The sequence below is a fragment of the Malus sylvestris genome, chromosome 11 (genome assembly GCF_916048215.2).
Source record: "Malus sylvestris chromosome 11, drMalSylv7.2, whole genome shotgun sequence".
Classification (NCBI taxonomy): domain Eukaryota; kingdom Viridiplantae; phylum Streptophyta; class Magnoliopsida; order Rosales; family Rosaceae; genus Malus; species Malus sylvestris.
Window position 1 is genome coordinate 38616380 of NC_062270.1, and position 133038 is coordinate 38749417.

A 133038-nucleotide genomic window follows, 5' to 3' on the forward strand; every position below is an offset into this window, starting at 1 on the left:
AAAACTTCTCATGCCCAGCCAACAGATCATCCTTAACCTTCTCATTTATCTCCCTCGGGCGTTTCTGCCTTCTAAGTTTTCTTCTAAAACTGGGGAAATGGGTTCCTCACGATTCACGTGGAGTTTCCTAAAACTCCCTTTTCATGAGAAAAAGGATTTTCATCAAATAACTACCATCTCCAACACCTTTGGTCAAACACCCCGCTATCCCCAACACCTTTGGTCGGCGGTTTCATTGTTCTGAGCTTGTTTGAACTTACAAGTTTGGTCGAGGGATCACCATCCTGGTAATTGCCCTGATAAGTTGGACTTCACCATCATACCTGGTGAAGGTTCGCATTGAAGATCCTCTACTAGGCTCATCTTGGTCGCTCAACCCGATCACTTGATCGGGTTTTGTCCATGAAGACACCAGAAAATTGGTCGAGACACCACTGCAACTAGAAGGAATCGAGCATAGGCACATTGGAGCTGAATCTGATGTAAATTTCACCAACTTGTCGAAATGAATAAAACATCATTTTAACAACTTTTATCTGTCTGTCTTCTTGAATGGTTGATGAATAAACACTGCATTATGGCATCCCGAAACCTGTTTTATCTTACATCTTCTTCAATATAACAATCCCTAACATCCCATAATGTAGGACAATACTTTTTACAAAATTTGACATTGATGGGATGTTTCTACCTATTTCCTTCGATGTCCGTCAAGTAATATCCTCCCTTGTCTAATACTTGACTAACAATGAAATGACCTTCCCATGTCGGGCTCCATTTCCCAAAGCCCCTAAGCTAAGCTCCTAGAGGGAAGATTGCCTTCCATACTAAATCTCCTTCCTTGAAAGACTTCAGCTTTACCTTTTTGTTATAAGCTCGGGCAACAGTTCTCTTCCCTTCCTGAATCTGGTTCAAAGCCTCAATTCGGGCTACATCTAAGTCTTCAATCCCTTAACACATGGCTTCTATGTACTCTTCACTGTGTAACCCGAATTGATTTTGAATTCTGATATAACTTACATTGATTTCCATGGGAAGAACCGCATCTTGCCCGAAAGTCAAAGCATAAGAAGTTGTCCCCGTTCCTGCCCTCTTAGAGGTTCAGTATGCCCACAAAGTATTCCCTAACTTTTCATGCCACTTTTCCGGACTATCTGTCACCATTCTTTTGATAATGTTTATCAAAATCTTGTTGCTGGCTTTTGCTTGGCCATTTGACTGAGGGTAGTAAGGACTGGACTGGATCATCTTTATTTGGTATTTGTTTGCAAATTCTTCAACTTCTTTTGAACTAAAAGATGGCCACGATCCGTGACTATGGTTTCGGGCACCCCAAAGCTGTGCAGAATCTTGGTCTCAATAAATTTCTTGACTGCAGCTGAGGTTATGGTCTTTACAACCGAGGCTTCTACCCATTTGGTGAAATAATCCGTCGCCACAATTATGAAAGTATGCCCCTTGCTAGAAGCTGGATAAATCTGCCCGATGAAGTCCATTGCCCATCCTCTGAAGGGCCAAGGCTTAACCACTGAATTTAAAGGTACCGAAGGCACATGTTGGAGGGGTCCATGCCTTCGACATTCTTCACAGCCTCGGGCATAGGTCTTGCAATCTTTTTCTACATCGAGCCAAAAATACCCATACCTCTTAAACAACCACCTCATCTTCGTTCCAGCTTGATGTGCCCCGCATATTCCTTCATGTACTTCGGCCATTACTCTCATAGATTCCTTTTAGCCTAGGCATTTCAATAGTAGCCCATCCGGAGTCTTCCTTAGCAGGTTCTCTGCCCATAAGACATACTTGGTTGCTTGCTGTCTATTCTTTTTTGCTTGTGGGTGAAGAAGGATATTTCAAATGATGAATGATAGGCGATCTCTGGTCTTCCATCTCAGTTTCTAAAACCATTCCATCTAGACTGAATCCCCTTTCTAGGATAAAAGGAAGATTTCTTCTTTGAATCTCAACATCTACTTCATACTTCCTTTCTTGGATTGGTATTCTTGAGGCTATTTGAGCCATCTCGTTGGCCGCCAGATTGAATCCCCTGGGGACATGATTAACTGATATCTCAAAATCCCAATAGCTCAACAATTGCGTGGCCGCCAAATAATACCCAGCCATGGTGATATGTCTGCACTTGTATTCTCCATTTAGCTGGTTTATTACTAACTTTGAATCACCAAACACCTCTACCTCCATTACCCCTAGCTCTATCAAGATTTCCAAGCCAATTATTAAGGCTTCATATTCTGCCTGATTGTTGGTGCACCCCTTGGGGGTTTATAATGACAATCCCAGCTCCAGAAGCCTTTTGAGTGCAAAAACCATCAAAATATAGCTTCCAATGACTAATCCATAGGCCAGTTACTCTTTTTATTTCTTGTTGGACCCATTCTTCTTTGCCCGAGATGTCCTTGCCTGGTGGGATCCAAACACTAGTCACTTCCAGGGTCCCCTGGATATTGATAATCTTATCTTAAAACTCTTGATGCTCTGTCAAGAAGTCGACGATTGCTTGGCCCTTGACCGCCTTTTGGGGTATATATTGAAAGCTAAACTCTGATAATGCTAAAATCCACTTCCCAATCCTTCATGTTAGCATTGGTTTTGACAATATATACTTTATCACATCTGTTTTGGCGATGATGTGCACGTGACAAGGTAACATGTAATGCCTCAACTTACTAGCAGTGAAATACAGAGCTAGGCACACTCTTTCTATTAGGGAGTATCTTGTTTCTACCTCAGTCAGAATTCTACTAAGGTAGTACACCGCATGCTTCTTCTCGTCTTCATTGTTTTGAGCTAGTAAACTCCCGATTGATTTCTCTGAAGCAGAAATGTATAGCTTTAAGGGTTTTCCCCTTTGAGGTGGTACCAACACTGAGGGAGAAGTCAAATAGGTTTTGATGTTGTCAAAAGCCTTTTGGTGTGGTGGTCCCCACTCAAAATTTTCTTTATCTTTCAGTCTTAGCAGAGGAGTCAGCGGCTGGATCTTGCCCGCTAAATTGGTAATGAATCTTCTTAAGAAATTAATTTTGCCTAGCAGCCTCTGAAGTTGCACCTTGTTGGTGGGCGAAAGTGACTTCATTATTGCCTGAGACTTGTTCTTGTCCACTTTTACACCCCTTTGATGAACCAGGAATCCCAAGAAGTTGCCCGCTCTCACTCTAAACGCGCACTTCTTTGGATTCATTTTTAGTTTATAGATCCTCATTCTTGTCAAAGCTTGTCTGATGTCTGTCAGATGATGCTCTTCTGTTTTGGATTTCACCACGATGTCATCGATGTACACCTCTATGTTCTAGCCAATCAAATCATGAAAGATGGCATTCATTGCCCTTTGATAGGTTGCACTAGCATTCTTGAGCCCAAATGGCATGACTAGGTATTCATATGCCCCCATATGTCCGGGACACCTAAAAGCTGTTTTGTGTATATCTTCCTGGGCCATTTTTATCTGATTATACCCAGCATTTCCATCCATAAAAGATAAGACTTTGTGTTTTGCCACTGCATCTATGGATAGATCAGCCATGGGCATTGGATATTCGTCTTTTGGTGTATCACCATTAATATTTCTGTAATCAACGCAACATCGTACTGCTTTTGTAATGGCTTTTAAAACAGGTACAATGTTGGCCAACCACTCTACATATTTGGCAGGTCTAATAAATCCAGCTTTTACTAGTCCTTCAATTTCTTCTTTGACCTTTTCTTCTATTTCTTTTAACATCATTCGTAACGCTTGCTTAATAGGTTTATATCCCTCCTTGATGGGCATTCTGTGTTCCACCAAGGTTGAATCTAAACAAAACAATCTTTAATGCCAGGCAAAACAATCTTTAAATTCTTGCAAAAGACAGACAATCTTTGCCCGATCATTAGTGTTTAACAAGCCACTTATTTGTATAGGTCTTGGATCTCATTTTGTCCCCAAATAAATGACTTCCAAAGGATCCTGAACTTCTGGTGGTGGCTTATCAGGCTCTGCGCACAAAAATTTGACTAACTCCGGGCTTTCGGGCAAGTCGTCTGGCCCATCTAAGTCATATATGCACTCGGCCATTCATGTGACCGCATCCAGTTATTCTCCGTAAAGCTCTTCTCTGCTTTTATCCTGGCTGGTCGGAGTTCCTAGCTGTCATTCCTGCTCTTCTTTTTCTAAGAGCTCCCTTTCTTGTTTTCTTCATCTCCCATACACCAACAATCTTTTGATCAGAGACTTGACTGCCATTACCTGATCCTTTCTCTTTTGTTCTGTCATTGATGGTGTTGGGATGTTGGGACGATGCATGGTCTATCACATTCCTCTCTAGTGAGGAGCATTTCTTGTTCTAAGAGTTTTTAGGCCGTCACCTTGGTAGGGCGGCCGTTCTTATCTACTCCTGAACATTGCAAAATTCCTACATTGGGATTGTAGAAACTTGTCTCCGTAATATTAGCAGTAGGGAGAAATGGCCGTGATTCGGCCTCCACCATCTCCCAAAAGTTTGGTCTTTCTGTCCCTGCCTTATGGTAAATAGGAACTTGCTGATGTAAAGTGGAGGGTATGGCGAGACTTTGATGGATCCAGTCTCTTCCGAGTAATGCTCCATAGGTGGAAGTGCAATCCACCACAAAGAACGCCAGCATGATTTGTTTGGACCCCAAGTCCACTTCTAAGGGCAATATCCCATGAGTTTTGGTGATAGCACCCGAGAATCTCGAAATCATAAGGTCCGTGAGAATGAGATCTTCTACTCATTTCCCCATCTTCTTCATTTGCTTGGCTGGTAGTATTTTAATAGCCACTCCACCATCAATCAAAACCCTTTTGAATGACACCCCCTCCAAATGAGCTGCAACATATATTGGCTTAAGATGGTTGGCTAACAATATGTTTGGGTAGCTGAACACCATTTTATCTGTATAGATCCATAATGGACCATCCTTGGATGTCTTAGATGATTCAGTTTTTCCCAACTCTCATTCTCCAGCTACTTCAACACTGATATGGGCCATCATTGGCTCCGTTGTCAAATAGTCACCTTCCATAGTGGCAGGCTGATCAGGCTCGGCACCAAACATGGCAGATAACACATACGTCATGTTGACATGAAAATTGCTAGGCTCTGAAAAGTCTTCTTTCTTGCTCCCGATTTGGCCCATAAACTCATCTAACCAAGCCATCGCATCTTCTGGGAGTAGTGGTTATGGTGCCCCATCTTATTGATTTATGCCCGAATCTGGTATCTGCTTTGGCACTTCGTCGAAAAGATCCATCAATGATATAGAAGGGAGTCTTCTTTCGGGCGAAACAGTTCCAAAACAAATAGGTTATGTCCTCCATCCGGGAGTTGGCATCATTATCATATCTTCTTGAGCTCTCTTCAAGATCTTGTACTTCCTAGGGTGTAGGCTTTGTGGTACGTGGTTTCCTTCACCTTCTATTTTGCTATTAGCCATCTCCACCTCTTTTTTACTCCTCCAGTAGATCTGGCTACTTCCCCCAGATGACGTTTTTTCAAACTTTTGATTCTTAGAGGCTTCAGACGTCGCGAGAGTCTTTAAAGAGTTCATGTAGGCTTTGTGCTGCCTCTGGACCCTTCTAATCATGGAGGCTCCCATTTGTTTGGCTGGTTGCCCATTTTTTTCAACCACGTACCATTTTCGCCCAAGACGGGCATGATTAACCTTTTTGACAGGATTTGTTATCCTATCATTCCTTTTGACTTCTCTTCCTGTATGGCCATATTGAGGATGCCATATCTCCCTCTCTTTTGGACCTTTGGCCTCATTGTCTTCCGCCTTCTCAGAAGCTTCATGATTTCGAAATACTTCTGATAAAGCTCTAAGTTGGGAATCCCCTCTCAACCGCTGAAAAACACTTCGGGAAGTCTCTCTTCCTGCTGTCCGCCCAGCTTTCTCGCGGGCTTCTTTTCTTTCTTCTTCTTCTTCTTTCCTCCTGATCAGCTCATGATCAATGAGGACTCCTGCTGGTGGAATTTCGAGCTCACACTTGCATTGGCATCTACTACACAGAACCATCCCTTTGATTATGGCTGCTTTTGGATGTTTAGGCAATTTAATCACCTCTTTTATGGATTTGTCAGCCAACCTTTCTTCTTCTGTCTCCCTTGCAACTTTCATTTCCTTTTCTCAGCCCATGCTAAATTAACCATAGTGACTGGGGCTTCTGAAAAGGGATATGCATGTTTGTCCACTATTGCTTCAACCAAGGTCATTTCTTCATCTGGCTGGCTGTCCTCAAGTTTTTTTCTCTTTTCTTACCTATCATATTTTCCCCCAAGTAGAGGTAAAGATATGGGAATAGTTGGTCCCATCATCAGGTCTGTTTTCCTTCTGAAGCATGCGGAGGCGTTTTCCAATCTTTGCAACATTTGCAACAAAGTAGTTTGCAAGTCTTCATTACTTAGTTTTTCTGGAATAGTCGGCCTTTTTACATCTTCAGGTATTTTTGACATATTTCTTTGACAAGTAAGATTTGATCAAGAGGTTCCACTGGGCGTGCCAAAACTATGTTCATCTGGAGGAATTGTTGGGCGATGTTTCCTGGCTAACGAGCACACAGCTCCTTAAGAGGTTGGCGCTGGTTAATATTGTCTGTCGGGCTTCTACTTATTGGCGGGCTGTAAGTAAATGACAAAGTTTAATTCTGAAATGTGCCTTTGTGGGGCCTTAGGTGTAGGCCTTGAGGCTCACAATCAAAATTAACTTTAAGTGTTCATGCGTGCTACTGCCTTTTTACATCTTCAGGTATTTTTGACATATTTCTTTGACAAGTAAGATTTGATCAAGAGATTCCACTGGGCGTGCCAAAACTATGTTCGTCTGGAGGAATTGTTGGGGGATGTTTCCTGGCTAACGAGCACACAGCTCCCTAAGAGGTTGGCGCTGGTTAATATTGTCTGTCGGGCTTCTGCTTATTGGCGGGCTGTAAGTAAAAGACAAAGTTTAATTCTGAAATGTGCCTTTGTGGGGCCTTATGTGTAGGCCTTGAGGCTCACAATCAAAATTAACTTTAAGTGTTCAGGCGTGCCATTGCCATCTTTAGCATGACAGATGTTTAGTTTAATTGTATATGCCCGAGAGACCGAGTTAGCTATGAAATGTGCCTTTGTAGGGCCTTAGGTGTAGGTCTTGAGACTCGCAATCAAAACTTAACCAAGTACTCGAACATATAGTGGTTGTTTATTTGTTGCAGAAGTATTACAACTGTTATACTTTAATCACCCGAACCTGAAGAGCAGAACAAACCCAGATAGGTGCCTTTATAAGGCCTTAAGTATAGGCCTTGAGGCTTCCCATCAGAATTAATTCTATACTCAAGCATTATATGGCAATCATAATATAACAAAAGTCGAACTAAGAAATAGGTTGATTACTTGCGCCCCAAGTAACTTCGGACTTCTTGTTATCAAGGATTGTCATGGATGGGTTAAGTCCACATAAAGTTCTTTTTTATGCCTTGAGACCAAGGACTTTTGATTGATCAATCTTATATGCCCAAAAGGTTAGAACTTAGATCTGGTCAAGCATGGTTGGGCACCATTAAACCGACCAGATCCGAGAACCAAGAAGTCTTTTAATCATAAACTTACTAGAAACAACTTGGATACAGATGGAAGTATACATCATATTGCTAGATTTGTGAATGAAAAGACAGAACAAAGAGGGTCGGGCAAGGCTGATCGTCTTGCAACTTCCTCTCTTTGTAATTTATAGAGGGTTTGAGAGCTAGAATGGGGAATCGGGGGATGAGTTTACAGGAGGGAATCGATACTACAACAAGATTCAGACAAGGTAGCAGAACTTTTACAAAGGCTTTTGGTGAAGGTTGATCCTAAAAAGGATAAAGGCTTGGTGCTGACTACAACTTCGTATGCAAATCTGGCTTGAGCAGAGTTTGTGTATTTGTTTGTTTGATTGAGTGTCCTTGTTTCTGATTTCTCTTTCCTCTTTTATAGACGATTTGGCTTGGCTGCCTACAGCATCAATCTTGCCCGAATGCAGCTGAAGAGAAGTGACTCATCAGCTTTTTACTTGTACTGCCATTATAAAGTACTTTTGGGCTAATTAGCTGGCTGGTCTACATCACTTGACCTCTAGGTAGGTGAGCAAGTGGCTTAAGTGATATGCACTTAGTCGGGAAATGGCTTCTTCCGCCTTCTGGGTTTCGGCTGAGCCTTGGGCTTTTTTCCTTCTATACCTTTTTTTGGGCTAACTTCTTTTTTAGCCCAAAGTTCAAGTTTTAACCCAAATAATGGGGTTAGGAAAGAAGGAGAAGGGGGTTAGAGAGGTAGAAGATGGGGTTGCAATTGACCTCACCCAAGAGGAAGGGTTGGCGGCTGAATGTAAGATTCGATTTAGGGGTTCTTGACTTTGGGAGAGAAAGAGAGAGCAATGCTAGGGTTCCTTTTCTTTTTAACTCCAAGTAATATTGCTACTCTAAACGCAATGAACTAAAGAATAACGCTCTTTTTACTAAGGCAACCAATAATTCTAAAAGTAAAACTTATACTTAATTTGGTGACAATTTGCATGTCTTTTCTTTTTGGGTAATTAGCAAAGATAAGCACTTTTTGACATTTGGTTGCAAAAATGATTAATGTTTATTATGCCGTCATCATATTATTGTTGTGTGGTTGTTAATGCATCGTTGAGATATCATTATATGATCAATATGTCGTCTTTACTAAAAATTGATCCTTCTACAACTAAATGTCAAAAAGTGCTCATTTTTACTAATTGGAATTTTTTTTAATATATATATATATATATATATATATATTAATCTTTTGGAGTTGGCAAGTAACCACACCTTCTCATAAAGGACAAGCCGGCCATAGATATAGCGAGGGTGGATACAAGTTGCTAAGACTAAGGTTTATTACTATTCCAATTATAATACTCGTGAAAATAGAGCTGTAACAAATGTAAAGAAGAGGGATCTTTCACCTAATAACGAAGAGTTTGAACAAAGATTTCAGATGAATGGGGTAGAATATTAGTACATCTCATGCATAATTTAAATATGAGAATGTCCTTTAGAAAAGGAAAATTGAATGAATTGATCGTCAATTATAAGATTTTACGATTTCGTAAATTATTAGAAACCAACCTATCGAATTCACAAGTGTTTGATATCTCATTTTTCATTAAAACTGCTTCATTTTAAAGATAAGTAATAAAATAAAGAGTGTTGATAAATAAAGAGTGCGGCTTTAAGCAATTACGCAATTATATCATTTGTCACATCCCGGCCCAGGCCCCCACCACATCTTAGACTTGACTCCGTCGTAGCACAATATTGTTCGCTTTGGGCCCCAACCATGCCCTCACGGTTTTGTTTCTGGGAACTCACACGAGAACTTTCCAATGGGTCGCCTATCCTAGGATTGCTCTCACAAGAACTTGCTTGACTTCGGAGTTCTGATGGAACCCAAAGCCAGTGAGTTCCCAAAATGCCTCGTGCTAGATGGAGGTGGGCATGTACATATAAGGCATAAAGGATCCACTCCCTTGGGCGATGTGGGATCTAACAATCCACTCCCCTTAGGGGCCTGACGTCCTCGTCAGCACACTTCCGGCCATGGATTGACTCTAATACCAAATTGTCACATCCCAGTCCGAGCCCCAACCACATACCAGGCTCAACTCTGTCGTAGCATGATATTGTCCTCTTTGAGCCCCGACCATGCCCTCACGGTTTTGTTTCTGGGAACTCAGACGAAAACTTCCCAGTGGGTCACCTATCCTGGGATTGCTCTTGCACGAACTCGCTTAACTTCGGAGTTCTGATGGAACCTGAAGTTAGTGAGTTCCCAATATGCCTCGTGCTAGATGGAGGTGGGCATATACATATAAGGCATAGAGGATCCACTGCCCTGGGCGATGTGGGATCTAACATCATTAGTTTTCGAAAATGATATATTTATCCTTATAGACGCATTTTGTCCCTTTAAGAACAAAATGATCACCACCACCTAGGCCTGGCAAACGGGTCATGTCAATCGTGTTCGTGTCGTTTTCGTGTAACACCTGTTATCTTAACGGGTCGTGTCGTGTCACACCTGTTATCTTAACGGGTCATTAACAGGTCGGGTCACTTTTAAGAAAAATATTTTTTTTTCTTAAATTTGCACATACCACACATTGTCACATAAATATTACTTCAAAACATTAAAACACATTTGTCGTTTAAGTACTACATCTACACTCGAAAATAAGAGCCTCATAAAAAAAACATTCATACACTACTAATCTATTACAAATATTAAATGTGCGAGGATATGCAAAATGAAAGCGTTTTTGTTTTCAAGGTTGTGAAGCCTTTCTCAAAAGTTTAAACCTTGCCAAGGGAACTCAAAGCTTAATGAAAGTGACCCACTAGTGTGTTTATTCGTACTTTCATTAAGTATAACATAAGATTTTGTGGTATCCACTAGTGTAAATATTTTAAATTGAAGATCGAATTCATTCATTGTATTCATATAGGGTCAAGGAGTGTAGCTGTAAAAAATTATCAAAATCGGAGTTAAAATAACCGTTAAATTGTGATTTTCGTTTATAATCGTCGAAAAGTTTTGTCCCGTTACTTAATCTTTAAATGTTTGTTTTTTGCAATTTTTGGCGTATGCGATCTCGAAGCATATACAAACAAGTATAATGGTTAGATCGTTGAAACTAGTTTTGTAGAATGCGTATCCCATCAAAACAATAGATTCACTAACACTTAAGAGTTTATTCTTACTTTCATCAAATATAACATAAGATTTTGTGGTATCCACTAGTGTAAATATTTTAAATTGAAGATCGAATTTATTCATTGTATTTATATAGGGTAAAGGAGTGTAGCTGTAAAAAAATCATCAAAATCGGAGTTAAAATAACCGTTAAATCGTGATTTTTCGTTTATAATCGTCGAAAAGTTTTGTCTCATTACTTGATCTCTGAATGTTTGTTTTTTGCAATTTTTGGCGTATGCGATCTCGAAGTATGTACAAACATGTTTGACGGTCGGATCGTTGAAACTAGTTTCGTAGAATGCGTATCCCATCAAAACAATAGATTCACTAACACTTAAAGAGTTTATTCATACTTTCATCAAGTATAATATAAGATTTTGTGGTATCCACTAGTGTAAATATTTTAAATTGAAGATCGAATTCATTCATTGTATTTATATAGGGTCAAGGAGTGTAGCTGTAAAAAATCATCAAAATCGGAGTTAAAATAACCGTTAAATCGTGATTTTTCGTCTATAATCGTCAAAAAGTTTTGTCCCATTACTTCATCTCTGAATGTTTGTTTTTTGCAATTTTTGGCATATGCGATCTCGAAGCATATACAAACAAGTTTGACGGTTGGATCGTTGAAACTAGTTTCGCAAAATGCGTATCTCATCAAAACAATATATTCACTAACACTTAAGAGTTTATTAATATTTCTATTAAGTATAACATAAGATTTTATGGTATCCACTAGTGTAAATATTTTAAATTGAAGATCGAATTCATTCATTGTATTCATATAGGGTCAAGGAGTGTAGTTGTAAAAAATCATCAAAATCGGAGTTAAAATAACCGTTAAATCGTGATTTTTCGTTTATAACCGTCAAAAAGTTTTGTCCCGTTACTTGATCTCTGAATGTTTGTGTTTTGCAATATTTGGCGTATGCGATCTCGAAGTATATACAAACATGTTTGACGGTTGGATCGTTGAAACTAGTTTCGTAGAATGCGTATCCCATCAAAACAATAGATTCACTAACACTTAAGAGTTTATTCATATTTTCATCAAGTATAACATAAGATTTTGTGGTATCCACTAGTGTAAATATTTTAAATTGAAGATCGAATTCATTCATTGTATTCATATAGGGTCAAGGAGTGTAGATGTAAAAAAATCATCAAAATCGGAGTTAAAATAACCGTTAAATCGTGATTTTTTGTTTATAACCATCGAAAAGTTTTGTCTCGTAACTTGATCTCCGAATGTTTGTTTTTTGCAATTTTTGGCGTATGCGATCTCGAAGCATATACAAACAAGTTTGACGGTTGGATTGTTGAAACTAATTTCGCAAAATGCGTATCTCATCAAAACAATAGATTCACTAACACTTAAGAGTTTATTCATATTTTCATTAAGTATAACATAAGATTTTGTGGTATCCACTAGTGTAAATATTTTAAATCAAAGATCGAATTCATTCATTATATTCATATAGGGTCAAGGAGTGTAGCTGTAAAAAATTATCAAAATCGGAGTTAAAATAACCGTTAAATCGTGATTTTTCGTTTATAACTGTCGAAAAGTTTTGTCTCGTTACTTGATCTCTGAATGTTGTTTTTTGCAATTTTTGGTGTATGCGATCTCGAAGTATATACAAACATGTTTAACGGTTGGATCATTGAAACTAGTTTCGTAGAATGCGTATCCCATCAAAACAATAGATTCACTAACACTTAAGAGTTTATTCATATTTTCATTAAGTATAACATAAGATTTTATGGTATCCACTAGTGTAAATATTTTAAATTGAAGATCGAATTCATTCATTGTATTCATATAGGGTCAAGGAGTGTAGCTGTAAAAAATTATCAAAATCAGAGTTAAAATAACCGTTAAATTATGATTTTTTTGTTTATAACCGTCGAAAAGTTTTGTCCCGTTACTTAATCTTTAAATGTTTGTTTTTTGCAATTTTTGGCGTATACGATCTCGAAGCATATACAAACAAGTATGACGGTTAGATCGTTGAAACTAGTTTCGTAGAATGTGTATCCTATCAAAACAATAAATTCACTAACACTAAAGAGTTTATTCTTACTTTCATCAAGTATAAAATAAGATTTTGTGGTATCCACTAGTGCAAATATTTTAAATTGAAGATCGCATTCATTCATTGTATTTATATAGGGTCAAGGAGTGTAGCTGTAAAAAATTATCAAAATCGGAGTTAAAATAACCGTTAAATCGTGATTTTTCGTTTATAACCGTCGAAAAGTTTTGTCCCGTTACTTGATCTCTGAATGTTTATTTTTTGCAAATTTTGGCGTATGCGATCTCGAAGTATATACAAACATGTTTGACGGTTGGATCGTTGAAACTAGTTTCGTAGAATGCGTATCCCATCAAAACAATAGATTCACTAACACTTAAAGAGTTTATTCATACTTTCATCAAGTATAACATAAGATTTTGTGGTATCCACTAGTGTAAATATTTTAAATTGAAGATCAAATTCATTCATTGTATTCATATAGGGTCAAGGAGTGTAGATGTAAAAATCATCAAAATCGGAGTTAAAATAACCGTTAAATCGTGATTTTTCGTTTATAACCATCAAAAAGTTTTGTCCCGTTACTTGATCACTGAATATTTGTTTTTTGCAATTTTTGGCGTATTCAATCTCGAAGCATATACAAACAAGTTTGACGGTTGGATCGTTGAAACTAATTTCGTAAAATATGTATCTCATCAAAACAATAGATTCACTAACACTTAAGAGTTTATTCATATTTTCATTAAGTATAACATAAGATTTTGTGGTATCCACTAGTGTAAATATTTTAAATTGAAGATCGAATTCATTCATTGTATTCATATAGGGTCAAGGAGTGTAGCTGTAAAAAATTATCAAAATCGAAGTTAAAATAACCGTGAAATCGTGATTTTTCGTTTATAACCGTCGAAAAGTTTTGTCCCGTTACTTAATCTCTGAATGTTTATTTTTTGCAATTTTTGGAGTATGCGATCTCGAAGTATATACAAACATGTTTAACGGTTGGATCGTTGAAACTAGTTTCGTAGAATGCGTATCCCATCAAAACAATAGATTCACTAACACTTAAAGAGTTTATTCATACTTTCATCAAGTATAACATAAGATTTTGTGGTATCCCCTAGTGTAAATATTTTAAATTGAAGATCGTATTCATTCATTGTTTTCATGTAGGGTCAAGGAGTGTAGCTGTAAAAAATCATCAAAATCGGAGTTAAAATAACCGTTAAATTGTGATTTTTCGTTTATAACAGTCGAAAAGTTTTGTCTCGTTACTTGATCTGTGAATGTTTGTTTTTTGTAATTTTTCGCTGATGCGATCTCGAAACATATACAAACAAGTTTGACAGTTTGATCGTTGAAATTAGTTTCGTATAATTCGTATCTCATGAAGTTCAATGGTGTGTGTGTGTATAAATATATATTTATTTATTAAGTAGATTTAAATCTATTTATTTTGTATGTATAATTATTATAGTTTTTAGGGTTATAAAATTTAATATATATATATATATATATATATATATATATATATATAACTATTATAGTTAATATTTTGGGGGTATATTATAATTATTATAGTATATATAATTATTATAATTATTATAGTTCATTTAATATATATATATATATATATAATTATTATAGTTTTTAGGGGTATAAAATTGTTAAATTAATACATATAATTATTATAGTATTTTTTTAGGTTATAAAATTATTAAATTAATATTCTGCTTATCATGTATCGTGTTACTCACGTGTATACCTGAACCAACCCGTTATCTTAACATGTGCTTATCGGGTTACCCGATAACGACCCGTTTCGTTATCGTGTCGACCCGAACACCTGTTAATTTTGTGTCGTGTCGTATCGGGTTATCGAGTCGTGTCAGGAATTGCCAGGCCTACCACCACCTACCACTATAAACCCTAACCACAATCATAACTGCCACAATTGTTACCACCACCAGAAGCAGCTTATCAAACACTGCTTTATTTTTACAATTTATCAAACGCTAAACCGTTTTATTTTACAATTAATTATTATTAAAAACATATCAAACACAATTTTTTTTTAAAAACCACAACAATCCTAAATTGACGCTAGGACCTTTTGTTTTCTTTTAGTTTCTTCTGTTGTACTCTCAATTTTGTTTGTGCTGACCAGTTCTTTCCAATAATGGTCCAATAACTTTTGGTGATAGAAAACCCATAAATAAAATGGACTCAAAACCCAAGCCCATAATACTGCACATCGGCTAGGGCCCACTTACCAGGCCTAATACACAAATCAATCAGCCAATTCCCACATGTCACGTGCTGATCACGTGTTAACCTGCTTGATATAAACTGAACACTTCACTGTTCACTGGCCTTTCAAACTTCAAAGTAGAAGAACATTCAAGAATGTTGGACAAAATTACAGACAATAATATACAAAATAATAGCAAAAAAGAGGGTCAAAATTAGAGCTAGTAAATTTGTTTTTTACCTAGGAGAAAGAAATCGAAGCTCTGTTTCGTATGAGGTATCGATGGTCTGTTTGTTTCGTATTTTATTGGTGGTACACACGAACAACAACCAAGACTCAAGTGTTAGTGAGTATATTGGGGGATGGATGATTTAGGACGAGCAGCAGAGCTCTTGGTCATAAGAGAGTGACGAAACACTTTGATCGATCGAAAGACATTCAAAGATTCGCGCTAGACACATCCGAGCTCCCAAGAACAGGCATGAAAGTTGCTACAAACTCGTAAAGACGTGTCCCTTCATCTTATGACTTCAAAATTACTACTTGACCTCAAACAACTGTTTCCAAATGACCAGGTCTCACAACCACATGGAGTTAAAATGTGTAATCTTCTCCAAGTTACATATACAAAAACAAAAAGGAAGGGCGGCTGTCAAAGTAATGACACTGCATCCCTCAACTACTGAGCCAACCGAATACAACATCCCTTCGCCAACAGCTTTAAAAACCAATCGCCGCGTTCTGACTTGATATATCCCGCGCATCCTTCATCCCAGTGCCCTACCTTCCTACACCGGTAGCATTTTTTCATAACAACGCGAGCTTTATAATCCTTTCCGTACTCACCCCCGTGGTAACCAGCAACATGACCACAGAGCTTACAACCTATATGACATTTGCTGCTCAGAGTAACGCCCGCTGGAACAAAATCCCAGTACGGACAATAAACAGTGCCGTGGTTACCTTCTGTACAACAAATTTCACAGCCAACATCAAATCCTTTGAATCCTTCTTCTTCTTCTTCTTCTTCTTCTTCTTCTTCTTCTTCTTCTTCTTCTTCTTCTTCTTCTTCTTCTTCTTCTTCTTCTTCTTTGTCGTCGAGTTCCAGTTGAGTCAGTCGAGTCATTGAGTCTCCAACCCCCTTTTGTAAATCTTCCTCCTCTTTGTTTGTTTCTCTTTGGACATATTCCTCTTTGTCTGTTAATTTGTTTAAAATTCATTAGTCAGAATACTTGAATGCCTAAAAATTTAAAATACAAAAATATAAACTATAGAATAGAAAGTAGAAAACAGCATGCATTCCCATTTTCCAAGTATTGTGATCAGAATTAAAAAGCTTACTTGCTATGGAAATCAGCACTCGCAAACCATGAGGTTAATGATAAGAGAGCATCGATGTGCCCATAAACTAGCATAAAGATGGTATGTCTTCTATATGTCTAATTTCTAGTTGCTGTTGGACGGTCTCTGATCACAATCAAACTGCAGCTGATGGTGATGTATACATGGTTGAATATTAATTGCGCCATGGAAGCGCTGTAAAATTTGAATGTGTTTTTACGTGCCATAGAAGCGCTGTAAGGCACTGGTTTGGTATCTCTGTGTTTTGAAAAAAAAAAAACCCACTTCTATTGTGAGAATAAGTTTTTTTTTGCTGCTTCACATTTTCAGCTTTTTTCACCCAAAACTGTGAAAATAAATTGTTTTTAAGTATTTACCAAACACATTTTTTAGCTCAGCTTTTTTTTATACCCACTTTTTTTATAAAAACACATCAGTACCAAACCAATACTTACACAGCGATGTGTTGGAACCCAAAGATGAACACTCAAGAAAACTTGTAAATAAATGTTTGTTTGTGCACTCAATAGCAAGGAGAATATCTGTTATTCAATTGAAAGAGCAACAATGGCGTTAAATACCCTTACAAGAAAACTGAAAGCTAGAAATAAGTAGCCCACGTTTTTAACATACCTAATAACGTGGCACACGACTAAAGTCAGAAGCAAATCAAACAACTTGTCCCTAAAGAATAGAGATTATTAACAACTACTGAAAATAACCCTACAAACTAGGAAACCTAACCCTAACGGCTAGGAAATAATAACAACTTCAACATCCTCCCTTAAACTGAATGCTATCAACAATCAGTTTATATCTATGAGTGAGCAAACACCCATTAATTCCCGCATTTTCAGAAACACATCCAGCTTCAATGGTTTGGTCATGATATCCACTACCTGCTCCTGCACAGAACATTGAACGAGTTCCACAACTTCATCCTTGGTGAGCTCTCGAAGAAAATGGAAACAAACATCTATGTGTTTGCTATGACCATGCATCACTGGATTCTTTGAAAGCTTAATAGTAGAACTATTATCACAATAAACCAATGTGGATTTGCACTGTTCATGACTGAGCTGCTACAAAATCCTTCTTAACCAAACTGCCACGAACTCGATGCTATAGCTATAAACTCAGCTTCAATGGTAGATAAAGTAACCACGGGTTATTTCTTCAAAGATCATGAGACTGCCCCTGAACTCAACATAAAAACATATTTCCTATCATCCTGATCTCCAACATAATCACTGTCTGTGTACCCAATGAGTTCTTCATTTCCTCCCTTCTTATAGAACAACCCAAAACCCATCATGCCCTTCAAGTACCTCAGCACTTTCTTCGCTACTTTAAGATGCAACTCAGTAGGTCGTTCCATAAACCTGCTAATGAAATTGATAACATACATCATATCAGGTCGTGTGGTAGTCAGGTACATGAGACTTCCTATAATTTGTTTGTACAGAGTGCTATCAACTTTTATGCCTCATTTATCTTTCATCATTTTGAAGCCAGGAACAATAGGATTATGAACTGCATTACACTGGTCCATGTTAAACCTCTCTAACACTTCTTGAGCATATTTTCATTGACTAACATAGATACCTTCTAGCCTTTGCAACACTTCTAAACCAAGAAAATAGCTCATTCTTCCAAGATCAGTCATATCAAACTCAATCAGCATAGGATGCTTGAACTCTTTGAACATAGACTCATAATTCCCAGTAAATATAAGATCATCAACATAAAGGCAAACAATTAAAATTTTACCTCCATTCATTCTTTTGACAAACAACATGTGTTTATTTGGGCACTTCTCGAAACCTTCCTTCATGAAATAGGACTTAATGCAACTGTACCAAACTCGAGGAGCTTGTTTAAGACCGTATAAAGCCTTTTTAAGCTTAAATACCTTGTGTTCCTGCCCCTTTTGTTCATAACTAGGAGGTTGTTCATCGAACACTTCTTCATTCAAATCTTCATGGAGGAACGCCGACTTGACATCCAATGGTAAATTGTCCAATTATTCTGAGTTGCAAGTGATAATATGACACGAACTGTATCCAAGCGAGCTACAAGTGCAAACACTTCGACATAATCCACTCCATATTGTTGACCGTACCCTTTTGCAACCAAGCGAGCCTTGTATTTGTCCACTTCACCATTCTCGTTAAGTTTTGTTTTGTATATCCATTTTACGCCAATCACATTTCCTCATGATGGCATCTCTATCAACTCCCACATACTATTTCTTTCTATAGCCTCAATTTCTAAACCCATAGCATTCTTCCACTTGCCACTTTTCACAGCTTCCTCATAAGAGATCATATCAATATCAGCAAACAAGGCTAAGTGAGCCATGTCTTCCTTCTTGGAGAGACCCTCTCCACTTACATAGTCTCTTATCCAAGCTGGTCGTCTTCTGACTCGTCCTTCAATGGTAGTGTCTTCTGGCTAGTATTCTTGATCAGATTCCCCACTCTTTAGTACTGCATCAGTCTCAGATTCCTATACATTGTTATCATCTCCTGGACTTTCTTCTTTATCCATTTCCCACTCAAGATCAGCCATGATTGCTTCTCTATGATTGTCACTCCAGTCCCAAGCTTTATCTTCTTCAAAAATCACATATCGGCTTATCACTATTTTCTTATAAACTGGATCAAATAGTCGATAAGCCTTAGATTCTTCGCTAACTCTAAGTAGGATGCATTTTATACTCTAGTCATCAAGTTTAATCCTCTTACTATCAGGAACATGTACATGTGATAGACACCCAAATACCCTGAAGTGTTCCACTGATGGTTTGGAACCACTTCAAGCTTCTTCTGACGTCATGTTTCTCACTGCTAGCGTTTGACTTCTGTTGAGTACATGGATGGTCCAATTGACTGCTTCTGGCCAGAAAACTCTTGGAATTTTTTTCTCTAAAAGCATACTTCGAACCATATTCATAATGGTTCGATTTTTCCTCTCCACAACGTCATTTTGTTGGGGACTATAGGCAACAGTCAATTGCCTTTGAATTCCATGCATGTTGCAAAAATTTGTGAACTCGAGTGATGTGAATTCACCCTCACGATCTGTACGCATACTCCTTATGCTTGAACCAATTTCTTTTTCAACCTTAGCCTTGTAGCTTTTAAAAGTACTAAAAGTTTTTGATTTGTCAACCAAGAAATATATTCATGTATTTCTACTGTAATCATTGATAAAGGTAATGAGATACATTTTCTTACAATTGGAGATTGGATTAATAGGCCCACATATGTCAGCATGCACAAGTTGAAGAATATGAGATACCCTCAATGTACTCTCTTTCGGGAATGGTTCTCTCTGCTGCTTCCTTACTAAACACTCTTCACAAACCTTCGCATGAGCCTTGAACTTTGGTAAGCCCTTTACCATATTCTTTTGTTGAAGATTTTTTAGGTTGCTCCCAACTCAGATGTCCATATCTACGATGCCACAATTAGAGTTGATCTTCTACAACAGTGTTGAAACACTTATGTTCATTTGGTTGTGTGCGAGCAAGCAAGATGAACATTCTATTCACTACCATTGATGTTTCCCAAATCAATCCTCTCTCAGGATGATAAATCTTGCACTTGCCACCTTTTATAAAAATGGCAAGACCCTTCTCTTGCAGCCGCCCAATACTTAGTAAGTTGTTCTTTAAATCCTGCTTATAAAATACCCCAGTGATGACCTACATGATCCCATTGACTTCCATACGAATATTTCCCTTCCCTAGTGTAACACCCCGGCCCCGAATATTTACTTTCGGGAATTAAATTGGTGGATAGCCCAGAATAAACTTTGTTTTATTCAACAAATGTTAAATCACAATTTTAATTATTTAAAATCCTTAATTCCTTCTCAAAAAAATATAATACATCCTAATTACCAAGGCAGTGCATAGGTTCTCTTCTAAATCTAAAATTTCTTCTACTAACTCAACTTCTTAATATAAATAAATTCTTGATGAACAGACTATGAATTACTCACAAAATCTATAACACATCTCATTTTATGAAAGCATAAGGATTTTGTGTTGTAAATAAATCTCCCAATTACTCTTCTTGGACCAATTCCAACGTATGATTATTCTCGGTTATTTAACTATCACCAGTTGAAATTCTTTAATTATAGGCCTTAATTCCTTCCATGGTTTATACTTCATAATTTCCTTGCCAAATGTACTACTTATATGTTCACTTGGTCACTTCCTCCCTTTTTATAGATAGATTCCCATTCAAAGCAAATTTATTTTCGAAGTGGTTAAGGCTGCATCTAACATTGTTAGGCTGCCTATGTACCCTTAAGCGGGATCAAGTCTTTCGTAGTTCACATTTCCAAAGTTCAAACCAAATCCGAATATATTCATTTAATCCAACATATACTACATTCATATTAGTATTCAAACCACAGCAATTAGGTATCAAAAACATAATTAGAATAACGAAGTTCGCATAAAAAATAATGTCGGCTCCCTAGTAGTGCGCTGCCGCACCAGCCACCACGGGTGGCGGTCAGCCACCCTGACTCGCCGGAAAACTCAACTCTTTCTAAAAATTCTCAAAAATTACAGAAATAAAGATCTCAATGAGTATAGCAACTTTCATACTTGCGACCAAGGCCAATTTGGCCGGGAAACACCTTAAAATGGCCACGAACCGTCAGAAACCCTTGTTTTTTGGTGTTCTTAATTCGTCTCAAAAACAACTCCGACACCCCAACCAATAAATGGGCTTTGTTCTAGACCTCAAGGGGAGTCTAATGGTGGTATTAATTTGATGGAATCGTTTCAGAATTGGGGGAAACGAAGGCACGGGTTCATCGCACCCACCAATGCGGTTTTCCCAAATTTAAGGCCAAATTTCATGATTTTTGAGGTGTAATAGGAAGAGGGAAGGTTATGGAGGGTTTTACAATAGTTGGGTTGGTGAATTTCGCCAAAAAAAGGGTGAAATTTCGTCAGAAAACCGAGCAAAACCCGATCGGGTTGGGTCACCCTTACACGGGTCAAGGATCCTCCGCTCCCCCATTCTCTCCTTTCCTCTCCCGATTCTCCCTCCCCATTAGTCACTTTTTCCTCCTTTTCCTCCGTTCTATTTTTTTCTTTTAATCACAACCATCCATCATTTATTTTTCTCTTTAATCACAGCCACACACGTGGCACAACTCATGGCTCCAGATTTCTAGTCTTCTAAATGAGTTTAAAATTACCAAAAGACCCCTGACTTTAAACGTTAATAACTTCTTCGTTAGAACTTCGTTTCACGAACGGTTTACGCCTACGCGTTTGTGAGATCAAACTCTATTCAAAAATATGATTTGTGACATCGAAAAGTCTACGGATTTTAAATAATTAATGTCCAAACTTTAAAGGGTGTGCTATCCACACACCTCATTTTACTTCTTACACACCCCTTGATAATTTCTGTTCGTTGACCTTTTTCAATTCATCCGATCCGATGGCTGAAAATTAAAAAGGTGTGTGAGAAGTAAAATAGGGTGTATGGATATCACACCCCAACTTTAAACCTCGTAACTAGTTTAATTTAAAACCAAACTCAAATAACTTAATATAAATTCTCAATCATGAAAATACTTAAATTTTAATAATTTCCGAAAACCAAAACTTAAAAGTTCTCGATTAATTTCTCCATAACCATAAATCGATTCATTTCCGCTTTTCTCCATTCTATAATTATGAATATATATAACTCATATATTTAAAATTTCAGGGTATTACATTCACCCCCCCCGGGTTAAAATAAATCTCGTCCCTGAGATTTTACTCGTTAAGTTATGAGCAAGAACTAGTACTATTTCCACCATCTCTACTATGGTGAATAAGATTATAACCTCTATCCACAATTTTATTCAAATTAAGAAAAATCAATGAAGAATTCATCGTGATTGCACCCATTTCCTCATTTTTCCAACCACCTTCTTTGATAAGTAAAAATACCATAACTTCTAGCCACGTACCTTGACCGAATAAATATCATAAATTTCTAGCTGTAATTCGTCAGTGGCCAAATAAATATCACAATATTAAGCCAAACCACTAAAATTGGCAAATCAGTTAGCAAAAATTTCAACCAAAATCATTGGAATTCCAACCATCATTACTCGCTACCATGGTCCGAAATGCCGATAATATCGACGATATATCGCCGATATTATCGGTTTTTAGGAGAACCGATTTTTTTTTCAATATCCAAATGGTTTTCGGGATAATATCGCGATATTATCGATAATATTGATAATATCACGATATTATCGAAATTATCGAAAATATCGGACCATGACAGATCGGAGAAGAATGCCGGAGCTATAGAAGCTCCGGCCGACTGTAAAACAGGACCCTAGAATCCAATCTAGGTATGAAAATGAAAGAGAAGACGAGATGAACGTTTTTATATATGAAGTTTGCCGTGAAACCATCGGAGGTGTTCGGAAAGTGAGTCGACACGCACGGCCTCGCCGGAGTTCGCCGAGTTGCAGAGACGAGAAGGAGAGGGAGAAAGACAAGGTTGCTGATGATGATGGGTGTGCGTGTGTGTATGTGGGTCTCGGACCCTCGGTGCAGAGAGAAAGGAGAGAGACGGCGGCGAAGAGGGAGAAGCAGAAGCCCACGGCCTCGCCGGAGTTCGCTGAGTTGCAGAGATGAGAATGAGAGGGAGAAAAATGATGCTGATGATGATGGGTGTGCGTGTGTGTATGTGGGTCTTGGACCCTCGGTGCAGAGAGAAATGAGAGAGACGACGGCGGCGGCGACGAGGGAAAAGCAGAAGCCGATCTGCCGATGTGGGTCTCTGTGCGTGTGTGTGGGAATGGGAGAATGATCGAGAGACCTTGGGTCTCTGTGCGTGTGTGTGGGGGGGGAGAAGGATCGAGAGACGTACGTGGGTGGGAGATCTGTGTTTGTTGTTGTGGCCCGTGGGAGAACGAAGAAAGGGGAGAAGGGACTTAGAGAAGAGAAGAGAGAAGGTTCGAGAGTCTGAGACTGAGAGAGAGACCGTATGCGTGTGAGGTGAGTGTGCGTGGGTTGTGTGCGTATGTGGTGTCATGTTGGTGTGTGTGTGTGGTTGGGTCATCTCATCTGATATGCCTGACTGATTTCACAATATGTCCATAACTTTTTGCAGTTTCAGACCATGGACATCAAATAATACTGCTTTTATAATGAAACCGTGTCCGTGTGCCACTATGAGTTCGTGATATTCTTTCACATGCAGAACAGTGTGCCATTGTCTATTATATTCTTTCACCTTATCAGAGGTGGAGTATCACTATCAGAGGCATTCAGCATTTTCGTTTCTTCTTCTTCCCTTACCATTTTCAAAGCCATTCCAGATCCATTCCAAAGCTTGAAAACAAACGGTTCCATATTTAAGGTAAGTTTACAAACTTAAAATTTATATTATTGTAATTTATACAACAACAAATAAATTTGTGTGGACTCGTATGTTAATTTTTTTAAGTAATTAATACTTGCATGTTAATTTTTGTAAGTAATTAAGTAATGTTAACAATTACATGTTAATTTTTTTAAGTAATTAAGTAATGTTGTATAATTATTCCTTAGGATAATTTTAATATGTTTAATGTTATTTATTATTTTATTAATATTAGGTTTTATTATCAAATTGGATTATTATTCATTAATATTAGGTTTTTTTTATTATCAAATTGGATTATTATTCATTAATATTAGGTTTTATTATCAAATTGGATTATTCTTCATTAAATTGGATTATTCATTAAATTGGATTATTATCAAATTGGATTATTATTCATCACCATGTTTTATATTAGGATTATTTTTTTATCAAATTGGATTATTATTCATTAATATTAGGTTTTTTTTAATTATTAAATTGGATTATTATTCATTAATATTGGGTTTTATTATCAAATTGGATTATTCTTCATTAAATTGAATTATTCATTAAATTGGATTATTCATTAAATTGGATTATTATCAAATTGGATTATTCATTAAATTGGATTATTATCAAATTGGATTATTATTCATCACCATGTTTTATATTAGGATTATTTTTTTATCAAATTGGATTATTATTAATTAATATTAGGTTTTTTTAATTATCAAATTGGATTATTATTCATTAATATTGGGTTTTATTATCAAATTGGATTATTCTTCATTAAATTGGATTATTCATTAAATTGGATTATTATCAAATTGGATTATTCATTAAATTGGATTATTATCAAATTGGATTATTCATTAAATTGGATTATTCATTAAATTGGATTATTATCAAATTGGATTATTATTCATTAATATTAGGTTTTATTATTCCATATTATTTGTATAATTACTTAAATTTTTACAATCATTTTCTTTACTTCGTTTTTAATTATTTTGTAGAATAACTTTATTATTTAGGTTCTCTTATTTTATCAAAAAATAATTGTCTAATTTTCATGAAAAATAAATATAGGTACGTTTAAGATGTCCAGTGGAGTTACTAAACGTGATCCAGCTTGGGAACATGGAGACCCAATAGACGGAAACAAACATGGCACAATTTGCAAATATTGTGGTCGGGTAATGAAGAGTGGCGGAGTGACACGACTTAAGTACCATCTTAGTGGATTAGATCCAGCAAAAAATGTCCAACGATGCGATAATGTCCCCCCAGAAGTGAAGGCATTCATCAGCACATTATTAAAAAATAAAAAACAGCAGAAGGAAAAGATAACACATGGAATGGAAAATATTCGAGCTGGGCTACGAGAAGAAGTCATTGGGCAAGCGGTTGACAGTGATGATGATGACGATGAGGACGAATGTGATGATGACATGGGACCTGAAGAACGACGCAGTTTGAAACAAGCATTACGTGCCTCCAAACAGTCAGCATGGGAAAGAGAACACCTTCATAAAATTCCTAATAGAGCACAAGGTTCCGGGACAAGTGGTGGTGCACAAATGAGACGGGGAGGCAGTCTTAGAGAATCACAACCAACACAACCAATAGCCCCAAGTTTATATAAGTCATCCAAAACACGTCAAAAGAGTGTTTGGAGTTATTTCACTGGAGGTAATGTGAATGAGGGAATGGGGCGTCTAATTAGCAAGTTCTTTATCTATGAAAATGTCCCTGCTGAGAAAGCATCATCACATCATTTCAAAAATATGGTAGTGGGATGTCAACAGGCCGGTGTTGGAGTACAACCTCCCACTCCCTATGAGATAAGAAACAAATATTTGGATATGGAGTATAAAGACATTGGCGAGTATGTTAACAAGTTGAGGTCAAAGTGGGAAACTAATGGTTACACAATCATGTGTGACGAATGGACCGACCTGACCAGATTGTCTATCATAAACTTCATGGTATACTCCAAGGGAAAGACATTTTTTTTAAGTCTGTTGATGCTTCAGACCATATAAAGAATTACAAGTATATTTACAAATTATTGAGGGATGTAATCATGGAGGTGGGAGAGCATAATGTTGTCCAAGTCGTGACCAACAATGGTTCTGCATTTGTCAAAGCTGGAAAAAAGTTAATGAAGCATCATAATGTGTTTTGGACATCATGTGCAACACATTGTATTGATCTTATGTTTGAGGCAATGGGGAAGAGAGAGAATGTTGCTACTGTGGTCAAAAGAGCTAAACGATCACAAATTATATTTACAATCACGGTTGGTTGTTGGCAAAGATGCGTGAATTTTGCAAAGGAGAAATTATTCGTCCAGCTACCACTCGATTCGCCACCAACTATATTGCATTAGACAGCCTACTTAAGAAGAAAGCAGGGTTAAAGCAAATTTCACTAGTGACGATTGGGCCAACCACAATTTCAGCCGCTCAAATGCAGGTCGTATGGTGGAAAGTATAGTACTTGATCATGCTTTTTGGACTCAATCAGAACATGTGTGCCAAGTGTTTGAACCTCTTTACAAGGTTTTACGGATTGTTGACACAGAAGTGTATCCTACTATGGGGGGAATATATGAGTTGATGCGTGTAGTGAAAGATGAATTGGAAAGAAAACATGGTGCAAGGTGGGTCATAAAGATAATTGAAGACCGATGGTATAAAACATTATACCACGATTTGCATGCAGCAGGTATAAATTATGTCATAATTTGCAATTCATTTGTTTAGTTGCATAAGTATTATTTCTCTTATTAGAGTATGTGTTTCTTTGAACAACATATTATTTGAATCCTCGATACCAATACAGACCCTATGTTAGAGATAATGGTACCCTTATACGTGCTGTACATAATGTATACTCTAAATTAGACCCTGCATCACCAGCAGTTGGCCAATTTGGAAATGAGGTACACAATTACTTAAATTATAATAATTACTTTGTTGGATTAAACTAACACGATTTATTGAATTCAGCTAACATGGTTTAAAGATGCAAGAAGAACTTTTGGAGAACCAATATCAATTGCTGCTCAAACAACAATGTCTCCTAGTGAGTGTAAACATATTTCACTATAAGTTTATAATATAATTTGTTGGAGTTATTAGGCTTATCAACATTGTTTTTCATTGTAGCTGAATGGTGGATCATGTATGGGACCGATGCACCAACTGTGAGAAAGTTAGCAATCAAAGTATTATCACAAATAGCTTCCTCATCTGCTTGTGAAAGAAATTGGAGCACATTTGCACTCATACACACAAAGCAAAGAAATAGATTGGCTCATAGTAGGTTGGAAAAATTAGTGTATTGCTACTACAACATGAAGCTTCAAATTCGAGATAAAGAAGCAGAAATAGATCATGTCGACCGTGGTGACCCACTAGATGTGTTTGATATTGTTGGTGAAGATGATGATATAGACGGTAACCAACTTTATCAATGGATTAGACCTCTTCATTTAGATGATGATGAAGGCAACCCAGCTCCCAGAGTTGCTGAAGAAGCACGTAATGAAGGGATAAATGTAGAAAGAGTATTAGAGGAGGAGGTGGGATCTAGCAGCGTTGACTATTTGGAAGAACTTTTGCGCCTAAGACCAAGAAACACTGGAATTCCACCTTCTTCCAATCCTACACAACCACAACATCGTGCTGATACTAATAATAGCTCTAGTACAAGATCAGGAGACTCACCTACCATCGGAGGTGGGAATGATGAAGGATACATTGGAGCTGGAGGTAGTGGAGCTGGAGGTAGTGGTGGTGGATGTGGAAACTATTATGGACCACCTCCCGGATTTATGAGCCCCTTCACTGGTGATGGAAACTTCACGCATGCAACACAGGATGATGACCATGGCAGTAGACGGGCAGGACCAGGAATTGGTGCCATAGGGAAGGACTATACTCGTAGAGAAAGAGGCAAGGGGATTTTGTCAAGTCAAGAAGATGACTCGTTATCTAGAACTTCGGACTCTGTTGGATTGGGAAGTAGTAACTATGGTTATACTCATAACCAACCATTTCCCTACCCTTCATATCCCATTCCTGTTGGGATGGAATCGAGCGACTCATGGAAACAATCCCAGACTCAATCTTCAAATGATTTTTCTTATGGACAACCTCAACCAATCTCGGATCCATATGGGTGGCATGTTAACAATTACATGCAAAACTATTTTGGGGATTTATCATTTGATAACTACTCTTCACAATACACTCACTCTACACATAGAGATGATGAAGATAGTGAAAAATTTGAACCTCATAGGAACTCTATGTGGTACTAAAGTGTAAAATATTGTACTAATTCATTATATATAAATGATTATGGTGTGTTTAGACTTCTTTCATTAATTACTACATATTTTCTACACTCACAATGTTTGTCAGCTCGCTATATAATCAACTTGATAATGTTAAATCCATCATGCAATGCATTTCCTTCCAATTTTTTGTGATAAACTAATAGATAATTGACTAAATAAACATCCTGCAAAGTTTCAATAAAAATTTCCAAGTTTTTCTTACAATTTCCGTGGTTTCCATGTAATTTTTATCGATATCGATATTATCCCGATATTTCCATCGATATTTCCGTGTTTTCGGACTACCGATATTTCCGATATTACCGATATTTAATACCTTGGGCACAATCATATTGATTAGAGCCACTATTCTTCTTTCCACATTCAAGTTTAAACCTGCATTTCTGTAATGCATAGTTGATTAAAGTGTCAAATATCCTTCATGTTGAGAAGAAAATAAAAAGAAGTAAAAGAGCATAAGGCTTGTGGAATTCCATGCACCCAAAATTTGTCAACCCATTCAATTCAATTCAAAACATCATAATTCGCAATATATGCATTCCACATAAATTCCTTCATAGATCATATAAAATAATGCAATATTAATTCAATCCACAATCCACAATTCACATTCACTATTTCAATAATATCTCATAATATAATGTAGGATCATTTGCTCTGATACCATTTGTAACACCCCGGCCCCAAATATTTACTTTCGGGAATTAAATTGGTGGATAGGCCTAGAATAAACTTCGTTTTATTCATTAAATGTTAAATCACAATTTTAATTATTTAAAATCCTTAATTCATTCTCAAAAAAAATATAACACATCCTAATTACCAAGGCAGTGCATAGGTTCTCTTCTAAATCTAAAATTTCTTCTACTAACTCAACTTCTTAATATAAATAAATTCTTGATGAACAAACTATGAATTACTCACAAAATCTATAACACATCTCATTTTATGAAAGCATAAGGATTTTGTGTTGTAAATAAATCTCCCAATTACTCTTCTTGGACCAATTCCAACGTATGATTATTCTCGGTTATTTAACTATCACCAGTCGAAATTCTTTAATTATAGTCCTTACTTCCTTCCATGGTCTATAATTCATAATTTCCTTGCCAAATGTACTACTTATATGTTCACTTGGTCACTTCCTCCCTTTTTATAGATAGATTCCCATTCAAAGCAAATTTGTTCTCGAAATGGTTAAGGTTGCATCTAACATTGTTAGACTGCCTACGTACCCTTAAGTGGGATCAAGCCTTTCGTAGTTCACATTTCCAAAGTTCAAACCAAATCTAAATATATTCATTTAATCCAACATATACTACAATCATATTAATATTCAAACCACAGCAATTAGGTCTCAAAAACATAATTAGAATAATGAAGTTCGCATAAAAAAACAATGTCGGCTCCCTGGTAGTGCGCCGCCACACCAGCCACCACGAATGGCAGTCGGCTGCTCCGACTCGCCGGAAAACTTAACTATTTCTAAAAATTCTCAAACATTACAGAAATGAACATCTCAATGAGTAGAGAAACTTTCATACCTGCAACCAATGCCAATTTGGCCGGGAAATACCTTAAAATGGCCACGAACCGTCAGAAACCCTTGTTTTTGGGTGTTCTTGATTCGTCTCCAAAACAACTCCGACACCCTAACCAGTGAATGGGCTTTGTTCCAGACCTTAAGGGGAGTCTAATGGTGGTATTAATTTGATGGAATCGTTTCAGAATTGGGGGAAACGAAGGCACGGGTTCATCGCACCCACCGGTGCAGTTTTCCCAAATTCAATGCCAAATTTCATGATTTTTGGGGTGTAATAGGAAGAGGGAAGGTTATGGAGGGTTTTACAATAGTTGGGTTGGTGAATTTCGCAGGAAAAAGGGTGAAATTTCCTCGGAAAACCGAGCAAAACCCGATCGGGTCGGGTCACCTTACACGGGTCGCGGATCTTCCGCTCCCTCATTCTCTCATTTCCTCTTCTGGTTCTCCCTCCCCATTGGTCACTTTTTCTCCCTTTTCCTCCTTTCTATTCTTTTCTTTTAATCACAACCATCCATCATTTATTTTTCTCTTTAATCACAGCCACACACGTGGCACAACTCATGGCTCCAGATTTCTGGAGTCTTCTAAATGAGTTTAAAATTACCAAAATGTCCCTGACTTTAAACGTTAATAACTTCTTCGTTAGAACTCTGTTTCACGAACGGTTTACGCCTACGCGTTCGTGAGATCGAGCTCTATTCAAAAATATAATTTGTGACCTCGAAAAGTCTACAGATTTTAAATAATTAATGTCCAAACTTTAAACCTTGTAACTAGTTTAATTTAAAACCAAACTCAAATAACTTAGTATAAATTGTCAAAACTAAGATAAAATCTCAATAATGAAAATACTTAAATTTTAATAATTTCCGAAAACCAAAACTTGAAAGTTCTCGATTAATTTCCCCATAACCATAAATCGATTCATTTCCGCTTTTCTCCACATTCCATAATTATGAATATATATAACTCATATATTTAAAATTGCAGGGTATTACACCTAGCACAACCAAGCTTGAATTGTTCCCCAACTTCACAGATTTCCTGAAGGTTTCATCAAAGTCTATGAATATCTCCTTCTTGCCACACATATGGTTACCGCATCCCGAATCCAGGAACCATAATTCCTCTTTGTTAGCTTCCTCGATATCCACATAAGCCATCAACAACATTTCTTCATTTGTCTCTGTGTAGAAACCTTTTGAATCCTTCCCTTTCTTAGGGCATTCTCACTAAAAATGCCCAAGTTCATGGCAATTATAACATTCAAAGGTAGACTTGTCAGGTCCATTCCTACCCCTCCCTCGTCCTCTTCCTCTGAAACCGCTGCGTCCACCTCTCCTACCTAGCTGGATTTCATAAGTCACCTTCAGATCTTGTTCATCAACCGTGTGCCTGCCCATTCTTTGTTTGTGCACTAACAAGCTACTTTGGAGCTCATCAATGGACAAGATGTCGAGATCATTAGACTCTTCAATAGAGCACACCACATAGTCATATTTAGGAGTCATTGATCTCAAAATCTTTTCAATGACCACTACATCTCCCAACTTTTCCCCATGAATTTTTATCTTGTTGGCTATGGTGAGAGTTCGTACGAAGTACTTATTCACTGATTCCCTTTCTTTCATATGCAGAACTTCAAACTCTTTGCAAAGAGCTTGTAATTGTGCACACTTGACTCATGTTGTGCCTTGGTACTTCTGCCTCAAGAAGTCCCAGATGTCTTTCGCAGTATCTTTCTTCAGTATCGTCTCCATAATTCATTGATCAATAACCTGGAACAAATAGTTCTTAGTCTTCAAATCTTTCAGCCTTTGATCATCAATGATCTTCTTATGTGCATCAGTAAGATCCATCTCGTCTGCTACTGCAAGAATCCCAGTCTCTACCAAGCTCCAATATTCTTTAGAGCGCAAGAAATTCTCCATGAGTATGCTCCAATGATCATAGTGTCCATCAAACCTCGGAATTGCAGGTTGCAAAAAGCTACTTTTAGTGGTCATGGTGTTATTGTTGAACAATGAAACTAGCTTTGATATGGCCTCGTGACCGAGCTCTGATACCAGATGTTAGAACCCAAGGATGAAGACTCAAGAAAACTTGTAAATAAATGTTTGTTTATGCACTCAATAACGTGGTACATGACTAAAGTCAGAAGCAAATCAAACAACTTGTCCCTAAAGAATAGGGATTATTAACAACTATTGAAAATAACCCTACAAACTAGGAAACCTAACCCTAACGACTAGTAAATCCTAACAACTTTGACACGCTGCTCAGACGACAAATTCCTATTAGAATGCATATGTAAGCAAACATATAACTAAAGGTTTCCTTCTCTAATTCAAAGCATTGCATAGTTGCTGTTAGCCAATTGCAAATTCCAAATCATCTTCCCCATCACGGATAAACCCTAAGACAAAATAAAAATTAAAAATTAAAAAAAAAATAAAAAAAAAAATAGCATACCTTTAGTATTCTAGTTATGTCTAAGATGAGCATGTGTTTTGTGAGAGGAGAGGCCACTATACATATATATCTATAGTCTTTACCAAATCAGATAGAGGCTTGTTTCCTTGTTCCATAACAAACTGATCTCAATGCTGTGCAAATTTTTGTTTTTTTTTTAAATAAGGACTAGCATTCCTCTTGTTAATAAGACTTTCCTATCAAATTGAACATATATAGCCGGTTCCTAAAACTTTTCTATCTCATACTTATATTCCAACAGATCTCCCTTCAATCTTCGAGAATAATGCGGCCGTCAATCACCTTCTCCTTAAACTTTGCAATTTAGCCAAATAATTTACCCTATAATTATATTTTGACACTTACAAATTCGTAATTCGATTTAGCCAAACAATTTTGCTAAATTTGTTGTTTTTTGTCTAACTTTTTATACAAGTGTTTGGACCCGATTTTACACCATCCGTCCGAGTAATCGAGACCGTTAAATGTATGGAGTTTTAGATCGTCACATGAGTAAAATATTAAGATGATTTCCAATTATTTATATTATTATGATTATGATAATCATACTAATTATCTTTTGAATAATTGGAATTATCTTAATATTTTATAATTTTGTGGTGTTCAAATGCAATCACATTTCGGATGCCAAGCTCATCTTACCAGGCCTAAGATCACGCATGCTAGCCTGCTGTTATTATCCTTTGGATAAAGGATTGGAATGAAATAGATGAGATGCAAGTAATATCTCTAATTTGGATAACAGGAAGCCAAGACATATTCAAATTAATTAGGGATATTCGGCATCTAGTAATGCAACTAATATGGGTTAATTTCATGCAATTAATCCATGCATAGGATAAAGGTGAAATTGTGAAGTGGATGATTATATCTAGGCAAAAGAGGTAGGCTAGGTTGTGATGATGACACAAGAAACCTAGGTAGGCTAGGTTTTTTGTTTTTGCATGGTGATGGAAGTAAAGGTTTCTGCTGGAGGTTTTTTTAATGAGATCAGAAGCCTAGGTGGGCTAGGTTTCTGATATGGTGTGATAAAGCCTAGATAGGCTTTATTTTAGAAGTCATGAAATTTGAAGGACACGAATTCGTTTCAGTTCCGCAAAATAGAATTGCAATTGGACTCTACAAAATCATCTGGCCACGCCACACAACATTTGCCTATAAAACAAGACTCGGTGCAACGAAAGAAGCCCCTCCAACTCAACACACAAACTGCCATGCACAAGCTCTCGCTCTACGTGAAAGCTCTCAACAACCTTGAGATTTTTATTTTCTTTTTCGCCAACACATCTTCAATTTGGATAAACAGCACTGTGAAGGCAACCTGCAAACACCTTCAGTTTGGATAAACAACACTATTATCGTAGAATCAGCCAACCGCGAAACACGTTCAGTTTGGATAAACAGCACTGCGTCGAGGTCGACTGATTATCTATCCAAGTCTCGTTCAAGAAGGATTTTCAAATCCTTATTGGCAGTGGTCATCTCATTAACCTTCTCGGCGAAGTGAGGTGTTACAGGTTACTACATTCGGCACGTTGAAAGCCAAATTTGATATTGAACTTCGCAAAACTTGCAGCCTTGTCTTCAGGCTCTAGAACTCAAAGGCCGAGACGTGTTCCTTCCATGGCCGCAGTCGCAAGATCATGAAGTCAATAGCGTGCCTAACGCAACATCAACAAATTTTACTCACCGGCCGAGCTCGGCCATCGAGTTGGCACACCCCGCACACAACCGAATGACGTAGTTAGCTTATTAATTACTCGACTTGCGCACCACGTTGGCTTGGTAGTTGATGTTGAATAGTTGATGAAGGGTTCCTCCGGCGAAAGATTGGTGTTGATGTTGAATAGTTGATGGGTAGTGGGAGTGATGATTGATTTTACTTTTTAAATTTTAATTATTTAATTATTTAATATTATTTAACATTGACACTGTTAAATCGAAAGTTAAAAATAAAGACACATGTCGAAATATTAGAAAAGAGACATTAACGAGACACAAATTTGGGGACAGCAGATCCCCGGCCTTTCTTCATGGCTAGTTTAGTTCAAATTTTACATCAAAAACAATTAACAAGCTTTAGTTCCAAACTTTATTCACAATTATAGAGAGTCCAAAAGGCAAAAGTCAACGTTCAATCGGATCCAAGTTGCTAAAATTAAGGCCTTATTTGGTATTGTCTTTTTAATGCTTCATTTTGAAGTTAAGCAATAAAAAAATATTTTGTAAAAATAAAATATTATGTTTATTTTAAAAATTATGGTATTTAGATAAAATCTTTTTAAAAACTGCTTTTCAGAGCTTTTTTTTAATATAAAAAAAACGCAGTTGATCCTTAATGAATATTTTGATTCTTGTAATACCATCTCAAATTGTCCCTAAAACTTTTCATTTTCTTTTCGGACCAACATGGATTCACTACTAATTTGTTGAAGAACTAATATTCGTCCAACAATTTATGGTGATTGAAAAACTATAAATCAAATGGACTCAAAACCCAAACCCATAATATTGCACACCTTCTAGGGCCCAGTTTTCAGGCCCAATATACAAATCAATTAGGCAATTACCACATATCACGTGCTGATCATGTGTCAGCTTGCATAACCGTAATCTTCACATTTCACTGGCCTTTCAGACTTCGAAGTATAAGACCATAACCATGGTGTCTATCAAAGTATAAGCACACTCCCACCCATTCCTCCTCCAGCACGTCAGGCCCTACTATACCACCGCCGCCACCCTGACCGTAGCTTCCGACGCGACCATAGTTGTGAGAAGTAATACCGTTAATAGTTAACTACTTTCAGTATTCTTAGGGGCTTTTAGCACAATGGTAATCCTTTAAGTCCATGTTATCCATGTGGACCCTTTGCGGTACATTTCATTGCAATAGTTGCGTGCATCTGCAGGTGTTCATGCTGATGATAACGACATATAGAATTTTCTGAGCAAGAATTTTCTTTTTCATTTTGTTCTCAGCAAACTGAAGACTTTTCGCACGAGTTTTTCCATTTATTTTGTAGATTTTAAGGTTACGTTTAACCTTAACGTATGTTATTGAAATTCAATTTAACAAAATTGTTTGTATATTTTCATCATGTATTGGTATTACAAGTGAGGGCTCGTATAAAGAGACCGAGCCAGGTAAAGAACCCATTGAATAATTACAAAACAGTTACAAGGAAAAGACCAAAAGATAAAAAAAGGCTAGCCCTAGTTGCAAGTTACAAGAAATCTAGAGTTGAAATACTAGAAGACATAAACCCTAGAATTAAGGGATAGTTGGTAACAAAAAATGACGGTTTAGTAGCAGCTGCAACTCTACCCGAGAATGAGGGCTAGAGTTGCAGTTGCAACTTGAACTTTGATGAGTTGTGATGTGCCTTGAGCAACCTTCCAACATAGACCTAAGTAGACTCTAGCATGCTCATACCCGGTCAGTTTCAATACTCCCCCTCAAATTGGATCAAGAGGATTAATTGATCCAAGCTTGCTCAGCAATCTTTGGAAATGAGTAGAGTCGAGAGCTTTTGTGAACAAGTCAGCAAGTTGATCGGAACTTCGAGTGTACACTGTGTTGATGACTTTGGATTGGACTTAGGCACGGATGTAATGACAATCAACCCCAATATGCTTTGTCCTTTCGTGAAAAATTGGGTTCGAAGTTATGTGCATGGCAGCTTGGTTGTCACGAAATAGAGACATATGTTCTGTGTCGATGTAGCCAAGGTCAGCTAGGAGACTCTTTAACCAGATTAATTCACAAGTCGTGGATGTCATGGCTCTATACTCAGCCTCAACACTTGATTGCACAATCACCGTTTGTTTTTTACTCTTCCATGTCACAAGATTACCACCAACAAATGTACAAAAACCAGTGGTAAACTTGCGATCAAGTGTATTACCTACCCAGTCAACATCTGTGTATGCCATAATGTGATTTGAGCCATGTTTCTTCATGAGCAAGCCTCTGCCAATGGACCCCTTTAAGTATCTAAGTATTTTTTTTATAATATCCCAGTGAATCAATGTGGGAGAGTGCATAAATTGGCTGACAAGGCTTACTGAATAAGCAATGTCAGGTCATGTAATTGTGTGGTAGATCAGGTTTCCTACCATATGTTGATAGACACTAAGGTTTGACAGTGGTTCACTTTGGACATCTAATTGAAGTTTACTCACAAGAGGTGTACGTGCTGGCTTGCAATCCAACATGTGAGCTTTATCCAATAGATCAAGTACATATATTCTTTGATTTAGGAACAATCCCTTGGAGGATGTGGCCATTTCAATGCCAAGAAAATACTTTAAGATTCCCAAATCTTTAAGAGTAAATTGTTGATGAAGAGAGGATTTAAGGGCGTTGATTTCTTCAATGTTGTCACCCGTTATAATAAGGTCATCAACGTATATAAGGACATTGAGCTTACCATTTATACCATTGCGAACAAACAATGAAGAATCGGCATGACTCTTCTGGAACCCTGCAGCTTTAAGAACTAAGCTTAACTTCGAGTACCAGGCTCATGGGGATTGCTTGAGTCCATATATAGCCTTGTGAAGTTTGAAAACTTTGTTAGTTTCATGCTCTTGCGGATGTCCGGGATGAAGCTTCATGTATACCTCATCTTCAAGTTCACCATGGAGGAATGCATTTTTCACATCCATTTGAAATAGAGACCAATCATGATTAATTACGACAAACAATAGCACTCGGACCGTGTTAATTTTAGCTACAGGAGCAAAAATCTCCTTGTAGTCAATGCCATAAGTTTGTGTAAAGCCACGGGCTACTAATCGAGCCTTGTGTCTTTCAATACTATCATTTGAATGGAACTTTGTCTTGTATATCCACCTACTCCCTACTGCCTTTTTTTCCTTTGGAAGGTCAACCACACTCCATGTTTAGTTGTCATTCAGTGCTTTAAGCTCTTCTTCCATTGCTTCCTACCATACTTAAATGTGAGAAGCTTCATTAAAGTTCCTTGGTTCAACATTAGTAGACAACTGATTGAGAAATGTTGCATAGGATGTTGACAGGTTTTTATAGGTTAAAGCTTTGGAGATGGGATGTCTTGCATTGTACATAATGTACTTTTATAGCCTTAATGGGGTATGCCTGTCTCGAGTAGGATTTCTTCGTGGTGCCAAGACAGGTTGTGGTGCAGTGATTGAGTTTTCTTGATCATGAGCTGTTTCCTCACCACACGTTACTTTGAGAGATGTTCAAGAGGAACATTTTGAGAATTGCATTCATGTAGGTGTGCTGGGGTAGGCAAAGGAAATATGTCTAGAAGACTCTCCCCCTGAGGTTCTTCACTTCAACCTTTATGAAAAAAAATGGAGTATACTCATCAAATCGAACATCTCTTGAGACTCCAATCTTTCCATTATGAGGATTATAGTATTTATATCCTTTTTGAGAGCTTGAATATCTCATAAACACACTGTTGACAGCTCTGGGTTCGAGCTTATCTCGATGTGCAGCTTGAACATGTACATACCAAGTGCACCCAAAGGTTCTAAGGTGTAAGATGTCAATATTTCTTCCCTTCATTACTTCAACAGGTGATTTTGAATTCAAAACACGAGTAGGAAATCTGTTGATGATGTAAGCTGCAGTGAGAAGGGCCTGAGACCAAAACCTTTTGGGAACATGCATTTGAAACATAAGAGACCTTGTTTTCTCCAATAAGTCACGGTTCTTTCCCTCAGCTACACCATTTTGTTGTGGTGTACCAACACAGCTAGTTTGATGTAAAATCCCATGATTGCTCAAATAATTAGACATGTTATTAGATGTGTACTCAGTGCCGTTGTCCGATTGTAAGATGTTTAACTTAGATGAGAATTGGTTTGTGATCAGTTTATGAAAGTCTTTGAAAGCATGAAAAAATCCACTCTTGAACTTTAAGAGATAAACCCAGGTGACCCGAGAGTAGTCATCAATAAACGTGGCATAGTATTTATATCCATCAAATGAGTCTACACGAGAAGGACCCCAGAACCTCAAACAGTTTACTAGTTGTAGACTTGGAAAAAACAAAAGGAAGTCTAGTTGCTTTTAACATTTGACATATCTTACACTCATGTGGAGGTTTACAAAAATTAGGAAAGACTTTGGTCATCACAGGTTCTGAGGGATGGGCCAGTCGAAGATGCCAAAGTTGGTATTCTTGAATGAAACTTACGCTGGTAATAGGGTTTTTGACAGGCTTGAACTTCTTGGAAAGATAATATAGTCCATTTGAGAGAAACCCTTCACCAATCTTCTTTAGAGTAACTCGATCCTGAAATACAACTTTGTGATGAGAGAATATGGCAAGGCAATCTAGAGTGGTTGTGATTTTTCCTATGGACAAAAGCTGGAAGGGAAATGAGGGTACATACAAAGTTGTTGACTCGATCTCATCACTTAACAGTTTAAGTTTTCCTTTTCATAGAATAGGTTCTCCTTTCCCATTTGCTACAGACACACGTGTAGATTTAGGCATATTTTGAAACTTATCTAAGCAAGAAGACTTGTATGTTATATGGTCAGTGGCACCTGAGTCTATAATCCAACAATCATGTGTCATTTCATTGAGTGCATTCGAGAGGGTAGTGATAATACCTGAAACATTGTCTTGAGTTGTGGTCTCAGTCAAGAAACCTGTGAATTTTCCGAGTATGGCATTAGGATTCTTAGTGGTCACTTCCTCATCTTCAGTGGTGCCTCCTCTTCTTTGAAAAAACTAGCAAATTCATTTATCAAATCTATTGGATTTGCAGTGAAGTTTGCAATTCCACCAATCGAAGAACTAGTTGAATTGAGAGCCTTTGGAGTGGTTCATTTCCCTTCTTTGATCATTCTTCCTTCTTTATCAAACCTTAGTTTTAACTCCGGGTGCAAGATTCAGCATTTTTCCCTTAGATGCCCTTTCATGTTGTAGTAAGTACATTTCCAATCTGCCTTCTTTCCAGTGAAAAAATTTTCACTAGTGTGTTTGTGATTGCTAGTGAAAGCCCTAGCCTCATAGTTAGACTTAGGCTCAATGTGCATGACTTTTCTTCGAGTTTCCTCCCTTTGAACAGCTTGACAAACACTATTAAATGAGGACAGATCGAGGGTCATCAACAAATGACTTCGAAGATCTTCATATTCAGCTCCTAGACTTGCCAAGAGTTGAAACACTTTGTCTTCATCAGCTCTTTTAAGGAGCGTAGCGGAATCGATTGTATGTGGTCGGTACATGTCGAGTTCATTCCACATCGACTTCATGCTTCCAAGGTGTTGCACGAAGGATTGGTCACCTTGCCTTAGCCCAGCAAGGTCCTTCTTGAGTTGAAATATACGAGCATCATTATTTTGGATGCTATATATCTCTTTGATAGATTCCCACAAAATACAAGAAGACTCTAAGTAGCTGAAAAGCTCAGATAGCTTAGGTTCCATGGAATTAAGTATCCAAGACATAACAAGTTGATCATTTGCACGCCATGCACCATACAATGTAGAGGATGGTTGAGGTGCTTTAATACTTCCATTGACACACCCTAGCTTCGATCTTCCACCTAGGGCAAGAGAAATGGCACGTGACCACGGTAGGTAATTGAACTCGTTTAGCAACACGGATCACAGACGCATATTTGGATTGATCTCACCATGAATTATACTGGGAGATGGAGTGTTTGAAGAGCTTGTAGCCTCTTGGCTTGAAGCCTGATCTTCTGCCATTACGGTGAATGAAGAACAGAAGAAACAAAGTTTTTTTCTTTTTTGAATGAATCGGACTGCAAAGATAGGACCCTATGGTTCCTGCTCTAATACCATATTGAAATTCAGTTTAACAAAACTGTTTGTATATTTTCATCATGTATTGGTATTACAAGTGAGGGCTCTTATAGAGAGACCGAGCCAGGTAAAGAACCCATTGAATAATTACAAAACAGCTACAAGGAAGAGACCAAAAGATAAAAAAAGGCTAGCCCTAGTTGCAAGTTACAAGAAATCTAAAGCTGAAATACTAGAAGACATAAACCCTAGAATTAAGGGATAGTTGGTAACAAAAAATGACAGTTTAGTAGCAGCTGCAACTCTACCCGAGAATGAGGGCTAGAGTTGCAGTTGCAACTTGAACTTCGATGAGTTGTGATGTGACTTGAGCAACCTTCCAACTTAGACCCAAGAAGACTCTAGCATGCTCATACCCGGTCAGTTTCAATATATGTTAATTAAATTCTAGCAGTTGACGGAAAGGAGGTGGGAAGCATAGAGTAAGCTCCTGTGCCGATCGCTTATGGAGAATCGGATTAAGTTGTTCAATCATTTAATTAAAGCTAGTAAGTTTGGTTTATTCTTGAAATGCAGGTCCATTCAAGCATGTTGGACAAAATTACAAGCAATAATATACAAAATAGCGTTTGCCAAAAAAAAAAACAAAAAAAGGATAAAATTGCTGTTCATAATTTTGTACAGAAAAAGAATTTAAGTCCATAACTGAAGTTACTGAACTTGAACAAGTTTTCATGATTCGAGACAGCGCACTGCCGGGGCTGGACCATCCTTTTCGGGATCAAAAATTAGTACCGGGAAATGGGGAATATCGTTGACTGTGAGACTTGTAGAGCAAGCAATTAGCAGAGTCACAGCATTTGCTGCCGCAAATGTTATTCTAGAACTTGAGTTCAGAAATGTGGCTGGGACATGTGCTCAAAATTGATGCCAAGTTCCTCCCACAGGCAGGGGAGGAGATTGGGCCATTACCGCTCAGCGAAGAATTCTCGGTTTGCTGCGACTGTAATGCAGAGATTGATGAAGAGTGGTGGTTAGTGAGTCTCTTTTGTCCTTGTGGTGCTGAGGCTGATTTCGGGTTTCCACCGAAAGATATCTGAGTCTGACCTTGTGAACCTCTTCTTTGTTGCAGGGAACAAGTCATGACTGTTGAGTTTTTCAACTGAGAAGATTGGTGATGACTATTGCATTGCATTAGAGCTTTGGAGGAAACCGGGGCGCTTTTCGGGACTTTGGCAGCAACAGCGGGTTGCTGCTTTTGCAACAGATGTGGGTTCTGCAGCTGAAACTGGAACAGGTTCTGCTGTTGAGAACTCGACGACATGAAGTTGAGAGTTCTCGATGGATTGTCGAAAACAAGGGTCTGCCTCTGCACAATACCTGATGAAGACTTCCCAGAAGCAGCTCTTAACCCATCATCAGCATTGTTCGAACCACCATCAGTCTTCCTTTGGGATATTTGGTGGTGGTGATTCTTTTGATGCCCAGCTTGAGGTGCTGGTGTGATTTTATACCCTTGCTGGGCCATATCTGGGACGCTTTGAAATATTGCAGGATTTTGTGCCATGGATGAAAAGTTCAAGCATGAACCCGAGCCGTTGTTTCCAGTGACGGAGGAAAATGACATGCCATATGCCTTAGATGGGATGAGCTCAAATCCACCCTTTAAGCCCTGTTTATGTGATTGCTCAACCTGGTTTCCGCTGCCGCTGCCACCGCCACCGCCACCCATTGTCACATAAGGCATCAGGGTAAAGTTGACGGGTTGAAATGGAACCGAAAAATTCTGCCCATAAACACTGTTCTGAGCATGAGAGGCAGCAGGAGATGCAGCATTCTCCATGTTCGTTTCACCTGGGGATACACGTTGCTTTTGTGAAGAAAAACAATTGTTGCTACTAAATTGTGTTTCCCTCGGTTTATGGGACTCATGTTGCCTGTGAGAAGGTGATGAAGCGTTTGCGTTTTGATGAGACGGTTGGACTTGATGCTGCTGAACATAGGAAGGGTGAAACATTTGATTCGAAATGAAAGGCGATTTGATTAAAGGCAATGCTTGAGCAGGGTTTCCTCCCCCAAACACTGGTGTTGTTTGTATATGAGCTGAAATGGGGTATTGGTAGCCATTAAAATTCACTGATGAACTCTCCAGAGGTCTAGCAGCTAAATGGCTAGAGAGTGCTGCATTGTTTGTTGATTGTGCAAATTTCAACACGACGGATTTACTACTGGTTGGTGCAACAGCTGCTTGATGTTCAACCCGAGGAAGTGCGAAAGTATGTCCATGCTGCAATTAAGAAAGAGCAGTGATAAATTTTCAAAACACTACTTACAGAAGTTGATTTACATCCACTCAACCGAAGTTGTTAAAGTATGCATACCATTTGGTTACCAGCATAGGCTAGCTGTGGAGTTTGCTGAACTGAAAGCTGCAATTTATGTGATGTTTCTATGACATTCCCAGCCTCGGAACTTCTGTCTTTTCCACTATCACTTGAAAACTTCGGCGCAGCCTGCTTCTTTTTCTGCGAATGTTGAAGATTCGGACCTGAGAAGCTTCCCAGCAATGGGATGTCTGGCTTAGTGCCACATTGAGGAACAGAACCAGTTGCTGCTGGCCAGAAATTGGTTGTCTGTGCAACCTTCTGATGCAAGTGAATGTTGTGAGCAATGTGACAGTGGGTTGCGCATCTCTTTCGTGGCGGCTGAGGCAGAAGGGAATCGGAAGGCTGCAATTTGCACAACAGCAAAATTCAGACCTAAAGTTAAAGAAAAATCAACAGAAAAAGGAAAGTTTCGACATAGCGGAAAGACTGGAAACCTGTAATCTGGTAGTGGATTTACTGCTACTATCTTGATTTGGATTCTCATTTTGCTTCTTCTCTTCCAGCTTTTCTACCACAACTTCCTCCGGAAATATTTCCACTTTCTCTTCTTTCTTTACCAAAACTTCGATCTTCTGCATAAAAAACATGACGGAAGGGTCATGAAACTGAAAGAACTAAAAGCGAAATGGTTATCAAATGAGCCCTAAAGAATTCAGCGGGTGAGTTCGCTTACCATATCTACATCTTGGGTCGGAGGTTTAGGATCAGATACAGAATCTGTAAAGTCGTCATCCTGGTCCATAGGAGGAGGAGCCTGCTCGAAAATCAGCCACAATGCATCAGTGAAATGGAGATAACAAGAAGCATTACACAAAATGCAACCAAATCGAAAACCCGAGAAACAACAACTCACCATCAGATCAATTTCAAATCTTTCCCCCTCTCTCTTCCTCTTATGCTCCAACCCAGTTGAAATCCTGACAATTTCCACCCATCAAAACAAAGAACTGATTAGATTTCGTTTTCAGGTTTACCGAATCATTCAGATGTTTCGATGACAGATATCAATCAAACAAGAAAAGGAGAAACAAGGCAAAGATTTTTTTATGCTCACGCTTTTGTCCCTTTCGAATCTTCACACGAAAACTCGGCTTTTGTGGCGATGATGCTCTTTTCTTCCGCGTATGGATTTTCGGCTTTCTCCTCGTGCGAGTCCATTGACCCTGATGCACCGTCAGAGCAAGCTTCAATCTTTTCTGGCTGGTCACTTTCTTCGACTTCAACCCCTTCACCAGCTGAGCTGCTTTGAACCGCCATTGAAGCACTTCCATCCTCCGCTTTCTTCTCCTCGGAATCTGCAAACGCAAACAGACAGATAAAAATCATTGACTAGAGCGGATGCGCATCCCTTTGCACTCGCGTTCGAATACCCAGCTCGCAGATTAGATTAGTTTAAAGTAGAATATCGCGCTTGTATCAAAAATAAAAAACAGGAAACCGTCGCTAATACCATTTCTATCTTCAGTTTCGCACTTCGAAGTTTTTGAATTCTGGGTTTGATTCATAAGGCCATAGAGAACCTCGGCGATCTCAATCTCAATGTCCTCTTCTTCTACAGGCCCTGAAGATTTCGGAATCCGAATCTTGGGTCCATTTCGTTTCTGCAACATATGAATTCATAAGCTCAAAAATCTCAAAACTTTCCAAAAAAACTTCTTCAAAAATCATTTTTTGAAAACGTAGTACTAACTGACCATCGTTTTCCTCGATGAAACGTTTGAGAAAGAAAGCGACGCAGCTTTAAAGCTCAGCTTCTGAAGACTCTGTTCTTCCTCCCCAACTCCTCCATAACTCTCAGAAGAGAAATTTTCATGCGACCTCTTTCCAGCAGCTGCAAAAAAAGAGATCAAATTTAAAACGAAATCCAAAAACAGAGCAAACCCAAAACAGAGAGAGAGAGAGAGATATTATCAATTGCATTTGGATGTTGCTATACCTGAGCGAGCTTTTCTGGGAACTGCAACTCCGATCACTTCACTGGCAGCCTTTAGCGGCGGCGGAGCTTGGTGGTCGGAAAAACCCAAGCTCTCTTCTGTGCTGTCTTGATCTTGATCTCCTCTTCTGTACCTCCTCTGTTTTTTGCTCTGCTCTCTCATGCTTCTCTTCTGGTTTTTGCTTGCTGCCATGGTTGGCCTTCTTGTTTCTCTGCTTCTCTCCATGCTCATATTATTCTCAGCTGCTTCTTCTCGTTTCTCGTCAAATCATCAAAACGCACAAAATGGAAGACAAAAACTCTCTCTCTCTCACTATGCAGATAGATACAAAAATGCCCCATGCATTGAGAATTGCAAGTATCATTCTATTTGATATCTTGTCTTTCGGATTCGATGGTCACTCTTTCGTAATTATCAACTCGTTGATTGTTGCATAAAAGTATTTTTTTATATATATCCAAAACAGAAGGTGGTAACTTTGTATATAACATGTTATAATATATGTGAACAATACGATTGATATGTCGCACTTTAGATTATATTTTTCAATACCCTTTACTATTTTTGTGCATATATGTGAACAATATAATTGATATGTCGCACTTTAGATTATATTTTTCAATACCCACCCTCTACTATTTTTGTGCATATATGTGAACAATACGATTGATATGTCGCACTTTAGATTATATTTTTCAATACCCTTTACTATTTTTGTGCATTTGAGTTTGATTCATTCTTTTTTTCTCATAGTTATGATTAATTTAAAATAGCTTATTGCCCTTTCCAGTTGAAATTGTAGGTATACTCTAATGCTAGTGATGAAAGTAACTAATATCTCTCTAAACTTTTATTTACAAAAAAAAAAATAGCTTATTGCTTGTATAAAAGAAGAAGAAAAAAAAACTTACTGATTCACAAAGGGTTCACAGTTCAAAAAATTAAGGGTAAAAACTTACGTTCGAGGTTCCAAATTTGATTCCTCTTCTGATAATTTAAAATAACAGAAAGACTTGACTATTTTTTTATTTGTGTTTTTGAAAATGCAGATCAACGCATAATATTAGTTTAACGACAAGCTAGAAAAAATAATATAATAAAGTAAAATTAAGTATCATAATTCTATATTGGCTGCACACGTTAGTGCTTTTTTATTTTAAATAATAGCTTTAGTCGTTCTTTTGTTTAATTAAGAAAAAAAAGAGTACTAAACCAAAAAGCATGGGAAAAACTTATAACTTAGTCTTTCTTTTGTTTAATTAATTAAAAAATAGTACTAAAACAAAAAGTATGCTTCTAGGAAAACTAATAACTTAGTATTTCCTTTGTTTAATTAAGAAAAAAAAAGATTACTAAAACAAAAAGCATGCTTCTAGTAAACGGAATAGGATACTTTCTAGGGAATTTTAACGAAAAGCTCTCGGTACTGTTCACTTTAACGAAAAACTACATTTTTACATTAAAAAGTCAATCATGATGTCATTCACTTTACCCTTTATTTTGTCCTTATCGTCAAAACTCAAAGTTTTCAAGTCATTTTCATTAGTTTTTCTTACTTTCTATCCCTCCCATTCAAATTCTTCAATTATGTCCATTCAACCGAAAATCGAACTGTCAGGAATTAATTAACTTTCTTTTTTGCTTTTTTATGTTTATCTTCTTCACTCTCCTCACTATCTCTCTCTCCAACTCATTTCTCTCTCTCTCTATCTAGGAGGACTTGGTTCCAGTTTTGAGCAACCAAAGGCTGAAAGACAATGGTGTGAGCGTGGTTAGTTGACAATTGAAGTCAGCACCTATCGTACAACGCAGAGAATTGAAGGACCAGTTTTGAGCAACTGAAGGTCGAAAGACAGTATGGGCGTGATGGGTTGGCAGTTGGAGCCAGCACCTATCGTAGAACGCAGAGAATTGAAAGATCCAAAGAGAATCTCGACCATTAGGAAAAACTAATAATTTAGTCTTCCTTTTGTTTAATTAATAAAAAAAAAAGAGTGCTAAAACAAAAAGCATGCTTCTAATAAAAACTAAAGAAAGGAATCCATCCCACTTGCCCAATACTTGGAAAAGTCATATTTTATTTCGTTTTGATATATTTTTTTTATATAAGAAAGAATGAAAGAGAAACAAAGCTTTGTTTAATCCATAACAACAAGGTAATGCTAAAGCAATGTTTGTTAATCCGTAATTAATTGCATGCATAAGTTTGTATTACTATTATTATAATAAGCCGCACGTCTCCATAGATTATATATTGGTGGGATCCGAGCTGTCAATTCTTAGCAAGTGTCTTGAGAATTTGAAAAATATTATTCTAACTATGACCATATAAATAAATGAGCACAATATTTTTTTCAATTTCAATAAGTTTAGGAGGAGGGGAGGCTATCTCATTTCAGAATTAAGGCATGCTACAAGCTTTTTTTGAGGACTTAGAGAAAAGGTTTTAGTACGTAAGTTCTAGTCCTGAATTGTCGTCAATAAGATTCGAACTAAACTTTGGTCTAACAAAAAGAACGATCATTACTAACTCAATTAACGTTTATTGACATACGCAATATTTTCAATGCACTATGAACGAAGTTAAATTATGAAATTACATTGTAGAGCACACTAAAGTATATGATTGACATCATATTAGCTTACTAATTGGTTTTATTATACTAAATTTTAATGTAATTTGACTTCATCTATCTTCCATTAATTTATTAACACGTATTAATATTATTGTACAACTTAAACATTATATTTAGAAGGTTAAGACAACTTAAACATTATTATAAATTATTTAGTGGGAAAGAACATTGTATTTAGAAGGTTAAGACAAGATGATCCATCCACCCTAGTGGCACTTTATTAATAAAACGAAATATAAAATAATACAAAATATTTGAATAATCAGATCCAAAGTGCAAAGCTGTTCGGATCGACAAAAGTCTTATTTTCGTGTAGAAGGATTTTTTTTTTTTTTTTTTTTTTTGTTAAAGGTGATGAGTCGTGGAGGTCAAAGAAAAATAGAATAGGATCCTATCATAATCCTCTTTTTAATGATCTCGGATATCACTAATCATGTTCGTTCATTTATCATCTTACGGTCAAAATCATTTTGAATGTTTTAGGTATTCCATCAAAGATCATGTCTACCAAAAATCATTTAAATTTGAAATCATATGATTGTAGATTAAGGGTTTATGATTGTTTTATAGAACCGTATTAGCTTATTTTCTTTACTACAAATAAATGTCTTAATGGTTTTTTATTTGTCAAATTTTGTGCAAGGATGATCTATTAGTAATGTTATAAAAGATAAACGGTTAGATCATTAAAATACATTACAGAGTAGACATCACAAAAACGTTTGTTAAAAATCATATGAAAAGAGGTGTGATATTCACACGCCTTTTTTTACTTCTCCTACACCTTTTTAGTTTTCGGCCATCGGATTGGATGAATTAAAGAAAATCAACGGATATAAATTAATAAGGGATGTGTGAGAAATAAAAAATGATGTGTGGATAGCACATCCCTATGAAAAAAGTAGTATCACATATTAGTTTCCAATAAAATATGATTTTTAAACAAAAATTTAGTGGAGGAATCATCAATTCACTGTTGGCTTAGGGCTTGAAGGAGACTGGATATATTAATTGTTTTTTCAGCTGAGATAGAGAAGAACTCCGGACAAATATTCAAAGTTCAAACTCAAAAGTTTGTTTGCAAAAAATATGCATATTTTGCGTTTCATCTTCCAAAGAAACATGCGACTGCAACATTATTTTCAATTTGTTAATGGCATGCACATATAAATTTAATCAAAATCACTTTCATCAGTTTTTTAATTCGAAGTTTAATCTAATTTAATCTAAACTATTGAGAGATGGGTTCAGATTAAGTGTAGAGGAAGAGACACGTTGCTTAACGAACTTGGCTACATACCGTACTTTCACTTTGGTCGTCTTTTTAGTGATTTTATGGGAGATTATTTCTACAAACCCTTTTTTCTCATTTGCACACCTAGTTTGTTTTTGTCTGTTGATTTTCTTTAGTTTATTCGATTTAACGGTCAGAAACAAACATGAGTTATGAGGTATGCATGAGAGAAAAATTGTGTTGAAATCAACTCTATTTGCAACATATTAGGGTTTGTTTGAAAGTTTTTTTTTTTTAAATAACTTAAAACGTTTTTTATGAAAATATTTTTGAACCAACTTTTAGTAAAAATGCAAATAAATCTTGAAAATCCTTTGGAACTCAAAAATATTTCTTCTAAAAACGTTTTCAATTACTTTAAAAATACTTCTAAACGAACGTTTAGTTGTCATAAAAACGTATCACATAGAAAATGACTTTTTTGTAGTGTGGGTTGATGAAAGTGGGCCAAAAATAGTAGTTATTCCCGATTAATATACGAAAAGAGGGTTGTGAGCTATGATGAAGATAACTCATCTTTCTTTTGCATTTGTGCACACACTGAAAAAGACTCACTTGAACTCAAAAGAGGAGGCAATCAACATAAAGGTGATGCCCCTAAAATGGTGATTTTCCAATTGTATGTTTGAAAAGTCATGAATAATACAAGAAAATTAGGTATGGAATCAACTACCCCACAATCAATCTAACTTCTGGTTTTTCAAGTAATGAGTTAATGATTTGGAATATAAGATTGACGTAATTTGTGATCATAAACGCAAGAGAAGTCGTGAACCAGAGATATTCGTACCTCCTAATAGAATTATCATCCTTTGTCAGTCGGAAGTTTCGAAAAAGCACAATGCCGCAATGGGATGATAGGAGCAAATTCTTCGGTGTAACTGGAAGTAGGGCGGATGTACATTGAGACCAAAGTCCTAAAAATATGTATGTAAAGGTAGTATGAGGACTCTTAGAACGTTTAGCACATGTCTTTTTTATGCCTAGTAAGTGTTTGATGTAATGCATGCTAGGCATATCTCAACATGTTGTATCGACAGCACTCAACAAATTCTATTGATATCACTCATTAAATTGTTTTGACATATGTTATATTTATTGATATGTGCGTAACATAGTTTGACTAACGACAATAATCTCACAAAGTATTAAATGAAATGCATCACAGAATAAGCTGAATTTTTTTTTTTTTTAAGCTTTGTTTCTATCTAAAAAAGTTGCACTTTTAACACCCAAAATTCAAATCATGAATTCACACTGGAAGTATATCTATTTGTCTATATTTTTCGCGTGATGAGAAAAAAACAGTATATTGTACAGCAAAATATCTAGATGATGGGACCAAATCACCAAATGCCTTTTCCTTTTTCTTCTTTATGTATTGGAGGGTAGGGTAGGATTGGCTTTGTGGGTTTCTAGGGTAGTGTGGTTTTACAAGACAGAACGATGGGACAAATGCCATGTTATCTCCAATGAAAGATCCTTCGGAGGGAAACTTTGGAAGGTTGTCTGACTAAGGCAACTCTTACCCCAACATAGAATCGGATGAGACCAAAATATAGAAGTCTCGTACCTTTGAAAGCGTTGTCGTACGAAAGACGTGGTCGACATGCCCTTAGATTGAAGAAGTTGAGGTTCCAAATAGCCCAACCTATTATAAGTCCATGCAAGGTCCTTCCTCCAATTAATGTGAAATTCATTCTAAACACACCCCCTTATGTGTGGCGGATTTTCAAGTCTAACACATGAACAACACAACACAACACAACAGGATTACATGGAGCGCGTGTGGCCCTCCTCCCATCAATGTGGAATTCATTCTCAACACGCCCCCTCACGTGTGACGGATTTTCAAGCCTAACACGTAGACAACACAACACAAACAGGATGATATAAAGCGCGTGTGGCCGTTTGGCTTTACATATGGGACAACCTGCTTTGATATCATAAAGAAATTGAAGTTGCACCATAAAACCAATTGGCAATATGGAGAGTAGCTCAACCTCTTATAAGCCCATGCAAGGTCCCTCCTCCTATCAATGCGGGACTTATTCTCAACATACACAAGTATCTCTTCCTTTTCATGAAGTCGTAAAAGAAGTGAATATAAAGACTAATTTGAATTTCTGAGTGATGTGTGAAATTTGAAAGCCTTGCAAATGAACATTGCATATATTTTTCACATAATATCGAAACAAAATGTCTGGTTATCAAAAGAAGGTGCTTTCTAAGGAGGAGGTATAAACAGCACTGGAAGTTCCCGCACGGGATAGAGGAACACCTATACAGGTTTCGAGATAGAAGCTCAACCATTTACATCATCAGTACATGGACAGTCACTACACCTTCAGCAATTCCTGAAACAAAGTTGTAATTTCCGTTAAACTTCGAGAATGACACCAAATGACTTAGGTAAACGTAAGAATCAGCATGAATGTACTAGTATTAGGTTGCAGGTAGTGCAGATATTCGCAAACGTAGCAGATTATTAAATGGAGGTACTACCTTCTCTTTTTGTTTGAATATGGCATCAAGCTTCTTCACATACTCATCTGTCAATTTCTGCATAAAGGAAATACGTAAATACCGTATCTTTCAGTAACTGTTCTAAACTCAACTGAAGTCCAATGGTGCTTGAAATGATAATGAAAATATATATCTTCTACTGTAACCCTTGAAATGAAACCTAACCAATCGTGAAACAAGAAATAGGTGCCGGATATATCCTGAAGAGATGTCAAAGAAACCAATCAGTCAGTTGGTTTCTTTGTCACCAGGCAAACCACGATACCTAATAGTGAAGGACACAAAAGCTATAAATTACCTGCAAATCACTTGATAAGTCCTTGACATTATCTTCAGAAAGCTTTTTGGCCTTTAGGAAAAGAATGTTGATGGCAATCAGTAAAAGTAGAATGGTGGGGTAAAAAAGCAAATGCTGGGAAGTGAGAAAGAAAGAGAAGTTGTGGGGTTGGGCTTCAAACCTTCTCAAGTTTTTCAAGAGTCTTTAGAGCATCCCTTCTTATGTTCCTCAATGCCACCTACAACCATCGAGTAATAGGTATTTCAGAAGAACAAGATCAACTGCTTTGAAGTTTGAATGAATGAAATGTTAATGGTTATCAAAGATGGCATTTCTAAAATGCAGTATATCTTCTGCTTTTACTTCAACATGGTGCCATGATGACACCTCGCCATGAACAACGGAAAGGAAAGGGAACTGGGGTTGGGGATCAGTTATGTAGTATATCAATTTGTATGATCTGGTTAAGCATATACAAAAGTCTCAAAACATAAATACTATTCACAAACTAGCAAAGGAGAGTTTTATCCAACTATTAGCCAAGGATGCTATGGTATGTCTGTACCTTTCCTTCTTCGGTCTGTTTTGCCACAATTTTTGACAATTCCTGCATTGGAAAAAAGGAAAAAGGAAGCACACATTAAAGAAAATGACTGATTATTTGCATCGTCAGAAACAGAATATTTCCGTATCCTTATATATATCAGAATTTCTGTATCCTTCATTTATGATCACCAAGGTATAAAAAAATTTCCTATCCAATAAATTATCTTACTAGTTATTACATCTCGGTACATGTGCGTTGGCCAATACAATAGGAAGAGTTGAAAAGCCCTTAGGTCAGTTATGTAATGAACTCAAAGAATGAGAACACACCTTCCTTCTCTCTGATGTAAGTTGAGGTAGGGTCAACCGAATTACTTCTCCATCATTATTTGGAGTCAAACCAAGATCAGAGCTAACGATGGCCTTCTCTATAGCCTTTAAGCTGAAAAAAGAGGTTGCACCATTTAGAAAAAAGACTACTAATCGACATGATCAGTTGATATCCAATGCATTCTTCCAATAGAAGACACAAGCTCTTTACAGCTGACCACAATCCCTATTTCGTTTAGGTTATCAAAGATTCAAAAGAGAAGGCAGTAAATTTCACTGGTAAAATCAGCAGTATATCTAAGTTTATCATGTACTCCATCTACTTATTCTACATACATACAGATAAAATCCTAAACAGCTCCTCACGGAGAAGCGCTCACCCACTAGCTAGCATTTTCAGCTGGGTCTTACGTTAGTTTATAATGTGCCTTCCTCCTCTCATTTTGGATAGATTTAACAGTGGCTATCCCAATGCAGACATGTGTCTATTTCAAGACTGTGAATGCAGCATGGCGCACTGATCTTATATGACCATTACTAGTTTCAAACCTTCAGTTTATGAAATACCTGGATTTGTCGTATGGCTGAACCAAGAAAGAACTTGCATCAGGAGAACTGATATTAGCAATGGTCTTCAAGCCAACTGGGCTTCCATAGTATTCAACCTAAAAAGTATTGTGTTATAACTAATCTAAGAGAAAAAAAATAACACTACCGGGTTCTCAATCTGCACAAAAATGAACTGCAAAAGTAGCTAGACAACCCCCTAAATTAATTCATACCTCAATCTTATCCAGCATGGCCGGGCTTGCCCTCCCTGTCCTAATAGAATTGAAATTGGATCGTACCGTTTCAAGAGTCTTTTCCATCCTTCCTTCCTGAAATACAACTACCATACTCAATACAAGTTTGTTCTTCCTTACTCCACCAAAAATTCCAAAGAGCCTTAAATCTTTCCAACCTAATTGCATACTACATGTTTTAATGAAACGATATCATAATCAAACTTACAGCTTCTTTCTTTATCAAAGACTTCTCCGCTTCTATTTCTTCGATAGTAGCAGCCCTTACAATTCCAGCTCTGGATATAAGAAATATATTAGAAGGCAAATCAACCCACCACACAACCAATAACTCATCACAATTCGATTATACATAGTGGCGCACTATGCAACCCAAATTCTCACTGCATTATCAAATTGCTAGGATAATATCAGCATATATGCAGTGTCAAACAACAGAGTCGTGTCACTTTTAAGTATATTGTTGTTGCATGATAAGTCAACAAATGCAATATAACCCAATTTTCAGTCCCTTACAAAGTTACAAACAACAACAATAACAAGCCAGAGTATTAATTCTGTGGCACAAATAAAACTTGCCCCCTTTGGAACAATTGCTTCTTCACAACAATGGCATTGCCCGAAAGCTTTGCAGCACCATCCTGAGACCTCACATAGCTAGCAGACGAGCTCCATGAGCACACACTAACAGTTCTAGGCTGGCATTTCTTACACGCCGGCCCTCCACCAAAAGAATCTGCAAAAATCTCAACTTTTACAGCATTTAGAATGCGAAAAAAAAAACACATCAAACAAAACCGAATTACAAACTCAACCCACTTAGTTATGCAGGAATATAATTCTGAATTCCAAAAGGGTACCTTTGAAATTTGCAAGCAAGTAATAAAGATCATCAATTTACCAGTAATAAGTATGCAATGAATGTAAATATTGCCTGATGGGTTACGTACCTCGAATGGAAAGGAGGGTTTTGGGAGGGTTTTGCTTGGGCTGGAGGACGAAGCGGACAGGGGTTGCAGGAGAGAAGTGGGTCGCCATGAAAGCCGAAAACTTTTGTTCTGAGTAAAGCTTCTGGGGCTGAGACAGATAACAGTGAAGTAGTGACTGTGATACAAGTAGAAAATGGTCTGAAGTTCTCGGGGTGTGGATAAGAATTTTGGCCTTCGCTATTTTAATTCTGGGATTTGTTTGTATTCTCGGATTAGATAATCCAAAGACGGGATGGAGATATCCTGCACTTGTGCAGGAATATATAGTTACCAAACCACGTAGCTTCGTTTACTTTTTCTTTTCCTATTAACCATTTAAAATATGATTTTCACACAACTCTTTTAGTGCTCGTCTGAAAGTACTTTTAAGATAATTGAAAACGCTTTTAATGAAATTGATTTTGGATTTGTAAAGCATTTTAAGTATTTTATGAAAGAAGCATCATTATTTGTTTCTTGCGAGAAGCACTTAAAATGTTTTTTTTTAAAGATCCACTTAGATTTTTACTAAGAATTGGTTTCAAAAACAATTTTACAAAAATGCTTTTATTTATTTTAAAATCAATTTCAAATGAGCTCTTAGTTTTTCGCATATCTTTTATTTCTGAATTTTTGATAAAATAAATCAAACGAACTCAGCGATCATGATAAATAGGAATGTGCAAGTAGATAAAAAAAAAAAGTGTGTTTTTATTATTTTCCTAAGCACCTTCGCTCCTAATGTAGGGCATACATACAAATTGAAGGAAAGTAAATAAAAAAGATTTTTTTTTCGACAAAAAAAAAATGTTTTAACTCTGCGTAAAAGGATATAAACAAATGAAACGAGTAAAAACATCTTTTTTTTAACAAACGTTATTATCTACATTAATATAGAGGGGGCGGACTTAACATCATAATTAGTTAGCAATAATGTGGTTCAAACTCACCTTTAGCGAGAATTGAATATAATACCTCTTACTTACAATTAAAGATGAATAACACTAAATCGTAATACTAAGTGACAAATAATAAAAAATTTGGCATCCCATAGATCAAGGCACTTTTCATTGCACAATTGAAAAAACATCCCTAGTAATAATTTAATTGCAGTCTAGACCTCTGATTTGATCCTGACGCTCCAATGAATTTAATCAAAGGATATTTCTCCCTAATTACGAATTAATTACCATCTTGAACGTTAATTAGCCTAACTCTTTAAACATCTATACCGTCTTGTATTTGCTCCTCACAATCTCATTCAACAATTAATCCACACGTATAATTTATCTAGCTATTATTTATTTCAAGAAACAAAAGTTCTCTGTGGCCATGGCGGCTTGGGCTAAGAGCTCGATGGTTTTTTTCATGGCAATGGCTTCGGTTGGTGTCTGTTTTGGTGCCCAATACATTTTTGGCAACTCCCATGGGTGGACTAACAAAGGCCATTTTAGTTATAAGGCTTGGTCGCGCTCTAAGCATTTTGTTGTTGGAGACTATATCGGTGAGCCTTTCTGATCTAATGCTTGTTTTAATTTACAAAGGTGGTTTTAGCACTACTAAATAATCATCATGCACGTAGTAGCTTTGTTGAATTGGTTTTCTTTAACACGCATTGTAAAATTGCATGCGCAATTTCTAAGTACGAAGCTAAGAAGCAGGATGTTATACATGTGGACGCAAAACATTTCAAAAAATGCAAGACAAAACATCCAATGGTTACCCTTCACTTTAGCAAAGATCATGATGTGCGTATACAGTTAAATGCAACTGGCAGCTTCTTCTACACTTCAAGGGTGCGTTTGTTGCATCGAACTATCTTAGATTGGACTAGCTGCATGAACTAAGCTAGACTGGCCTAAACTAGACTAAGTTGGACTAGCTTAGTGAAACGTTTAATGCAGTGTCGGACAAAGAAGCAGGATAATGAAAATGGGAACTTTAACGAAAAGCACCTAGTACTGTTCACTTTAATGAAAAACCACATTTTTACACTAAAAAATCAATCCTGGTACTATTCACTTTACCCTTTATTTTGTCCTTATCATTAAAACTCAAAGTTTTCAAGCCCTTTTCATTAGTTTTCCTTAATGAAAATAGTATTGTCACCAGTTTGATATTTGCTCAGACTAGGACTACATTATTGTTCTATTTTAATTGTTTTTTATTATTAAAGATATTATTAAAAGTATTAAAATTAATAATATTGGATTAGGGTGAGACTCAATAAAAATATAAAAACCAAATTTTCCTGCCAACGAAAGAAACATACATGATTCAAGAGTAGCATTGTTCCAAACATGAATATAACAAAGTATTCTCCCAACAATCGACAGGGTGTAGGATGCTTTTCTTAATTATTCATCTTTGGTTTAAAGTTGTAGATTAAAGTTAAAGGTGTTTGTTTATACTTGTATTTGAGTAGAACGAAAATTATGTCTGACAAGTTCAGTTTTTTACTCAATTGTGAAATAATTACTTGGAATTGCTCTTGTATGTATAAGCCAATTTCAGTCCATACCATGACAATTGCACTCAATCCCAAGACCACAATGATACGAGGCACAATGACAAATGGATAGTTGCGCATTGATCATTGCTACATTTGGATTCCTAGCACGTAAATTGGCTTGCTCCACCTAGTTTGAAGAAAACTAGTAACAATATGCAAAAGGAAAAGATCATGAACAATTTATGCATTCCTAGGCTAGTAATAACAATAATCATGTGTATGGAACTTTTGTTTTGTCTAATTATGTGCATATATACATATATATACTAGTAATTATACAACATCCTCTATTAACAGTATGCAAAAGAAAGAGCTTGGAGAAGACGATAAAACGGGTCGGAAAGGGTGTGTTGAATCGTTGTGCACGAAGGAACGGCGCTCCAAAGGGAGTGTTGAATCACTCAAGATATCATAATGTTGCCCTACATTACACAATAACAAAAGTTTATGAGACATTACACAAGAACAAAAGTTTATGAGACATTACACAAGAACAAAAGTTAGGAAGAAGTAATTACTAATGGGATTCCTCTTATAGAATGTTGCCCTACAAGCTGCAAAGAGCTTGCAAAAGAAGTCAAGAAAATGCATGATGATTTCCATAATCTTGCTCTTGATTATTGCATTGATCATCATACTCTCTATTCTAAAGCCATGGAAGAAGTAATTACCACTGCATGCAAGGTTCACAATCTTATCTTTCATTAATCACATACGTCTCACTCTATGTTATCATTACTTATAATAAGTACAAGTGCAAGGCTGTCAAATGTTCAGATTCAACCAACTCAACCTCCAATGTTGATTCCGAGTTGTCCAACCTATATTTAATGGTCAAAACCGATTTCAACCAATCCTGACATCTTCATCCTTGCTTACATATTGTTTGGTACATCACCTTTCAAACTACCATGCATGCCTTCCTAGCCAACATATGAAAATCTAATTCCCATAAAACTCATGCATTGTGTACAAGTGCACTACAGAATTAGGCATCTCAAACATTATGACTAGGACTTAAAAGGCAGAAGGAAGAAGGCATCACACATCATGTAAGGCAACAGGTTACCTCATGTAGAGAACAGAATTAGGCATATCAAACATTATGAGTAGGCCATCGTTGATAAACCATTTAAAATTTAACAGATGGAATCAAGATCCCCATGTTCAAATGGAATCAAAATCCCCAGGTTCCCACTTGCCCGACATAAAATTTAACAGATTGACAAACTTTAACATGTAAACCTTAACTAAATCGCATTATACAACCTGCAAACACTCAACTTAGATTCTAAAATTCAACACCTTTCAATAAACCCAGATTCCATAAATAAATAAGAAATAAAAAAACAGATGGAAAAAATTTAGATACATAAAAAAGGCATCTTACAAACAGTAGTCGCAAATTCAAAAGAACCAGAGAGAGAGTGAGAGATAGAAAGAGAGAGAGACAGAGAAAGGCATCTTAAAAACATTATTCTTACAACTATCCATCATGAACATATTGCTCATAAGATGAGTGATTACAGGAATGATATGTATACATCCTACTCACTAAATAGTCAAAGATGAGAATAATTGAGGGTTTATTCTATGTAAGCTAATGAAGAGACAAAAGATTTTATGCCTTGTATAAAAACCAATGCATTGGATATAAGCCAAATTCATTGTTGTTCAACTCCTTAATCCTACAAGAAAATGTTGTTTTATAATTAAACTCTTTCTTCCTCCAACTACTAGGTCCATAATGTTTTATTTTTCTGTGCCAACACCCCAAATATGGGAAAGGAGCACAGAAAGCATTCAAAACCGCCACTTTTGCATACCATAAACTAATCTGACCTTTCCTTTTGCCAAAAAGCCCTGCCAAAGATCACACTAATTTTCCAAAATGGTATAAGTGACGGCAAGCATTTCCTTTCCACATACATGGTATTCATACCCCCAATCTTTTCTTTCCAATATAAACTGTGTCAGTTTACCTAGTTTATATTATCATGCATTTTCCACCCCGAAAAAAAAAATCTAAAGGTGAGCAGAAACAATAACTATAACATTTTAAAAAACCTAAAATATAACATGGAGATAAAGAAGAAAGTTGGGGTTGGGTGAATTGAAAGTAGCTGTTTGTGGTGTTCAAAAACATGAATAAGTATATATTAAAAAACATATACATACACACCGTTGCAGTAAGTTTTGGCTAGATTTAGCAGCTGATAGTTCAAATCATGAATAAGTATTATAAGTAGCAGCCAATCTTTGCACAACCGTTGGCTTGTTGTATACTTAGTTTGCCAGAAAGTGAAAACATTGGTGCATGACCATGTAGGATGCGATTCCTCTCACTATCAAAGAAATCGAAAAAAGGAATAGAAAGAAGGAAAACTATATAATGTATAGGATGCAACTCAACTCATTTCTCAAACCTAATACCAAAATCCAAAAACTCTAGTCCAACCTGATACCAAAATCTGTTGAAACTAGACCTAAATTACAAACATAAGGTTTTGCATTCGCCTTTACAACAGCAATTTTGTGATGATTATCATCATTTTGGGACTGAAAATGGCATAAAATTAGAAAACCCCAAATTCTAATCTCAATTTGACCCTAAAAATCAAAACTCTAACTTGTTCAAGTGCAGAGGTCTATTATTGAAAATTTCTCAAACCCAAAACACCTAAATCAAATAAAGCCCAGTAATATCACGATTTGCAAAACAAATTGAAGAAATAAAGTCGGATTCGAAGTTTACCAGACAAGATGAGCAGATAAGGGTGAGCAGGACGCAGAGATGAGGATGAGGAGGACGACGATGAGGGAGGAGGTCGTCGACGACACTCTCTGGCAGGATGAGCGAGGTTCTCCCTCGCAGGAGTGCATGCGGTCTTACGAATCCGGGCATTTTTTGGTGCTTCGATAAGAACTCCTAGCAAAGGGTTTAATACGCGTGAGTCGGATCTAATCCCATTAAACTTAATCTTTGTCCATACCAAACATTAGACTACACTACCAATTAGTGTAGTCTAGTCCAGTCCCATCTAAGAAGGTCAAACAAACACCCATCAAGTATCCCCAGACACTGCGACAACAGCCAGAAGGTTTACATCAAAGTTTTCGCATCAAGTTTCGACCCAAAACCATCATCATTGGCCCCATCTACTAGCCAACCAACCTCGAGCCCATCTCTAACCTTATCCATCTCGAGCCCATCTCCCAACGTGAGCCATAATCCATCCCCCATTAAGCCCGAGACCTAGTCCATTTGCCTCGAGTCCCAATCCGCCAGCCTCAAGCCCGAGCCTTGGTCCACCCACCTCAAGCTTGAGCCCTAGTCCATCTGTTTCAAGCTCAAGCCCTAGTTCATCGCATTTAAGTCCGAGCTCTAGTGCATCACATTTAAGTTGGAACACAATCCCTTCGAACCCAAGGTCACTCCCTTAAGTCCGAGCCTTACCCAAAGCCGTTGCCCAAAACCAAGCCATTTTCCAAGCCACGGCCCAATTCCAGGCATACTTCAGCCCATTATAGGGCTCATCCACCACCAAACCCAGCCCCAATTTTCAAGCTTAATCCTCCTCCTTTTCTTCCAGTAATGGCAAACCCCACTTCAAAAAGCTACCGTACACAAGAATGGCCGAGCTCCATCTGTCCATTCTTCCAAAGGGCTACCTATCATGCAAGTTCTAATGGATCCCAAGATTAAAGGAAAACTAATGAAAATTGCTTGAAAACTTTGAGTTTTAATGATAAAGACAAAATAAAGGGTAAAGTTAATAGTATCAGGATTGACCTTTTTAGTGTAAAAATGTGGTTTTTCGTTAAAGTGAACAGTACCAGGACTTTTTCGTTAAAGTTCCCTAAGATTAATTTATGAAAAATACTTTCTTTTCATTTAAATATTAGGGATTTTAGTGTTAATATCTCCTACCCCATCATTTGCTTGGTGTTTATTATCTCCTACCCCATCATTTGCTTGGTGTTTATTAAGTCCTTTGCATATTGCTTCATATATCAATAATAAAGTATCTATGCACTTAATCTTACCGACGTCGTTCCAGTTTATTAGATATTGTCTCCAGCAGTCTTCAATTAATAGACGATTCAATCCCAACTCGAACCTAAAAATAAATAAAAATTTAGAAGAAACTTCCTAAACAAATTAACTTACCAAACATCTTAGCAAAAAAAACAAACAAACCAAGTACGTTTTCCAAACATGCTCACATAATGACAAGCCCTAAAAGCCCCTTAAGACTTGACTGAGAAGTAAAGGCAGCCAATTATATGCCACTAAAGCTTCATGCCATTGAAGACTGGTCCCGAAAGCGATTAGAAAGCGAATTAGGATCTACAAGATTCGACTGTGATCCGCCTATGAACCTTGGTTCACGCTCTACGTATCTTATTCTTTCAAGCTTTCTCGAGTCACCCTAACGTAACGGCTAAGAGAACTTGGCTAACGTTTGCTCGTTATCGAGTTCAGTTAGGTGGATTCCTTTATTTACTATACATATCATATTAACACTCAATGCTTCGCCATGGGGATAATGCCTAGATAGGTTGGCGAGATGCAATGATCTCTTAATGGAGAAGATGCGGTGAATCAATTAGTATTAGCTAAGGAAAGCATTCAAGATGAGAGGAAATCTGTCTTTATAGGAAATTTGTCTTTATAGGGAGTCTGTTTCCAAGCATGCTCACATAATGAGAAGCCCTAAAAGCCCCTTAAGACTTGACTGAGAAGTAACTGTTACAATTTTCACGCCTATGATGGTGATATTGTTGGGTACAAAAAAATGATTAGTTGTTGAAGAATGGTCCAATCCATGTAACCCATTTTTCAGTGGAACACATTGTTTAAAAAAATGATTAGTGGTTGAAGAATGGTCCATGTAACCCATTTTTTAGTGGAGTTTTGGGCCTTTCGGCAGTCCAATGAGAAATCTACACATTTTCATGCTTATGTTTATAGAAAGGAGATCAGTTAGTGGTTTGGCTTCGTTACGGTTGTCCACTCTTTCGGAGACTAATATGACTTACAAAGATATTTTAGCCTCCTTTGGCCACTATCGCGTTATTCACCCGCGCCAAAAATCGAACCCAAGGAATGCCATGTAGAATATAGGTCTGAAATTCGTTTTCAACTATTGGCCCACCCTATGGTGGTTACATATTTTGATGCTTAAAAGATAGCAAATTTAGAAAGAAAAAAAGTAAGAGAACTATTGTCAGTATAAAAAGTGAAAAAATTACATTGTGGACAATGCATGAACTTTTTGTACTGTCAATAACAACTTACAAAAGTAATATGATAATTTTTGTGGTGTTTCATAATGTTTTATGTGAATTTGATTTCCATATATGAAAATAAAAACTCGTACACCTTAATGTAACACTGAAGGTTACTTTTTTTTTTTGTTAGAGAGCATGTAACACTGAATTAATATACGAGAATCAGGATGCCTAAGTTCAATTTAAATTTACATAGGTGTTGTGACGTTAATAGACTTACCCCACTATATTACACTCGGCTTGAACTCATATTCATGACTCTAATTTTCTGGTTCATTGTGAGTCCGACACCAAGAATTTACAGAAATTAAATTCAAATTTTTCGATGCACTATGAAATGACTAAAGGGTTTTACGAGGTTGAAATTGCTATGAAATTTCCAACAAAATTCAGAGGGAAATCTCTGCTTTGCTGGTTCAATTTTACACATGAATGTCGTGACCAAATGTTTCTTGTATCATTCAGATCTGAATGCAGAATGGTAATTGAGATGGGACTTCAACACTAAGATATGGTGTATGTTTGGCTGCGTGGTTGTGTATGCTGCCATGGATACCCCTGTGATCAGAGACAGTCTGTGTTTTGGCAGGTTTACAGATATTCACAGCAGAGATTTTAAAGTAGGAGTTGAGATCCTCTCCATTGTTCCGAGATCAAGAATTAGTAAATTCGAACTATTCAAATTAAATTTAACGATTTTCATTAACTTAAATCTAGGGTCTTGATCTTTCTCTCTTGAACAATCTGAACTTGCTGGTTTTTAGCTCCAGACGATGAGGTCTGAAGAGAATCTCAGCTCGTAAAGTAGTACACTGGGGTACAAATTAACTCAGCATGATTAGTTTAATGCATCACTTAATTATGCTAATCAAGATTTTTTTAGCAGTATCACATGAGATTTTAGAACTTTCTGTCGGATCATCAGATAATCAGTTAAGATTCAACCGACTAATAAACCTGCAATTATAGTAATATATAGCACATTAGATCAAGTGGAACGGTATCCAATGTTGCTAACTTTAACTTGGCTTGGTAGTTTATATGTTAATTGGCTTTTTGGCAAGAGATAGGGGTGTGTGAGTTACTCAATGAGTGAGAAAAATACAAATCACGGAAGAGAGAAAGAAGTGAAGAAATATATAACCGGTTACAAGTTAGATTTTTTGTCGAAAATTGAGATAGACCAATAGAGAATAAGAAAACCCTAATATGTTTGCAAGGGAAAGAATGCATAGCTTCCTGATCATCTGAGAGTGTAAGTCTGTTTGCTTGTCTACCGAACACTTTTTTTTTACTCCAACAATACTCTAACCTAATATGAATAATGGGGATTATGGTTTGATTTAAGTACATAAACAAAGCACATTGTTCTAATCAACTTATCTATACATATTGCATATATATGTTAGGTCAGTCAATCATGAATTCTTGTAAATGAGTTTTGATTACTTGTACTTTAAGATTCTCAACTGTAATATTTAGGACTCCTACCACTCATAAACTTGTGTATTACATCATACACATTGTGAATCAATGAGATAAAGAGTCATAATTTCTACATAGTATTAATTGTCCTTCTCCTATCATGCTTCATCAATTGTTGCTTTCCTACTACCAATCCCGCCCTGCAAACGAGCGACTTTATTGTGTAATTGAGCATTGAAAATCTCTCATTGATATATTTCTTATCACGTGATTTGTCATATAATGTGAGAGTGAAAACTACCTTACAATTTGATTAATCATATAATGCGAGATAAAAACAAAAACAAAAAGTACAAAACAAGATATATGCAGGTTGTTTTCGTTTCATACCATGAGAGGTTTTTTAGTGCGACTAGAACATGGAACGGTACGCCACATATTATTATACAATTGGAGTGATACTTTAAAAAAAAAAAAATTCCCTCCAACTATATAATGACGTATAGTGTACCGTCCGTCGGTACATTGAAAATTTTCTCGTAAACGACATTGCAATGATAAATTTTATCATAGATTCTTAAAAGAACAAAAAGAAAAACATGAAAAATGTAAGCTTGATTTGTTTAGTGTTTAGTTGAGTTAATTAAGGGGATTAACATGGTGTTAGTTCCATGGCGTTTCCTTCCTCTCTTTGGCATCTGATTTGTAAGACAATCTAAGCAGAATATTCTGAATAGAAAACAAAAACACGTAAAAAATTAATAAAAAAAGAGAGAGTTGACGAGCGGCAGCTGAGCCGGCTAACAAGCCGAGGTTCGCGCCTTCCCGTAACCCGAAATTTACACGCGCATTTGCACGTGCAAGGACATCACACACGATTTTTGTAAAATGCCAAATTAATAAAACTACTAATAAGTAATAACAAATATGTAAAATTACACAAATACCACCAAAATTAAAAATCTAACCAATTTACTACTCAAACTTCTGTTTTAGTGTAATTTACTACTCAAACTGTCACTTAGTACTATGATAAAGTGATATTCTTTTTTACTTGTAAATGAAATGTTTTAGGTTCGATTTTTTCCAATGGCGAATTTGATTCATATTATTGCTAGCATATTGTGAGGCTTACCCACTCACCCACCCGCTTAATGTATATAATATCATTTGTTATTAAAAGATTAAAAAAACTATTTAAACTCATGTTTGATTGTAAATGTATAGCATATGTACGAAAGTTTTAGTTAAAACGTATCATTTGCAATGAATATGAGCGGTTTTGAAGGGAGACAGATTCTCCTCCTTCCCACTTCCCGTGGCCTCCTGTTTTGTATGGTCACGATTAAGCTACGTCAACATTTTATATTATTTTTTATAGAGATAATAAGACAAAAATGAATAGTAATATAAAATGTTGATGTGGCTTAACCGTAATCACACAAATAGGAGAGCATGAGAAGTGGGAGGGCAGAGAATCTGCCTACATTTTGAAGTGTGTCTTGACCACTTAAAAACCACAAGATGACTTAAAATGACTTATGTTTGTTACGTTGATAGATGTCATGTTTGATTTGTATTTGCTCACACCTATAACAGTTAAAAAGAAAATAATAGACATGTACATGGACGGAGCCACCTTGGGCCTAGCGGGGGCTAAGTTTTTTTGGCGGAAGAAAAATGTACATGGTTATTTTATAGAGAGAGATATTAGATAGTATTGGTAATGAAGTTGTCATGCAACGCTTTCAAAACATAAAAACACATCAAGGGGGTATTGTAATATGTTGTATGAAAAACCTTATGAATTAGTATATGTGTGTTTTGTTTAGTAAATTGTTAAGCTTTTTAATTTTTGACTATGTTATTTGAGGATATCCCCATTCATACAGATCTCTGACTTCGTCTATGGACATGTATCATTTTTCTCTTTTTATGCACCCCTCTAACGATTGACTAACAGATGTATAACATTGTAACGAATTCGTATGTTAATGCATAGCATTGCAATATTCAAAATAAGGTATAAATTTAGGAAAAGGATCCGGCGATCGTGACTGTTCATCGTACATCGTGCGATTAGTTTTCGTTAGGTACTATTTATATTTAATTTTATATTTTAAATTTTGAAACGATTTGACCCGCACAATGTACGATAAATTGTCACAATCACAGAATTCCTAAGATCTCCACAAAAAAAATCCGGTGAAAATCCTTTTTCATAAATTTATTATGCGATCCAAATTTGAAGGTGCAAAATATAATTTAGGAAACATACAGATGCAAAACGTGACAACAAGGAAGGGGCTTGCGTCCCGCGTATATAAAACCAAGGTCCTTCCCATACAGGCCGTCCCACTCTCACACTCCCCAGTCTTCCCACTCCCAATGTTTCTGCTCTTAACTCTCCAACTACCCCAAAAACCACTTCGTTTTGTATTTTCTAGAGAGAGAAAAACGAGAAGAGAGAGAAAGAGAGACGAGCAATTTTCCGCCATTAAAGCTTCTCGGTAACAAAGCGTGAACACTCTATCACTATAACACTCACAACGCTCTCACTCTTCGCACAAAGCATTCAGATAATCACAAAATGGAGCTGAGCGAGGTGACCTTAGAGATCTTCACGAAGCTGGAGCAGAAGTGGCTCTCCCACCGCGACACCACCAAGAAGACTCGGATTCTTAGCATCGACGGCGGAGGCACAACCGGCATTGTCGCCGGAGCCGCCTTGATCCACCTCGAGGATCAGATCCGACTAAAAACCGGAGATTCCCATGCTCAAATCGCCGATTACTTCGACCTCGTCACCGGTACCGGCATCGGTGCCGTCCTCGCCGCCATGCTCGTCGCCGATGACGGCTCCGGCCGCCCTCTCTTCACCGCTAAAGATGCTGTGAACTCGGTTTTCGAGAAGAATGCTGACTTGTTCAAATTGAGGTTCGGTGGAGTGCTCCGCCGGCACCGGAGGTTCTCCGGCAGGAGCATGGAAAAGGCGTTGGCGGAGCTTCTGACGAGGGAGGACGGCAAGGTTCTGACGCTCAAGGACACGTGTAAGCCTCTCCTGGTTCCCTGCTACGACATGAAGAGCTCCGCCCCGTTCGTGTTCTCCAGAGCCGACGCGTCCGAGTCGGCGAGTTTCGACTTCGAGCTGTGGAAAGTCTGCCGCGCCACGTCATCGACTCCGGGCTTGTTCAAGCCGCTCAGCCTGAGATCCGTGGACGGAAAGACTTCGTGCTCGGCCGTGGACGGCGGTCTTGTGATGAACAACCCGACGGCGGCAGCTGTTACGCACGTGCTCAACAACAAGCGCGACTTCCCCTCCGTCAATGGCGTCGAGGACCTGCTGGTTTTGTCGTTAGGTAACGGCCCGCTGAGCGTAGAGAAGGCGGGGCGGGGTAACGGAAAGTGCTCGCCCTCGTCGGTGGTTGACATTGTGCTCGACGGAGTTTCCGAGACCATTGACCAGATGATGGGAAACGCCTTCTGTTATAACCGCGCTGATTACGTCAGAATTCAGGTATATAATTAAGGGAAATTAAATTAATTTTATCTGGTTCAATTTACGGGATGATTGACGGCGTTTGTTGCAGGCGTTCGGATTGGGGAGCGAAGGGGTTGCGGGCCAGCGATCGGAGGGGGAAGCGGCGGTGTTGAAGGAGAGAGGAGTGGAATCGTTACCGTTTGGCGGGAAGCGGTTATTGACGGAGACAAACGGAGAGAGAATCGATGGTTTCGTGCAACGACTCGTGGCTTGTGGAAGGAGCAGTCTGCCACCTAGTCCCTGCAAGGATTCCACCGTTAGCCCTGTCGTTAACGGGCGTTAGTTAGAATTTGGTCTTTTTCTTTTTCCTTTTCCTGTAATTTTTCTTTTTTTGGTAGGTTTTCTGCAAGATGTAATTTGTAACCAATCTCAGGTTCACCTTAGCAAGAGTAGCAGCTAATAATGACCCCTTGTGCATCTTTAACTATTCAACTAAACGTGCACGATTATTTTTTCTTTTTCGCTAAGTACAATGTAGGACTTGTTTGGAAGTATTTTTAAAATTACTAAAAATACTTTTAAAGAAAATATTTTTGAATTTCAAAAGCACTTGAAGTATGTGATTATTCCCGGAAGCACTTCGAGTGTTTTTTCAAGATTCACTCGCATTTTTATGATTGATTTTCCATAAATATTTTTACAAAAAATGCTCTCAGTTATTTTAAAAACACTTCTGAACATTGTGCCAGTATCTTTAACTAATATTAAAAAATTATATTTTTTAATGTCGCCTACAATATAACAATGCGTAAATAGTGTTACATTGGCATAGTTGTTGTAGGGTCTCTCTCAAGAAGCACAAAAACACCAATTATAATTTATGCTGAGATTTCAGATTAACTCCAAATTACTGTTACACAAAAACATCAATTTTCTTAGTAGTATAAATTAATTTTGAGCTACTTTTATGAAATTTGGTGTCAATCTCCAAGGTCATTATTCTTTAACCAAAATCTCTCTATTTAAAGCACCACATAGGAGGAGAGAGGTTTTATCTACACCCGTTATGTTATTGTGGTAGTATCTTAAACAAGTTTTGGATCTGATCACAGGAAATTAAAATTTAAAACGCATGATATTGTGCAACTGTTTGAACTATACAAAATATCCTTCTCCCATCAATGACGGATGTAAGTGATTCTCATAAAAGTGAGTTCAATTGTTTTAAATTTTAGAGGAATTCCCCCTTCCTTTAGTGTAAAAATATCAATGTACAAAAAAAAAAAATTAAAGGAATTTATTGGTCCCTGAACTTTCATCATAATTTACAATTGGTCCCTATACTAAAAATTCATTAATTAATGTCATTGAATTTAACAAGTGTTATTCGAGTGAGAAGAATAATATTGAAGAATTACGAATTATAAGTACATGGTTTAACATTGCCTCTGCCATTAACTTTTGTAAAAAAATTATGCTAATATGTCGATGTGGCACCTATGTGAGTCCCACAGATATATACATGTATTATTTGATGGATAGTGTTACACACTCACTTTTGCTTCCCACGTATTTTGTTAATTTTTTGCCATTGATTTGTCAATTCATTCAATATGACGACTGAAATTTGAGAGCGATCTGTAAAAAGTAAAAATGAATGTATGAATGACATTGTCATATCCATATGCAACCTTGAATTATTGAACAAAACAGTACCTTCTAGTACTTTGAGAACATCATTAAAACTCAACTTTATCATACCCTCTCTCCCATCTCCCAACCTCTTTAATATCTTAGAAACCCAAGTCGTCGTCTTCCTTTTTTTTCAAGTCCTCTTCAATTAATATACTCCCCAATTTCTACTTGAAGTTGCAATGTCAATGATGTCAATAAATAAGACAAGATTTATGGCTTATTATATAATGGAGTGCATTTTTGTTCACCATCCTGAAGTGGTGGTAATACTTACCTGACACACCCCGATCCTAGAATCAAGGCGTGTTGGCTATCACGTAACCAAAAGTGCGACGCGGAAGCAATAGATAAGAGAAATACGAAGGAATAAAAACCAACTACTTGCAATAATATCCAACTAGCATGCTAGAGTAAGTTTAAGTGTGAAACACACATATTCAGAGCATAAGTACTAGGTGCAGTCAAGTAGGAACATTACTAAATTACAACACCCGAAGGTGAGTCCTACGTTTATGTAGTCTGTCAGAATGCCGTGGGAATCCTCGTGAGCCACCACACCGCTAACTAAAACCTGGAGGGGCGCAAAACAAAATTGAGTGGGGCAGTAAAACAAAGCTTTTCGAAAACATTTCAATTTAACAACATTTCTAACCCCTCGCTGTAAAACCTGTATACTTTTCCAGAAAATAACATAATATGCATATAATTCTTCAAATATCTCAAATCACCAATCTTTATAAAAAAACCAGAAAGTATGCCATGCTATAAACGTCAATAACAGAATAAGGATGCAACATTATAACAAGTGAAATAAGGAATCAACCGGAGACCCTGCAGTTGGTCATGTACGGTTAATTCTATAGCTCAATATCCAATCCAACCGGAGTCACCAACTGTGACCTGTACGACATTACTCTGCACATGCATTGGAACTACCTGAAGTAGTCTGTACGACAAAAATGGTGTAATAATATGCTCTAGTGCTTCTCTCATCAACAACTGTATAATACTCTAAAGTCACCTACAAGTTGGAACCACCTCTCATGGTCTGTACGACATGTCGGAACCCTCTAATGGTCTGTACGACATGCACCTACTTGGATCCAAGGTGAGCGTGTGGTGCGTGGTGAATAATATAAACACTAACACCAAGGGTGCAGGTTTGAGTTTTCAATACAATTCACATCACAATAAATCACATGATTAACATAAACTCACCTGATACTCACTTGTGCGTCCACAACACCATTTAACATATATATGCAACAATTATCAATTCATATAATGTATGCATGACATTTTAAAACATACTTTCATTTAAATTCAATTTCTGGGAAAAATCAATAGTATATAGGTAAATACAGAAAATACTGCCCACTCACTGGTAAGTCAAAGGGTCGTAACCCCCGTGACATCCTTGAATGCGCTCGTCCTCGGGATAGGTATCACCTATATGCGAAACAACTATAAAAATATTATTTTAAAGCACATAACCAACAATACGTAATAACTTCTCATACGATGCTCAATTTGGGTATATGAATATACCACAATGACCTACTCGACGTCACATACGTCGATGTATTTTTAGAATAATTTTTGGACTTGCCACGCGCCCCCACGCATCAGGATAGGCACGGGTCTACGCGCCCCCCACGCGCGTCATCTCCTTCCTCCAGACGCCGAAAAAACTCGCCGACGCCAGAAACTGGGCAGAGCTGTAATCGTCCTTTTTTCGCTCGATTCTCAACCATTTTCCATTAAATTTTCACCAAAACTTCACAAATTACGAGAGGAAGAAGGCTATACCTTTAAAAACTTCCAAATCCTTCGAAATCACGTTGGGAAATTTCACCAAAACCGGCCACCTTCGAACCTTGTGATCCCGACGTCCAAAACCTTCAAACGAACGTCCCCGAGCTTCGTGAGAACCTCCTAAAGCTCACCGTGAGCTTGGATTGTCCTAAAAATCAACCATTACAAAGTTTGTGAACAGTACTCAAATCGGACCTCGAGATTTCAACGTGAAATCGAAAGATTTCTTAACTGAAATGGGTATGGGTGAGTTCGTAGGGTCCTCACGAGCACAATGGTGCCTTCAAAACCTTCGATCCGTGCTTGGAGGCTCGATGGTGAGTGTGTCCGTACGAAATGGAAGAAGAGAGAGAGAATGAAAGTCCAAGAGAGAGAGAGAGTGATACACAGCAGAGAGAAGAGAGTGTGCTTGTGTGGTCCAATTGAAATCAATCAATTTCAACCCATAATTTTCTAACTTCCAATTGGGTCCAAACTTTAGGGAAAATAAAACATAATTGGAACCACAACCTTGTTTCAATTTGAAATGCTCAGCCAAAACTCAAGGGCAATTCCGTCAAATCACATCCACGATACTAAATTTTCGGGACGGGTTGTGACATTACCGCTCTACGTATTATCATTAGATGAGTTCAAATTTTGAAGTTTGTATCTATCTACTACACAGATCTCGAAATTTAAACTCATCTAGCAGTGATAAATAAGGTTGTGAGCATCACCATCACTTTAGGATGGTGAAAAAAAAATATTCTCTTAAACAATGCGTGAGAAATATGAAAGAGTGTGATGATAAAGTTTATGAGTGTGATGTTATTATTAATTACGGGTTCGTTATTAACCACACATTATAACATGACTTAGTTACGTGATTGATATGATACGAATCCAACTTCAGGTATTGTATCAATAAACATATCATTCGCGTGTTTTCTCCATGACGTTATATCACATACGTAAAACACCACAACAACAGTATAATCGTGTCATAAAAGTTCTTCTATCTCTCTCGTGCCCGTGGAGCAGAGCTAGCCAACCTGTGCTGATGGGGACTCCGTGGGGACTGCGGATGACATTCACATAGGAGAAAAGAAGAGAGAATCCTAGGGATATTCCAGTGTGCATGATTTTTCCAATTCCGTCGGTTTTCATGGTAAGAGGAGGAGAGGAATGTGAGGTTGGTTTGGCCGTTTAGGGGGGACCTCATCTAATTTGAGCTCTGGATTTAATATTTTACGTGGCTAAGTACTAATATTTTTGTTTTTTGGTACAGTACATCACGGCCGTCCCTTCATTTTCATCACCTACTTATTCATCTCCATAAGAATTTGCAGCAAGTCCTTTCCAATGTCTCTTTCTCCCAATTTACCGCTAATTGTACTAGTTTGTACCTTTTTGGTAACTTTTATAAAATGACCAATTTCATGATCAAGATCAACCTCTCCATCCATAAACGTGCTTTGAGCAAACAATTCTAGATTAACACGTCAATTACATTATACAAACGACACAAATAAATATATTGTTATGACAACGGTAGATTCAAGATTTGAACTTTGGGGTGTTAGGATTCAAATTGTTTAGATAAAAACAGAGCGGGAAGTGCGCTTGGTGGGCTGGTTGTCGTCAGGCGAACCAAGTTGTACACTTGTCAACATATATTGATATATGCTGAAGCAATCTGATGAGTGCTATTGAGAATTTATCGAATATTGTTGACACAATTTACGGATGTCAAACACTTAATAGATACAAAAGAACCTTATCAAACATTCAGAAGGTTCTTGAAAAACCTTCGTATGTATATTTTTCAAAATCTTACAACCACCTTGCTCCCTATATACATTCACTCAGGGTTATGAGCCCTTATACTTTTGATTTGTTTAGTCTAATTGTCGATTAACTTTTGTTTTTCTCACGAAATACTAGTCAGTTGGCCTTTCTTCTCTTGACATGAAAGGCGGTGACACTTGCATTAACGTATATATATGTTTAAATACTGTTATTCCAGTAATATATAATTGCAAATTTGATTCGCAACATGTTCTTTATTTACTGTCCCATGATTTATGATTAGTGTCTGATTATTATATTTAATGGTAGTCTATTGCATGAACGAGTCATGACTAGAGTTGCGTCGCTTATAAAATATACACGAATCTAAAAATATAGAGCTAGTTTGGAAATACTTTTAGAACACACTTTTGTTGAAAATGTTTTTGAAACGAATCTTTAATAAAAATAGAAGTGAACAGAAAAACATTTTCACTAAAGCGCTTTCAATCATTTTAAAAACAATTTCAAATAAGTTCATAATAAAAATTGTCGAATTAATAAATTAAAAATTGAGAGAAAAACACAAATACTCGAGCAATAAAAAAGAAAATAAAACAATATAAGACGTTGGCGGCATGGCGGCTTGAAATTGGCTAATGTGGGTGGCTCCTAATGCGTGCCGCTGTACTTGGTTGTGTTACAGAAGCAAACCTGAGGCGGACAAGTTTGGGAAGTGAGTCGTCGTATCTAAAGGGCAACCCAGCTATTTAAAACTACGGTTTAAATGATATTCCATTTTACCTGCAAGTGAAAAGTTTTAAATATTGTTAAAAGTGAATTTAAATAATATTATTATTAATTCATTATGAAACTTAATGTACTGCTTTACTTTTTATTGTAAATAATATCATTTATTTAAAAAAAAAAGGATCCCTGACCATTAGGACAATTAATTAAAAATCCTAACCGTATATTACCAAAAATGATCTAGGAAAATCAAAGATCCATCTCACTCGGAGATCTTGTAGTTTTGCATCATATTTTGTCTCTGACTTTCCATATTTTTCAATGAATATCTGCTTCAAATATGTTATAATTTGACCTTTTTATTTTGAAAATATGTAAAAACTAGTAATTTATATTGTCAAGAAAAACTACTCACCACATACATCGATCCGGAAAAAAAAACACTTCTGCCACTGGTTATAAAGACATATTATCATTGTCAACGAGGGTTGGCTCAGTTGGTAAAGTTCATGTCTTGTGTGTCGCTTTTATTAAAGTTTGAGTCGTCTTTGTTAGTGCACGATTTATAAATTCTTACGTAAATCAATATTTGTGACAGTTGGCAGTTAGGTGTCATGGGTAATTTTTTCGGCTTAAAGTTATGGATATAGCATGACGTTGATAGTGAGAGTAACCCATCTTCTTCTAAACTTATAAATAAGAAAATATATTATTGTATCCCATCACATTCACACATGTATCCACTCCACTTTTCTTTCACTTTTAATCATGCATGGTTAAAATTAACAAAAAAAATGGTGGTAGGATCTCCTTTTTACTGATCAAAGTTATTGGTTTCATATCAATGCTTATTATTTAAAAGTGTTTGTTTCCTCTTTTAGTAAAGCAGATTCTAGACTTTATATATTTTAATTAATATGGACACTTTATCATCTTAACAATATAATACTAAGTATATTTGATTAAATTATTAATTTGGGTCATTGGCTCTTCATAACTCATTACCTATTTATGTATTTTCAATGGAGGTCTCCACTTAATATGTATTATATTTCATTTAAGAGAGTAGAGTAAGACTATATACGGATTAGTGGCACCACTTTTTTACACAATCTTTTACATATGTTTTTTGGGGGGTTGGGGGGCAACTCTGTCATGTAATGAAGAAAATGAACGAATGCGATTCTACAAAAAAACCCAACCCTTAATTCAATAGTCATATGGTTTCAGATTTCGGAGATTTTTGTAGAAATTATCTTTGAAGTAAGACCACCTAAAAGATAAACGGTTTGAATCGTTGAAATATACTACGAAGTAGTCACCACAAAAACATATGGTCTGTCTCCAAGGGTTTGGTTTGCAAATTGAAATCAATTTGATTAATATCATCCTTGCTCAAAAGGAAGAAAGAGGTTGAACTTAAAGAATATTAATATCATCCTTGCTCAAAAGGAAGAAAGAGATTTAACTTAAAGTGGTTTGGTGGGCAATTTTATTCATTACATGCTTTGATCAATTACTCTTATAGCACATATGTTTAAGACCTAAGATACCATGAAAGGGTGTAAGTTTTTCTACTTTTTAGTGATGAAACCATTTGATTAAGACCCAAGTTATGCTCCTATTGAGAATCATATCCATTTCCATCAGACCAAGCATTGAGAGCCACCTTTAATTTTTCATCTCCAAACTATTTAATTAGGTAAAATGCTTGGCTAATTATATTCTTTCAGCTTATGATTAAGCTTGGGAAGAACAACTTGTAGTTCTAGCCAGTTCCATCAAGAACATGCCTACATATTTAATCAAGTTGTTAATAATATATTGCAGCAACTTTACAGAAACATCGAATTCGACATATTTCGTTCATAAACCCCTTTCTATATTCATCGTAAGTCTTAAACTGTAAGGATTAAAATTTATTGGAAGTAAAAAAAAAAGCTAATTTACAATACTTGTGAGACAAGGAATTCTAACGTTTGACTCTCCTAGAATAAACTTAAATTAACATATGTCTTGAGATGGTCATCGTTGATCATTTGATATTGCGTGGGTCTAACGGATTTATAATAAAGTTACATTTTTATTCTCTCACGTGCAAAACACATGTCAATTTTAACGGTTTTTTTGATAAATTGTGTAAGATATTTACTTTACCACTACAATCGACTTTCATCACTTTAAATCTGAAGTCAATTTTATAGTTATTTCAAGAGGATGCATGGCATCATGCATGATATTGTCAATTGTTCTTAATTTTCTTCTTTCATTTTTCGTTTGGTGTGAAAATAATTTGATTAAATATAAACACGTAAAGTTTGTCTAAAATGGGACTATGATTCTCTCTCCTCATCTTTTTATCTCCTTTTATCTTCTTATCTCACATTCTCTATTTTGTCTTTCTCTTTCTATAAAAAATTAATATAAGATGTTGACGTGGCTTAACCGTAACCATTCAAATAGGAGTGGAGGAAAAAAAAAAAAAGAGGAGAGATAATCCTACTCCCTAAAAGGAGAAACAACTTAAATAGTATAAGAATACTGTGCGGTTGCGGTATATATTTGTTATGAAAATCCTCAAAACGACATTATTTTCAGCTTAACGATACAAAATCATTAAGTCTTGAAACCAAACCAGAATATTTTTAAAACCCTAGGATCAGCTGATCTCTCTGATTATACCAGACCAAATCACAAACCGCCCATACATCCATGCGATCCAGATCCCATGCACACGTGTGTATCTCTCTCTTTCGAACCCTGGGAGCTAATACCACGTAGATTGCGATAAGATCTTGTCTGCTTTGTTTTTACATACCAGATGTACGTAGGATTTTCCATCGTCTTTTGTCCTCTACTTTAGACACAATATCACGACGAAGCAGTCTCTGTCCATGTCCTTACGTTTATAGCTTCTTGGCTCCATCCTTTTTTAGCCTTAAGTACGTATTTCTATATTTGCATATGCATGATTCAAGGAGAACGGCGCCATGAGTTCAACTCACGGCTTTTGCAGTGATATAAATATATTTTTAGGCCGAATTCCATTGTTTACTATGCTTCATTAGCATTCTAAGATTTCAGGATATTTTCGATATTTTTTAGCCAAAGTGACGTGCAGCCTTCAATTTAATTACTTTCGAGGGGAAAATTCAGGAGTCGTCACTGGATGCATGGAAGACATACTGTAAGGTCTGTAGTACGTATACTGTCAATCCACAAACCAATGATCGAATCAAGTGGAACTGGTCGGTGGTGGGAGATCTGAAAACATGTTACATGAGGTAATTCATATTTATTTTTTACCACTTGACATACAAATTAGCTAGGCTTGTCATCCAAAAATCCAAAAGAAGTCATAGATCGGTATGGCCCTATGGGGCACATTGCATACTTTTCTGTGGATGTTGGAATCTCTCACTGCAAGCCCCAACTAAAATCCACAAGAAACTTTCGTGACTGATTAATAGTGAGCCTTTTGTTTCCTTGTGACAATATTATTGTTTAGTATATTACCAAGTATTCTATATTTTTAGAATATTTTACGTCATATCTTTAATAATGGGGTATAGTAATCTTTTGCACAATTTGTTAACCTGACATGAAACGATACGAAAATAACAAGTTTCGAGTCAACCCATTAAAGTCAGCTCGTTATAGGGGTCTTGTTAAGAACTCATTAACGATTCGTATCGTTATCACGTCACACGTTAGAAACCCGTTAAGATAACTGGTATGACATGTAAACTAGTCGACCCGTTTGCCAAGTCTATACATTAGGCATGACAATTTCTTAAAGACCTATTAATCCGACACAAAACGACGCGACCCATTAGTGAGTTAGCTCGTTATCGTGTCACCTGGTAAGAATCCGTTAAGAAAACGGATTTCACACTACAAATAAACTTCCCAATTTTATAATAGAAAACTAGATTTCAATACCTAAATAAGATGAAGTTTAGAAAAATGTCTTATACAAGATTAAAATTGATTTTAGTCCCTAGACTCTATTTAATGTCAGCATATTTATGCATTGTCTCTCTTTTTTATTTGTAATTTAATGGTGTTCATAAATTAAATTTTATGAAAATATTATAAATTTTAATTCTCATTATGGTGAGTATCTTATATAAGAAAACATTTTGTAAGATTTTTTGGTACACTTATGTTTTTGCATTTATTTTATGTGCCACTAATTTCATTACAATATATTTGGGTACGAACATTTCAGCACACTGGATTAGTATAATATGTTTAGGTACAAACATTTCGGTACACTAGTTTAGTATAATATATTTAGGTACCAACATTTCAGTACATTAGTTTAGTATCATATGGTTAGGTATGAAATTTTTGGTACAATTATGTTTTTGCATATTTTCTTATGTGCCACTATTTCACTAAAATATATTTAGGTATGCACATTTCGGTATACTAATTTAGTAAAATATATTATAATACAGATGTTTAGGTACACTAATTATAGAATGTTAAATAAAATTAATGAATTAAATGTGTATAATAATAAATTTAAAATTTAATGTAATGACATTAAATAAGGTATCTATTAAATATTAAAACAAAAAAAATAATATAAATTTGAATTAAGTGCACATTAAGGTATTAAAATCAATATCCAATCTAACCACCAGATTTTTATTAAATTTTAATCTTCTTGAAGGATTAAAGTTCAAAACCCCCATTTTATAAACTAAGTTTATGATTTACAGAATTAATTGGTTGTTCAAGAGATTACACACACAAGACAGAAAATTACAAGACCCTTTGCTGATAAAATGGTGAAAACCCCACGTTTAATTTGCATGAATCATATTACAATCTTGAGGGGATGAAAATCGAGGCATGTGGTGTGCTGAATCCCACGTTAATTAATTTGGATCTCGGTTTGTTTGGGTTGTGACGAGAACACGAGTGGTACATTACGTATTTTTATGTAGGTAGTGAGAAATTTTTTTTTTAAGTTATTAATTATACATATCCCACTATTTATATAGTAACAAGTGGTGTACCATATCGTATACTGATCATACTGAAAAATCTTTCGAGTTTGTGGCTTCATGTTTTTATTCTAAGGAAGACATTTGGCACTAATGCGGGTGGTGCATGGCTGACCATCAAACTCATACCATGTGAGTTCCAAATTCCAATAACGTATACTCATTCATTTTCTACTCCACTCTTTAACGATCAATGTTGCAAGAAACAAACCAAATCATAAATTTCTAACTGCCGATTAATATTGTTAAAACTTTTCGTGCTTTTTGTATTTTTTTTTTAGTACATCTATATTTTTATATTAAAGGAAGAAAAAATTCAACTAAACCACATAGCAGACAGTCTAATTTAGTATTGAATTTGAAAACTTTTCGTGTTTGTTGAACAACGATAAAATGACTAAACAATTTCGTATTTAATTAATTTTTTACAGACATATTCTTTAAATTAAAATCATCAATGAAAACAAAGGGTAAGAATCATCGTTCGTAAAATTGTTTTAGTTAAGTAAAACTCCGCGTAAAATTGTTGTTTAACTTTCAACTTAATTTAGTCAAACAAGTCCTCCCTGGTCACACTCACGCCAATGCAATTGGCATTTAATTCAATCAAAACCATTGACCTTGAACTCATTACCTGTAGACTGTGTAGGGACGTACGTGTACGAGTCCCGTGAAGCATATTGCTGGCAAGCTCACTCCCCGAAAGATCTTATTTGGATCTCGTGGACATATTTTATTAGCGGTTTAATGATATTTATCTTTAGCGGTAAGAAAGATGTTTTAAATTTGATTTTCGTCAAAAACGAATTTGAACCACATTATTTTTAACCAATTATGAGACTTAGCTCATCATTCCACCTGTTAATGTATATAATATCGCTTGTTAAATAACAGGTTAGATTTTATTAAACTTAATCAGTACCTAATTAAGGTTTAGTTTCAGTTAAGTGATTTAAATTAGCTCAGTTAACATAAGATTGATGGGAACTACAAGTGCAGGGCACAGCTAGCATGTAGTACTAGATTCCATTGTACTGGCCAACTGAGCCTACCTGGCCCCCACAATTAAGTACACATATGTACTCACGTGGAAAACTTGTCACCAAATTAATAACATTCGCATGGCACGAGAGATTTTTATAAAACGGATTTATCACTACCGTGACATAGATAGGGATGATGATTTTCTACCTTCTTAATTTTTCTACTCTTTCATTATTTTCTATTTGAACGGTCATGGTTAAGTTACGTCAACATCTGATATTTTATAAAGAGAGACTCTCACATAAAGGGAGATGAGAATAGGAGGGTAGATAAACCTCCTCCCATAGAGAGAGACTTACACATAATTTTATATTAGGGTATTTTTAACAAAATTAGGCCTAACTAATCTGGTTTCTGAGAGTACCAATAATAGTCATATCGTCAAGTTATAAAAAAAAAAACTATGTATTCATCTGTTTTGATATGAACGGTCACTCTATGAAAATTTCTATATGATCTAGTATTAACTACTAAGGTCGCGTATATCATTCTATACTAAACAATATTTGAGAAGAGAAACAAACTCGAAACTTTGTGTAGTTAGATGAATTATCTTAATAAACTAATTAACAATTTCAATATAATTAAAATATGTATTTAAACATTAACAAATTTATAACACTAAGTAATTATGTGATGATAAAATTAAAAAATCCCATTTGTACATATGGATTCAATTAAAATTTTACTATTATTCGTGGACAAAACACCTGTCCTAGCCCGTGTTGTGTAGATGAAGAAGGAGATTGACTTGTTTGTCATTTAGGTGTTGGTGAATGGAAAAGGACAAAAATCTCGAGTTTTGTGCAACCAGTTAAAAACTATATATGTGCGTGTATAGGACATAAATCTACTCCGGATTTCAATGTCTGAAACTCAAGAACCAGATGATCTGAATTATTAATTAAATTCGACGGTCTCTATTAATTCAGGTAATCTGATCTTTAAGCTGTTCGGAGAGGAACCAAATTTGACGATCTCCGTTAACTAAAAAATCAGGCAATCTGAACTATTTAAATTGAATTCGACGATCTCTATTAACTTATTTCGCTGGCTCACTTCACATAAAATAAAAAATCCGACTTTTCTTTCAACAAATCAAGAGCTCGAATTTCCTAATCCTTAGGTTGTTCGGAGAGGAACCAAATTCCCGTGTATATACATATTTATATATGTAGGAATGGCTGGCTCTATGGCTTAGCTGTGAGCGAGGGAATCTGAAGGGAGAGTTGAAAGGTCGAGATGGAAGTCGTGTTTTAGATGATGTGATGTGTTGTATTGGGAACTACATGGGAAGCATCCACTCTTTTGTTTACTTGTTTACGAAGCACCGCCGACACTCACTCCACTATAGCCTTCAACTGCCAGTCCACTATGAGTGTACTCTTAGTATAATATATCAACTTGCACTGCACGCTTTGTTTTTTATATGTCAACGACCCCTAATTTGTATGTTCTTTGATCGTCAATAGTAGATGATCGTTTGATCTAGTCACATACAAACACACATTCTTTTATATATGAGAATTATTGAATGAAAAAGTATGGAAACGGCAGCATAGAAGTGTTCTCAAACATCTCTATTACAGTAGGCAGCTGCCCCTACTCAACTCCTTCTGCAATAGAAAAATTGCTCTATCTAAAAATATAAGTTACCCTCTCACGTTTTGTGGTTTTTCTACCCTCTCACCCTTCTTAGCCACTTAACTTTTTTCATTAGCTAATGGTTTACAATTTTAGTGTTCTAAACACTAGTTGTCCAAAATCATGTTGTTGGACAATAAAATTTATAACATTATATCGAATTTTCAATTTAATTTCATTATTCAAAGTTGCTCTCTCACATTATAAAAAAAATGTTTCTGGCTACTTTCATGACTATGTTTATATCTTCTCACCACGCTAATAATTTTCACATGACATAAATAACGCATCAACAGGTTGTCAATAATGTTGATATTCTCCATTATTTACCAACAATGCTAGTGCCATCAACAAGAACATCGCTCCACTAGTTATCAGTGTCAATTAAAAACTCCCGAAAAGGTAGATTCATTAAGGGTTTACTCAATAACCATTTCATTTATCATTTCACATTATTATTTTATCTTAGAAATAAATGGAAAACTATATTAGAGAAATGATGATATAGAAGAGTAGATGAATGATGGCGTGAAATGTATATATAATAAAAACTAAGAGTTCGTTTAGATATGCTTTTAAAATGATTGAAAGCGCTTTTGGTGAAAATATTTTTAAACCAATCCTTAGTAAAAATGCAAGTAAATCCTGAAAAAACACTTAAATTGCTTCCTGGAAGAAGCATATAACTGATGTTTTTTTACAGAAAACACTTAAGTGCTAAAAGCACATCCAAACGAGTTCTAAAATTATTATAAAATTGTTTTTACTTTCAAAATTTTAATTTTAATTTGATTTATTAATTTTTGTTTCTTACTCTCCCTCTCACCACTATTTTTTATCAATCACTTTTGCATATATAAAACACAAAAATTGAAAAATTAAAATTGCAAAATGGTTACCAAATCTATCAAAAGTGGCCCTAAGAATGAGGGCCCAGCACTTATCTAAATACAACCAACAACCAAATACAAAGCCCAGCCCACCGTTTCTCAATAGGCCCAAGTCACGCCCTTTTTTACCGAAGCCCATTAAGAAAAATAAACAAGATTTTTAAAACACCAGGCCCAAATTAGTAAAGTCCATATCAAACCGAAAACAAATTTACTTTGGCGGGAGCCAAAATTTGTATTAATCCTCTCAAATTTATTTAGGCGGGAGCTCAAAAATTTAACGGCGTGATATAAAAGCTCGTCCGACCAGATTTACTTCTGAAATTCCCATCAACCGCACTTTTATTCCCAAACTACCCCCGACCCCTCTCTAAATTTACCATTTCTCCCACACTCCATGGAACGCTCTCAGGCGCGAACCGTCACTACCAGAAGAGGGTTGAAGCGGAAGCTCGAAGAAGACTTCAGAGATGAGAGGATCGAGGGCGAACCAGACCGGAAAGTCCCGGCCGTCGTCGAACTGCAAGACGATCGGCCGGATCTCGTCGCCCGGGTTCGCGAGCAGGTCCGGATTCTGGAGTCCAAATTCTCGTCCGCGCAGCCCGACCGCCTCCTTGCGAAGCAGGCCGCCCATGGCCTTGCTCTCACCGCCAAAGAAGGTAGCGTGCTGCTTGTTGTCTTTTATTTTGGCCGGTGTTCTTGGAGTTAACTGTTTGTTCATCTTTAATCTGAGCGAAATCTTGTGAGATTGTTTGGGGCTTAGGTTTTTTTTTGGTAATTTGGATGCAGAGGAGCTTGTGGACATCGTGGTGGACTGTGGAGCAGTTCCGGCGCTTGTTAAGCATCTGCAGGCGCCTCCGCCGGCGACAGACGGCCGAAAAAGCCCGATCCCGTACGAGCACGAGGTCGAGAAATACTGTGCTTATGCCCTGGGGTTTATTGCCATTAAGGTGAATTTAACACCGTATTAGCATTCTTTTGGTACTTCATTACATTTTTACAGTGACTTAATTTGTTTCCTTTGTGACCGAAAGGTCATGGGTTCGAGTTGTGGAAACACTCTCTTTGCAAAGCAAGGGTAATGCTCTGTATGATAGATATTCCAGCCCGACCCTCGTAAAGTAGGAGCCTTGTTGGTTTGGTGTTGCCCATTTTATTTTGTTTTGCTTGTTCTTGTATCCATTTGTAATATATTTTTTTGGTATGTTAGATCTTATGAGGATTGTAAATATTTAGGGCATTAACTTATGTTATGATGTTCTGTAAAAAAATACCTTCACTGCAATGCAAATGTTTGATCTCTTAGCGGGTAGCTTGTTCTTGATTAGATTTCGAAAAGAAATCTGTTTTATCTCACTTTTTGCTCTGTTATTGATGGGTATTGTTCTGTATCTGTGTTTATGTTATTTAGCCGGAGTATCAACAACTCGTGGTTGATGCCGGAGCTTTACCGCATCTTGTTGATCTGCTAAAAAGGCACAAGTGGGGAAGTGACTCACCGGCACCTGATGCTGTGATCAGGAGAGCTTGTGATACAATTGCTCACCTTGCCCATGAAAATAGCAACATTAAGAACCTTGTCAGGTCTGTTTTCTTCTACTGTCCTGAGTCTCATATTAAAGAAAGTCTCAGTACTTATGGCTTTGTTTATCTTTGAACTTCAGGATTGAAGGTGGAATTCCTCCTCTTGTTCAACTGCTTAACTTCTTCGACACAAAGGTACAGATAGCGGCTGCAGGGGCCCTTCGGACTCTGGCATTTAAAAATGATGAAAACAAGAACCAGGTATTTAAGTTTACCTTTTTGAGATGTTACATAACTGATTTTGGAATCTTTAGTATCTAGCTGATTTGAATTGCAAAATTCCAGATTGTAGTAGAGTGCAATGCTTTGCCTACCCTGGTACTAATGCTTCGATCTGAGGATCCTGTGATGTCTTTTGAAGCGGTGAGCTTCGAGATATACTTAATATTTCTTCTCTCGTAACTTGAGAGTTATAACCTCATTGTTCTGTAAGCTCTTGCTGAAGTTTTGTGGGGATTATCAGGTTGGTGTAATAGGCAATCTTGTCCACTCATCCCCACACATCAAGAAATTAGTACTTCTTGCTGGTGCTTTACAACCTATTATTGGATTGCTCAGGTAATTCTGAAATATTGCAACATGTAATTTTTCCTTGGAACAATCATGTTATTATCATTTTTGCCTGAAAAATATACTTAGGTTTCAAACAATGACAACTCTGTTGTTTGTTACTTCATTGACAGTTCTGAATGTACTGAGAGCCAAAGAGAAGCTGCTTTATTACTTGGCCAGTTTGCTGCAGCTGATACAGATTGCAAGGTAAAATAAAACCATTTTGGTTAATCCTTGTGTCTTTTACCCTTATACTCTTATCGTATGATACATGATATTGTTAGATGTTATAACTACATGGTCAATGCAGGCACACATTGCTCAGAGGGGTGCTTTAAAACCGTTAATTGAGATGCTTAAGTCACCTGATGCACAGGTTCAGGAGATGTCAGCCTTTACGCTTGGGAGGTTGGCACAGGTTAGTATTATTACTCTTTTTCATTGTTTATTCTCTTAATGCATACATATAGGAAAGCACAATAAGACAGTTTGAAGTATCATATTAGCGACTGGATGTTAAACAGTCCTAGAACTCATTTTTACTTTGCTTGTGTAAAAAGTATCTATGGTAGGGACCCTAATAAAGTATGGTACTTTTGGATTGTTTTGTACTTTTAGAAAAGGGAAAGATTGCAGTATTACACGCATGTCTAATTGTAATGCAAGTTTCTTTTTATTAGTGTTAAATCTCTTGTTGGCTATATAGTTTTTTCATCATAAATGCTTACTGGCATGTGGTTACTTGCCAACTTTGTTTGTCTGTCGTTAGATTGTTTTACTTGTTTAAGTGGTGGTTAAATTTTAAGGAATATACAACTTACCGGATTCCTCAATGATTTCTTATTAGGACATACATAACCAAGCTGGCATTGCTCACAATGGTGGTATAATGCCTCTAATCAAGCTTCTTGATTCAAAAAACATCTCTCTGCAACATAATGCTGCATTTTGTCTATATGGTCTTGCAGATAATGAGGTATAGTTTGCTGTTCCTTGCTTCAGTTACAGTTTGTAGTGCATGCAGTTTTCCTCTATACATCTTTTAATCTTGTATGAAAGTGAGATTTATTTTGAGATTTATTTTGCAGGATAACACTGCAACTATAATAAAGTTTGGAGGTGTTCAGAAATTCCAAGATGGAGTATTCGTTGCTCAAGTAATTTTCCCCTTAAAAAAAACGTTATATGATATTAAGTTGGTTTTTGTAGGTCATGAATTATTGCCTAAATGTCTTTTACTATTTGATACTTTCAGCAAACCAAGGAATGCGTGGCAAAGTCATTGAAAAGACTAGAGGAGAAGATTTGTGGACAAGTGAGTTCTTTCACATTGGACTGTCTTTTTTTTTTTTTTTTCTCTGCTGTTCGGTGATTATTTCATTTTGTAATGTCATCTTGTGCTCGTATCACATGACAGACATTTGTTTAGTATGTTCCAAATTCCTTACCTGATTTCCCTCAACAGGTATTAAACCATCTGTTATATATGATGAGGGTTGCAGATAAGGCCACTCGAAGAAGAGTGGCTTTGGCTCTTGCTCATCTTTGCAACCCTAGTGACAGCGAAAGCATTTTTATTTCTAACAAAGGTATGAATCTTATGCGTTGAAATTTTCCTAGGATTCTGTATGTTGCATCTTTAGAGATTTGGTTATTTAACTGCCAGACAGCATGTCTGATGTCAATAAAGCATCAGAAGTTCATAATGTGCATGCTTGCTTGGTTTAATGGGGCTTTTTCCTTTCTTTGTTTGCTTGTATGTTTTCACTCAGTGTTGTAACTGAATTGCCTCAAAATATAGAACTTTAGGAATCAGAAAGTTTGGTTTATCTTACCTTGCTGATATTATAAGTTCACCACATTTGGTTCCAAGAATTTGATCTTTTGCACAAATTCGTTACTTGCAGGATTAGAGTTGCTTTTAGGGCTTCTTAAGTCTCTGCAGTATAAGGAGAAACATGATGGTTCTTTGGCCTTGTACAAATTGGCTACAAAAGTCACTTCACTCGCTCGCATGGATGCAGCTCCTCCATCACCCTCCCCACAGGTATTTTCTTGAGGTCTAATTGGTTTAGTGGGCATGTAATTTTGCGACTTTACTTTTAAGTCTGCTAGGGACACTATATAATTTGGAAGACGTGTATATTATTTTTGAGCGGTACTATTGTCATACTTTGTCATGGAGTTTGATGCACTTTCTGATATGGTAGACGTGATCTATTTTCAGGTGTATTTGGGTGAGCAATACGTAAACAATCCTACCCTTTCCGACATCACATTCTTAGTTGAAGGTGGGCATTGTTCTTTTGCATATATATATATATATATATATATATTTTTTTTTTTTAGTAATGTGGTGCCTAGAGCCAAAGAAAACTCTTAAGGTACAAGTCTTGGCTGAGTAAACCATCTCTATCATTGAACAACACCATAACAAGATAGTTTAGTCACTTAATAGTAATTGTACAGTAATACGTTTGTATGATTTACTTCTATCAGGTAAACGGTTCTATGCCCACAGAATTTGTTTGCGTGCCTCATCTGATGCATTCCGTGCCATGTTTGACGGTGGTTACAGAGTAAGAATTGAGTTATACTCGTATCTTTATTGGCCTTTTCCACTCGTTGATTCTCTGAATGCAATGCCAAAACGATGTATTGTAGGAGAGAGATGCAAAGGACATAGTGATTCCAAATATTAGATGGGAAGCCTTTGAATTGATGATGAGGTAGAAGTTCTACCCCTGTTTAAGAACTATAGTGTAATCGCTAATGCACCTGAGTTTCGGCCCTAACAGTCATTATGATCCTGTCTGTTCCCAGATTCATGTACACGGGATCGGTAGATGTCACTTTGGATATAGCTCAGGATCTCCTCAGAGCTGCTGATCAGTATCTTTTGGAGGGCCTCAAGCGGCTCTGCGAGCATGCCATTGCTCAGGTGCGCTACCTATTAAAGTTGTTGGTGATTATTGATTACTCTTCTGTTTTCCCGGTTTAGTCTGATTGCTTCTTACTACGCTTATTAAGGACATCTGCGTGGAAAATCTTTCGCTCATGTTTGAGTTATCGGAGGCATTCAACGCCATGTCGTTACAGCAAGCATGCATTCTATTTCTACTGGAGCAATTTGAGGAATTGGTTGAGAAACCATGGTAAGCAGTGCCTTTCTCTCTTTAAATCTGTGTCCGCTGTCCAGCAAGCATTACAGTAACATGAAATCTTGTCATGAAAATACTCAGGTATCCGACGTTGGTGGACCGTGTGATACCAGACATTTGCACATTTTTTACTAATGCGCTTAAGATGCCAATCGAGGCAACCTCGCAGCAGCAGCAGGAGGCAATGGCATAGATGCGTAGGGCAATCGTAGTGTCGATTTTTGAGAGTATGGAGATAGAGGAGCAGAAATGTACAGAAAGTAGTAGATATCATTTTCTGTGAGTGTTGTTACAGAAGTAGGTAGCTTCTGTTTAGTTTCTTAGTATGTAAACATGCAATGCCATTTGGCTTATGGAATGCGCAGCAGATTGCACATTGTGATTAGCAGTAAGATTTTCATCGTTTATTTTCTTTATCTCCTTTACTTATTGGAGTTTTAACGAAACATCTTCACTTTTAACGAAAATGATATTTTTACTCTAAAAAGTCATTTTTGGTACTATTTATTTATGATATTTTTGTTTCCTGTTGATTAAAATTCAAAGTTTTTAAATCATTTTCATTAGTTTTCTTTTACTTATTTGCTTACTTAACCTTGCAATAATATTTTATTTTTTATCTATTCGATAATGCAATAAATTTTAGAATTTTAGAACTTTTTCAATACATATTTTGAATTTATATGCAAGTCTTGTAGTCAATTATCTAAAATTTGATTCTGAAACTTTTTGGATCCGACCGAAAATTACCCTGTTAGAAGGAAATGATCCTTTCTGGATCTCTTCCTCCTAATCCACAAAGTTCAAGGATTTGGGCTATTGAAATTTAATTCAATGGTTACAAATAGAGGTTCATTTTAAAAGTTATAATAACTTTAGTCATTGAATCAAATTTCAATGATCTGGATTTTCGAAGTTGGTGGATTAGGAGGAAGAGATCCAGAGAGGATCCCTTTCCCTGTTAGAAAATGTTTTTAGAAAGTCAAATTATAATGGTGAAATAATAATTATAATTGATGAGATAATTTAAAGTTTTATGTCAAATTTTGTGTGTTTTCAATCAAATTGTTAAATATTGTTTTCTTATTAATGTATATTTTATATTTTATTTTTTTTGTCAAACCATAAGTTTTGTTAGATTAGCAGCGACGAGATTCGAACCCACGCTGTCATGCAGTAAATTTTTAAATGGTTGTATTTATTAATAGAATTGTAAAACAAAATTTGTATTCGTTGAAATGTAGTGCAACAAGAGATCCATCATTAAATTAATAAAAAAAAATTTAACGTTGATGTCAAATAACATTTCGGTTGAAAGAATTTTTTATATCAAATAGGCACAATGACATTCCCACCTAAGCTTTTGCTGCATTACCCTTTGCCTTGCCGTTTCAAAGAGGCTACTTCGGTCAAAGCCTTGAGAGAGACGACATGCCGTTTGCTAAATTTTAGTTTTAAATCCGACCATTATCCAGTAGCAACAGTTTCAGAGACCTACAGCAGCTAATGGCCATGGCTATTCAAGTAGCAGGCCTCCGGCTGCCCAACTCCTCCTCCTCAACCCACACTCACTTTCTTCTCTGCCGGAACAACAATCTGAAACCACCGCCATCCTCCACCTCTCTCTCCGCCACGGCTTCTCTCTCATCCCCACCTCCCTCAATCCAGGCAAGAATTTGCAGTTTCCTTTTCATGTTTTTTTAAACCACAAAAGGGTTTCTGTTTTGTGGTTGAATCTTTTCTGGGTGGATCATTTGAGTTGAACGAATCGATATTTCTGAGAAACCTTTATTTTTTGGCAGATTATTGGTGGCGGGAGAGCTCCGAGCTGGTACGAAAATGGAGGTGCCAATCTGGATGGGTTCCAAGAGAGGGATGATGATGACTGGTGTGACCTGGATGCTGAACTTTATCACTGGACCAGGCAACTGCGTCCTGTTCAGGTAACCCACGATTCAATTATTCAAGAATTGGGAAGTACTTTCAGAAAAACACTTTTTCTGATAGGTGCTTTTTAGTAGACGCACTTTTATTAGAAGCATGACCTAATATAATTGGATTATTCAAGAATTGGGAAGTTATAGTTTTTGGGAAATATGCACAAACCGAACTGCTTATAAATTTTTGATACAAAATAAAGCTGGAGAGACACTGAACAGATGGTTTATGGTCACTAAACAGTGGTTTATTTACGGCTTATTGTCTGTTTAGTGTCCCCAGTTCTGTGTTTGGTTAAAAGTTTGTGACAGATTCTATATGTGGATATTCCTCCGTAGTTTTCTAAAGGTGATATGCTTATATGCTTGCTGCATAATTGGACAGTGGTACCCAGGTCACATTGCTAAAACGGAAAAGGAACTCAAAAACCAACTCAAGTTGATGGATGTAGTGATAGAGGTTCGAGATGCGAGAATTCCTATGTCAACTAGTCATCCACAGGTCCGAGCTCTTTATGAAATTATGAAATTGTCGCTTCTTGAGTTGATCGTTGTCATGCTTGTAACCATGAGCTGGTATTCAAAACTATTCAGCCTTCACCCTTTTCTTAATTTATGTAAACTTTTGTCTCTATTTTCTTGTGAACAGATGGATCTGTGGCTTGGTAATAGGAAAAGAGTTTTGGTGTTGAATAGGGAAGACATGATATCCACGGCAGACCGGAATGCTTGGGCTACCTATTTCGCAAGGGAGGGAACGAAAGTTGTGTTTTCAAATGGAAAACTTGGAATGGTACCAGTACCACCCTTATAAGAGAATCCTTTTTCAGCTTTCCCTAAATTAAAATGCTATAGCAGAATTTGATTTCTTAAACGTGGCAAGTACAGGGAGCTATGAAGTTAGGCCGGTTAGCTAGATCACTAGCAGCAGATGTGAATGTCAAACGCAGAGCCAAAGGACTTCTTCCACGTGCGGTGGGTTCCTTATACGTTCTTTCTGGTTTTTAGTTTTGAAATTTCCAGTTCACGAAACTGACAACTAGGAACTGGGGTAATGAACTATCTTTGCCTAGCGTTACAAACTGTCAAAAAGAGCCATATATTCGTAAATGATTTTATCTAGTTAATGATTTTGATTACAAATCGGATAATATTAGTGGTCAACGGGTCTGGTGAGAGTACTTATGTTAATTAGTAATTGGATGAACTTTTGGAAGGCAAACTGTGCCCTAACAAAATAGTTCTTGTGTTATATAGATGAGGGAAATGGGGAACTGTAGTTTTGCTTTAATCCAAAGAATATAATTACAGCTATCAGTTGATGCTTCATATAGGACTTATGATCAGTGATAAGAATTCCTTTTTACAAACAGGTACGAGCTGGTATAGTTGGATATCCAAATGTTGGGAAATCGTCTTTGATTAACCGTTTGCTGAAGCGAAGAATGTGCGCAGCTGCTCCAAGACCTGGAGTGACAAGAGAATTGAAGTATAAACTTCTGCTTTGGTTACTTAGACATGCATATAAGATGCAATTAAGATTAGGGAAAATGAAACCACATTTCAATGAAGTTAACATACTAAATTCTTCAATATATTTTTCTTCTTATGTAACTTTCTTGTACCTGTTTAAGGTGGGTTCATTTTGGGAAAGATCTTGAATTGCTAGACTCTCCTGGCATACTCCCTATGCGGATTAGTGATCAAACAGCAGCAATAAAACTTGCTATTTGTGATGACATTGGAGAGAGATCCTACGGTGTTGCTGATATTGCTGCAGTACTGGTCCAGATGCTTTCAAAGCTTCCATCAGTAGGTATGTATCACATTTCTTTTTCAGCTCAATCTACTAACCTCTGACGGTACTTGTCAATGTGGCCTTTACATTGGAAATTTTCTTTCAAACGAGCACACCGGGTGCCATCTTTTTGCCACCTTTTGTAAGGTATCTCAATGTCTGTTAGCTTATGGGAACAATAATGTTGTAGAAGCTAAAAATCAGCTCCAGTCACCTCTAACGTTTGTGTAGAGTATATAATTTTGTGGATGAGTAAAATAGGCCAATTTGGTGAGCCCGGGAAGTTCAATTCTATGGGGTTTCAGTTACGTAAATCTATGTCATGGTAACTGAAAATACAGTAGATTGGAATCAAGGTACTTTAGTACTTTGGATGTTCGGTCCCTATATTTCAGAACAGATCTCTACATCTAAAAACTATATTTCAAATTTGAGATTTATCTTTCATATGAAATCTTTGAGATATATTTTGTCTTGGTGTTCACTGCCTCCAATCATTCTCAATTTCTCAGGTGTAAAGGCTCTTAACAACCGCTACAAGATGGATGCTGATGGTCACTGTGGAAAAACGTATGAATCCGAGTTTCTATTTAACATCTGTATTTTCACTTGTAATAAACGATTTGGTTAAGAATCAGTTCCTCTCAAGATTCAGATACCAAGCTAGCAAATTGAAGAAACCTCATGCGCATAAAGTGGGTATAAGTTTTCTAATCTCTGCTAATTTGTAATCGCAGATATGTTCAGAAGCTTGCCGTTCACATGTTCAATGGGGATAGTCATCAAGCAGCATTTCGTGTGTTGTCAGATTTTCGGAAAGGGAGGTTTGGTTGGATCGCGCTCGAGAGGCCTCCCAGATGATATTTTATTGGGACGACTTGGTGGTAGGCAAGTAGTCAAGCTTCACAGGTCACTCTACAAACATAAAAAGAACCCCAATCGCCGACATGCACAAGTTAAACATCTTCATGGAGTATCAAAGTCTAGGCAAGTGAAGATGCCGGTGCCACGAAGACTAAAACCCAAGCTTCATCTTGGAGTAAAAACGTCGATTGAGGAGACAGCCATGAAAAGTTTCATAGCCTAAGCCGGGAGATGAGCATATAGGCAATGCTGGCTCGCCCTCGTAAGGTATAACATATATACTCAAAACAATATCAAGTTTTTGTAAACTAAATCTCAACCGGAGGCCTCTTCGTGTATTTCATCTCGGGTGCATGCCCCAAAGACTCTTACTTTGAAGACGGGCACACTGCTGTGTAGCGTATATGTAGTAATTCGCACGAATAATTGAAAATCCGGTTTGAAAAGCCGTACTTTCAACGGAGATTTTGATTTTTTTTTTTGTGTGATTTTGCTGTGTCTTGTATCACACGCAAGTTGTAAATCCAGTAGTTGCAAAGTTGCTACTAAACAAAAAGGAAAACTCACCTGCACACTATTTCTTACCCATACAGTTGAACAATCTGTTTCTTCTACACTTGGACAACAAGGAAACCGAAACTTTGCACAAAACGAAAGCGATATACTAAAATTATTGTTCACTCGTTTTACCTAACAATCGGAATTTGTGTAACTCAATGAAATTCAGAAAATTCGTGTAATAAACGTTGAGATGATACGACAATCTGTGTCATCTCGCAACTGTGCGAGCGTAAGTTGAATCTTCCTTTTTCGACTTCGACCAATTCTCTTTGATCCCGCAAGCTTGGATTGAGCGTTCGATCTGGACTCCTGCAGCTTCTTTTTCCAGTTGAGAGCAATATTTTGTGAATGTCTCTAGATTAACTTGCAGTCTGAAATCTATCGTAAACAAGAACTTCATTTCCAACCTATTCAACTCCGCTGTGCTCACTCCTCCCACTTTTGCATAGTATGCGTTGTTGAAGAATCTGCAAAACCGCGTTTGAATCTTTAATGTCAGAAGCATTTCCAATAACGAGATACAATAACGAGATGATTCACATAAATCAGATTCTATGATTTAGTACTTACGCGTCATCCATAAATTTCGCCGCTAGCATTACACTCGTTATCAGAAGCCGGTGAACATTGAAAGAAGTTAAATGCACTTCTGTGCACTTAAGATATCTGTCAACATAGATCTGCGCAACAACGAAGCACGATGGGCTACAACCAGAGTACTTACAGATGCGATCAATATACTGTCGAATGCTCAGAGGGGGTGCTCTTAAACCATGAAATATGGTTATAACTTCTTTAATATTTGTTGTCTCCAATAGCATCTCGTTCCTTTGAACAGATCTCTCGAGAATTGAAGAGAGAGGTGACAGCACCCGAGGAGTTTTCACTACACCTTTGCCCGATGTCGTAAGCCCCAAGGAGAGGTAAACATCTGAACTTCCATTTTCATTGTCAAGTGCTAAAGTTCCCATATTCAAGCTGCAAAGTAAAACATTGATTTAGCGAAAATGAACAAGTCATCCGGCATGTCTCTGCAAATTGTAGCCCAAATACAATACGCGTTACATGTTCTATATTTTGGGTACGACAGAAGTTTCATTGAACACACAACGCAGCATTACGAAAAACTATTGTGAGGTAGCATTAAAAGTACTGGGACGAAAGAACTAAACAACATCTTTACCCCGAAAGGAAAAACTACGAAAGAGCATGTGGAAGCACTTTATGTGGAAGCACTTTTACCTTCTTTGTTATTATTCTTGAAATATTTCTAAAAATTGGTTTCTAAATCCTAAATATTTGCTCCTCTTATCAATTGCAGACACTGAATAACATCTAAATCTAAATTTATAGAAGTATTAGCCGATTTCCCCCTGAACTTGTCTCAACTTACATTAATAGCCAACTACCCAGTTAGACTTTCCAATTTTCCATCCATTTTATATTATTTTGATTCCTGAGTAGTAATCCAAGTGATCCAATTCTAGCACCAACTTCCTACCCACTTTCTCTACTCATAAAAAAAAAAGCATTGAAATCTGAAACAGCTACTAAAATTATGAACTTGAAGCTGTATAGAATGTCCAAATATATGAAGCTGAGACTAATTTATCATCAAATGCTCCAAAAATTTGAATCCCAAAAGCAAATTTCTCAAAAAATATAAGAACTTGAAGTCAAATAATCAATAGAATTACAAACCCAGAAAAGGAAATCAATAAACTCAACAAACCAAGAACAACCCACAAATTATCTGATCAAGAAACATAAAAAGGAACAAGCTTTTTCATCAAATCCCAATTCAGAAGATGCAAGATCCAAATCCCACGTCCCCAATCAATGAATTTAAACAATGCTGTTCATGCAGGGCATATGAGAATAACTTAGAGAGAGAGAGAGAGGGGGGGGGGGGAGGGAGAGAGTTTTGCTTACATGAACAAGCAAAGGCAGAACAATAGTAGCTCATGGAGTTTCTTCTTCCTCCTCTCTGGCGCCAAATCACCTTTATGCAAACAATCTGCTGCAGAGTCAGGAGGAGAGAGAGACAGAGATGAGAGAGAAAGAGCTTTGCTTTGCTTTGCTTTCTCTATGCAATCCCCAAGGCAAAGGCAATGCTACATCTACTCCCTCTTCCTCACTCTCTCTCTCTTCACATGGAAGGGGAGATCTCTCTGTGTCTATCTCTCTCTAAATTTGCATAAAAGAAGGTGTCGGTGTGTACTCAACACCAATTTTTATTAGGGATGGGCTGCAAAGACTTCTTATTATTCTTGCCTTCTCAATGGTGAAGTGGGACCCCTCAAGACTGCCTTTCCTTTTCTTTTACACCGCAAATGGAGGAGGTGGATGATTGCACTCAAAATTATAATTTATAGTTATTTAAATTTTAGTATTTAGCTTTGCAAATTTAATTCCTTGTAATTAAAATATAGGAAAACTTTACTTTACAATTTACATCCTTCTAAATAGGCTTCACAATTTCTTAGATGATTTATTAATTCGACACGAAAAGAAAATAACAGATTTTGAGTCGATCCGTTAACAAGTTAGATTGTCATCGGGTCGTTGTTGAGTCACCCCTTAAGAATCCAATAAAATATCGTTTGTCAGATTTAGACATTAAGTATGATAATTTTTGGTGTGACCTGTTAATCTGACACAAAACGGTACGACTCGTTAACTAATGGGGTTATTATCTGATAATCTATTAAGAATCTTTTAAGATAACGAATTTGACACGACACAACTCGTTAAAATATACATGTATGACACGAAAATGATACATGGTTTGTTTGCCATGTCTATTTCCAGAGAAAAAGTGAAAGTGCTAAGAAGCGGCCAATACACGTGATGAAAGATGTAAATATCAAATAAATTTCCCTTGTGCATTAGAAATTTTCGGTAAATAAAAAGGGGTGTGATATCCACATATCCCATTTTACTTTTCACACATCTTTTTAATTTTCGGCTATCAGATTAGATGAATTGAAGATGATCAACGGACAGAAATTATCAAGATGTGTGTAAGAAGTAAAATAGGATAAAAACCCAGAAATTACCTTATGAAACTCAATACATGTATTTACAGTGTAAAATTTTGTTTTGTTTGTCGTACATGATGAGGACCCATGTGCATTGTGTAAGGTAGGAGGCCAGGAGAGTCCTTTACTAAATAAAAATGTGAATAATCCAAATTCTTAAATATAATTCTATTTCTCCGTTAATAATGCCACAAGATAGGACATGACACCTTTCAGCGGGTCACTTGTATTGATAATGATTGGCAACCATAAGGTGTGGATCTTGATTAATCCCTAATTGTTAATCAAGTTCAAATACGTTTATCATTCATCTTCTCTAAATCTCCGTGTTTGGAACAGTGGAATTTGACAATTTGGACCGAACAAGAGGGAGAGTTCTGAACCATTCAAAGAGTTCGTTTTATGTGATCTGGATCAATGTAATAGGTTAATGAGAACTGCATAATTGAAATTAAGATATTTGAATTTTCAAATTTAGTGACTCTAAACACAGAAACTCAGAAATGATCTCTCTTCTTTATGATCCATTATCATTATCCAAGTGGGGTGACTAGTTTTCCTCCTTTTGTTCTTACGGTTTGATTGGATTTTGAATAACCTATCACTTTGGAAATATCTAATCTCACAGTTTTACTCAAGATTTTTTCCTTGTCATTTCACGTTACGTTTTTTAGTGAAACACTCATACATGGGTATATCTCAATGATATTCTTAACTTTCACCATCAATTAACATTCGATATTCCTACCATTTACGTGATGATTAAGGCACTTTCAATATTATACACTTATTTTCTACGGAGTAAATTGTGGTAATGATCCTTTAACTTAAACTAAATTGGAGTAATGATCTATCAACTAAAAATCTATTAGGTCATCTCCAACTGAAGGGTCCAGAGGGCCAGACGGCTCGTGGAATCTAAGAAGGTCCCACGGAATCTGAAAGGGCTGGCCAGAAAAACTCTTAATCCTGTCAGTTATAATCGATATGAATGCTAAAACTAAAATTTGAATCCAATAGCTAGTCAGCTAACCGTTGGATTAAATTTTTTTTTTTTTTTTTGGGACCATTTTTTTTTGTTTTAAATTCTTAAAAATTCTAATTTTTTTCCTATAAATACCTAAAATATTCATTCACCATTCCTACACCATTAATTTGTAGTTTTTAAATTTAATTTGTCGTTTTTAAATTTAAGTTGTAGTTTTTAAATATAAGTTGTAGTTTTTTAATTTAAGTTGTTTTTAAATTTAAGTTGTTGTAGTTTTTAAATTTAAATAATCAATTGTGTTTGGCCTTATGACTCTAGGTTGGAGACAGTTTTTTGTGATAGGGCTAAAACAAGCCCTATAACCCTTTGGCCATCGGTTGGATACGGAGGCAAATATGGTCATGTACTGTTCATTAAAATATTAATATCTTGGAGCGCCGGAGGGCTAAAACGAGCCCTCTGGCCAACCCTCGATTGGAGATGGCCTTACCATTGGTCCCTCAACTCATCAAAACGTGCAGCTATGGTCCCTCAACTAAAAATTCATTACCATTGGTCTCTCAACTTTAATCAAACTGGAGAAATGGTCCCTTAACTTTAACCCTATTAGAGCAATAATCCCTAAACTTTAACCCTCATTTTGATAAAATTCCGACGAAGTTGACGAAAAGAACCGTAGCTACACATTTTGATGAGTTGAGAGACCCCAGCTGTAGTAATGGTTCTTCCAACATAACTTATTTTGACAAAATTCTAACCAAATTGACGAAAATGACCATAGCTACACATTTTGATTAGTTGAGGGACCAATGGTAATGAATTTTTAGTTGAATGATCATTGCTCTAATTTAATTAAAATTAAAGAATTATTGCTATAATTTACTCTTTTTTATGACAACATATGAAATTTGAAAAGTCACGTGATGAGTGAAACGCTCACACGTGAAGAACAGTTAATGCTTGAGATTGTTCCCAACAGCTGGCATTTGGCATTCCGCATTGGCATAGGGCTGAGGGGGACAAGTGAACGTAAGGCTGCACGTAACAAGTTTCTTAAAAGTTTTGTTGGCATCCCCTCCTCATTGGTCCTCGATTCCAGGCCAAAATTACAGTCCGGTGGGTACAGCTGGCATATGTCGGATCCCACCGGCTTAGAAATTTGGACTGCAAATTATGTCGGTGCAAAACTAAATTGAGAAATTGTTTGTCGGAAAGTGTTTGAGAAACTATATTTCGTATCAGTATTATATTGGTGAACTATTTAATAGGACAAATAATATGTATACGTTATTTTTTATATTCAAAGAAACAAAAATATGATATCTTTAACATTTAGGCCTAAGTACAATTAGGCGGAGTGGTAGACACCCTTGTTTTGAGTTAATAAACTGCTCATGGTGAAGCCCAATACAAGAAAATGACTAATATAGCACAAGTGTACCACTTCAGTTGCGTACCGTACCAACGAAATAAAGGCATGTAAGTTGTTCTCAAGAGACGTTCGTCATGTTATTTATGTGTGCGCGTGTGCATGAAAAGCAATTTTTAGTGAGGAATACGGCTCGGTACACCAAAGTGTAATAATACAAGTGGTTGAAATTTTTTTTTCAAATATTCAACTACTTGTATTACAACACTTTGTACTAAACCGTGTTCATGACATATAGAAAAATCTCTAGTGTCCTTCAATTTCAAGTCCACACGATAAAGTTTAAGGCCCAACTCAAATTTCTCCAGAGACCTAAATCCAATGTCAAAGCCCAACTCAACCATCAAAAATCTCAACCGACGTAAATCTCGTAAATAACCGCAAAACTCAGGGCGTTCATTTAATTGGGAGGGAGAAAAAGAATAACCGGGACGACTTAGGGGTGTGTATTTAATTGAAAATTTAAGAAATTTTAATAGATTTATAAATTTATGGATTTTTATAGAGTTTAACTGATTTGTAGAAATTTCATGTAAAATTTTGATTCAATTCTCTCGAAATCTCATGGGGAGAGGTGAGATTTGTGGATGCTTAAAATACACTACAAAATCTCTCAAATTCCCTCTAATTCCTCAACTTTTCCAAATTTTTTAAATCCTAATTCTAATTAAATACACCTAGAATATTATAAACTTATTTAAAATTCTAAATACATTCGGATTTCTAAGGATTTTAATAAACTATATTAAAATCCTAATTGAATATATATTAAATTTTAGAGAATCGCTTAAAATTCAAATTAAATACCCCTAAATTCATTAAAAGAATTAAACTTCTCCAAAATTCCAATTAAATACACCCCTTAAATTGCACGCTTTCGCTCCCATTTTTTTGAAGTTGGAAAAAAAGATTTGGGGATTTCATGATTTCCCTCCAGTTCAAATTCTTTCAATTTTTCTAATTCCGCCGACGCATCTTTTTTCATATGATTACTCTCTGAGAGCCACACACACCAAAACCCCATACAGATTCGATTCGTTTCCGAGAAAATTTTCACTTTCCCGGAAAATATATAATATTATCCGAACACAAAGCTTTCTCTCTCTTTCGAACTTTAATTTCTAGGGTTTGTATTCTCTCCTCTCTGCTTCCCGAGAAACAGCAGGTACTGTTTTTCTTCATCCAATTATCAAATTTCTTGTTTAATTTTTATGGAGGATAAGAAATGAAGATCTTGTACCATTTTTAGTGTTTGGATTGGCGGTTATGAGATGCTGAATTTTCTTGGAATCCAAACAGGAAATTTTGTGTTTTTTCTTTCACTCTACAATCCTTACGTTAACTTTTGGTTTCCTCTGGATCGCTAAATTGTCTTTACGTGAATTCTTTGTTAGGTTTGGAAAGCATTGGTCATTTGTTTTTGGAATTAGATATTGAAGTTTTGTGATTTAAAATCTTCAAGAATTCAACTTCAAGAATTCTTTTCGTATCGTTCCAATTTTGTTCATATGAATAAAGAGTCTATCGTTTGTTTCTTTGATGAATTATTCGAATTATGGATCAGAAGCTACTTAGTCATGAATGCGAAAGATTTGATATTTTATGGGTTTTTCTTACAAGTTCGATGTTAAAGGACTCATCTTTATGCTGATGGAGGAGGGTGTCATATATTCCCGAAAATTATCTATTAAGCTGCTTTTGCCTTACCTTCTATTAGGGCGAATGAGGGGCGTGTGCAATAGTTTTCGTTTGAACGAAATACAATTTTTGAAAAAGCATCATTTACTCGCATTTCCTTGTTTTCTTAGAAGTATTTTAGTGGTATTTTAGTGGTCATGTGCGGTGTACAGAATTTGAGGTTCAGCAATTTGTTTGCCGATTTGGAGTTGTAGTTATTTAGTCTTCATATAACTCATCGGAAAACAAAAAGTATGATAATGCATACCGCTAGTTTGAATCACTTGATTTTCTATGAAGGTAATTGTGTGAATTTGAGGTTCAGCAATTTGTTTACCCTTTTGGAGGTTTAGTTATTTGGTCTTCATACAAGGCGTTTGAAAACAAAAATACTACTGCTAGTTTGAAGTACTGTTTAAATTACTCGATTTTCTGTGAATGTAATCATGTGACGGAGAATAATCAGTTACTGCTGCTACTTTTTGTTATTTAGATCACCTCGTGTCTCTTTTATTGGTTCCCTTCCTTACTGTAACATGTATGTTTGCGTTGATCATCTTAATTTACTATCACTTCCATGCATGGTTCCAGGTCACTTTTGACATGGATTCTGCTACACAAACTTTCCACCAACGCACGGTGTCTATCAAATTATGGCCCCCGAGTCAGAGCACCAGGATACTGCTTGTTGATCGAATGACCAAGAATCTCATAACTCCGTCCATTTTCTCTAGAAAGTATGGCCTGCTTAGTAAAGAAGAAGCTGAGGAGGATGCCAAGCAAATAGAAGATATAGCCTTTGCAGCTGGAGACCAACATTTTGAGAAGGAACCATATGGTGATGGAAGTTCGGCAGTTCAAATTTACGCCAAAGAATCAAGTAGGCTTATGCTGGAAGTCCTAAAAAGGGGGCCCAAAGTAAAGGAAGATGGAGAGGTGATGCAGTATGAGAAAGCTACTGCTAGCCATGAAAGTGTCTTTGATATTTCTGGTGGTCGCCGGTCCTTTATTGATTCTGAGGAGGCTTTGGAACTGTTAAAACCATTGAAGGAACATGAAAAATCTTACACCAAGATATGTTTTAGCAATAGAAGCTTTGGTATGGATGCAGCCCGTGTTGCTGAGCCAATCTTACTGTCTATCAAAGATCAACTGAAAGAAGTAGACCTGTCAGATTTTATTGCAGGAAGGTCAGAAGAAGAAGCTCTTAAAGTCATGAACATATTCTCTTCAGCCCTGGAAGGATGTGTTTTGAGGTATCTTAACCTTTCAGACAATGCCATGGGCGAAAAGGGTGTCAATGCATTTGGGTCACTTCTGAGATCACAAAACAATTTGGAGGAGCTTTATCTGATGAATGACGGCATATCAGAAGAAGCTGCAAGAGCTGTTTCTAAGTTTATCCCATCCACTGAGAAGCTTAGGGTCCTTCAATTTCACAACAACATGACAGGAGATGAGGGGGCAATTGCCATCTCTGAAATGGTGAGGCGTTCACCTCTCTTGGAGGATTTCCGTTGTTCTTCCACAAGGGTGGGTTCTGAAGGGGGCATAGCTTTAGCTGAAGCACTTGGGACTTGTACCCATTTGAAGAAGCTTGATTTGCGTGACAACATGTTTGGAGTAGAATCCGGGATTGCTCTGAGTAAATCCCTATCTGCTTTTGGAGATCTTACTGAAATCTACCTGAGTTATCTGAACTTAGAAGATGAAGGAACAGAAGCACTTGCCAGTTCTCTCAAAGAGACTGCACCTTCGCTTGAAGTTCTGGAAATGGCTGGAAATGACATTACAGCTGGATCGGCTGCTGCTCTAGCAACCTGTATAGCGGCAAAACAATTCCTAACCAAGTTAAACTTAGCTGAGAACGACCTGAAAGATGAAGGTACAATTTTGATTAGCCAAGCAATTTCAGAGGGTCATGGTCAGTTAACTGAGGTTGATTTGAGCACAAATTCGATTAGAAGGGTTGGAGCAAGGGTTTTGGCGCAGGCTATTGTGAACAAACCCGGGTTCAAGTTGCTGAACATTAATAGCAATTTCATATCCGACGAGGGGATTGATGAGGTAAAGGAAATTTTCAAGAATTCACCAGATGTGCTGGGACCCTTGGATGAGAATGATCCTGAAGGCGAAGACCTTGACGAGGAGGCTGATGATGAAGGGGCTGATGACAAGGATGATTTGGAATCAAAGCTTAAGGGCCTTGATATTAAGCAAGGGGAGTAAAATTATTGACTCATGCAGTTTGCTGTCTTTTTTTTCTTCATTTGATTCGAAACTTGTTCGGATATCAAATTTTCAGATAAGTTAGACTGTTTCTGTATGAGCTAATTTTACAGTTCTGTTGTTGTACACTAGGCTCGTATTTGGACGTTCGAGATTCAAGTAAGATTCAATGTTAAAGATTTCAGCATTTTAATTTTGTTTACTTAGATGATGACATCTAGTAAGTTGCTTCCTGATGAAAAAATAAGTACACAGATGCAAAAATTGAAAAACCATTATTCCTGATTGATCACACTGCTACTGGAACTTTAAGCGACTCGAGTATCTTGTCATCTAACTCAAATTTGATGGCTTTCTTGTCTCTCCCAATCTTCAAGTACTCTTCAAATCGCTCCTTCAAGTCCTCGGCGAGGTTTGTGGTGGACTTCCATCCCAAAATCTCCTTGGCAGCTCTTGGTTCTGCATAGAAGTGCTGCAAGATATACGAAAAATCGACAATGTCAAGTACAGAGCGACTGCGCGATGCTTTGAAACTCATAAGTGCCCTCTTGTATCAATAACATTTCTTACCATGTTACGGAATGGGAAGGCTTTCTTTGCATCAACTCCAGCAGCTTTTGGATCATAATGGACTATGTTGGCAGGGCGTCCGGCAGCTTGAGCACAAAGTTTTGCCAATCCGTCGAGAGTCACAGCACGCTCGCTTACAATGTTGAAGATGTTACCAGATGCAGCATCCGGGTTCTCAACGGCTAGAGTGAGCATGGAGGACAAGTCTCGAACGTGGGAGATGTTGGTAAGTTGCATTCCGGAACCAGGGATTGGAACTGGTCTGTCCCTCACAATTCCTGCACGCAGGATTATCAGAAAACAGCATTGTAGTTTTGTGATGCATGAATGAAACATCAGAGAAGTAATGAAACATCAGAGAAGTGCTTATTCGTGTTATCTACTTACGGTCGAAGAACCACTCCTCACAATCTTTGTTGTTGCCGGAGCCTAACATGTACTGGGGACGGAAAATTGCCCAGCTACCAAATATCTCTGCAATGTACTTCTCTACTGCAACATGACCAGCATCTGCTTTAACAGCATCCTGCAAAAAGTGAAGATTTGAAGACACAAGGGATTAGGATATGCAACGAGGGATTTGAAGACACGAAAACATACGCCTTCAACATGAGGAGGCTCCTCAGTTGGTTTATAAATTCCAGCACTGCTGATGAACAGAAATTGCTTCGCACCGGAGCTCTTCGCCCAATCTGCCACAGGCCTATAAGTATCCAAATTAAATTAGTATGATCTGTTTAGTTCCCGACTAGCTTCATTTTAAGTTCCGCACAGGGCGCTCAAAATCTCGGGCTGACCCTGACAGCGTATGAACATACAGAAAAAGGCTGCACAAGTTGAAAAATGGGTATTCAAGCATTGAAGAAACAGACCTCACAGTGTCCAAATCTTTGCCATTGTTATCCAACACAACATCAAATGCTGCTCCTTCGAAAATCGTCCCAATTGCCGCGGGTTCTCCCCACACTGTCTTCCCTCCAGCACTTGTAATTTCCTAAAGAGAAACAAAGGAATACATTCAGATCACACAACAATTCCAACGTTATAAAAAAATAAGGACACGTTTTGGTTGCTTCTGAAATAGCTAAAACAGCTTTCTGACAATCAAAAGCGCTTCTAATTGTCTTTGGAATGCTACTTCAAGAAGCACTGCCAGATGCTTCTTCAAGAAGCACTTCCAAATTTCCAATGAATATTTTCAGTGTGTTTGTAATGAAATCACTTCTAGGGTCAGTGCTTAATTACTAGAGAAGCAATTCCGAACGAGTCCTGAGATTAATCCCACATCGAAAATCTAGAAAGAAAAACAATGTGGAGATATTAACTGAGAATCTGGTAAATGGGGGCTTCTTCATCTTGTCCGAGCTTTCTTCACCAACTGTCAAGACTGTGACATCGTAGCCGGAACCGAGAAGCTCTTTGGCAAAGTAGAATCCGATAACCGCATGGCCACCGCTGTTGGTGTTGACTATCAAGACCTTTTTCTTCTCCTCCGCACTGGCCTTGATGCTGAAGGAACAATGGTTGGAGCGCCTGGAAGTGGCAGGGTGTGTGAGGAAAGAGTGAGAAGCTGAGAGGGAGGAGGGGAGAGTGGAGAAGTGGGAGGAGGAGGAGAGAGAGAGGCGGGGGAGAGGGGAGAGAGACGGCGGAGAGAGGTTGGAGGGTGTGGAGGAGAAGAGCACAGAGGAGAAGGATGAAGCAAGAGTGGCCATCGATGACTACCAGTCTAGTTGCTGATTGTGTGAGAACCAGCAATTTTTAGTATAAGATAAAAGAAAAGAAAAACGAAAAAGTTCTCTTTTTGTTTTTTATTTTATTTTAATTCCTTGAGCTCATTAAAATTTGAGAAATGCTAAGGAATTTTTTTTCAAAAGTGTGATTTTTCATGGATTTTCTGTCACATCATAATTTAATGTTAATTTTCGTGTTAACATTATAAAATATTGTCAAAAAAAAAAAATGAGATAGCAAAAAGTCTATAAAAGGTCCCACTTTTGAGTCTATCTCCTTTCAAATTTTAGTTTTGGATACACATGGAGATGAAAAAAATAGAAAAAATAAAGGAAAATAAAAGTGAGAAAAATGATTGCTAATGATAATTAACTTCCAAAAATGTTAGTCAATAGCGTAATATTAGGAGTGGCCGCAATTGAAGATAAAATGAGAAAAAATTGGTTAAGGTAGTTTGAATACGTGAACCGAAGACCTACCAATGCTCCAATTTGACAATGCGTTTATGAGACAGAGGCTCAGGACAAAATGGTAGAGGAATACCTAGGAACACTTGAAAAGAGACTCTAAGAAAAGACATGACGTACTTGTAGCTAACGAAAGCCTTGGCACAAAACCGAGTACAATGACATTCTAAAATTTATACGGCCGATCCACTTAATGGGATAAGGCTTTATTGTTAGGGGTGTAATATCCACACACCCCTTATTACTTCTCACACACCCTTCTAATTTTCGGTCGTCGGATCAAATGAATTGAAGAAGATCAACAGACAAAAATTAACAACTGGTGTGTGAGAAGTAAAAAGAGGTGTGTAGATAGCACACCCCTATTGTTATTGTTGTATGGTGGAAAACCAAAAAACATGTGTACTTATTTAAACTAGAGATGCTATGAGTTGGGAAAGCGAAAAGAGAAATGAGTATAGTTCTTAATTTTTTTTAACTAGTAGATTATTGATTTTAAAGTGAAACTTACGTGTTTGTTGATTCTAAATGTATTAATAAACATATAAAGGTTAAAAATTTAAATAATTTAGTACTTATGTTTCAGTAAACACAAAAAAATCAAGAACATAAAGAATTACAATAACCATTCCATGTAAGTAAAGCAAGAGAAATGCAAGCCCACGAAGTCACTCAAATAATAATACGCATTGCACAATGAGTTTCATATTTAGAGAAAATATTAATGATTGTTGAATTGACAAAAGATATTTAAAGAGATAAAGTTGACATTTGATTTGAACAAATCATCTACAATTCACGATTATCTATAAATTCACTCAAGTTAGATCACGCGTTGTGCAATGAGTTCCAAACTTTAAGGTATAATATTACTAGTGTTATATCGACAAACGACATTTAATGAGATGCGACATTTGAAGTGTGTTAAGCTAATGATCTTAAAACACAATGATTGGATTTAAAATAAATTGATCAATTACGATTCCATGATCATTCATGAATTTACTCATATTAATTATAACACGCTTTGACTATAACAGTAACAACTACAATATCACGTGTAATTATATATTTAAAACGAATCAACATACCATTAATGTTATTATCCATCACAGGATGGTCTAGGAGTTGGCGACGAATTTCAGGCCAATATTCCACACGGCATGTCTTGGTTCAATTCCTGACGTTGAATTCCACGATGGTGGTAAGGAAGAGACTGAAATGCTTTCATTTATCTTTCCGATCCGTGAAAAGGTGAATGTCGTGACAAAACCACAAGCTAATCTCCTTTTTTTATTTTTTTTTAATTTTTAACAATCGATATTATCTATTATAAGGGGGAGGGGAAATAAGTTAAGCCTCATAATAAACTAGCAATAATGTAGTTCAAATTCGTATTTGACGAGAATCGAACCTAAAACCTCTCACTTACAAGTGAGCTAATTCCTTTTCTAACGAAAAAAATATATATAACGGTAGCTGATGTTACTGTTACACACAATAATTCTTCTCCACACCCCACACCTCAAAAAAGGCGACGAACTTTGTTAGTGAAGAGATAGGAAAGAAGGGGAAAGCTGTGGTTCAGATCCACTCTGAGTTGAAGGATCTTGAGATCAATAATAATTTGATTGATTGACTATTTTTGTAACGTTGCCGTTCGGCTCCTCTATATATACCAAATTAAATAAACCAATTAAATATCCCACATAATCTCAAGCTCCAGCAAAACCCAAAAGACTAGCCGTTGCTCCCTTCTCCTCTCTTCTCTCCCAAAAAATGGCAGCTTCAGTGGACACGCCATCGCCTGCCCACCTCAGCAAGCAATCACTCATGGCTTCTTCTTCTCCGGTTTTCAGCCCCTCCTCCGATAAGCGCTTCTGGAGCTCTCTCCGCAGCCGGATCGATGCGCTTCTCGACGATCGGAACTCCAAAATCCCAATTGCTCAGAACCCACCAAATGCCGATCCGTCTCTGCCAATTCAAACGGTGAGTTCTTGGTTTTACTGTAATTTTTTGGCTATTGTTCAATTGGGGTTTCTGCTGTGGTTGTGGATTTGAATGTTTTTACTTTTTTTTTGTAGGAAAATAATGGCGGAGAAACAAAACCTGCGAGAGCGAGGAAGGAGGACTCGTTGCTTTTGATGAGAGGGTTCGATTCCATAGCTTACACTTTGTCTCAGCTCTCCAACACTTTGGATAATGCTCTTCAGGTAAAGTTCGATCCCGTCTGCAGCTAAAGATTTGAACTTTTTACAAATTTTGTCACAGTAAAATATATGTATATCAGATCTGAATTGAAAGAGATTAAATTGGCGATTTTTCAAGGGTACGAACATGTATTAAGTGCGGATGCTTAGAAATGACCCATGTGGTGTATGAGACCGATCAGACGGTGTTGTACACCGCTCAATGTGCCACAATGATGGTATTTTTCGGTGTTCGTATAGTGGAAGAACCCTAAATAGTAATGTTTGAAATTTGAAATTTGCTTTTTGATTGCCTGAACTGTAGAAATTAGTCACAACCGATGTGGGATTTCAGCTTATGGGACTACTTTGTTTGCTGTGTTTATATAGGGAGCCAACGATCTAGCTAAGCCACCCACATTGACAGAGATATTCCATAGCCATCTGAGCAACTTGGAGGCGAAGAGTAAAGAGAAGGAATCGGAAGAACAGCAGAGTGCAGAAGATTCCCATGTAGGATTGAAGAGGAAATTCGACGATAGTCATTGCTCAGAGGAACAAGGAGATGAATCCAAGAAAGAAAATGAGCACGAGCACGGAGGCCCGAAAGACGGGAAGCTGAAGAAAGCAAAAAATGTAGGTTTCTCTTTTGTTCATTGTCAAATCTTTGCTGGGTTCTGAGTTGATTGCTAATCCTAATTGTGTGCTTATCTTTCCACAGCTTGCAATTTCAATGGCAACAAAAGCAGCTTCGTTTGCCCGGGAACTCAAGTCGATAAGATCGGATTTATGCTTTATGCAAGAGCGCTGTGCTCTGTTGGAGGAGGAGAATCGGAGGCTCTGGGACGGGATGGACAAAGGGTTGAGGCCTGAGGAAGATGATCTGGTGAGGCTTCAGTTGGAGGCACTGCTAGCTGAGAAATCAAGACTAGCAAATGAAAATTCAAACCTGGTTAGGGAAAATCAATGCCTCCACCAGCTTGTGGAGTACCACCAGCTCACCTCCCAAGATCTCTCTGCTTCGTATGAACAAGTTGTACAAGGGTTGTGCCTAGACTTCTCGTCTCCTCCACGACCGACAGCAGACGAGGCAAATGGTGAAGATGGTGATGCTGCTGCTGATAATGAAGTTTATCAGACACCAAGAAGTAATCTTTTTGGCTTCTCTGCCTCGCTTGATGACGAGTGTTCTCGTGGAGATCATTAGGGAATGGTTTCGAAGATTGTTTTGTTCAGGTTCGAAATTAACTTTCGCAGATGTAAATTTTGATGCCATTGACTTTTATTCTGTGATTTCACTTCACCAGAAACATAAGTATCAATGGAAATTATTGCTTTACTTTGTTTTTCCGAACTTCGTTTCCCATGTAAGTTTCAAAAAGGAAATTCCGACACCAGTTCTCAACAAGGAAACATATCAAATCAGAGAATATAGATGAACTTAGATTCTTCATTAAAGACCACAAAAGTTGCGATTCAACATTCAAGCAAGGAACCATACATCATTTCGGTAACCAAGTACTAAACCGAACTTAAGCTTCATTGTTAAAGCTACTACTGCCTACGGGTTTCCAAACTAACCGGTTTCACACTTTACAAAATACTTGCTAAGCCAATCCAGCTACTGTTTAAACCATTAAGAGTGCTTCTTTCTCTTGTTCTTAGATGCAGACTTGAGATCTTGAGCAGAATCCTGAGGAGAAAGTGCATCACGTGCTGCTTGAGATGAGAAATTCATAAATGTTTCAGTAGCTTTCGATAAAGTTGAAACCAAAATCACGTCCTTCATTTTCTCCATCACTTCAGAAAACGCATTAGTCCCTTTCTCAAACTACAACCAAACAAAGTAAACATAATAATCGCACATTGCTCCGCATATTTAACGGAAACAAGGACTAGAGTTCAAAGTACTCCAAAAAAATCCAAGACTACATGCAAAAGCAGCAAAACTATCATCTTCTTTTGGTTTTTTTTTTTTTTTCCTTTTAATCCTCTGAATACTGTTATAAACCTGTTATAAACTACGGTCTCAAGGTAGCAAAAATAGTCTTACCCCTTCAAGTTTGGCATGAGCAACTTCCAATTTCGAAGTAAGCTCATGGTTCTCATTTGTCAAGTCTTCAATCTGCACACGAGGACGAAATGTCATATTTCTAGACAATAAGATAGTTCATGACGACAAACGGAAATAACCTTCTTCTGAGAGTCGATGTACAAGCTTTTGTATCTCTTCTCTGGGCTTTCAGAAAATCCAGGGCTTCTCTTATTTTCCTATTTCACAAAATAAAAAGGGGTTCTTTATAAGGAACATAAATGAATTATAAATACATATAAGTAAGTAACAAAATCTTATTCCACGGCGAGGTGATTACCTTTGAGTTCATTTTTTCCAAGAGTTGTAGAAGATAGTCCATTTTTTCTTCCATGCTTTTCTCGCCCGAGGTCTGTCCTTCCTCCAAGTTTGTCCCATTCACAGGGGGTTCCTCCAAAAGAGGCTGCTCATCTTCCGTCTCACTCTCACTAACAGTTTCGTACACAGGCTCTATGTCCCCGTTTTGAACAGGCGTAACACTGTTACGAATGCGCAGAGAACGCCTAACAATGGCATCGTACTGCTTGACTCTCTTTCTTGAATGAGATGGTTTGGCAGATTTTTCTTGCATCCTAAGGTTTGAGTTAGTTTTCGGGCTAGCGTTTTCGGGGTGCTGTTCCACTCTCTCAGGAGCAGGATTTGGTCCCTCAGATTGTGGTTTCTCAGTTTCAAATGATGCATTTGTTGCCTTAGGCTTTAACTTCAATACCAGGATCACGTATTAGTAAATCAAACCATAACTAAGCAATTAAACTAGTTTTTTTGCAGAGAAAACATCAACACTCGGAACAAATTAAAACAAGAACTTCCACTAAAATTTCACTAAATCAAATAATACTTTCAGCACTAAAAGGCAATAAACCAACACATCTCTGACCTTAATCACAAACCCTAATCCCATCACCATCCCTAAACAAAAAACCAATTAAAAATCAAACCTTGACACCTAAAAGGCAACATAATTATAAAACAAACAGAAAATCAAGCACAGGACACATAAACTGCTAGCTCGTTTGGATGTGTATTTAAAATGATTGAAAGTGCTTTTAGATCCAAAAGCATTTTATGTGCTTTCTACAAGAAGCTGTGCTTTTCCAGATAGCATAAGTACTTTTTTAGAATTTACTTGTATTTTTAATGAATATTTTCAAAAATATTTTCTCTAAAACGCTTTCAGTTATTTTAAAAGTTTTAAAAGTAGAATCTCCACAAGAAGAGAACAATTAACCCATTAACCAAGAAATCAAAAATTAAAAAAAAACCATAAAAATATTTAACGTGAAATTAAAATGTAGCATGTGGGTTTTGCAAATGTAAAATTAAAAAAGAAAAAAAAAAGCAAAAAGCTTCAATATTTACTGTAAAAAAAATGGCAGGAGAGAGAAATTTCACCGTGTGAGGCTGAGCTTGCGCCATTTCTTCTTTCCTGGAAGCAGCTCCCCTCTTCCCCATCTCCCTCTTTCTTCTCTTTCACTTTTCAGAGCTCTGCTACTTCTTCTGACCATTTACTGAGAGAGCAAGTGAGATTTTAACTTGTCCTTGGAAACGTAAAAGGACCAGATGGTAATTTTGGACCGTAATTTTCGAGAACTCTCGATCTCAGCCGTTCAACTTCGATGCCTTATTTAAATTGTTCAATCTGGCCCTCTAATTTGTCAGTGTAATATTTGGCGCCCCTTGCATATATTTTGACCTTTCTCCGTGGGTTCACTTTATAAGAAATTTGTGCCCTTGAAGTGGGCCGGGCCGGATCTTTTCCTCTTCTTCTGGGCACATAAATTGGGCCCATCAGTAATACTAGCGGCCTACTTACGAAGCAGCACTTTGCTTCGGTTTGGCCCATCAATTTTGTTGAAAACACCCCACAACTAAAATTTCTCCGTATGAACAAAAAAAATAAAAAAATTCCCGTCCTCGTGTTCATCACTCTCAACTCAAGAGTCCAATTCCTCATAACCGATTGTGTGCTTGGCTTGTGTTTTCAGTTGTACACAATGTTTGAAATTTTTTCGATACGGTGATATTCTGTGAACATATAGGAAAAATCAAAGAGAGATATGGAAGGGGTGAAGTTTCATATCGAAGAAACTCTTGAGTTTCGGCTAAAATTGATAGATTTCGTCCTTATTTCTGACATATCGGTTAAATATCGAAAAAAACTCTTATATTTCGTCTAAATCAGTGTTTGACATTCTCTAAAGTTTCTTTTGAAATTTTCATAATTTCCATTGAAAGCAACCCATACCAATTTCAATTTGTGGTTAATACCAGCCTTCACGTAAATGGATTAATTATTAGACCTAAGTAAAACTGGAAAATTTACTTGTTTGACTGTGGCTCATTGTTGTTCAACATTGCAGAGCAGTATTTAGTCTTTAAAAACTGTGGTTTACTCAGCAATCGATAAAGAAAACCATGAATGAAAAAGAGTGCAACGAAAAAAATAAAACAACATTAATGAGATATTACAACATTCCGAAATCTCTCATTCCCTCCCAGTGGTGCAGGTTGTTCGTGATCAAACCATTACTATTCGGAAAACTTTATTTGTGTTGGAGTTAATTCAAAACTAAAAAATGCTTAAACTGAATAAGTGTCTGTTAAATAAGCTGAAACATATATATTAAAATGGTTAGATTGAGCGTGTCATGGGAAGATATGTGCCAATGCATAAGGATAGTATAAGTGGTAAATGAAACCTCTAAATTTATATTTCTTTTCCTCAATATATATATATATATATATATTTTTTTTTTTTCAATTGAACCGTGACAATTTTCAATAATACCAAAGGAGTTGCATGCAGTGGAATTAGCGGCTAATATAGCCTAACAATATAGTATGGTAGTGCCTTCGGCATAGTGTGGTGGTTGCAGATATATAACTTGCTACGGAAGCTCGTGCAATGGCTATTGGGACAAGTTAACAATAGTAAGTATTAAGAATTTTGCTCAGTTAGTGAATTTTGTTATGTATTGATCTTTTTTACGGTTCTTCAGATAAATTCAAGAGAGAATAAATGATTGGATTATTTTGCCTGTTCATACTGGGCCGGTTGAATGCCTTTCGTTTTTTATTGATTTGTACATTTGATATTTGATCTTATTTTTTGCTATTTTTTTTATAAGTAGGGTATTCCAGGGTTTTAAAACATTACACATAGTCCTTTCATGTTCTTGCTTTATATATAGATACAATATATTACTATTTTTTGCAAATATAATATACTAATTATTTTGTTGGTTATTATGCATCATAAATCTGCGTTATCTGGTATACTATAAACACGGGAATTAGGACATGCCTTTCACAACACAATTTGCTTACTCACCTAAACCTGCATGTTAGATCATTTTAGTGATAGCGTTGTCAGAGGTAAAAATGATAATTTTTTGTTAATTATAATTACCAAAAAAAAAAAATTATGACTCTTTTTGTCAATAAAAATCTTGACTTATAAGTCAACAACTTTTATTGACAAAAAAAATCATAATTTTATTTTAGTTTTATGTAATGGTAATTAAATAAAATTTAATTTATAATTTTTACGTCTAACAATTCCGGCACTAAAACTATCTAAAAGGCAAGTTTGGGTGATTTGTGGGAGAATGTTCTAATTCCCTGTGATTATAGAAGTTTATAGTGCATAATAACCAACAAAATAATTAGTAGGTTATATTTGAAAATAATAATATATTCTATCTGCATATAATACAAGAGAATGAAATAATAACGGCCTCTCCTTAAATCTATAAACCCACTGAAATGACCATGCTTATCAAAATACAGTAAAAGAAAACAATTAAATATCAAATGGTCAAAACAGTAAAATAAGTTTTTCAACTGGCCGAAGTATGAACGGGGTACATAGTCCAATCATTTCTTCCCTTAAATTTATCTCAAAAACCGTAAAAAGGATAAATACAAAAGCAATAACACTAACCAAAGTTTATAGTTCACTAATAGAAAATAAAAAAATTCTTGATACTTACTATTTCTCTTGTCCCAAGAGCCATAACACTAGCCCCGGTAGTAAGTGATGAGTTGAATATCAGAGTGCGGAACAAATAAGACTAAAATAATAAGAATTTTATTGAACAAACTGAGAATGCCGAGACGGCTACAAAAACCCTAGAGACTACATTGTGACTAACTTATCTCTCAAACTAAATTACAAGCTCTATTTATAGAGCAATAGACCTAAGAAACCCTAATGCGTAAATGCCAAAAATACCCGACTACAAAATCAAATCAAAGCTCTAATTAATTTCCTAAATAAACCTAATAAATTCCAACATGATGTACATGTGATCACTCAAATTATATGAGAATGTAATGTTGCATCCCATAACAAGGTTGTCCACCGTGCCCGAGGTATTACCATACCGATAGGCTAGATTAGCCGCTAGCTTCATTGTCTGCAACTCCTCCGATATAATTAAAAACTATCACCATCTAATTGAAAATCAATATATATTTATAAAAAAAATTAGGAAAAGAAATATAAATTTGGAGTTTTAGTTAGCGCTAATGCTATCCATTGGCACATATCCTCCCACGACACTCTTATTTTGGACATTATAATATATCGACTTATTTGATAGAACTTGTTGTAAGTAAGATTAGCCACTTTCCAGTCCAAGCATCACTTAGTTTTAAATCAACGCCAACACAAATAAAATTTCTCCAGCGGTAAGCAATATTAATGCTTTTGAGATCATGGCATGAAAAACCTGCACAAAGAGATTTGTGGGTAAAGAACTTTTGTGCTCCTAATTAGGGAGATAAAAAGCATATAAAAGAGCTTATATGCAAAACTGTTGATAGAATACAAACATAAAAACCCACAAAGTGCAATCGAGTTCGGAAAGAGTGATGGGGTTTGGGGCTTTTAGAGAGAGAGGGAGAGTGGTTAAGGCCCCGTTTGGGATTGAGGTGATTTAAAAAAAAACCACTGTGAAAAAAAGCTGAGGGTCATTTTTGTGTTTGGTAAACTGAAAAAAATGGCTTATTTTGGAAGCTGCTGTGAAAATAAGCTGAAAATCAAAGGAAAAGCTGAAGCTGCTATTTGCTGCTTTGAAAAAAAGCCAGTTTTTTCAAAACACACGGAGCTACAGTGCTCCTTTAATGAAAAGACACACTATCATCCTGCTTTTTTTTCCAAAAGCACTTTCACAAAAAAGTTTACCAAACACTCTACTGGCTTTATTTCACAGCCGCTTATTCTCACAGCAGCTTTTTTTCAAAGCACAGCAATACCAAACCAGCCCTAAATGGAGTGAAAGAGAGTGGGAGACTGAGGAATAGGTTTTATAGAGCTGCGTGACCGTACGGAAAGGGCTTATAGCTAGGGCTAGCTAAGCTTGTGGAGTTTGCGCATTGGCGAGTGGTGATGGTGGTGGTTTTGGGAGGGAAATACTTGGCTCCAAGCCGGAGTCTAAAGGAGTTGATCCAAGCCAAGTCGTTCAAATTTTAATACACACACCAATTAATCAAACTTCAATATACAAATCAACCGATCAAACTTCAATATACAAACTAACCAATCAAACTTCAATACACGCACCAACCAAATTTCAATACACACACTAACCTACCAAACTTCAACACAACAATAACCAACCAAACTTCAACACACATCAACCAAATTTCAATACACACATCAACCAACCAACTTCAATACACACCAACCAAACTTCAATATTCACCAATCAAAACTACCTAAACAATCACCAAGAAACAATAAATTTTCATTTGAGAAATCGCGACACCAAGCCAACATAAAGCTTCATCTTCTTTTTTCTTTCAACTTGGACATCTTGCATTTTGTCCTAAATATCTTCAAAATAAATGGGGGGAGAAGGAAGGATATGAAAATTATATGAGGAATAAATTGATTTTGTGTAAATGAATGAACAAATGAATGAGTATTTATAGAGTTTGGGATAATTTTTTTTTTAAAGTGGATTTGTTTTTGAAAAAAATTATTTTATTGTTTTGACCACAGGATTTAAAATTAAGTCGTTGAATTTTTTTTTTTACCTTTAGATTTGACAAAAACAAATATACACCGCTGTATCAATTAAAAAAAAAAAAGGTGTTTGATCTGGACTATTGATAACCAAAAACCCAAAAAATTGAAAGGCCTTCATTTTTTCAGGCTTACCGTTGGACAGCTGAGGCCCCTGCCACGTTGGGCTCAACTGTCGGCCATTCAGTTTTATATTCAGCCACTTTATTTTTTTAAGAAAAAGTGGAGCCCTGTCAAGATTTAGGTCAGCAAAATTTGAACCCGGATTTTGATTTGGGTCCAAACCAAAACCTTTTAGGTTTGGGTCTTAGCTTTGGGTGTCATGTTTTTGAGTATAAACCCTTCGGCTCCAATTTAGGGTTGGTATAATGAATCATACACAAACTTATTATTATTATTATTATTTTTAACAAACGATATTATCTCCACTAAAAGAATAGGGAAATGGATTAAGCCTCATAATAGACTAGTAATAATCTAGTTCAAATTTATCTTTGACTAAAATCGAACAAACTCGAATTATGCCAAGTCAATTTACGACTAAAGTAGTTGTATGCCTTTGTGGGTCTTTAATGTGTCCGTCCTTAAGACTTGTGTTGCAATAAGATTTGACTCTCTCTCATTTAATTTCTTAGATTTTGAGTATCTACTTTAGTGTAATGAATTTCCATCCAATCTTAGAATTCAATTCTTTGAGATAATTTGGGAAAAATTTATCACCAAACAGATACCCTCATCGTGCGTGGAAATGACTTTCCACGTGCGAGGCTTTACCTCTTGCTTTGACTTGGTGATTTTTCTTTTCTGCACTCTGCAGTGAATTTGAGAACTTGTAGTATGTAGGTTTTTAACCACTTGCAAATACCATTAGTGAAAAAACAGTATTTTTGATGGTTTATGGCTGAACCCCCTTTTGATTTTGGGGAAGAAAGTAAATTTCACTTTGGGTGGTAGCGTTTAACACATGTGACGGATTGCCTACGTACCCTCTTTGTGGAGGATCAAGCCGTCGTAGTTCGAGGGATTTCTTTCTTCTTCTTTTTTTACACCAGCTCTATTTCTCCGTTGTCAATCATCTCTTGGATCATGTCTTTGACGTCGTAGCAATCTTTTGTTGGATTACTAACGAGCCGGTGGTACCGACAATAACTTGAGTAATTTGTCTTGTTGACTTCATCGGGTTTCTTAGGCTCCGGAAACTCGATAGCATTAATTCTAAGAGTTCTGTGAGCATTTCTTCGACATCTTCATCGTCAAATGCATACTCGACTTCTTTTCTTTCCTTGAATGTTAGAACTGTTGAAGTTTCATTTCCTTTGCCACTTTTTTACTTTTTGTTGTTTCAGTGAAGGCAGCCATGGACTCCTCTTTCCCTTTATCGTCAGTTCTCTTGCTTTGTGCCCGAAACTTCTGGCTCACCATTTTCCTACTAGCAATTTGTCGTTCAACGTTGCATGCCTTCGAGACTAGAGCGTCGAACGTTTGAGGTTCTGCACGCATTGGATGTTAAAGCTCATCCATCTTGCGATGAACACATTTGTGCTTTCTTTTGTGATTTTCTTCATGGCGCTTACGAACTGCGCCAGGAAAGCCCCCCGCATGTTGTCCCATGTGATGATGGATCCCGGAGCCAATTGGGTATACCAAGTGAAAGCGGCTCCTTTAAAGGATTGAACAAATTGGCGGACGAGGAAAGCTTCTGATTGTGAGGTTTCTCCCCATGCAGAGTCGAAGCGAGCCAAATGTTTTTGGGGAGAGCCATGTATTCCATCGAACTTATTCAAAAATTGGTATTTGATAACCCTTAGGAAATGGTAATGCATCATAGCGAGATGTATATGGCTTTTGGCTTTTGACACCCTAGCACACTGGTTTGAGCTAGGGACTTTCGATATTCACACATTTGTGCAGCCATCATTGCCTTTGTTTCCTTTTTAGTGATTCGAATCGAGGAACTTTTCTTCTCTTCCTCTTCTTCTCCTTCATGCTCATCGTGCTGCTCACTATCATGCTCTTCCACCTTAGGCTTTCGAGTTTCCAGTTTGAGCCTGTAGCCATGCTATTTGAGCACTGTTCTCAACTATTTTCCTCTTCATTTCTTCAAGTTGTTCTTCAAGAGCTTGATGCACTAGTCACCATAACTAGCATGGTCTAAGACTCGTCGTCTTTGTCAACCTTCATGTTTCGCGTTTGGCTAGTCAACATCTTCAGAATCTTTTTCTCGAATGTGAGAGAATTTGCATCTCTACATTGAGTAGTTCTTAGACTTGTTGAGACTTCTCTTTTGGAAATGCCACGCGAGGAAATGCACATATTTTTGGAGTGATGTATCTGTTTGGGCTCAAAATTACACTATCGGCCCGAGTAATCGAGATCGTTGAATTAGCATGATTTTATACCGTTGAATGATAAAATGGTTGAAATAATTTTATATTATTATTGAGAAATAATATTGTGATTTTAATCATGATATTATCTCTTAGTAATATATTAAATTATTTGAACCTAATATTACTCTAAATCCAGGATACAAGCAGTACAGTTCAAATTAATTTGGGATGACTGGTAGAAGACGTGTAGATTGAAACAGTTTGGAGTGGAGATCAGCATACGGGATTTTATGATCTCCAAAAGTACAATCATGGTCTTGGATAATGATGAGATAAGAGACCTAGGTAGACTAGGCTTTTTTGCATGGTGATGGGTATTGTCAGATTGGGTGCAAAGTGATCAGAATTGATGGTGGGAATACAGTGTGCATACAGTGTGAAAGGGTATTTCGAGATCTCAAAAGGACACCTGTTGTTCCTCTTGTAAAAGTCTACATGCATAAGGAGACTAGGAAGATTTTTGCCGAAATATATTTAAAATAATATCAGTTATTTTGATATTGTTTTTGGGATATTCGGAAAAGATCTCTATTGGATTGGCGATCAAGGAGACTCGTTATAAATACGAAGTTGCAAGTAACGAAAAGCCCTCTCCAATTCAACACACAAACTGCCCTGTGCAAATCCTCGCTCTACGCGAAACCTCTTAACAACCTTGAGATTTTTATTTTCTTTTTTGCCAAAATATCTTCAGTTTGAATAAACAACATTGTGAAGGCAACCATTGACACCTTCAGTTTGGATAAACAACACTGTTGCCGTAGAATCAGCCGACCCCGGAGCACCTTTAGTTTGGATAAACAACACTGCGTTGAGGTCGACTGGTTATCTATCCAAGTCTCGGTCGAGAAGGATTTTCGAATCCTTATTGGCAGAGGTTACTAGATTCGGCATCCTGAGAGCCGAATTTGATATTGAACTTCGCAGAACTAGTAGCCTTGTCTTTAGGCTCTAGAACCAGAAGGTCGAGACGTGTTCCTTTCTCGGCTGTAGTCCCGAGATTCAGAAGTCAGCAGCGCACCCAATGCAACATCAACAAATTTTACTCACCGGCTGAGTTTGGCCGTCGAGTTGGCATGCCCCGCACACAACCGAATGACGTAATTAGCTTATTAGTTACTCGGCTTGCGCGCTACGTAGGCTTAGTAATTTTTAGGGTCATCATTATCATAACTTGCATTTTGAAAAGCGGTGTCATGGCCTATTTCCGGCTTTGGCTTGCCCTGGGGCTTGGACGATACCCCCTGTCGTCAGGTCTTGACTTGACTTGACTTGGGGATACTCCTGTTATGTATGAGCGTGGAGCCTCATCACTCGAACTTTGGAGCTTTGTTTCACACCATTTGTCTTCTCGACTTCATTGAGCTTGGTCAACCTTGATGCTTTGGCAACTTCACAACAATCCTTGAGAAGTGAGGGTTTTTTTTGTTGGTAGAATTCAACACCATTGATTTTGCGGTGTCGCAGTTGACATGGAATGTTTTACTTGGGGCATCTGTAGCCTTTGATGTAGAAACCGGAATGACCAAGTTGATCCGGATTGAACCAATCATGATTTGAGTAGCCTTGATAGCTTCGTCGTACTTGACCTTGGTGGTCCTTTTTGCATTACCATCAGCAGCTGCCACTGGAATAGTTTCAACCGCTTTCTCTCCAATCTTCTTACTTAGTGCTCTAGCGGCCCTCTTCGGTGCATTTCTCATCGCAGTTTTTGACAGAGTTTGTGCGGCTTGGGTGTTTGTCACCTTCGGGGTTGCCTTGCAAGCCGTCACGCCAAAGGCGGGCTTCGGGGTTTTGCACGCAGTCGGCGCTTGATCGATAGTGAATGACGTACAATATCCAGCACGTCATGGATGTTGCCTGTTGGCCCATAAATGGGGCAGCTTGAAGCTCCTGGAAGTTGACTGTGACTTGAGGTGCTATTTCGTCTTTCCTTGTAGGCAAGTGCATAGCACGCGCGGAATTAGTTCCCATATAATTAGAGATGAGAGGGAGAATGGGTCCCACTCGACGTGCCAAAAATTATGTTGAGGGGAATTTGTAATTACTCGGACTATATTAATACTAGTTTCTCGATTATGTTATGCAGAGTAAATTAGTAATGTCAAGTGATAGTTTGACAGTTACTTTGAAAATTTTCTCGATGACCATGTAACTCAACCAAAATTTTGTGCAAAACCTTTCATCCCAAAATCATTCACCATGTCACTGACTTATATGTGGTTGTAAGATCATTCTTCGGCTTGGGCCGGTTCTGTACCTTTGTTTGGAGGAGAAGAGCACAGACGAGGAAGATGAAGCAAGAGTGGAGTTTTAGTTTTGGACACACATGGGGCTGAGAAAAATGGAAAATAAAAGTTTAAAAAAGGGCTGCTAATGATAAATAACTTCCAAAAATGTTAGTCCATGGCGGAAAAAAATAAAATAAAGTCTACTTACTTAAAATAGAGATGTTATGAGTTGGGAAGCGAAAACAAAAGTAGGTATAGTTCTTGATTTTTCAATTTGTAGATCACCGATTTTAAAGAGGAATTCACGCACTTATTGATTCTAAATATATTAAAAATACGTGGGAATTAAAAAATAAGTACATGATCTCAATCAGTGGCGGATTCCGGATTCTAACATCGGGTGGTCCTAATAAAGGTACACTAGGCGCTAGTCAAGCGACGGGCTATGATCTATGCGCATAAAACATATAAATAAGTGACTATTTACACTTAAAAAACTATACTTGTATTTAGAATTTAGGTTTATTATTTAACATATAGCATACAAAAATATCATAATTTTTCCTTGAATATTTAGTAAATTTGATAGTATGAGATGGAAGTTCTAGTGATTACGAGTTCGTAGTATCTTACAAAATATTTTTCACAAGTTAGATTGATTTTTTTTTTGAACAACTGATATTATCTACACTAAGGGGGAGAAAGTGGGTTTAGCCTAACAAAGGGCTATCAATAATATGGTTCAAATTCGTATTTGGTGAGAATTGAACCTAAAACATCTCAATTACAAGTGAAGTGGAATACCACTAGACTGTAGTAATAAGTGGCAGGTCATAATTAGATTAGAAAAAATAAAATAAATTAACGGTGTCAAACATATGATATAAAAGTATTGGTGAATACTACATCATCCTTTCATTAATTATTGAGAGTTTTAACGAAAAATCCGCGGTACTGTTCACTTTAACAAAAAATCACATTTTTACTATTCATTTTACCCTTTATTTTGTCCTTATTGTTAAAACTCAAAATTTTCAAACCATTTCCATTAGTTTTCCTTTAATTATAATGTTAGGTGACACACCCTACTCTCTGACTACTGAAAACTCAGTTGCTTTTATCTATTTTAAAATGCTTTGAACTTTTGAAACTAAAATGGTGCTGCTAGCCTACCACTAAATGCCATTTCACGAGGATGGGTAAGGTTTCATACGTGCTGTGCTTTTAATTTTTTAATTTTTTTTTTTTTTTTTGTAAAGGGTTAATAATACTAACATTCTTTAAAATTTTATGGTGTTTTCACAAAAATTCTTCACATTTGAAATATTACATTAATACTTCTCAAATTTTAATTTACTTGCACATAATCCTTAGAAGGCTAACGTTACCTTAAAATATTTTCTTAAAGACAAATTTACTCTCGTTATTAATTACTTGAAAAGTAATTTAAAAAGTTAAGATCAAGAAAAACATAAATAAACCTCTCTCGTCCACGTCGGTCTTCCCCTCCCTTCACCCACCACCCCACTGCAGACTCGGATCTTTGCGGACCTTTAATTATGTCCATATCCGACGGACCAATCTATATCGTCTGTTGAATAAATAGATACAAATAGACAGAATTTGAAGGATTACTGACAATTATCTTTCCTTAAGTGTCCTTGGCTACGTTGTCCGAGAGGCTCTCAGCAGTGACAACAGATAGTTATCTATCGATATCAGTGTGTACATATGTACGCGCGTGTGTGTAGATAGATAGAGAGATGGTAATGACTGGGGTCGCGATTGATTTCGCAAATGGTGACAGAACCGGGATGAGGAAATTAAAGGAAGGCATTTCTGGAGTGGGAGATGAGCAGCAGTGCTAGGGTTTTGTTTCTTGGTGGTGCGGTTCCTCTTCTCTGCCGCTCTCAAAATTGCAGTGGCCACTATCTTTTCCTATTCTCCGTATTCTGCCCTCTTTTTCGTATTGGCCACATGGAGGAGCAGGTGGTGATATTGTTTTATTAATTCTTTTCATTATATTTACTTTTTAAAAGGCTATTTTATTTTTAAACTAATTAACAATGAGGGCAAATTTGTCTTTAAGAAAATATTTTGAGGCGATGTCACCCTATAGTAGTTATGTGAAAGTGAATTAAAACCTCAATGGGTGTTAGTGTAATGTTTCAAACGTTAGGAATTTTTGTGAAAACACTATAAACTTCAGGAAGTGTTAGTGTAATTAATCATTTTGTTTAATCACTTGGCCCAAAACAACGTCTTTGGCCAAGTCGTTTAAAAAAAAAATTGTTTCTCTTCCTCCTGCTGTTTTGCAAAAGAAAAAATTAGTATCCGGTCCCTAGTTATTACTGTTCATTGACTAAGATCTTATTAGATCTCAAATTTTGATTCAAGTCCCTAGCATTAATGTAATAATGAATTTACATGTTTATTATATAATTTTTAATATAAAAATTAGTAATTAATTTAGGGTTTAATACTCACACCTCTATTAAACTTCTAATTAATTTTCAATTCAAACATTTCCAAAATAATAAAAAATTAAATTAAATTAAGTTTGTATCTATTAGTTTTTTTTTATATATAAAAAGGTTCTCAATTTTTTAATCTTAAATGTACCCATTCATATAATTTTTCAATTTTTTTAATCTTAAATGTACCCATTCTCAAATATATCAATTTGTTATATGTAAAATGTACCCTTTTTTTAATATAAAATCCATTCAAATTTTTTAATCCATGTTTAAACTTATATGGGTACATTCTTTTTCGTTGATTTGAGAATGTATCCATGTTTTGGTACAATAACCTTTTTTGTTAATTTTGGTTAATGTACCCATACATATATGTACACACACACAATATAATAGAGAGTATAATTTATATTTTATTATTTTTAATCCCATAAATTATGGGTTTTATTTAAAATCTCATTAATATAAACAATTACAGATTTCAATTTTTAATTTTTAATTTAAAAAATATAGTAACTTACATTATTACATTAATGTCAGGGACCTCAATCAAAAACTAAAAACTAACAAGGTTTCAATCAAAGAATATTGATAGCTAGGGACTGCATCCAAAGTGTCCCTTTGCAGAACCTGCGGCAGCCATGGCTGCTCTTCTGCTCCACTACAGCCCAAACTTAGATGGTTCTCGAAAGTCCTCACAGCCAATTATCCGAGCACCCAGGTTGTCCCGGGATCACCCCCGTCCCTTAATACATCCGTCTCCTATCTCAATGGAAATAAGTACATGATCTCAATGGAATTCACGCGCTTACTGATCTACCAGAAATATAAGTGCACGATATTCTCAATGGAAATTATATTATATGTTATGTTAAGGTGATATCAGTGGAAAGTATCTTATAATCCAACCTTTTTCTCATATAAGTTTCAAAAAAGAGTTCCCAATACCAGTTTGCAGAAAGGAAACATATCAGATCAACGAATGTAGATGAATTTAAATTCTTCATTAAATACCACGAAAGTTACAATTCAACATTCAAGTAAGGAAACATACATCACACATATACGGGTAACCAAGTAGTAAATATTAACAACCAACCTAAGTTAAGCTTCAAGGTTGAAAGCTACTGCCCACTAGTTTCCAAACTAACAGGTTTCAAGATTTACCAAAATACTTGCTAAGCTACTGGTTAAACCATTAGGACTGCTTCTTTCTCTTGTTCTTAGATGCAGAATCCTCAGGAGAAACTAGTAGGTGGATATGGGATATGGTTGCAATCGGCCAGACAAAACATTCAGAACCCAACTTCATTCATCATGACCTAATAGAAGAAGTTAAGATACTGGCAGAATGGTGGCTGATCTCTTTGCAGTACACGCCCTACAATTACAGAGTAAATTAAATATTTCACAAATTTTATTTACAAAGGAAAAAGTCACAATTTTATTCTATTTTTTTGGTAATGATAATTAACAAATTTTAAATAATAATTTTACCTCTAACAATTCCACCACAGAAACGATCTAAACGGCAGGCTTGAGAGAGTAGGAACATTGTATCGTCAAACGCATGTGCTAATTCCCTATGATCATAGTCAGTCAGATACCGCAAATTTATACTGCATATTAGCCAACAAAATAATTAGTAAGTTATATTTGAAAAATAGTAATATCTTCTATCAAATTAGCACGTAGGTTCTATTTCCAAAAATAGTAATATATTATATCTATAAATATAAAAGCAATATCACAAAACAAGGTCTATAGTTCACTAGCAGTGGAAAATTCTTGAAACTTACTATTGTTCTCCTGTCCCAAGAGCCATAGCATTATCACTCGTTGTAAGTGATATACCTGCGATTACTCGAAACATTTGGGGACGTGGACTTGTAATGTCCCATCCCAAAACAAGGCTGCATACCGTGCCATAGGGACTACCAAACTGATACGCTAAGTTAGCTGCTAGCTCTACCGTCCGTGACTCCTCAGGTATTGTTGAAAACTGTCACCATCCAATTGAAAATCAATATACATATATATATATATATATAATTATTTCTAAGGAAAATAAATTGAAATATGGAGTTTTTAGTTACCATTGATACTATCCATTGCCACATATCCTCCCATGGCATCCTCAATCCAGCCATGGTAATATATATGTTTCGACTTATTTGAAAGAACTTGTTGTAAGTAAGATTAGTCACATCTCCGGTTAAGGCATTACTTAGCTTTGAATCAACCCCAACACAAATAAAATTTCCCCATCGATAAGCAATATTAATGGTTCCATGATCATGGCACGAAAAACCTGCACCACAAATGGGGAAGGAGAGATTTATGGGTGTTTTATGCAGGAAAAAAAAAACATAAAAGAAAGTTTATGTGCAAAACTGTCGATAGAGAACAAACAATCATAACAGTCCACAAAGTGTAATAGAGTTCAGAGAGTGTAACCTTTTGCACCAGAATGGGTGCTATTGAAATCCTGAGCAATCAAATGTTCATACTCTAATGCTCCTGTAACATGCCTAATCTGTGGTGTTACAAGCTGGTGTCTGCAGCACAGTGAAGATTAACTTCATTCAAAGAGCTTTTGAAAAAAAAGTAGATAAGGAACTATTAATTTTTAATGAGTTGCAGTCACCTTAGTAGCTGTTTAACCAGGACAGTTGCAGATATAGCTATGGAAATGTCATTGTCGCTAGCAAGAGCAATCATTTGAATTGAAAATCTTCTAGTGAATCGACCAAGACTTGGAACACTATCATCAAACTCATAAAGATTTTTCAATGCGTCAACAGAAGCGTTTCTTACACCAGCACTCTTAGAAGCAGAAAAGGGGGAAAATAAATAAGGTTTGTCCAGCACAAGTATAAAGGAAAACAGCTTTAAGTCGACGTATCAAGAATCCCAAACTTACCTTGTCATTCAGTGCCAATCCAAAATACATTAAGTCTACATTCTGCAAGAACAGTGATGGATAGGAAAGAATCCATACACCTAGTGACTCTATGCATGAAATCCAAATATCTAGATCGATTTGACGATAGCGATAGCAATGCACAAATAACCTACAATGATGGATTAGACTGAACTAAAGGATTATGATAAAACAAAAACTTTATAAAATCGTATCAGTAATTTTCTTTGCTTCTTACTTACAAAGCCAAGTCAGAATTATCCTACCCTTTTGATATCTTGCACATCATCTTCTCTAACATAGTTATCTTGTCGTGAGTCATTGAGAACCTCTTGTTCAGTGATTTCACAAGAGGTCCGAAAGTTTGTTTCTTCTTTTCAGCATCTAATTCTCTACGAGTAGTTTCTCGCCTGGCAACAGATATAAATGATGTGACCAGTTGCAGACCCCTCAAAGTAGCAGCTCGACGATGAGTTCTAGGAGTGCTACTTTAACATAAAACAAAACAATTGAGAGCTTAGTTACCAGATAAAAAGCACCTTTTAACAATAGCAATTTGAAAATTTTGAGCACTAACTGTGACAAAGCAATTATATAATCCATGCACTTGTTGAACAAAAACTGATCAACCAATGGCCCATGTTGACACTCCCCGACCAAATTATCCCATAAACATTGAAGATTATCTTTGAAGTTGTGAAGCTCCATTTTTGAAATTTGGTAATCTTCAGCGTTACCCTAAGAGATCAGAGGAGTTTATTACAACACAGAATAATTACATATTACCAAAAACCAACATTAATTGTAAATTAAAATTCCTGTCCACTTTGGCAACTCATTTTTACCTTTGTGTTTATCCGACTACTAGAGAAGGTGGTCCGATGACAATTCTTGTCTCCGTCAACCATGGTGGTCGGCTGCGGTTGTAGTGACCACACTTTGAATCCCTTCGGTTTCTCCTCATTCAAACCTTATGTCCCAACAATCAATGAATGAGTTAAACCACAAATGAAACTGAGAATGTAAAAATAAATAAATAAATAAATAAAATCCTAAAGTGCCAAAATGTTTTTTGAGGGTCACATGTTTACCTGATGGAGGCATTCCCGCGGCGGGGCACAGACTTTGGCCGTGGTGGTGACTAGATTTCTCAGACTGAGATGACATTAAAAATAGGGTTTGAGGTTTTTAGAGAGAAAGAGTGGTTAAATGGAGTGAGAGAGTAGGAGAATGAGGAATAGTTTTAGTCGAGCTGCCTGACCGTATGAAATTGGGAAGAGGATTATAGCTAGAGAGCTAGCGAAGACGTGAAGTTTGCGTATTGATGGGTGGTGGTTTTTGGAGGGAAGTATCTGCCGAGCCTTATATATTGAAATATGATTTTTACTTTTTCCGGCACTAAACTTGAGACAGCAAGTTCACCGTGTAAGAACTTCACTCTTTACTGTAAAAAAATAGCAAGTTCACCGTGTGAGCCTGATCCTGAGCCATTTCTTATTGGAAGGGTTTCTCTTCCCTCCCTTTTCCCCTCCCCTCACTCCCCCCCTCAGTTTTTTTTTTTTTTTTCTTCTTCTTTTTCTCTATCAAGAAAGTTGAGGTTGCATCATAAAACCAATTGACAATACGAGAAATAGTCTAACATCTTATAAGCCCTATCAAGGTTTCTCCTTTCACTGAAGATAAAAGAGTCTTACATCGGTGAAAGGAGAAACCTTGTAAGGACTTATAAGAGGTTGAGCTACTCTCTATTGCCAATTGGTGTTATGGTGGAACCTCAAATTTTGTTCATGGTATCAGAGTAAGTTGTCCCAAGTGTGAAGCCTAACAACGGCCACATGAGCTCCAAGTCATCCGTTGTGTTATCCACGCTTTAGACTTGAAAACTCACCACACGTGAGAGGGCGTGTTGAGAATGAATTCCATATAATGGGAGGATGGACGTTGCATGTGCTTATAAGTAGCTAGGTACTCACTATATTACCAATTGATTTTATGGTGGAACCTCAACTTCTTCACTCTACAAAAGATGAAAAAACAAGATGAAATCTTGAGATTTTATGGTGGAACCTCAACTTCTTCACTCTACAAAGATGAAATCTTAAGCGTTCAACTTCTTCACTCTACAAAGATGAAAAAACAAAATGAAATCTTAAGCCCTCAAATAGAAGGAAAGGGAATGGAAGGGAAAAAAAGAGGGGAGAGAATCATTGTCCTTTCTTCTTTCCTTAAAACAACGATAAAATCTTGAGCGTTCAAACATGAGAGAAGAGAATGAGAATGGAAGAGGAAAATAAAGAGGGAGGGAAGAGAATCTGCCTTTCTTCTTTCCTTAAAACAGCTTCTCTCTTCCCCATCTATAGCATGTGAGATTTTTAACTCGTCCTTGGAACATAAAACGACTAGATGGTAATTTATTAGGACCATAATTTTGGAGGGATTCTCGATCTCAGTATAACCATTTGGATAGAGATCAACCATGCTCAAATTACATTTGACCAAAGACACATACAAGGGATTACAAAGTATAGGAGATTTAGGTCACTAACAAAATGTTTTGGACTAATCATGATTAAATGAAACAAGTATTTAGCTTAATTGGATATTGTGCTAACTGCTAGGGACCAAAATTAAACGATGGAATGGCAGAGTAAGTGACAATGGACTAGTCTTATCGTCATGAAATTGCACAAGTCTTTAACAAAATACAAGGCACAAGCCTTATTGTCATCAAATGGCAGAGTACGTCGCCATGGAAATGATTCAGCAATATCCCAACGGGGTAAATGTTGATTCCGTGGTCGGGCACAAGGCACAAGCCTTATTGTCATGAAATGGCGGAGTACGTGACCATGGAAATGATTCAGCAATATCCCAAAAGGGTAAATGTTGATTCCGTGGTCGGGCACAGTGGGTTAAAGATAATCATCACACAGCCCCTTCTATGCTATTTCCGCCCGCCATAAAATTACGATGAGCCCCTCCTCTAAACCCCCAAGCCGCTTTATTTTATTTTTATTTTTTTATAAACGATATTATTTACGTTAGGATAATTTCCAACTCATGAGACAAAGTTTAAAATATAAGCTTTAAATCTTGCAAAACCGTCACTCAGTACTACGGAAAATCCCCCTAAACCATCTCTAATCATTGGGCTAAAATAAGTCATGGGGAGAAAATCTATTTTTGGCTAGATTCCCCCATAAATTAAGTCTAGCTTAAATTATTATTATTATTATTAATTTTTACTTATAATCCAACCGATGTGATCAAATGAGATCAAATATAACGTGTTTCAAATGATTTAAATCAAATTTCAATTAAAACTTTATAAATACATGTGTATGTGTATGATTTTTAATTACTTATAGGAATCTAAATATTTTTAGTTTAAAATGTTCATAAAAATGAATTAAGATGATCTACATAAATTTTATTTTCAAAAGAGTTACAAAACAAAAATTAGGCTAAAATCATTATATAATAATCTCGGGCTAAAATACCCTAAGGGTTGGAGATGGTCCAAGAGGAGAGGATGGATTTAGCCTCAAAATGGGCTACTAATAATGTAGTTCAAATTCGCATTTGACGAAAATCGAATCTAAGACCTCTCACTTACAAGTGAAAATGATTACCATTATACTGTAGTACTAAATGTTAATCCCCTTCCGCTTTTAGCGGTGTATATTGTTTTTGTTTTTGTGCACTCTACTTTTCTGGCTGGTTTTTTTTTTTGTTGGGACCACAGCCATCCATTGTGCAATGCAACATTTTTTCAATGACCCAATCCTTTTATGAGAAATGATGAGGGAGACTTGTCCGCCAAGACTCTCCCTTCATGGTGTATTCCACTTCTTCGACCTTTGGGTCTCATAATTAATATTTATTATTAAAAACTACTTTGAAAAAATTTCTTTCTTCCTCACCCTCTCTTCTTTCTGAATCCGTTTAGTACCCTGAAGACCTTGGAAAGCAAAGAAATTATACAAGTCCAGTGACAAGATTACAAATAATAAAAATTATACATAGTCTTCCTTTCCTTTTAATTGCGCAGACAAACTCTGCAATTGGACTTCGGAGCCAAGCATATGACTTGCATGGGGCCATTAGAAATTCTCCACTAATCAAATAGTTGTCTTATCTTTGTCTTGCTTGGTATTCGTCCATGTTTGTGGAAAAGCATGTTTTGGAAAATGAATTTAATAGTAAAGAGACGTGATTCATATGTATTAGTTGACTGTATTCATTAAAGAAATGACACAAATAGATGATACGTGTAACATTAGTCGTTTATTTGTGTCGTTTCCTTCCACAAGTCTACTTGTTGATTTATGTCGTTTTGAATTCCGAATTGTGCTTTTTGATTTACTTTGGTTGCCATGATGAAGAATTACCCGTTACTTGTAGGTAAGTTCATGATGAAGAATCACCTATATATGTTGATGACAGTGCGCATGAATCTTGAGCTAGTTTACTCCACTTTATTGTCAACTTGTTGGATCGAATTCCGAAATCTCTTGTCATGTCGAGCTGAAGACCTCTTTTTTTGGTTGATTTCAATTTTGATTATGTACAGTACATATGCATAATTTCGTTTGAATCTTTAAAAGTAATTTTTATACGTTTTCTAACGAATCCTAAAAACGACTTTTGCTTTGATTTGAATCATGATAAATCAGCAGCACAAAAAGGATTAGTGGGGTTTATCATTGTTTTCCATCTGTTTCCTCATGTCAAAATCTTATTTACCTCTGTAATTTTTTATTTTTTGGGTCAGATACCTCCACTGGATGGCATCAGTCCTGATAAAAATTTTTTTTACTGCTCTGCTTTACACTTTTTCGAAGTCAAATTTTGAAAAAGACTCACATCATACGTCATACATTCAACGTCTGTGCCCATCACGAAATTTAAATGGTTTTCTAGAAGACAATTTAGGCCTATTTAGTATCTTATTAAAAAAATTTTAAGACCATTTCTTAAGAATAATTTTTTGTAAAACCCAAAAACTTGTTTGGTATGAGATAAAATTGTTTTCAAATTTTTACAATTTAAAAAAAAAAAAAAAAGCCAGCAACTCCCTGCTGGAGTTCTACGGAGACAATTTCCTCATTTCTAGGAGCGGTCCAAGGCAGAGGAGCTAGAGAGAGACAGAAAGATTCGAAGGATAGAGACAAGAGGTTGGAAGATATGAGAGAGAGGAAGAGAGATAATATAGAAAATAGGAAGAGAGATAATATAGAAGAGAGAGAGAGAGAGAGAGAGAGAAGTATTGGAGAGAAGGGGATCCGAAGAAAGAGGTAGTAAGAGTGGGCTTTTAATTTTAAAATTTAAAATATACGATTTTTTTTTTCAAACGATAATTTTGTTAGATTAATCATTGATGAGGTTTAAATCCACATTATTATGTAATGACTCAACACATTTTCATCACGATAATAAAGGGCCACTTGCAAACGAAATTTTCTTTGGACTCATATAATTTTTTTCTATACTTAACTTATTCTTTGCACTTTTATTATTTTTAATTAAGCTATTAATATCAAGAAGCTTAACTAGAACTAGTGGTTTAAACTTTAATGTAAGGGTGGACAAGCGGGCCCTAGGCCCGTGGGGCGAGCCGGTTCCATGCGGTTTGGGGAGGGTCTAAAATTTGTAAAGACAAAACGAGGAGGGCTTGGGCAGGTTCACAAAATTATCAGGGCTGGGCGGGTGCAAAAGCTTAAGAAAACGGGGCCCCAGATGGACCCGTTTCTCCCAATTCTCACAAAAATATCTATTGTGGTTAAGTGGTACTACACTATTAGTACTATTGCAATTGTTTTCTTGAGTGGTAGTACATTTGTACTACATTGTTTTCTTTCTTTATATCATTTTTTTATTTTTTATTTTTACCTGGGATCTCGTGTACATCATCACTCTCCATCACAACTCTCTCTCTCACTTCTTCCTCACCTCCTCACCAGCAAGAAATCAAACTTGACTCTCACTAGTCACTCCTCTCACCGTTTGGTGTCGTTGACACGCCCCAACCCCGATATCCTAACATACCAGGGTAGGCACGTGTTGGCTGACACTCGAGGGTGACGAAGCCATTTAAACATGCATACAACTATAGAATATGTAGTTAGAACTATTTTACCAAAGCAAGAACGTGCTAAGAGCATACAACTAAACCAGAATAATACGAAAGAATTACTAAGAAAAGATATGAACGAGGAAATAATACCTAAGTTGAGTAGACTCGAGAATACCTATGTTGTAGACTCCTGACGCTAAGATCGTGTGCCTCGAATCCTAACTCCTGAGGGGGCACAGAAGCAGAAAAAGTGAGTGGATCATAATTTATAATAATAATACTAATAATAGGAAAACCATTTGTTTTATGAACATACTAACCCCCGGAGATGCATTCTTTTCAAATTTTTCCAACCTAAATGGAGAACAACACTTGTTTCAACAAGTTATAGAGTTGATGAGCGCCCTCGCACAGTAGAAGACTTTGGTGAACCAGTTCTTGCAACGTGCCTTAGACGAGGTGTCACGAAGTAGGACAAGGGCAGACAAAGAACCTTTCCAGCAGCGTCCTGACAAATAGCCACTCGACCAGCTACAAACCGAGCGTTCGGGTATTGTACACTCCCGATTAGGCCCTCGAGATAGCGTATACTCCCGTCTTAGAGCGCGTAGGAGCGTGTACTCTCGACTAGACCCATGGACGAGCATATATTCATGGTTGGGGTCACACTCCGATAGTCAACATGAGCAACCTTCCAGGCAAAATGTTCATTCGCGGCTAAACCCGCAATGAGCATCCTCTACCTCACATCGAAGTAGGCAGCACGACAGATGAAGAGAAGCAGTTACTCAATCCGGCTTAAGTTCAACCGGCATCCTGCGAAGAACTCACTCGCCTGCTAGGAACGCACCATATGCACCGCATTAGCAGCATAGACGAGCCAAACACATGGAAGAGCAACCTAGACCAGCAAGTTACGGCTGGGGGCAGTCGATAACTCAACTACCCCAACACAGACAAATTCAGGAAGAAGTAGAATACTCTTGACCAAGCGATTGCTCAATTTCCAACTTAACAAGGTTATCGATGAGGCACTATGACGGAACATGACCAACATAAGCAGGTTACCCTTCATGGACGAGATCGAGCAGGCAGAGCCTCCACGCGAGTTCAGCATGCCACATTTCACATTTTTCAAAGGGATAAAGACCTAGAAAGACACTTAAAGCATTACCGAAGAGCAATAATCCTCTATCGAAACAATGACGATCTCATGTGCAAGATATTCGCCACCACTCTATAAGGTGAGGTGCAAGATTGGTTTTACACCCAGCTGCCACAATCCATCCGGAGTTTCGACGAACTTTCTTTGGTTTTCACCGAAGAATATTCATCCTATTGCTCGATCAAGTCCGACCATTTGTTCAATGTCAAGAAGAACCCAAATGAGTCGCTTCGTGACTATGTGAAGAGGTTCAAAGCAAAGAAGGTAAGGATAGTCGGATGCAATGACTCAATAGCTAGAGCAGTCTTCCAAAAAGGACTTCCAGCATACCATCCGCTATTCAGAAAATTGATTATGAAAGAAGATCTAACTCTGTCGGACTCTTTCACTCTGGCAGAAAAGCATGCACTTTGGGACGAGGCTCGCTGATGCACATTCAATGACTTGAAGAAGTACCCAACATCACCTCCCTATTATCCAAACCGGAAGCAACATATGACTTATTCGTATGTTTGACGGTATCTAAAGTAGCAATAAGCTCTACCATTATATAAGAAGAGCTAGGGGCCCGTCTACCTGTATTCCACCATTCAAAAGCTCTCATCGATGCTATCAGAAATTCAAAAGCTAACTTTGACGGTAGTTGTTGCAACCCGGAAGCTTAAGTTTTATCTTCAAACGCATGCAGTCATCCTTATAACGCACTATTCTGCCTAATCCAAATGCGTGACGATAAAAGTGTAGACCTTGGCGGATGTAAAGTTTTCTGACAAACGCAACAACTCGGCCCAAAAGACACGCCAATGGCACACGAACACTGAAAGGACACACCCAGAAGCAAGTTTTATCTTCATCGCCCTAAAAGATTCTACATATGAGCAACATGTACTGCAGTTGAGCATTACCTCCTGGTGCGCGTCAGACAGCTCTAGCTGACATTTACTCTATAATTTAGCTCTAGAGTGGTCCTATACCTGCAGTTGAGCAGTTTCTACTATGTGTAACATGGCACCAGCTTCACAACTCCTTACCACGCATTCACGACGTAATAGAACGGCTCAACGACTCCCCGGAAGTAGCCGAGCACACCCTAGCCGCGTATAGTCCACCTGATGGAAACTTCTAGCATTTGCATGTTGACGGCGCATCCAACTACAAAGGTTCGAGAGCAGGCATAGTCTTTGTCACCCTAGGCGATTCGATACCCGAACAGGCGATCACTCAAAGCTTTAAAGCATCAAACAACAAAGCAGAGTACGAGACCTTACTAGTAAGCCTCTGAATGGAAAAAGACTTGGAGGTGGAAAAGCTCGCAATTAATTCTGATTCCCAACTAATCACTAGCCAGACTACATGAGGTGTTTCAGACTTACACCCACACTCAAGTTCCAAAGGCAGACAATGCTCATGTGGACGCACTAGCTGGCCTAGGCTCCGCCCTCGATCACCAACTCAAACGCTCTATTCTGGTGGAGTATCCAGATGAGCCAAGCATAGCGGTGAAGCCAGTATCAAATGTGTCACAGGTTAGTACAACTCCAAACTGATAAGATTCCATTGTAGACTACCTGGTCAATGGCACATTCCTCATAAAAAGATTGGAGTCTAGGAAGCTCCAAATCAAGCCAGCACGTTACTACATGTGGAACGACATTCTTATCTGAAAACCCTACAGCGGACCACATCTCTGCTGCCTAGCGTTTCTCGATAACTTGAAGGTTATAAGCTCAATCCACGAAGACGTTTGTGGAAATCACTCCGAAGGTCGATCCTTAGCACATAAGGATTTTAACGCAGGCTACTGCTAGCCCACTATGCACCGAGATGATAAAGAGTTTGTACAAAAGTGCGACCGTTGCCAAAACTACAAGCCG

The 133038-nt window shown here is 36.9% G+C and overlaps 10 protein-coding genes, 1 long non-coding RNA gene and 1 pseudogene across 12 annotated transcripts; 5 read left to right on the top strand and 7 right to left on the bottom strand.

Annotated features, from left to right (window-relative positions):
* Positions 1–40865: 40865 nt before the first annotated feature.
* On the bottom strand, positions 40866–44681 carry LOC126590982 (protein TIME FOR COFFEE-like; annotated as a pseudogene).
* A 5632-nt stretch (positions 44682–50313) lies between these two features.
* LOC126590983 (ribosome-recycling factor, chloroplastic-like) lies at positions 50314–53847 on the bottom strand. The gene is made up of 11 exons (XM_050256514.1): positions 53645–53847; positions 53274–53430; positions 52903–52972; positions 52674–52769; positions 52459–52556; positions 51892–52003; positions 51581–51622; positions 51197–51253; positions 51037–51087; positions 50718–50774; positions 50314–50569 (listed from the first exon to the last, which is right to left on the bottom strand). Exons 1-11 carry the CDS (start codon positions 53730–53732, stop codon positions 50552–50554), a joined length of 846 nt encoding a protein of 281 aa, XP_050112471.1. The 5' UTR covers positions 53733–53847; the 3' UTR covers positions 50314–50551.
* An 11384-nt stretch (positions 53848–65231) lies between these two features.
* Positions 65232–66841, top strand: LOC126590984 (probable inactive patatin-like protein 9). Its single transcript, XM_050256515.1, has 2 exons — positions 65232–66411; positions 66485–66841. The coding sequence occupies exons 1-2, from the start codon at positions 65485–65487 to the stop codon at positions 66716–66718; spliced, it is 1161 nt and encodes a 386-aa protein (XP_050112472.1). The 5' UTR covers positions 65232–65484; the 3' UTR covers positions 66719–66841.
* Positions 66842–68431: 1590 nt separating this feature from the next.
* On the bottom strand, positions 68432–70293 carry LOC126590985 (uncharacterized). Its single transcript, XR_007612207.1, has 3 exons — positions 69880–70293; positions 69453–69519; positions 68432–68641 (listed from the first exon to the last, which is right to left on the bottom strand). It is a non-coding gene; the product is annotated as an uncharacterized LOC126590985 (long non-coding RNA).
* Positions 70294–81305: 11012 nt separating this feature from the next.
* Positions 81306–86683, top strand: LOC126590986 (ARM REPEAT PROTEIN INTERACTING WITH ABF2-like). The gene is made up of 19 exons (XM_050256516.1): positions 81306–81660; positions 81791–81951; positions 82413–82585; positions 82666–82786; positions 82871–82948; positions 83049–83143; positions 83269–83344; positions 83448–83555; positions 83985–84113; positions 84226–84294; positions 84393–84452; positions 84603–84726; positions 85045–85184; positions 85365–85428; positions 85637–85716; positions 85802–85866; positions 85961–86078; positions 86168–86292; positions 86380–86683. The coding sequence occupies exons 1-19, from the start codon at positions 81399–81401 to the stop codon at positions 86489–86491; spliced, it is 2160 nt and encodes a 719-aa protein (XP_050112473.1). The 5' UTR covers positions 81306–81398; the 3' UTR covers positions 86492–86683.
* A 1081-nt stretch (positions 86684–87764) lies between these two features.
* Positions 87765–91360, top strand: LOC126590987 (DAR GTPase 3, chloroplastic). Its single transcript, XM_050256517.1, has 9 exons — positions 87765–87966; positions 88101–88241; positions 88621–88737; positions 88885–89028; positions 89124–89210; positions 89609–89724; positions 89870–90051; positions 90546–90603; positions 90771–91360. The coding sequence occupies exons 1-9, from the start codon at positions 87805–87807 to the stop codon at positions 90892–90894; spliced, it is 1131 nt and encodes a 376-aa protein (XP_050112474.1). The 5' UTR covers positions 87765–87804; the 3' UTR covers positions 90895–91360.
* Positions 91361–91443: 83 nt separating this feature from the next.
* On the bottom strand, positions 91444–93700 carry LOC126590988 (cyclin-P3-1). The gene is made up of 3 exons (XM_050256518.1): positions 93391–93700; positions 92029–92436; positions 91444–91925 (listed from the first exon to the last, which is right to left on the bottom strand). Exons 2-3 carry the CDS (start codon positions 92427–92429, stop codon positions 91667–91669), a joined length of 660 nt encoding a protein of 219 aa, XP_050112475.1. The 5' UTR covers positions 92430–92436; positions 93391–93700; the 3' UTR covers positions 91444–91666.
* A 4096-nt stretch (positions 93701–97796) lies between these two features.
* On the top strand, positions 97797–101015 carry LOC126590989 (RAN GTPase-activating protein 1). Its single transcript, XM_050256519.1, has 2 exons — positions 97797–98081; positions 99185–101015. The coding sequence occupies exon 2, from the start codon at positions 99197–99199 to the stop codon at positions 100820–100822; it is 1626 nt and encodes a 541-aa protein (XP_050112476.1). The 5' UTR covers positions 97797–98081; positions 99185–99196; the 3' UTR covers positions 100823–101015.
* On the bottom strand, positions 100977–103146 carry LOC126590990 (chloroplast stem-loop binding protein of 41 kDa a, chloroplastic). Its single transcript, XM_050256520.1, has 6 exons — positions 102718–103146; positions 102265–102386; positions 101993–102095; positions 101780–101918; positions 101393–101670; positions 100977–101294 (listed from the first exon to the last, which is right to left on the bottom strand). Exons 1-6 carry the CDS (start codon positions 103102–103104, stop codon positions 101112–101114), a joined length of 1212 nt encoding a protein of 403 aa, XP_050112477.1. The 5' UTR covers positions 103105–103146; the 3' UTR covers positions 100977–101111.
* A 2127-nt stretch (positions 103147–105273) lies between these two features.
* Positions 105274–107133, top strand: LOC126590994 (uncharacterized). The gene is made up of 4 exons (XM_050256523.1): positions 105274–105579; positions 105675–105803; positions 106170–106415; positions 106501–107133. Exons 1-4 carry the CDS (start codon positions 105370–105372, stop codon positions 106984–106986), a joined length of 1071 nt encoding a protein of 356 aa, XP_050112480.1. The 5' UTR covers positions 105274–105369; the 3' UTR covers positions 106987–107133.
* A 78-nt stretch (positions 107134–107211) lies between these two features.
* LOC126590995 (uncharacterized) lies at positions 107212–109529 on the bottom strand. Of its 2 annotated transcripts, none has more exons than XM_050256526.1 (5): positions 109264–109529; positions 108152–108565; positions 107973–108050; positions 107833–107904; positions 107212–107610 (listed from the first exon to the last, which is right to left on the bottom strand). In XM_050256526.1, exons 1-5 carry the CDS (start codon positions 109321–109323, stop codon positions 107416–107418), a joined length of 819 nt encoding a protein of 272 aa, XP_050112483.1. In that variant the 5' UTR covers positions 109324–109529; the 3' UTR covers positions 107212–107415. The 2 variants fall into 2 exon arrangements, with proteins under 2 accessions (XP_050112483.1, XP_050112482.1); XM_050256525.1 differs by having other exon boundaries at positions 108152–108571; positions 109264–109524.
* Positions 109530–122322: 12793 nt separating this feature from the next.
* On the bottom strand, positions 122323–125090 carry LOC126590482 (uncharacterized). Its single transcript, XM_050255929.1, has 10 exons — positions 125015–125090; positions 124759–124893; positions 124208–124385; positions 123924–124074; positions 123648–123826; positions 123458–123558; positions 123097–123311; positions 122800–123002; positions 122498–122619; positions 122323–122381 (listed from the first exon to the last, which is right to left on the bottom strand). Exons 1-10 carry the CDS (start codon positions 125088–125090, stop codon positions 122323–122325), a joined length of 1419 nt encoding a protein of 472 aa, XP_050111886.1.
* Between the last annotated feature and the right edge of the window lie 7948 nt (positions 125091–133038).

Bases quoted from the DNA above. Each gene is read 5' to 3' on its own strand.
- LOC126590995 (XM_050256525.1), bottom strand. From the start codon at position 109,323: ATGGGGAAGAGGGGAGCTGCTTCCAGGAAAGAAGAAATGGCGCAAGCT. The intron at 108,051-108,151 runs GTAATCACCTCG...TTTGTGAAATAG, and splicing joins TGGAAAAAATGAACTCAAAG to GAAAATAAGAGAAGCCCTGG. The intron at 107,905-107,972 runs GTTATTTCCGTT...CCTCGTGTGCAG, and splicing joins ACATCGACTCTCAGAAGAAG to ATTGAAGACTTGACAAATGA.
- LOC126590994 (XM_050256523.1), top strand. From the start codon at position 105,370: ATGGCAGCTTCAGTGGACACGCCATCGCCTGCCCACCTCAGCAAGCAA. The intron at 105,580-105,674 runs GTGAGTTCTTGG...TTTTTTTTGTAG, and splicing joins CGTCTCTGCCAATTCAAACG to GAAAATAATGGCGGAGAAAC. The intron at 106,416-106,500 runs GTAGGTTTCTCT...ATCTTTCCACAG, and splicing joins AGCTGAAGAAAGCAAAAAAT to CTTGCAATTTCAATGGCAAC.
- LOC126590989 (XM_050256519.1), top strand. From the start codon at position 99,197: ATGGATTCTGCTACACAAACTTTCCACCAACGCACGGTGTCTATCAAA.
- LOC126590482 (XM_050255929.1), bottom strand. From the start codon at position 125,090: ATGTCATCTCAGTCTGAGAAATCTAGTCACCACCACGGCCAAAGTCTG. The intron at 123,827-123,923 runs GTAAGTTTGGGA...TCTGCTTCTAAG, and splicing joins GATTGGCACTGAATGACAAG to AGTGCTGGTGTAAGAAACGC. The intron at 122,382-122,497 runs GTAAAATTATTA...CTGTAATTGTAG, and splicing joins CTGTGGTGGAATTGTTAGAG to GGCGTGTACTGCAAAGAGAT.
- LOC126590990 (XM_050256520.1), bottom strand. From the start codon at position 103,104: ATGGCCACTCTTGCTTCATCCTTCTCCTCTGTGCTCTTCTCCTCCACA. The intron at 102,096-102,264 runs GTCTGTTTCTTC...GGATACTTATAG, and splicing joins AAAGATTTGGACACTGTGAG to GCCTGTGGCAGATTGGGCGA. The intron at 101,295-101,392 runs GTAAGAAATGTT...TATATCTTGCAG, and splicing joins CCTTCCCATTCCGTAACATG to CACTTCTATGCAGAACCAAG.
- LOC126590986 (XM_050256516.1), top strand. From the start codon at position 81,399: ATGGAACGCTCTCAGGCGCGAACCGTCACTACCAGAAGAGGGTTGAAG. The intron at 82,949-83,048 runs GTGAGCTTCGAG...GGGGATTATCAG, and splicing joins CTGTGATGTCTTTTGAAGCG to GTTGGTGTAATAGGCAATCT. The intron at 84,295-84,392 runs GTAATTTTCCCC...TGATACTTTCAG, and splicing joins ATGGAGTATTCGTTGCTCAA to CAAACCAAGGAATGCGTGGC.
- LOC126590988 (XM_050256518.1), bottom strand. From the start codon at position 92,429: ATGGGAACTTTAGCACTTGACAATGAAAATGGAAGTTCAGATGTTTAC. The intron at 91,926-92,028 runs GTAAGTACTAAA...GCGGTTTTGCAG, and splicing joins GCGAAATTTATGGATGACGC to ATTCTTCAACAACGCATACT.
- LOC126590987 (XM_050256517.1), top strand. From the start codon at position 87,805: ATGGCCATGGCTATTCAAGTAGCAGGCCTCCGGCTGCCCAACTCCTCC. The intron at 89,211-89,608 runs GTGGGTTCCTTA...TTTTACAAACAG, and splicing joins AAGGACTTCTTCCACGTGCG to GTACGAGCTGGTATAGTTGG. The intron at 90,604-90,770 runs GTATGAATCCGA...TTGTAATCGCAG, and splicing joins GATGGTCACTGTGGAAAAAC to ATATGTTCAGAAGCTTGCCG.
- LOC126590984 (XM_050256515.1), top strand. From the start codon at position 65,485: ATGGAGCTGAGCGAGGTGACCTTAGAGATCTTCACGAAGCTGGAGCAG. The intron at 66,412-66,484 runs GTATATAATTAA...CGTTTGTTGCAG, and splicing joins CTGATTACGTCAGAATTCAG to GCGTTCGGATTGGGGAGCGA.
- LOC126590983 (XM_050256514.1), bottom strand. From the start codon at position 53,732: ATGGCGACCCACTTCTCTCCTGCAACCCCTGTCCGCTTCGTCCTCCAG. The intron at 51,623-51,891 runs GTGTGTTCTCAT...TTTCCAATGCAG, and splicing joins TTACATCAGAGAGAAGGAAG to GAATTGTCAAAAATTGTGGC. The intron at 51,088-51,196 runs GTTTGAAGCCCA...CTTTTCCTAAAG, and splicing joins CTCTTGAAAAACTTGAGAAG to GCCAAAAAGCTTTCTGAAGA.